This window comes from Mesocricetus auratus, unplaced genomic scaffold, assembly GCF_017639785.1.
Source record: "Mesocricetus auratus isolate SY011 unplaced genomic scaffold, BCM_Maur_2.0 Super-Scaffold_100033, whole genome shotgun sequence".
Lineage (NCBI taxonomy): Eukaryota > Metazoa > Chordata > Mammalia > Rodentia > Cricetidae > Mesocricetus > Mesocricetus auratus.
Window position 1 is genome coordinate 10,874,584 of NW_024429213.1, and position 131,621 is coordinate 11,006,204.

The following is a 131,621-nucleotide window of genomic DNA, read 5'->3' on the forward strand; positions in this document are numbered from 1 at the left end:
ACAAAAGGAGATCAAGGGAATACAAATTGGAAAGGAAGAGGTCAAACTTTCACTGTTTGCAGATGATATGATAGTTTACATAAGTGACCAAAAAAACTCCACCAGGGAACTCCTGCAACTGATAAATACTTTCAACAAAGTGGCAGGATACAAGATCAACTGAAGAAAATCAGTAGCCTTACTATATACAGACGATAAAAGGGCTAAGAAAGAAATCAGAGAAACATTGCCCTTTATAATAGCCACAAACAACATAAAATACCTTGGGGTAATGAATGCTAACCGAACAAGTGAAAGACCTGTATAGCAAGAACTTTGAGTCCTTACAGAAAGAAATTAAAGAAGACACCAGAAGGTGGAAAGATCTCCCATGCTCTTGGATAGGTAGGATCAACATAGTAAAAATAGCAATCTTAATGAAAGCAATATACAGATTTAATGCAATCCCCATTAAAATCCCAGCACAATTCTTCACAGACCTTGAAAGAAAAATAATCAACTTTATATGGAAAAACAAAAAACACAGGATAGCCAACACAACCCTGTTCAACAAAGCAACATCTGGAGGCATCACCATCCCTGACTTCAAGCTGTATTAGAGAGCTATAGTCCTGAAAATAGCTTGGTATTGGCACAAACATAGACAGGTAGACCAATGGAATTAATCCACAAACCTATGAACACCTGATTTTCGACAAAGAAGCTAAAAACGTACAATGGAAAAAAGAAAGCATCTTCAACAAATGGTGCTGGAATAACTGTATGTTGGTATGTAGAAGGTTGAGGATAGATCCATATCTATCACCATGCACAAAACTTAAGTATAAATGGATCAAAGACCTCAACATAAATCCAGCCACACTGAACCTGTTAGAAGAGAAAGTGGGAAGTACCCTTGAACGAGTTGGTACAGGAGACCACTTCCTGAACATAACACCAGTAGTACAGATGGTAAGATCAACAATTAATAAATGGGACCTCCTGAAACTGAGAAGCTTCTGTAAGGCAAAGGACACAGTCAGCAAGACAAAAAGGCACCCCATAGATTGGGAAAAGGTATTCACTAACTCCACATCTGACAGAGGGCTGATCTCCAAAATTTACAAAGAACTCAAGAAGCAAGTCTCCAAAACACCAAAGGATCCAATTAAAAAGTGGGGTACTGAACTAAATAGAGAATTCTCAATAGAGGAGACTAAAATGGCTGAGAGACGCTTGATAAAGTGCTCAACATCATTAGCCATTAGGTAAATGGAAATCAAAGCAACTCTGAGATATCATCTTACTCCTGTCAGAATGGCTAAAATCAAAAACACCAATGACAGTTTATGATGGAGAAGATGTGGAGAAATGTGAACACTCCTACACTGCTGGTGGGAGTGCCAGCTCGTACAGCCACTATGGAAATCAGTATGGAGATTCCTCAGGAAAATGGGACTCAGTCTACCACAAGACCCAGCAACTCCACTCTTAGGCATATATCAAAAGATGGCGATTCACACAAGGATGTCTGTTCCACTATGTTCATAGCAGCATTATATGTAATAGCCAGATCCTGGAAGCAACCTAGATGCTCCACAACCGAAGAGTGGATAGAGAAAGTGTGGTACATTTACACAATGGAGTGCTACTCAGCAGAAAAAAAAACAATGGAATCTTGAAATTTGCAGGCAAATGGATGGAACTAGAAGAAACCATCCTGAGTGTGAGGTAACCCAGACACAAAAAGACAAACATGGTATGTACTCACTCATATATGGATTTTAGATATGGATCAGGGGAGTGTCAGCCTACAATCCCAGTGCCATTGAGTCTGGGAAACAGGGAGGATACAAAGAGAGATGCATACCTCAGAGAAGTGGAATGAGGCAAGATCTCCTGAGCAGATTGGGAACATCGCAAGAGGGGAGAGGGAACCAGGAAAAAGAGAGGGGGAGAAGAGGAGGGGAGAAGAAGGCATGGGGGAGCAGGAAGGTTGAGTCAAGGTAAGAATAGAGGAGAGCAGGATGAGAGATACCATAATACGTCGAGTCATTTTAGGCTTGAGGAGAGAGATGACACTAGTGAGATCTCCAGAGATGTACAAGGATAAGATCAACTGGCAAACTAAGCAATAGTGGAGAGACTACATTAATAGCTACACACACACACACACACACACACACACACACACACACACCCCTCTGAAATGCAAAGGACTGAGACGAAAGAAGCAACGAGGAAGATGAGAGTGGTACTCATTTAGGGATATTTAAATTATAAAGCCACTAATAGAATTAATTCTACACAATTGTAGAAATAAAATGTCAGGCATCAAGACCATGCCTGTGACAGTTGATTGGGATCAAAATATTCCAGTCTTGGTGTCACTTCGGAGGAAGATGGGGGTTCTGATTAACTTTAAATTTCAAATATGTGTGTTAAGAAATTAATGTTAATCACTAAAGTGTAAATTACCTTATACTATAAATATATGATGCATATTTTTTTCAAAAAAGAAATAGGATGACACAATTCAAGAGAAGACAAAAAGAAACACAATTTTGGAAAAATGTAACATGGTAGAAATAAAGTCAAGTGTGTTTGTAACAATAATACATAACTAGACTTAGCTGTCAATTAAGGCTGCCTCACAGTGACCTAAAGATGTAATCATATGCCACCTGAGAAGCATATCTGAACTACACAGAAACACACTAAACAGAGGGATAGGAGATAATTCTTTTGGTAAATATCAGTAAAAAGAAAGTTCCTAGAACAACTGTAATTTCAAATAAAGTGAACATTAAAGAGAAATCATTATTAGTGATAAAAGGAAGCATGTTCACCTTGCACGTCCCTAGCAGTATAGCTTAAAAATAAGCAAAATATGGCAAAATCCACAATCTTTTTGTTTTGTTGTTTTTGTTTTGAGACAAATTTTCTCTGTGTAATCCTGGCTGTCCTGGAACTCACTCTGTGTAGTCCTGGCCTCACATCAGAGATCTACCTGCCTCTGCTTCCCAAGTGCTGGGATTAAAGGCGTGTGCCGTCACAGTCTGATGAAAATCCACAGTTTTAGTGGGTAGTTTTAAATATACGTTCAGGGAAATGTATTAAACAAATGAACCCTTCATAAGAACATGGACTTAATATTTTAAGATTTATAAAATTTATTAATTGAATGCAGTTGCAGCTTGTCCTCCCCTCACACCCAACAACCAGAGAGTACATGTACTGTTAGGCACATATGAAACAAACAGTGCACCCACTAGGATGCAAAGCAGACCTCAACAAATAGGAGTTATTTTTTCCTATGTGCAAAGTGAAAAACCAATTCCATCATAATAAGCACACAACAAATGAATGACAAAGTTTCATGAAACATCAATCAGTACTGTGGCATAACATATTGCTCTTGCTAAGAAGAAAGGCCTTTTGCTATTTTGGATTAGCTGTATGACTATTTATCCTCTCTTGAGAATTATAATCAAGAACTGACTGTTCTTGGATAGGAAGTCCCCAGTGAGAAGAGCATTGTGGGACAATATTTTTGTACACTGTGAAGATGTGTTTCTGCCAAGGCACCTTCTGATTGATTTAATAAACAGCTGAATGGTCAATAGCTAGGCGGGAGAGGACAGGTGGGATTTCTGGGCAGAGATAGGAACTCTGGGACGAAGAAAGGCAGGACTCACCAGCCAGACACAGAGGAAGTGAGACATACAGTACTGAGAAGAGGTAACAGGCTTGTGGCGGTACATTGATTAATATAAATGGGTTAATTTAACTTTTAAGAGCTAGTTGAGAGCAAGCCTAAGTTAAGGCCAAGATTTCATACTTGAAAATTTGCCAATGATAATTGTCATTACTTGGGAGCTGGCAGTCCAAAGATTTGCCACACATTTATCAAAGAGAGGACCGGTATCTAGAATATATGAAGAACTACTATAATTCAATAAAGACAGCTGAGTTGTAGACAATCAAAAATACTTGAACACATGCCAAGGGAATATCAAAATGGCTAATGGGAAGAAAATAAGTATTCAGTATTGTTAGTCACAAGGAGAAGAGAAATTAAAATAAGATTCCACTATATATCCACTGGATAGCTAAAATAAAACATTGAGAATAGGAAATGCTAGGGAGGAGATGGAACTAGAGAGCTTTTTGTACTGTTGGTTGGATTATTAAATCTATTTTAGAAAAATCATTATATCTATTTTAGAAAAAATGTTAAGCACTATCTCCTAACTTAGGAACATATATTATTTTGAAGTAATTCTACACATGTGTTTATGGTCATAGAGAAGGATGTGCCATGGTGTCTATTCTAGTTCTATTCATGCTATCTAAAACCTGAAAATAATGCCAATGCACAGCAATAATAAAACAGACACATTGTGCCATATTTATGGAGTGCAATCCTATATGGCAATGATGATGAATGTACATGGAATGGTCCATATATATATATATATATATATAATTATATTTGTATGAAGTTTAAGTACAGACAAAACCAACCTTTGGTAATAGTGTACAGAGCAGTGGCTGCTCCTAGGTGGGGATATGGACTGTGGTTGCTAACAAACAACAAGAAAACTTCAGGAGTGTTGAGAATATTTTGTATACTGGCTTTCACTATGTATAAGTTCAAGATGTATACTTAGCAGCTTGTCTATCATTTTATTTCTAATGATTCAAGGAAGATACTACATCTGTGTCTTTTAAATGTTTAAAAGGAGAATGTGTATTGTTCCTAAAAGTTGAAATGTGAATGCTTTAAATTTTGAAGTAAAACCAATCTCAGTCCAAATGTTTCATATTAAAAGTATGTAATGCAGAGATCTGAATTTAATCTACATAGGTTTCTTACCAAAACACACTAAAAAAAACCCTATAGCTTTCAAGATGGTGAACCATGGGATCAAATGTAGTTAAAATGTTACAGAAAGGCCTCATTTTAATATACAATGCAAATTTAAAAATAAAATAGTAAAAAAGTTTTGAGAGGCGTATGTTTCTAAGACACTGACCTTCCAAAGGGGACATCTGAAGGGGCAATGTCCTTTGTATATCTTGTAGGGTTTATGTTGGACAGAGTTGGGACTCACAAATGTATTTAGCTGGGAAGCCACCGTTATCCTAATTCCAGGCTGTTGTACAAGGAATAAGGAGGTTTTCCAGATCCACTACCTTGCCAACTAATCATTTTTTAAAATTTATTTGTTTTTATATTTTATGTGTATTGATCTTTTGCCTGCATGTATGTCTGTGTGAGCTAGAGGCAGTTGTAAGATGCTATGTGCGAGCTGGGAATTGAACCAGGGACCTCTGGAAGAGCAGTCAGTGTTCTTAACCTCTGAGCCATCTCTCCAGCCCCCCAACTAATCAATTTAGGTTTTTACTGACACTTCTCTTTTTGATGACTCATCAAAAAACAATGATTGGTACTGGTTTTTGTGGCATACGCCAGTAGGATCTGCTGAAAAAACAATGATTGCAATTCATGTGTCATACTATACCTATGTTAAAATGGCATTCATATCAAATGTGAGCATTTCATACTTTAATACAGATTAGGGCACTGAGGCATTGAATTGTTCCTTAGGTCATGCATACTCAATCCGATCTAGAGGAGAACGTAAAGACGGAGGAGCATGCATTTATAGAAACGATGAAAGAATTAACAGATAATCATTGCATTTTAGAAAAGAATTGAGACTTTCAAAACTCTGCTGAAGTCTTTGTATTTCTTTCATGAACTGCAGAGACATGAAGTACTATGAAGGCTCTAACTCTGTGGCTAACAGTCTATCTTACTCTTGATAACCATTTTAAGTTTCTGAGATATCCATGATAAAAAAACAACAACCCTCTAGTGTTTAGGTTAGGTGGGAATACTCAAAGATAGCTGTGTCCATATATAAAATGCAAAGAGCAGGACAGAATTGGAATATGTGTGCAAAGATTTTAATTACAATCAAAAGAAGAGAGCCATAACACAGCCATTTGTAATTGCTCTATTTATTAATACATATATCACAAATGTTCACAATATCAATGCATTCTTGTTGGCATGCTAGACAGAGGCATTATTTTTAAGATCTTTAAAAAATATTTTGACTTTCTTTTCCCCTCTACAGTCACTTTAAATTGATCTGATGAGGTCCTCCAAGTCTATAATGTCAGTGCAAGGAAAAAAATACAGAAAGAAAAAGTAAAATAATAGAAATTAGTTGTGGCAAATCAGAAGTAGTATATGCGCCTTCAGGGAGAGTAACAACATAACCTTGTAACAGGATTATACAGGTTTCATCTGAGAGGAAATCCTACACTAAGCTGTCTCTCCACACCCACATGTGGAACAATTATGAGCAAGGAGGCCACCTAATGCTTAACAACAGTTTCTACCATGTATGCCACATGCTGTGTTCGCCTCATAAATAACTCCCACTATGTCTCTCCACATGTCTTGACAGTAAAGAAGATAGGAAAGAACCCCAGTAAAGGGCAAACCAAACCAAATCAGATTAAGCCAAAAGAAAAGATAACTACCATCTGCTTATTTACGGAAACGTGTGTGGCATTCATGGACCACAGCGAGGGGCTGACTGAAGCCTCCCCTACTACATGCAGGGCCACAAGGGGCCAGTGATGATGTGATAACCAGTCACCTACAGTTGGACCAAGTACATATGAGAGAGCTGGCACTCACAGGGCTTTCGGGTGGGATTCACTATGACTAGCTGCAGGGGGCATGGCTACACTGTGTGGCATAACAGGGCTTCACAAGATGGACACTACACATGATGTGCGCTGAAAGGCAGAGCATAGACTGGATAGGAGTGTCAGTTGCACACGGGGGTGGGCTTGGGGGAGCGGGTGGTGGGAGCAGGGCGGGATGTTATGTACTGTGCTCTAACGTTCTTTGGAAGTCTTTCAGAGATAGCGGCAGTTCCTTTTAGAAAACAGGCCTCTTATTCCATAGTTCTTGAAAGACTGCGAGAAAGAGAAGGAGAAAATGTGGGAGTTATTCACATGTAAGGTGAAGAGTAAACATTCCCAAGGTTTCACAATGGCGTCTACCCCACCTCCTTCCCAGCATACAGATGTGAGAATTCCATTCATGGATAACACCTTGTAGTTCAGCAGCTGAGCACTCTTCCTCTCACTTGAAGGGAAGTATGGGCACCAAATGGAAAAATACTCCCCACTGCCACTTACCTTCTCTTTACACCATCTCATACTGATTGGCCGTGATGAACCGGGACAGACAGCAAGCCAGTAGCATGCCAATCAACTGTTGCCAAGGAAAACAAATAAAGAAGAATCTCAAGTCACAGAGATATACTCTTCTTCAGCTATAGATGCATTTAGTTTTGATACATAGCAACCGTTTATATCTATCTGTCAGCATAATGAGCTGTCATGATACACATGGGTCTCTAGATATAACTTTTAGTAAATAGAGGTTTTCTTATATGGAAAGAGCAAAGGTCAGGAGTGAAGAACATATCGGATTTGAGGTAGTCTAAGTACTGGTGTGAGCCAGTGGGAAGTTCTTAAACTGGCTACAAAGTTCAGAAGTAGCTCACTCTGGCCATTTCAGAACAACTTGGGATAGCAACTAGTATTAAAATATGATCATGCTTTGAGATTAATACAAAAAATAACATGGAATTGGTGTGATATTAACAGAAAGGCTAAATTTTAATTCAAAGGCATAAGCTTTGAATTATTTGGAAGGTTAAATATATTTGGCAGATTTCTCAACACGGTGTGATAATCTAGTTATACTTGACTGACAGAATAGTGTTTTGTTTTTTCCTTGAGACAAGAATAGAGACTGGATTCATTTTCCAGTGAGATAACAAAGCCATCACTTTAAGAGGTGAGTCGGGAGAGGGGAAACTGAAAAATAGAGCTTTAAATGTTTTTTGTTTCTCAATCATGTAGCTATTACTGGCCTAAACAGGCCCACATACATTCAGTGTCCACTTCCTAGTTTTCAGAGTCCACACAAAAACTACTCATAGTTGCCTTACCACTTCCATAGAGAACCCTGGTCTCTCCCTTCTTTGTGCCTTGGATTAGCTTGTGGCACAGGTGAATCTGATGAAAAATGATTCTGGCAGTATCAAGATACCCTTAGTCACATCTTTAGTAACCAATAGTCATAACCCAGGTGGATCAGAATTCCTTGGAGAGGTATTCAATGGTACACTTGAGTCCAGAGGCCATTTTTCTTTAGCTAATAGTGCCTTGTCTTTAAGAAACTGGCCATGTCTTGTTGTCTTATAGGTAGCAGTGACCTCTAAAGATACAAGTACATCATTCCATGTTTATATGTATTATATAATATATATATATTATCCTGCATTTACTGTGGAGTTGCCAAAGGTATAAGGGCTGAATGAGAACCTAAATTCCTCCAGGAGTGCAAAAAGTTTGAAACTTACAGCATGTCTCTTTCTAAAAGACTGATAGTTTCCAAGATCAGGAAATTTCAGAGTACATTTCACAGAGCAAAAAATTATATTATAATAAAAACTAAATAAATACTGAAAGTGTATAACACATTCAGATATAATAAAATAAAGAATCATCTTTACTACAACTCTTTTTAATATTTTAATTTCAGCTTTCCAGATTTCTTAAGAAAATAGGTTTAATAGGTCAACTATCTTTCCCAAACTATACAGGTAGTCTTCATAAAGATTAATGTTGCAACAGCTCCGTATCTGAGACTAGCCCCACCTCTTTATACCCTGTATACAGAAAAGGTTACAGGCATTTTAAGGGACTCCTAAAGAATTACTGGCATAGAATAAATCATCCCATCAGATTGTAGGCCCCAACAAAGGCCCTGGAAGGAGGGGAGAGGTCAGGAATGAATTGGTAGGAATGGGTTCTGTATTTTTTTTGATACATTCCTTTTGCCTTTGAATTAAGGGATTTATTCTCTTTCTTAATAAAAGAAGGGAAATACAGAAGAAGAGAGAGAAGAAGGAGAGATGGAAAGATAGAGAATAAAGAGTATACATACATCATCTCTCCTTCCCCCTCTCACCTACTCTCTCTTTATCCCCTCCTCTATTTCTGTCCAAGCTCCCTTCCTAAAGATGGAAGCTATCAAAACTATAGGGAAAGACAGGTATGGTGACTCACATCTATAACCTCAACATTAGGGAGACCAGGCCCATGTAGGAAGAATGCTTTGAATTGAGTTTAAGCTAGGTTACACAGTGAGTTCCAGGAGAGTCTGGGATAAACTGTGAGACTGTTTCCTCCCAAATAGGAGGAAAGAAACATCTCATCAAAGCATACCCCACTTCTTACTGTAAACTTATAGGGAATACAGAATGTGTCTATCAAGCCCAGTCAATTGTACTTTTCTTGAGAGGACAAAGGTAACAGGAGCTCTGGGGAGTGCTAGCTCAAACTCGGCCATCCGAACAAGAGCTCTAAGCCAAGTTAGCTAACAAGGGACATGGTGCTTACAAGTCAATCAACTGGACTCAGCAGTTTTCCATGCAGCATTACACCACCTTTATTATCTGACACAATAGGTATGCAAGAGGCCAGTTTCTCATACCAGGGTGTAGAAAAAGGGCAAGGGGAAGATGTAAAGTAGACAAAGCAAAGTGAAAGGTGGGAGGGACAGAGGGGTGGGAAGAGAGAAAAGCAGGGAGTAGGTGCTGCTGATCTTTCCCCCACACTTTGGCCTCTGTTTACTAGAGGAGAGTCAAAGCATAACACGTTAATTTATATCAACCAGCATTTGTAAGATTTGACTCTACAGTGTCTGAATGAAGTTTGTGAACTTTGGCCTCTGGGATATTGACTAGGCTCCATGGGGTGATTCTTCCTGAACAGACATCTTGTAAGTGGTTAGTTACCATTGCCCCAGGGAGTTCCTGTATCTATTGGTATCTGGAAACCATGCCTTATCTAACAGAAATTTGGAGTTGATGGAGACATATGTAAATAACTGCTATTCCTAGTATCTTTAGACAGGAAGACCAGCCATGAACGTCCATCTGGGAATTGCCAGCCATGACCAATATTGTAGAATATTATTTTAAGGTGTGCTACATTTGTTTATGCTCCGGAACACATGTTTAACGATGTAAAGATGCTTTGCTTTGTTTATACTGCATTTGTATAACTTTGTGAAGCTGTGATTCTTTGCCTGTCTAAAACACCTTATGGTCTAATGAAGAGCTGAATGGCCAATAGAGAGGCAGGAGAAAGGATAGGTGTGGCTGTCAGGCAGAGAGAAGAAATAGGAGGAGACATCTGAGAGAAACAAAGAAAGAAAGATAAAACAAGGAGACGAGGTCATCAGGGGCTAGCCACTCAGCAATCCAGCCAGAGTAAAGGTGAAATGCCGGGTATTTATAATTAAGAATAAGCCTCATGTGAGATTTATTTGGGAGCTGAGTGGCAAGGCCCCCAAGAGTTGGAAGAGTAAAAAGAATGAAAATACCAACTAACTACAACCATTTCCCTCCCAGGCAGAAGCTGAGCACAGTAGGTGTCAAATCTCTCCTCTGCATGGCCATGCAAGTGAATGGTAGGGAATGCACAATGTTAGTGGTCTTTGTGATTTCTCTTCTTATCTCAACATCTGTGTGGCTCTCGCTAAACCTGCTATAATGTTTCTCTTTTCCTGCTCCTCAGAGTCAAAGCTCCTCTGTCAGTGTTCTAGTGTGTCACAGAGCATCTTCAACCATCCCCAAGCCATATATCTCTTTAACCAGCCATCATCAGGTTAGGTAGCTATTTGTCAAAGAATAAATTCCTTTACAGGGATGCTTGAGAGAAGCGTGAACAACACTTGATACATCTTACCGATGAATACAAGATCTTCCTACCGTTTCACTTACATGCCCATGACTGCATAGGTATAGTCTTAGATAAGAAGCTTCAGCAACAAGATCCCAGGCTCACTGGGGTATTCTTTTCTTTATGTGGAGTATTGGCATTGTGTCACTTTATTTCTCTAGGGAAGTCAGGAAGAAAGACTTCAGGGTGTGTGTGTGTGTGTGTGTATGTGTGTGTGTGTGTGTGTGTGTGTGTGTGTGTGTACACCACACTTCTATATTTCTGGTAGTAAAAACCTGTGGTGAGGAAACTATATGCTCAATGCTGTCAAGTGTATCCTCACATTTGCATGAGTCACAAGGTTTGAGATCCTTGAAATTGTCCCTAGGCCATTACACAATGTTACTAACTGTTATTACTGAAATGTTACAGCAATTGGGAGAAAGTTCAGGGCATTAACTGCCTTTGAAATGTCTCTGGAGACTGAGTTAATTGCACTGTTTGTGAACCCACTCCGCTTTGTCTGTGTGTTGGCATGTTGGGGCTTTAATTCACTCCAGGAGTGTGAAACCATTGAAGTATGTTTCAGGAGGATTTTGAAATTGCAACACAAGAGACACTTGCAGTGACTTACTTCACATGCTCTTGGGAGATGACATGTCATGCAGGTTTTGATAACTACTTAGGAAGAAAAGCAGCTCACTTTCTTTAATGCTAAGCTCTGCTTGGCAGAGACATACTAACAAGTTAAGGATCTATTCCCTGGTCTAAGCAAGAGCCACATAAGTAATAATTTACTAAATTATAAAGTTAAAATTTAGCTACTTTTCTTTGAACTTCATATTTCAATAAAAACATCCCAGGAACAACCTGGAATAAAGCAAAACTGCATTTATATTGCTAAGCAGAACAACAGATGCAGAGGGAGAAAATTAGACTTTGAGATAGCCTCTATAGACATGGAACTTTGCAGCCATTACTGAGATATCAAGTGGGATTTCTGTGAAAAATGATCTGTTAGTGTGAAAAAAATCTGAGTTAAACATAGTTCTTATTAAGCTGCTAAGTATACATGTTAGTCCTTGTACCTACAGCAGTATTATAACAAGGACATATCATTTGTTCAAGAGCTCAGAACCCAGGAAAACAAGACCTCACTGGCTAGGGCAAGGCTAAATTTCAGATTTAACTTAAATGTATTTTATCCTTTAGTATCTTTAGCTTACTTAATTGGCATAATTTTATCTCTCACTAGTATGTAAAATGTGAATAGAGATAAAGAGATGGACAGTTTGATACACAAATAATTAAGTTTCCTCTTAAGAAGCAGAAGAGTCAAATCCAAAGATTAAAATAATGTTCACAATATAAATATTGCTAAATATGAGCTTCCTTCAAGGGGAGCAATGCCATGTGTAATTAACAGAAACCAAGAAAGAACAAAAAAGAAAAGGTCAACCAGGGAAAGAGCCGCCCTCAAATCTAGACCAGCCAGCTGATGTTTGGAGTTGTTTATGGTCCAATAAAGCCAGTACCTTGTTCTGGTACCCTCCATTTGACCTGTGAAGAAGCAAGTTGTTGTACTGGATGTAGTCATTAGTTGAACTGTAACCAATATTCCCTTGACAGCAAAACTTCATTTAAGTTGAAAAAGAAAAATCAATAAACAGATGACCTGAGGCCTAATGAGCAAGGACCTCTGACCCCATATATGGGCCTTCCCCAGAGCACAAGAAGACAGTAGGAGACTCTGGAGGCCAGGGAGACAAACAAGCCTGGGAGGCTGGGATAGGCATCATCATCTGAGTACCTGAGAGAATGCAATTCCAAACGCCACTCCAGCGATGATCCCCATGTTAGTCTCCATGAAACTGGTCACCAGGTCATAACAGCCCTACAAAGAAAATATGGGAAGTCAACCAACCAGTTAGTCAGTCAGCCAGCCAACCAACCAACCAAAGAATTCAAACATACAAAATTATAGAGGATAGTAAAACAAACCCACACAGGATAGTTCCCCTAATAGTATAATTTATAGATATAAAGAGACCTCCCCAACACACAATCCTTGGCAAATTCCAGACATAATTTCACCTATGAACATGTCATTAGTAGTATTAAACTTATCAAGAAATACAAAAGTTCTATGAAGTAAACTCTGTAGAGGCATAAAAGGAAACATGCAAAGATCCAAGGTTATTCCAAAAATTTGAAATTAGGCTGGTCTTTGCGGTGCACGCCTTTAATCCCATCATTTGGGAGGCAAAGACAGGTGGTTGGTTTATGCAGCACGTTCTAGGCTAGCCAGGGCTAGATAATGAGATTTTTGTCTCAAAAGAAAAACAAACACTACCATTAGCATTTTGTATATAAATGATGAACTCTTGGATAAAGAGAAATCATTTGGTCTGAGAAAAGTGTTCAAATAACTGCAAATTTTACAGTTTTGAGTTCTTCCTAGGGAATCCCTTAAGGTTTTTTTCCTAATATATTCTAGAATCTGCTTTGTCAGCATTTACTATGTAACCTTGAGCAAGTCACTTTACCTTTCAGACTGTCACTAACCTTATCCACAAGACCAAGTAAATTTTCTTTTCATCTACAACCTTCAAATACCATGGTTAAATAGAGAAATTGACAGCATTTTAATGTTAAAATTAAAATGCTGTTGAGGTAGATTATATTTTATCAACCTAGTCAAGGTAAGAAAAACCTACTTCTTTTGCATCCTCCATAATACAAAGAAGGCAAAAGCTGACTATTACTACTAAATTCCCTACTTTTAGATCAAACAGTAGGACTAGAAGTGTGCCTGTACACACATATGCATGCATGTGTGTGTTTAAATGAACATATATATGGAACTAACCAAATCAACTTATTTCCTAGCTGACTTATTCAGCAAAGAATACAGGGTATTTTCCAGTAAAGGACTCTGACCTGAATATACAAGTTGTGTGAAAAATGCAGACATTTAATGAAGAGAATCAAAGTGGTTCTTGTTTTTCTGGAGTTCATACTAAGTCATAATAACATCTGAATAACAACAACCCCTCCATTGTCCTTCATTTTTAAATTCCAATTTTGTTTAACAAAGCTCATAGCATGTGGAAATTCTACCAATGCTCCTGCTCTAAATGATCTATCATATTCACAGCATCTTTATACAGAGTTCATTAACATACAACTGTGCTATAACATTGTTTCAATGCAATTCACAAAACATACTCCTTACTATCTGATAGAAATATGAAGGGAAGTGCATGCTGGCTCATGGGGAGTTGTACAATTTGATTCTTTCTGGTAGAAGCTTGCTGATTTCACTTTTACTAGCAATATGATACATCACATTACATTCCAAAGGGTAGCAAGAGGGAGAAACATGTGGGTTAGGAAGGCTGCAATAGGCAGGAAGATAAGCAGCTATTCTAACGCTTTCCCAAATGGTGTTTCTTCAAGCTGGCCATCATCACAGCCTTTTTCCACATAGATGTCCAAGGTGGAGAGTAAGCTCCACATCATCAGCATTAGATTGACCCAAAATATGAAAACACAAGTCTGATCATCTCACACAAATAGAAGCAACACTGACCATTTTCTTAGTCTGTAAACTAGTTGGCAGAGATTTTTATGCTCCCTCCATCATGGCTTTTAATTCTGCACTTAAACCAAGCCTGTGTTTCTACAAGTACAAGTACAGTTTTGACTCTTTTTTTGGTGGGGGCGTGTGTTCATCTTAGTTTCTCCAGTGAGAGGGCTGTACCACTGGGTTTCACATACATTAGAGAAGTACTCTATCACAGAGTAACATCCCAGCTCTGTTTTTGGACTTTTCAAGAGTAACTTTATTTTTGATATGCTCATTGTCAGCCAGTAGGAGCAATCACAAACATGAGTAACTGCATGGCATGAGTTCAGCTATGGCAAAAATAGTTCTCCCTGCTACATCATGTGTAGTTCTTGAATAAGCATCATGGAACTCGTGAGAAATGCCAAACTGGAGGCCCTACCGCAGACCTGTGGAATCAGCATCTGCCACATGCCTGGGTTAGTTTTTTTTTTTTTTTGGTTTTTTGAGACAGGGTTTCTCTGTGGCTTTGGAAGCTGTCCTGGAACTCACTCTGTAGACCAGGCTGGCCTCGAACTCACAGAGATCCACCTGTCTCTGCCTCCTGAGTGCTGGAATTAAAGGCATGTACCACCACTGCCTGGCTTATTTACTTTTTTGGGGGGCGGGGGTATTCCTTTTTAATACTTTTTAGTAAATTTGAATTTATTTTAACAAGCTCTCCGGATATTTCATATGCTCACTAAATCTTGGAAAGGAACTACTCTTCTGAAAAGAAAACCCTAAAAACCCACAAAAAGTTACCTAGTTTTACTATAAGTAAGAAACCAAATTAATACATCCTATCAATAACAGAGTAAACCAAAATGAGAAGATGAGAATGATTTATTTTCTCTGTGATTCGTCATTCAGCCCTAGAGCCTGCTTTCCAAGTAGCACAGTTCTGTAGACGCAAGAATTTCTCTGATACTACAACCATGGGTCATGTTTGCATTCAACCTTAAGTCCTGCACTAAAGTGTGAGCTTATCTATCCACCACCATCTCTCTCAATTTCCTAATATGAAAGTCTGGCTGTCTAGCATGAGATAAATCTAGAGATATGCTAAGTCTCCTAGGAAACACTGAGAAACAGGATGGTTAATTTCCTCACCCTCTCAATGTATCTAAATCAACAGTTGCCAATTGAAAAGCATCTGCCAATGGCAGACTTTATCTATGTGGAGAAGGCAAGTTCCAGAAAGGTTCCAGAAAGCAGAGCCAGTCCTTCTTCCTCTTGTTCTTACAAATTGGCATGCCATTCCTATGGTAGGGGCTCAGCCAGTGCAATTAGCTAACTGAACCTGCAGACATTTCATGTCTTGCTAGCAAAAGAAAATAAACCCTGTGCCCTGAGCCAAATAAGCAATATCCTGTGTAATGGTTCACACCTCCCCCTACCTGCTCCCCACCCAGAATCTGTATAATAGATGCTCCCCAGGTTAGCAAGTAAAAGTCAAAGTTCATCCTTCTGTATTATCAGAGGGTAGGACTCAAAATAGCAAATGATCTAGAGGGATGACCTGCCTATTCTAAACTTCAGGATTCCATAGATTGAGAATGTGACAGTAACTAAGCCCTTCTGGGGGGGAGGATGCTGATATTTATGAACACCTACTACTACAGTCTCCATTCCATTCCTCATCTTCCAGTTGATATGGGTAGCTGCAAGATGCCAAAAGGAGAAATAATTTGTACCAGAGTGTCATGTAGTCATTCCATGAGAAAGTCTAATGAAATTCAGCAGACACATTTCAGCTGCACTCACATTTCTCTCTAGGATTCATGTTAGAGAGAGTCCAAAGGCAGTGACAGAGTATTTACATGATTTTCTCAAGTCTTTGAGGTACTTGGGGAACAATAAACTAGGATTGTAGTAGGGATAGGGGGTGAGGTCAAAGTATAGGCTGTCACCAAAATGGCAAAAAATGCTACCTGTCTTTTCTTCTAAAAATAATTTTACAAATTACAGATACAGTATAGGGCCCAAGTATCCTTGTACTTTTTCAAGATGTATTTTATTTTTTAGTGTGTGTGTGTGTGTGTGTGTGTGTGTATGTATGGGGGGTATGTGTATGTGGGTATGTGCACATGCCTGTAGAGGCCAGAAAAGGGAGTCAGGTTCCCTGGAGCTGGGGTTATAGGCAGTTGTGGGTCAGCTAACCTTAGTACTTGGAACTGAATTCCTGTCCTGTACAAGAGCAACAAGCTCTCTTAACCTCAGAGCCATCTCTCCAGCTCCTAGCCTTCCTTTTAGAGGCTAACAGAGGTATTCCCTATAAGGGTCATTATGAGAAATTAAAAGTAATGCCAACATTGCTGAAGTTACATTTGCATCACAATTAATACCTAGAGTGTCCTCAGTCTGTGCTTGGCACTATGCTTTAGATACTTTATTTCATGCATTCCTCATATTAACTCCAAGGAGCAAAAACTATTATAATCTATAATTTACAGATGGGGAAAACAAACCCAAGAAAGGCTAAGTAACTTCACCAAGATCCCACAACCAGAAAGTGCCTATTCAGAATTTAAACTGAGTCTAGCCTCTGAATTCAGATTTCCATGTCCTTAATTTTCCCAAAGGAAAATGTTTATGTGAAAAAAATTGTTTTACAGAAATTTGATGGGTGCTGTTTTCACAAGCCACATGAAGCAAAGCACTCATTCCCATAGATCACTTCTTGTCATCTATAAATCAAAGTTTCTTATGCAGGCATGGATGCACACTCCATAAAATGGCAGCAAAATGATATGTATATCTGGCTACTCAGTGGAGATTGCCTATGTAAAAGTCAAACAAAGTCTTATGAGAGGCAAAGGCAGCCTCAAAGAATATTCCAATAGGAGTCAGTCGGTGTTCTTGAGGCTGGGATAGTCAATACCCAATCTTCTCGAATCATACCAATAGCAAAGTAAATTTCAGAATGATAAAATGAGCTCCCAGAACAGCAACAACCTTGCAGCATTCTTGTTACAGATCCCAATATAAAATGGGTAAAATACAGAAATGACCTCATAATATTCTAATCTTGAGAGAATAGAATGGCTATCATTTATCATATGAATTATTCAGTAGGTGGCCCAGATAACACAGAACTGTGAAGATATTAGAGACTAGAATGTTTTCTTGGTAAGAGAACAAAATTTGCCCCATAGATAATTAACTATAGGCAAATCCAACAGTACATTCTGCTCCCTTGTTTCTCAAATCATAGCTTATAAAGGGCAGTTCTTTAAATGTTTAAGAATGCTGATAGCATTCCTACACAGTTGTACCATGTCTTCCCTATATTCTTTGGAAAGTGTAATCCAGGATTCAGTTCTCTTCTCCCTGACTACTGGAAGTTCATGTCTCCCCTTTGCGCTGTGAATGAACTTGCACATCTCTTTCCACCATCCTTTTTTTCTCTGCTTCTTTGGGAATTGGGATGTTGACAGTGAGTTGAATTGGAGCTGTTCATTTCTTTTCCTACAACAGTGAAGTCCCTAAAATAAAGGCTGTCCTCCTAGGAGAAGCAGACACTGTCTGTCAACTCTACTCCCTTCTTCCTGCCAAAGACTGGCACCCAGCTGTGAATAATTTCATGTTTCGATGGTATATTAAGTAGAAGAAAGGCACCCAGAAAGAAGAAAGCAAACCCTCTCTGTCTGACACGGGCATCAAGGTTAACAGAAACCATTTGGTAACCCTTCATAGCTGTGCTTGGTAGCTGCTTGCTGTGGGAGAGCCACGTGAGACCAATTGGAGGCACAGCTTCCTCTTTCAGAAGCGAGCAGCCTCAAGTGCTTGCCCTAGACAAGCAAGCACCACAAAGGAAGAGGCTCAACTCCCCCCGAGACTACCCTTTCTAACCTATTTGTCTTAATGTCACAAAAGAACTGTCCTTGTGAACTGCCTGTCTCACTAGGACCAGGGGGAAGACATACCTTCTGGTTCACTTTGGTGGCGGCCACAGTCAGATTGTGCAGATCCAGGGGGTTACAATCAGTTTCATTCATGCAGCAACTGGGGGGGATGCCATGTTCCAGGAAGTAGGGGCTGCTGCTCCAGTTGGTGTAGTTCTGCACGCCACAGCAGCTCAGCTGATAACAGGAAAATAAAATGAATTTGAGAGTGCTTGAGCAAACACGGTGGCCTCCTTGCTTCCTGCCCTGAAACATTTTTTTATGAAAAAGAGCAGCCAGGCTTCCAATATAGCACACCTACCTTAGGTATGGAAAAAATGGGCTCAAGCTCTACTACCAATCCATCGTTTTCTTGGTGCCCATCTGAGCTCAGAAAAGGAAGCTGAATCTGCATTATATTGGCTTTCTTACCATCCACAGTGAAGTACTAGGCTTTGGCCCTTGCTAAATGTCACAGACATGTAAGAGTGCTATTAAACATACAGATGCATACATTAATTCCACCCAGAATACTGGTAAACAGGTAATGTTTTCTCAAAGTTCTCCACTGGATGTACAATAACCAGTTAACAAATAGCTTAGAGAGGGTGGTGTGTCTATGGGACAGAAAGGTTCTATTTGTAAACTATAGCCTACTACATGCCTGTTTCTGTAAAGGTGTTTGGAGAACCCGTCATGCCTGTTTGTTTATGTACTGCCTATTGCCCATGGCTCCCTTGTGCTGTGGTGGCAGAGTTGGTTGTGACACAGAGCATAAGGCCCTCCCCCATTGTCTAAAGTATTTTCTATTTCTCCCTTCTTAGAAAAGGTTTTTGATCTATTGTGTAGAGACTTGGAAAGCAAATGAGACCAAAATGTTATTGATTGGTAAATCTGAGTGTACACTTCTTTGTAGTTTTGATGTTCCTGAAGTCTGAAATGTCATCAAAATAAAATTTAAAATCGTATTGTTTTAAAACATTAAAAAAACATTTTGAAGTTTAAATATAATTACATTGTTTCCCCCTTTGTAGACCATACCCAACAGATCCTTAGTTCCTGTTTGGTCCACTCTCCAGGTTTACTACAGGGCTCCAATAAGTGGCTTCCTTCAGAGAGCCAGCCTTCAGGAATGAACTGTTAGCTAGACTGACACGTAGCCACCACCTAGTTCCTTTCCAATGGTTCATCCTTTAAGGACAAATGGAGTAATCTTGGCATGTTTAGCACTTTCACCAATATAAGACACAGTGTGCCTTTTTGATGCTAACTTTCTAGAAAACCAAATCCTGGACAAATGTTTGGAACCAATTCTTCAGAACAGAACTGGACCAAGAGTTAGAGAACGATTATGAACAGTGTATGCAACTGGTCTAACCTACCAACCTACCATGCCTAGAGATCTAAGGCGAGAGCGTTACATACAAGCTCCATTCTCAGCTCTTTCCCTGAAACTTACGCTGCGCTGAACATGGTCCACTGCCCGGCTCCTCTCATCATTGCCATTATAGTTCTGCATGGCATCCGTGTAAGTCCTCAGGAAGGTGTCCTTGATCTATGGAAGACAAAGGAGAATGCAGTTTCAGTCCACTGTGCGGAAACTGACTCAGATTCCTACTAGTTTCTGCCCCAGCGCCATTTCCCTGAAATTGTCTCAGGAAGTGCTGACTAGGGGAGGAAAGCCCTGTTTTCTGAGACAAAGGAGCCCAGAAAATTCACCAAAGATTTAACTAGCCAAGGAATTTAAAGAAAGAGTTGGTTTGAAGCACCAATTTAGAGGGAACTAGGGATCTAGCACACTGAAATCGCTAGGTGGCTTCTGAAAGGGCCATAAGGGTGACTAGCCAAACCTCAGGCATGGTTTTTCTAGTTATTTTTCTTTGAATCGATTCATACCAAACTTCCTTCCTATAGCCTTCTTTGACTTCATGCAGACAGAACTGTAACAGACAGACCACCAGCAGGATGGGAAGACTGAGGTTTTAGCCCCAAACTGACCTCTATTCTATCTTACTGGAGGGGGACAGAATCCATCATTCACTTAAATGGTAATTACCAAGGCTAAAAGAAAAGAGACGAAAAGACGAGTTCTTTTCTTGTTAGTAGAAAGTTAATGAAACCCTTTCTCATTTTCAGTGAACACATTTGCCTTTGGGATCATTTTTAAGTTCTATTACTTTGAAAATCTGAAGAAGGTGAGGTGTTAGGTGTACTACTAGGTCACATGGCTTATGGTAAAACTAATCCAATTGATGAGATGCCTCTGAATTAGGAAAACAGCAATTGGTAATAATTATCTGGTGGCAAGCTTAAAGCTAAATATATTAACTACCCCAATTAGGCCTATTCCTTGCTAATTTCTGGAAGCACTGTCCAAGGGATAGCTGTAAGAGATAGACACTAGTTATGGGACAGTTAGCTACAAGTCAAAGTGGCTACCAGACCCAACTCTATAACCTCATTTTCTTCCTGTGTTGTCTCTCAGGGTTGGGGGTTGTATACAGAATAGGCTGTATGTGACACCCTGAGGACATATGCTCAAGAAACAACACTGCACCTGCCCAGTAGGCAATCCAGGATTGTTTTACAGCAGCAGTCCAAGTAAATGGTACCAATATGACCTATTGTCACCCCATGAGTTTCGACACTTAGCCAAAGTCAACCTTTATTTGTGATCAAGATGAAACTGCAATCCCTAGAGACTATGACGAAAAGGGAGAAGAGGACTTCCGGGTTTTTACACATGCACTTAGGCCATTTGTCAGGGCTTTTGAGGTCACAACCTCATCCCATTTCTCTTCATCTGATAGTAAGAATGGGCAATCTGCCTCTAGATGCAGCATCACAGATTCTGGAACTTAGCTTTGGCATTTGGGATACTACCTCCAGTCAAGGGCAAAATCAGGACAATAGGGGAAGGAATAGAACATAGAAAAGGCAGGCTCCCAGGAAATATAACTCAGCATGCAAAAACAGGGCCTAGGAAAACATGCTGCTAGACATCAAGACTCAGTCACACTACAGCTCAGCGCATTTAACCCATGTGGTGTTGTCTTCCATTACCACGCACCTGTCCAACTACCGTGTTCCTGGTCTTTATGTGGTACAATAATGGATTTATAAGCAAGACAATTATCTCAGCTTGCCTCTAGTGTCAGAAATCTTAGAGTCACACATGTGATTTGTGGAAACAGCTACTTTCAAAGGAATATTAAATTCATAGTGGAAGTCCCTGCTTTAAAACAGAGAGGACAATCATTTTATGAAAGAGCAACAGAGAAAACTCAAGTGAGGATCCAGATGAAGGGCGTAAAAGCTTGGGGGAAATTTCTGGCTAGCCTGTATGCACCCTTTACACATTCCATTCATTTTCAAAACTCCTCTTCACAAAGCCTCTTAAACTGAGTTGTCCATCATGAGTAGACTTACCTCATGACGAAAAACAAATCCGGAAATGCCAGCTACAAGTTCAGCCAGGAACACCAGGGACAGGAACATGGCATACTAAAAATGAAGCAAGCAAGCACAAAGTCACAAGGCAGGATTAAGAAGAAGGCTAAGAAGGGCTGGAAAATGGTTCATCAGTTAAGAGCACACACTTCTCTTTAGAGGACCCAAGTTTAGTTCATAGCATCAATATCAGGTCACTCACAACTGCCTCTAGTTCCAGCCCTGAAGGCATCCAGTGCCTCTTGGCTCTGTGGGCATTGCACTGGCATGTGTATACACAAACACAGACACAGACCCTGTCCCTCATACAGAGACAGAGACAGAGACAGAGACAGAGACATAGATAGATGGCCAGAGACAGACAGGCAGACAGACACATAGATAAATAAACTTTAAAAAGAGAGCTTTTTTCAGGGTGAGCATCTTTATGCTAGGGGCAATTAGACAATTCCTTATTACCCCTAGAGAAAGTTCAGGAATGTAAATAGCTTTCTTAGAATTTCACACATGAGTATCAACATAGAAAACTGTCTTTTTAATATGCACAAACATTTTGGGGCATGGATACTGAGGAGAACTCAACTGTCACTGACCTTGTGCCCATCAGCTTAGACTAATCAGGAGAAACCTGAAAGGGTCATCCACAACAAAGTGTTACCTACTTTCAATATGAAAATATTTAAGCTAGAACAAAATATCTGTTCTGCTGGTCACAATTTGGGAGACTTTTCAACCAACTTCTTCCTAATGGCACGTGCAAAGTCAATCAGTGCATATAACTTTGATTCCCTTTTACACTCTTTTTGCAGTTCTGGGCATGGACCTTAGGACCCTCAGTACGATACTGCCGAGCTGCCACCCCACGCCTGCCTGTTCTATTTTGTAACTACTCCAATTACTGGAATAACTTCTTTGTCCCCGGCCATAGGTTTACCTACTTCCAATTTTCATTTGCCAGTATTGGTTCTGCTTTCATCAAGCAGTATATGCACATTAACCATTTGTATATATGAACATGGCCAGGACGCAGAGCTGTGCTTCTGCCACTTTGCATTTGGGTAAAGTTCTCCATTTTCTTGGCCACATCTCATACAAAGTGACTGCAAGCCCACTTTATTTGGAAGTGCACCCTCTTATCTGTTGTCAAAGACCAGAATGTGTATAGCAGGACACGCCTCTTCACTATTGTAGTTATCCTTGAACATTGTACCCTCAGCAGGTTCTTTTCAGGATGCTTACCTCTGGAGTGAATGGTATAGCCTCTAAGAAAGCAAACACAAGACACTGCTAATAATAATTCCAGTGTTTCTCATCTGTTCTCCCTGCACTTCCTAATTTGAAACACACATACTCTATGTCTATGTCTGTTTCTTCCTCTCTCTTTGCAGGCAAACTTCTGAGTTCAATGATGTTGCATTATGAAGGCTTTCCCCCTTTTTCTGACTTTGAAAAACAGACAAATGGAAGAGGAATTAATTCCTTAGCAACAAGTCATATGTCTTATGACCTGCTTCCTCTCTTATCAAAATGAAATATATCAGTTCTAAATGTTTGTAATGACCCTAAATGATGATCTGGATGAACTACACAATGCCACATAACTTACCTGTAATATGTACATATACAAACATGCATAGGATCATAATAACTCTTCTTAGTGACACAAACTTAATTAAAGAAGCACTTGGTTAAAATATTTATTTTTGTAAATATTAACAAAATTCGTAACAAACAGCACAACCACCAAAACGTTAAGCTTGAGGTCATGATGCCCTAGGTACATAATGTTTCTCTAAACCTCATAGAAACTTCAATCAGAAGTGCCATTACTCTGTGGAGAGACACATACAGACCCTACCATCTACCCAAAAGTTCTATGGGAAGATAACTATAAGAGGCAGCTGGGAGAAAAGACATCTATCTCTGTGTTCAGACAGTCCTTTTGGGCCTCCATATTGGACCAATTGTTATTATTTGTGATTTTTCAGTTACTAAGGCTAAGGCTAAGGAGAACCATAAGAGTCTAATGACTGCTAACAGCACAGTAAGAGCCTCTCAGCAGTCTGTCTTTACCAGGGGATACATTACTGCTCTGTCTACATGATTGTACAGGCCTCGGCAGTGGTCTTGGAAGCCAATTCTTGCCATTGTATCAGCACTTAGTGAGTTTCTAGCTTAGTTCAACTCTCACAGCAATGGGAGAGAGAGTGCAAGTATACACAGGCATTCTTGCTGGACAAGACTCAAGGACTTAGGGAGACCTGATCCAATGGGACCTTGGACACGGAAGGCTGCTTGTGCTCGGGAAGATCTCTTGCTCACCAATGCTGCGCATCAAATGCCTGAGGAAATTTCCAAGCCAGAGTTCAAGACTAGCACAGGGCATCATGCCAAGAAGACATTAATTGTCACTGGAATCGATGTCCAGTACTTTACCAATCTACCTCAGGAAGTTGGGACTATGTATACTGTGCCAGGCTGTGTCTGGGGATAAAGGGTGGATTAGTTAAGAGTCTGGTGTAAAATTAAAAATCAATGAGTATTGAAGTCTTCTTTTGTGTGTGGCTTCAAGAAGGGTTACTTAACCATCATGTGGATTTATTGCCTTACAAAAATAACTGAGAAAGCCCATTATTCTGAGATATACTTACCAGTTTCAGCATCCATGGGCTACCACGGCATGTAGCAAAGCATCCAAAGAGGCCAAAAACCACGATAGTGGTGCCGGTTCCGATGAGCACATAGGGAGCATTTGTGGAGTTCTCAGCAATAAGGGAGATATAGGTGCCCAAAGTAAGCTTGCCCCAGACTCCAACAGCCAACAGGATCACACCGGTGATCTGCAAACAGAGGAGAAGACAGCATGAAGCTATTAGCAAAAGAGGTGAGAATGGGCATTGTCTTTGTTACTCTTCTATTGCTGTGAAAGAGAGACCATGACCAAGGCAACTTACAGAAGAGTCTACCGGGGCCTTACAGATCCCGAGGGAGTACATGACTATCACAGTGGGGAGCATAGGAGCGGCCAGTGAGGGACAGTGCTGCAACAGTAGCCGAGAGCTTACATCCTGATCCATAAGCACAGGCAAAGAGGGAGAACTCAGAATGACATGGGATTTTGAAACCTCAAAGCCTGGCCCCAATGACATACTTCCTCCAACAAACAAGGCCATACATACCTCCTAATCCTAATCCAATTCTATCAAAAAACGGAGTACAAATATACACACATATAACATCCAAATTCATGGGCCATTCTCATTCAAACCACTATAGACATTGAGCAATGTGACCACAGTTCAAGAATCAAGCTTCCATGAAGCAAGATGTACTTGCTGACAGATTCCTTGAAGAGCAAAAAAATGTCAGATACCATTAGCCAAAACTGTCACAGAGTAAAGGCACATTGACTGGTAGGCAATTAGACCTGCCCCCTACATATCCGGAATGTAGTTTTTATATTAATTGGAAATCGAGTCAATAAAGGACAATTTTTAAAAGCTGCTTAAAGAAGACACTTCTGAGAGACACTCTTCCAGTGTGTGCCCATCTGACACTGAGCTAGGCATGCTCCCGGAAAGAATGCTGGCTCCTTTCTTCCATGGCATGTGAGGGCAGAGCAGGTCTTAAGGCCACCCTGAACATTTTAAGAACAAGGATATTCTTGCCCATTAGCATCGAATTTCTATAAAGAAAATAGTCTACATAGTTTTGAATCCCGACTGATGTGCCACCCCACAATATGTTACTCATTACAAAGCAACAGAAGACTCTGAATATCTATCTCTTGGTATTGTTTATAGTGCTATTTGTCAAATGTCACCAAGCATTCTGACTGAATGCTTTACAACATGCCTAAACTCCAGGCCTGTGTATTTATCAGACCCTTACTTAAAGTAGTAGGCTCAGGGCTGTGTGCTAGGCCCTACTTTCCAGTCCCTGCATGTTCCAGGCTTCAGCAATTGTGACTAGTGAAGCCATGAGTTGTTTTGTGTCCCCTCAGTTGCTATATTGTTCAACTCACTGCTGGCTTCGTGACACATTCAAAAGTGACAGTTTTCAAATACTACCACTTTTGCAACCGAGGCTAAGTATGTCCCCAGTTCTGTCCCATCCTCCAGCTAAATGTTCCTCATTTCAGACCTTAGATTCCTGCCAGTCTACCCAAAAGAAGAGGCAAGAGGAGAAACTTGAGAGAACCAGCAACACACACACACACACACACACACACACACACACACACACACACGATACATGACTTTTTGAAAGAAGAAAAGTCATAAAGTAGTGTTAACACTATATGTTGTATAATTAGGCTTCGTCTGAATTTTGATAAAATACATATGAGATTTGTTATGGTACTAACTCCCTTGTCTTGCCCCAATAGCCTACTTTATATGTCAGTGTGCATGACAGAATTACGTGTTGTGTGAGAAAAGAGTAACGATATGGTGCAGGCTTGGGGAGAAAGTATTGGACACTAATTTTGAGGGGGGACAGTGGGGGCTGAATGCCAATGGGAATGGCTTCTGTGAATTAAAACCAAGAATGCGGCTGTTGACAAGAGTTTCACGTCCTCTGCTGACACCTGGTGGTCATTTTAAGAAAGCGCCTTCACTGAACGAATAGAAACCTAAAAATGATCTGTACTGCACCAGAAACTCCTAAGTTACCTGGCATAAAAACAGACTCTGCTGGGGAAATAAGATGCCTGCCACCAATCTTCCATTCCCCAATTAAGGTACAAAGAATTCCACAGTAACTGAATTCTAAGATGTTCAACAGCAAGGGAAAGGCCTGAGTATGGTACATATGACAGCTGACATGTGTGTTGGATGACTGCAGTGGGCTGCAGTGGTAGTCACAGACAACACAGAGAGAGAGAGAGGTGGGGGAGGGAAGGAGGGAGGGAGGGAGGGAGGGAGGGAGGGAGGGAGGGAGGGAGGGAGGGAGGGAGGGAGAGACAAAGAATGTGAGAGAGGCTAAGGGGAAAGTATCAGTATAGTCTGGGCGCAGCTCAAATTTATGAGGAACAGAAAATCACTGGCTTCTACAAATACATATTCTGAAACAAGGCTGAATAAAACAATACTAGTAGCAGTAAAAAAGGTATACCAGTCCTGGGGGTTTAGCTCAGTCATACATTCCAGCATAAATGAAAATCTAAGTTCAATATGTAGTACAGGAGAGAAAAAAACCTGAACGTTAGGTCAGACTTAAAAAAATAGCATATGTTACTTTAAAATTATAATTAAAGAGAGTCATGGAGAGGTTTGGCCATATGTCACAGTGTTCCCAAAGGCTCCTGGAAGAGATTCGCAAGGCTTCATTTTCATCATAAGCTGGATATTTGGGAAGAAGGCAGCAGACACAAACCATTCTCCTTGTTCCTATCAGGTCATTCCAGGTAATACTGGGCAGGCTCCCTGCCAATTCTGCACCATCTTTCTCAGGAGTCCTGTGACATGTGACACCTTCCCATTCTGTCAGTGCATAGAGTGCAGATCTGACCGACGTGCTATAGCTGTACACATGCTACACCAGGTTTGGCCATGAAACAGTAAAGTCCCCATGTCTTCACTCTAACTCCATAACACCTAGCTTGGGAACTCCACCTTCTGAATGAACATGCCCAATCACTCTAATGATGACATGAGTTCCTATTTAACATATCAACAGGTAAAAACCATTTAAAAGGGTAACAGGGAATTAAGTTATAGGGGTATAAGCCACATCTTAGAATCCCGTCTAATATGTTGTGTGAGATAGAAGGCACTGTTATCTAAGCACTAGTAAAAAGAAACACCAAAGGGACAGTCGGCAGAAATCTCAGCTGGATCACATTTTCTGTGAAAGCTATGGCTGGACCATCCCAGAACATCACACATGAATTTGTTCTCATTGAATACACATGGAGGTATTGTCCACTAGCCTTCTTCCACTCCCATGGCTCTGTAACTCAGAAAAATACAAGATGTAGAAACTCTATGGCAATTATCAATAGTTAAATACAGTTCCCTCACGTGTCATACTTTAAGAGGAAAAGTAGGCAGGAAAGTATTCCTGTACTCAGGTGAATGTGTTTGCATGTTTTCCACAGCATTGGGGACCCTATGGACATGACCCTGGAGAGTATTGAAAGGAGCTGAACTAGTAGAGAAACGAGAAGCCTCCATTATCTTAGGATTCTTTTCTTTAAAATTTGAGAAGTATCCCCGTTATATTTACAACTTTGCCTTTTTTTTACTAGTTGTATATTTGTATAACTATTATACTAAAGTGGACTAAGAATTAGAATGTATAGGGGTTTCTAGTGGGCTTGGGAATCCACTTGAGGCTAGGCAACAAAAAGGGACTCAATGTATTTAAAAGGGGGGTGCATGCTAGTGTATGACTAGGTGAGGAGACAAGGGCTTGCAGTACTGTAGGAAGCTGTGAGCTTGCGTAGATCACCAAGGCTTTCCAGGTCTCAGTTCCCTCTCCAGGAAGACCAGGAGGTAGACAGATCTGGTTTTCCAGTGACAGGGCTCTAATATTCCGATTTGAGAAACCTGAGTCTCAAACTTAAGGTGCTTACTAACTGCAACAAATTTATATGTATGATTTGGGGAAAATAAACAAAAGAAAGTTTACATGGCTCTTTCTCCTTGTGCTCTACAAACCATTAGCCACAGGATAAGCCAGTCAGTTCATTTCAAGATGTAAAGCTCTGTTTCGGCACCTTTCTGTGAGCCATCAAGCTCTCAGATCAGAGAAGGGAGGAAAATGAATACCCATTGAATTACATATATACTGCTATGTAATGCTTCTTGACATAACCACAGCTTTTCTTTTTACATGAAGATAGCTGTTATCTCAATAGCAATAAGACACTACTACAAACTACTTCCCAAGTAAGTTAATTTGGTCAATTCAATTCTTCAGTTTTATCGTGTGCATGCACAGGCATGCATGTGTACATGGAAGTGTGTACGCAACTCCCACATCCATGTGCTTGCATGCATGTTCATATAACAGCACAAATATGGAAGGCACCATATATTGCATGGCTGACACATTATCATTACAAAGGAACAGGGAAACTAAGACCAGAGAGAAAAGACAGCACCTTAATTGCTCATTTGTTCAAACTGAATTAGAGGACCAGTCAGAGCTCCAGAGCTCGTGTGGTCCAGCCTCTGTTTTCTGTGGGGCTTGACAGGACCAAAGGCCATATATGGTACCATGCTCAGAAGACAGTTGCAAGTATGGGGCTTGAGCTCATGAGTAAGTAATGATTGCAGGGCTGTGGGAATCATGTTGTCTGGAAATAGAAGAAGAGAGTGATAAGAAGGCCAAGTGGTAGAACATTAGAAAACAATGCAGGAAGATGGAAAATGGTGAGAGGATACAGAAACAAATGCCATGCCTATAAAGGTGGCTCTCAGTATGAGAAGAAGCCATGGAAGAGAGGGATCCCTCCCATTTCAAAGGCATATGGGAAACAAAATACCAGCATATATAGTATGTATCTATTGCTCAATGTTGCTCTCACTGGTAGTAGGTTTTAATTTGTGTATGTTTACCTTTCCTAGAATATCCTTGACACTTGTTATCATCGTATATAGTTTTTGCATAAGGCTTAAAACCTTCTTCTTTAGACTAAAAGGGATATTGTAGTAGTGTCTTGCCTGTAAACCTGTAACAGTGGCCACATCCCTTTGGGCATGGCTTCAGACAGATGGAAGCGGAAAGAGGAAAGCTTAAGGTGTGGTCTCTCTCATGAGGGCTCTTTCACTTGGGTCAGCGGATCAGATCCAAAGAGTAGAGAAACACTGTTGTGGTTCTTTATTATTATCTGTGTAAGTTGTTCCCCCAATAAACACCCATTCATCATTTATCTTGGGTCTAGTGAAATCATTAACCCTCGCCTTCAAGCATAGTTCTTTGACTCCAGTGATGTTCAGTAGCAGCTGTGGTACTCTTTCCTTACACATTCTGAAAAGACTGTGTCTTCCTTACATTGCTTTTATTGCTGTGAAGAGGCACTGTGTCCAAGGCAACTTATTGAAGAAAGTTTATTGGGAGCTTGCAGTTCTGGATGGTTAGAGTCCATGACCATCATGGCAGGGACCATGGCAGCAGGTAGGCAGGCATGGCACTGGAGCAGTAGGAGGCAGAGAGAGAAACACACACACACACACACACACACACACACACACAGAGAGAGGGGGGGAGAGGGAGGGAGGGAGGAAGAGGGGAAGTACTGACTGGGAAAGGAATGGGCTTCTGAAACCTCAAAGCCCATCCCCAGTGACACACCTCTGCCAATGGGGTCACACCTTCCTAATCCTTCCCAAACGGTTCTACCAAATGGGGACCAATTGTTTACACATATGAGCCTATGGGGTCATTTTCATTCAAACCACCACAGCCCACCAAGACTATATTTTTTGAAAAATCACTTCATCCTATACCAATTCAATAGACTTCAGATTTCCAGAACAATAGAATAATTTGTCACAATTTCTAACTACTATTTTGATTTTATCAATGACCATATAGCCAAGTTTTATAGAGCAGATTTCTTAACAGGTTATAGACCCTTTTGAAGATATGAAAGAGCTTTGAAAGACACTACAAAGAGTTGGAAATTCAGCTCTGGCTGTGCATCCGGCATAGACTTTTCATGTGCTTAGCGAAACAGGTGATCATTTCACAGGAAATGGCTCCGGGCATGTTGTAAGACTAGCAAACCGTGCTTCTTTTTCCAATTATCTTTTTAAGTTGTAATCATCAGCTTTCATCAGTCAGGATGCACATATGTGCCTTAGCTTGTCATCTATAAAGTCTCAAAACTGGATCCAGTGACATCTGCAGAGTCCCTTATAGTGCTAGAGGGTTTCGCTTGTTTGTTCTGCTTTTGTTTTTGTTTTTCCTCTTCTTTGAAGTGCCCAAAGGTCCTCAACGGGGCCAAGATTGCACTCCAGTCAAGGAAGCATGTAGGCTCATTACAGATCTTCACCTCTCCTTCAGCTCCTCCAAATCCAATCCCCTAGTTTCATCGCCATCTCTGTAGCAGAACACCTGCTACATCTCCCACTCCCCCATCCCACTTCCCATGGATCACACAGATCTTCCCCTTGAAACTCCCTTCCCTGCCATCCAATGTTCTATTCCAGTCCCCAACTCCAGCAGGCATTCCCTGGGAACCGCTGTCCAGTCTAGTTATGGAAGCAGGTAGGCTAGCTACAGATCTTCACTTTTTCCTTCAGTTCTCCAAATCCTATCCCTTGCCTTATCTCCAGCTCTGTACCAGACCACTTGCTGAGGCCTCCCTGACTCCACCTCCAGTGGCTCACCAAGACTTCTCCTCTAAACGTTCTTCCCCCAGTTCACTGCTTTATCTTAGTGCTGAACTCCAGCAGGCATTCCCTGGGAACCCTCAGGCCACCTCAGCCAGGGAAGCAGGTAGACTAACTGCAGATCTTCACCTTTAAGGCCTCTCCTCCAAATCCAATCCCCAGGTTTCATCCCCAGCTCTTCAGCCGAGCACCTGCTGTGGTCTACCCTTCCTCACTGTTCTCTATCTCCAGTAGATCATGTAGACCTTGTCCTCTAATCCTCAAAGCACATGTGAACTCACAGAGACCGAGGGAGCATGCACAAGACCTGCATGGGTCTGCACCAGATGGGGTGGCAGACCTGAAAGAAGTAGACATGTGCCCCCATCCCTAACCCTGAAGTAATGTCCTAGTGATACCCACTTTCAAATGAAAATTTAGTTTCCCCCAAGGGAGTCTCACTGGAAGAAGAAACCACTCTTAAGGGTAGGCAGCATGCCCAGTAGTAGATGACCAACAGAAAACAAACTCAGCAGCATCTTTGGAGACTCTTTGTCTCATTATGTCCATTGGGGACTTTTTTGTTTTTAATTTTATCTTATTATCTTCCTTTTATTTGTATTTTCTTCTCTCTTTTACCATATAGGTAATTTGTGTACCTATTATGACTTCCAATTAAGTGATTTTTGTGGGATTCCTGACTGTGCAAACGAGTGGGTTTCTGATTCTTGCCTTCTCTTGAATCTTTTTTTCTTCTGTCTTTTGTTTTGTCCTATGCCAATGTGTTAAGTTTTATTTTATTTTATGTTATTTTTATTATTATCCCTTGGAAGCCTCATTGTTTGCTGAAGAGAGACAGAAAGGGGGTGGATCTAAATGGGAATTGGGAAGAATAAAGGGAGGGAAAATTGTAATCAGGGTATATTATGTGAGAAAAAAATATATTTCCTGTAAAAGGAGGAAGGAAGGAAGGAAGGAAGGAAGGAAGGAAGGAAGGAAGGAAGGAAGGAGGGAAGACAGACCAGCTAAGATTAACTGGTTTTTGGATTGCTAACTGCATTTGCCAAGGACCTGGACTGAGCCAGCTCTGTATTTAACCTGTAGGTGTGAACTGGAAATACTAGGGAGGAATGTCAAGGGTAGCTCATTGTGAGTTGTATGCTATGATTATTTTTTATTAATAAGCACTGGTGAGTACTTGTAAAAGTTGAAAAGAGGTCTTAGGCTTTTGACCTGCTCTAAGATAGAGTGCATTGCTCTTCTTCAACTGTCCAGAAACATCCAGGAGTAGAAAAATGAGCATAAGAATATCCAGAATGAGCTCACACCTTTGGCTTCATGATGACCCAGATACATAAATAGAAATCATACAGGTGAGCTAGGAATTGGAGCTAACAAAGCCACTTACAAGGAGATTTATGTACTTAGAATCCAGGACCAGCTGCAGTGGTTAAAGTGGCAGAAGCTTAATGTTGGGGGAATTCCCTCTATGGTACCCCCCCATGAAACTCCTAAGTTGATCACTTGTTTTTAAAATCTGTTGGTGCAGCTTAACACACAAAGAGGCCACATGAGTGCCAGCAGTACTAAAAGGCTTAGTGACATTGGCAGGGAGCCAACCACCACTGAAGGAAGACTTGTGGGAGAAACCGCTTCCTTGGCTTCCATTCCTCATGGGACTGGCCCTGTGAGAAGATGATGGCTCAAATCCCACATTAGTAAGAAAGAGACTTCTTAAAAAGTTCACATCAAATACGTCTATAACCAAGAGCTACAATGGTATTAATGTGTGTTGAAAATGTCTGTAACCACATGCTTATCCCATTATTTATTACTGTGGACACATCAAGGCTTTAAGGGTCATGTGAAGGAGAATAAAGTCTTTTGCCTCTCTATAGCACTCAGTGTCGCAGCCACATCCTGTGTCTGATTTTCCAAGACAACATGTCATTCATTCTGTCCTAATATCTGTTCAGCAAAACCACTGCTTGTTTGATTATGAGTCCAAATTTTCAATTTAAAATCAGTCAATGTGCCTACAGTGCAATGCCACTCCAGGGCCCACAAAGAGAATTTGACAAATATAGGATAAATCTTAGAAATGCTCCCTTCGTGTGCTGCTTCCTCAGGAGGCATCAGATGGGAACAAACCTGAATGAACTCATCCTAACAGTTATCTATAAATATGAACCTAATCAATAACCTGTGACAGAGTGTACCATGCATGTCATGATTATGTCATTAAACACATTGCTGTTTCAGGGTTTTATTATTTCCAAAAGGGAAACTATGTTTTGCATACTCTTTTGGCAGGATTATCATCTCTAAGTCACAAAAATAAGATATAGTATATGCACGTATGGACATAGGAAGAAGAACTTGAACAGTAGACATTCAGTTCCCATACTCTCTGTGACTGCATATTGGAAGTGTCATGGGGGGTATGTGGCATGGGGGCTTCATATCTCCTTTCAAGTGAAACTGGGGCTGAGGAGACATACTTTTAAGAGAGGATCAATCATTAAAAGAAGAAATAACAAACAAAGAAAGTATGTGCGCAGGAGTCCAAGCAAGATTCCAATAAACAACAACAACAACAACAAAACAGTGAGGCAGAACTTTCCCTTAATTCACCCCTGGGATAATTTGAAGGAGACAAAAAACAAAACAAAACAAAAATCAAAACCCTGGTGATTTAATTAAGTTTCCCACAAGTCCATATTGCATACATATGTGATAACACCACCAAATAAGATATAGTGTCCTGCGCTGGATGACAACATGTCAGTGTCAGAGAATCACTTACATCATAGTGATCCCACAATATTCTGTTGCTGTGATATGTGGACTTCCAAAGTTTGCATATATATGCTCTGATAGTACACAGTATGAAACTGCCCAGCAATGCAGTTTCTCAGGATACTTCCCAGTTAAATGATGTGTGACTATACAGGGAAAGTTCACACATTTAATACCAACAAACTATCATGGAAACAGTGGATTCTAAGGTAATATGTTCTTGGCAAACAAACAAACAAACAAAATGAAAAAATAAAATAACAAATAGATTGTTTCAGAAAAAAGTGATGGAGCACTCCGTCTCTACGACTAGTCTCTGGTAGTAGACTCCATTGCCCTCTGATTCTACCACTGTCCCCGTACTCTATTCTCAGCAAAGCAGCAAGGGTGATTCCAATGAACCCTACACTCAGCAATACCACTTCCCTGTTAAAGACTCTTCCAGGGTGTCTCATCTCCTATATAAAGAGCCGATGTTCTTATCTGACTGGGAAGGTGCTTCTTGATCCGAGGTCTTCCCTGGTTATTCTGTGTGACCTCTTGTGGCTCTCCCCTGGCTTTCCCTGATCCAGCCTCACAGATCTAATCTTAGCTGCCCTACAAGTTCCCGACTTTGCTGTCTCCACATTTGCTGTTCCTTCTGGAAGACTTTTGAGATCTCTGTTTCTTCATGTTTTAGCTGTATCCGGTCTTCCCTAACAGCAAAGGTTAAAACTAAAGCTTTCCCTCCAGTAGAGCTCCTGTTTTGTTTTGTAACACTGGACTTACCTTGAACAGTATTTGCTTTATCTCCAAAAATGAATCGAAGTTTCACAAGGGCAAGATTTGACTTATTTGTTGGTTTATTTCCCTGGCCCAAGACAGATATCTGTTTATGGTAGGTGCTTAGTATGCGTTTGTTAAATTCTGGAATACAAGATGATAGGTAGGATTCTAAGGCCATGAATTATGTTTTCACTAGCACCACATCGAGGAGGCCAAATATGAGGCCTGACTCTTAGATGACCCATGTAGCTATTTTAACATAACAACAACAACAACAACAAAATGTCAAACCTGTTCTTTTGCTTCCAATCCAGAACAAGGCTTCTTAAATGTCTGTTTTGGACCACAAGAGGAACTAAATGAGAAAGCATGGGGATGGGTAATTCCCACTAATGGAAAAGTAATTTGAAGCTCTAATATCTTTCATCCTCCACAGTGGCTGCAATTAACGGGCAGGAGCCTAGAGAATGGACAATTCTTGTTCTAGTGAGATTTCTCTTTTCTTAAAAAATGCACCACCAGGACCCAGTGCTGGGCATTATGCTAAGGGCTTCAGGGTTTCATCTGACCCAGTCTGCTGGATGAGTCAAAAAAATTTGCCAGCCTGCTGGATAAACCAAAGAATTTTGTACTAGGTTATTTATCACTAATAGGAAAACAGGAACACAAAAACTCCTGACACTCAATCCTTAATGTACACTTTAGCTTGTCTCTAGGACTTTCTCCCGTCCCTCTACTATATTAAGAACTCACAAGACAGTGTAGTCCATCTTGTACAGATTTATCATGAAACAACCTTGAGTACTTGACTGACACTACTAAAAATTAAGATCTGAATGCATGGGCACTAATCTGTCAGTATGTACATCTCCAGAAATGAAAATACATTACAGTTCGATTCTTTAAGGACTAGGTCAAGGAATAAATATACTCTTGTATATGTGGCAATAAACTATAGATGTTGGACATTACAAGGAGAAGGTGCAAACCTATGGAATGATCAATCTGAAGATTCCAGCCCACTTTGACATTTAAACAAAAACCAAACTGCCATGAGTAGTGTTTTCTGTCAAACATACTCTGGGGGGGGGCGTGGTAAACTAAAGTATTTTTGGTTTGAGCCCTGAGAAGAAAAAGAAAGAACCATAGCTGAAATAGTAGAAAGAAAACCCTAAATCTGAGGAACCACCTGATTTTTATGGAAGTTCTCATCCAAAGTAATGGGTTGAGTCACATTAAATCTACTCTCCCTATGCCCTAGAGTGGAATCTGAATTGTTTCCCAACTAAGCACACACAGTCTAGAAACACAGTTCATGGAGTATGTGTGTGATAAATGGCATTTATTGAGCAAACTGTGTTCCTGCTATGCTTCATCACATGTATTCTCAATCTCTGTCTTACAGATGCAAAACCCGAGGCATCAGGGTCAACAACTTACTCAAAGTCATGGAGCAAATAAATGGTACACCCCAGAGTCAAGTTCATTGTCCAACTGGAGGCAGTTTTCCAAGCCATTATGACACTCTGCCTTCTGCAGCCAGGTAAGGAAACCCAGGCAGGCTGGAGGGCTGAGTTCCTCTTCATTCAATACTGCCCAGTCATCTACTCTCTGACAGCTAAATAAGAGTCATAAAGAAAAGCCCTGTTTTTTCACACTTTTTAGGTATTCCTGAGAGTGAATTATGAGGAAAGCAGCCCTCTGAACCATTTCTCATAGAGGATTTTCCTAGGCAGTTTATAACTGTGAATACTGTGAAAGCAAAGCAGAGTAGGGAGATATACCTCTACAGACTGACTCTATGAGCACTTATCTGATCCCTTCTCCTTTCCTTGGGCATTCTCCCCTATTGGGCATGCTCTAATGGATGAGCAGGGTTGTGTTCCAGAATATTATTTATCCATGACTTGTTTGGAACTGCAACTGCTTTTCTTTGGGGAATAGTGCTATAAATGGTGGCTGTGTTCCTATGCCAGTATTCAAAAGTCTATATTTAAGCCAGTATTAGGGAAAGCTATAGTAAAACAGATTTTGGCTCAATATAAAGCCTTTAAATAATAGACATTGCCCCAAATGGTGTGATTGGCCTTGAGGAGTGTTATAACAAAAGACAAACAGCTTTTTTCCTGTCTCCACGGAGCCTACAGAGCTAAAATGTCCAGGCTGAAATGCACTGATTCTCAGAAGTTCATGTCATCCTTTCTGTATTCCAGGAAGCCTTATTATTTCCCCCCAATTATCTCCTCCCTCAATTTTCATACACAAATGAACAGGAACTGTGGCAATGTAAGAACCACTGAAACCATTTGCTCAGGCCCCGAGCTTCATTTCCTTTGAAATCCCAAAGGAAATGATAGGCCACATAATTCTGTCACACAAAGAGCAGTAGAAATACCTGCTCATTGTAATGAGGTTGCAACTAAAATGAGCTGTGTTCTGCATTTGGAGGAGCATTTGCCCTGTTATCTCCAAACCTCTATTTTCTCTAGGCAAATACACTCTTTCCCATTTCTCAGCTATAGGCAGAAATCATGTGTGACTTTAAGAATCAACCGAGCGGGTTAAGGGTAAGTTTTCAAAAGCTGTAGAGGTAACTTGCATAATTTTAACATATATATATATATATTTTTAAATCACCATATACACTGGGATTAGAGAGCTCCTATGAATAATGGCCTATTTCATTAGCGAGTCATTTCTTTAAAATGATTATAGAGTTCTTTATATGGGAACGAAGCAAACACAGCTGTAGTTTTTACTGATCAATAACACAACTGTCAAGTTGTCTCCTACAGAATGCATTCTGTTTCTCCTTTCAAATACAAATAAACTTTTTCCACCAAGAATTTTTTCCTGACAATAAACGCAAAGACAATAAACTCCTCTGAGCCTCTGAATAGGCTTAGGGTTTTCTATGTATCTCTCATATATGGTATTTCACCTTGCATTCTGAAACTCTACGAATATATGAATATATTGTTTACATTCTCAGTTACCTTGTCCTCAAGAAGAACACAGGAATTTCTCTGGAACTATAGTCTTAAATATAAATACACACACATACGTACATACATACACACACACACACATATATATACATATATATATGTACATAATCTTGTAATAGTGTCTGCCTTTGATATTGAAACACTATTAGCAAGTGGGCTTTCATTGCAAGTATCTTTTACCCAGGAAAATAAATTTCCACATTGTCTCCTAGGTTGTTAAGAGAACACAGGATCGAATACAAGTGGGTCATATGACCTGAGAGGTGGTGTCTGTGTGTGTAAGGGGGTGCTAAAGAGACATAATAGTCAAGGGTGGCATGGGTGTTAAGGCTATTACTACTAGCTTCATGTTTTGTTTAAAAATACAATTTCTATGGTCATCTAGGGCAAATCAGCAGTTCAGAAATATACAACTTAATGATCAGGTTCCCAACCTGGAGGCCACTGATGAAAGCATCCTCTCCCCAACAAGATGCTATGTCTATCTTTTCTGGTGGTGGTAGCTGGAGAGACTGCCTCGCTGACCACTCTGTATAAAGAAGCATCTAATTATATTGCGCACAATTTAACAAGCAAGTGCATGCTTCCATTAGCACAAAAACACCAGTAGGTCTTGCCAGACATTCATATTCAAAACCAAGAGCCCTCCAAAGTTGTGGCACACATGGTAACCATACCACAGGACTATACTGGCTCACTGGTATGGTGGACCAGGAGGCCCTGAGATCAATGGCTGACAAGGGTCCTAGGAACAGAACCCAGATCCTCTACTAGAATAGCAAGTGCTTTTTATGCTTGAGACATGTCTTCAGCCGCTATACTATATTCCTGTCTCTCCTGTTAGCCAAGACCTTGTTCTCATGTACTGGACAGTAATTTCAAATCCAGGGAGGAGACACGCTGAGGGATCTCAACTCAGGTGACCTCTTTGGTGCCACGGGAAGAGCCTAGTCCCAAGGCATGATCATATCTGTAAGTGCTAGGGAAACAGTGATCAAAACAACTCACAGATGCCTTCTACATGAGATTTTCCTCCTGGAACAGAGCACAGGGACTATGAAGCAGTATAGGTAGGTGTTCAGCTTGACATGAAACAGTCTGTAGTCTATGTAGAACAAGAAAATTCCAATGTCAGATCAATCTGGCAGAAGTCTTAGATCAGAAGAGACTCTAGGGAAACCCCAATAAGGTAGCTAGGACCAGTCTGCAGGAGTGGGAGCCCTGGCTTGTTAACCAGACTGAGTGAAGGAAGATGCAGCATAGGCAACTCAGAAAAACCTACCTTCACTATGCCTTGTCCAAAGCGTGGCTTCATGACATATGATCACAAATAAATCAAGACATTAAAATAAATGATCTGTTGTCAAACTCACCATATTCTATGTACCATTTAAAAACCATCTGTCTTAAGTGATCCAATGGCAATGGTAGGATTCTAAGGACATCCTCTAACTCACAGTAACACTTTCACATCTGGTTAGATACCACCCATTTCTAACTTGCAAGTTCAGCCCATAGCTGCTGCCACTACTGGAGCACATGAGAACAAGGTCTTGTCTAATAGGAGAGACAACTATAGTGTAGGAGCTAAAGACATGTCTTAGGAGTAAAAAGCACTTACTATTCTAGTAGAGGATCTGGGTTCTGTTCCTAGGATCCTTATCATGTGACTCACAATAACCTCTAACTCCAGTTCCAAGGAATCTGACACCCTTGTCTGGTCTGTGTTGGTAACTAGCACTTAACATGGTTCATAGACCTACATGTCAGCAAAATAACCACACACACACACACACACACACACACACACACACACACACACACATGAAAGGAATATAGTATATAGAAAGATGCCACATTATGTACAATTTGCTATAGCATTCATTTGGGAAGTCAAAAGGCCTATCTACCAAGCAGATACAGTTGTTACTCAGGGACTTGGTTCTTAAAACTTCAGTGTAAACCAAAAGTTTCTTAAGTTCCAGTTTCTTATATAAGAGTAGTGTTGCCTTACAATCCCTACACCTTGTCCTGAATATGTTGAAACATCTATAGATTATTTGTACTAGTTAATGTAAAGCAAATCCTGTGTAAATAACTATTGTACTATATTTTTCATGATATTACGATGAAGCAGAGAGTCTGCATGTATTCAAGTGGTTGTAAGGAAGGACCTCATGATACAAGCAGAAAAAGTGAGTGCAGAAACGTTAACACATGGCCACTGACAACAGGAGAAAGAAAATGACTCTTGACAATATAAACTATCCTGTAGCATTTGCAAGGTGCTCTACAATTTGTACAGTATTTTCACTCACAGAATTCCACTTCTTACAACAAGCATCCACGAATCCCACATAATTAGTATGCCTTGTTGCAAGATGAGTAAGCAAGCTCAGAGAAAATGAAATGTTATCCCAAGTCCCACAGTCTCTAAGGGACCAAGAATAAAGCATTAATACTCTGACTCTTAGTCCAAGTCCTGTGGACTACACTTAGCTGGGAATATTTATAAATTCAGTTTGCTTACTTGCTTTAACTCACCGCATTTTGCATATCTGATTTCCACATATCTGCTTCTAAGTTGTTAGGTCCCTGGAGCAATAAGTTTATTAACATCATCATTACCTAAATATACATGGATAAAGTCTACAAACTACTGCATTCCATTGGGTCTAACATTGAGTACCACAGGCTATCTAGTAATCAAATTACAATATTAAAAGCTGATAATCAATGGGTTAAAACAAATCCTGTTAAATTAATACCACAACTATGTCACTCTGTGGACTATAGTTTCAACCTGTTTCATCTTCATGAATGTCGATCTGGTCCTCTTGACCGTCTAAATCATTTTATACTTCCAGGGACATGGTGCCTTCCATATAGTATACCCTCAATAAACTTTTGTTTTGTAATATTTTTGGTACCTTCTAGTATGAGTGTCAAGAAGACAGTTCTCTGGCATGAAACTTGATACCACAGAACAAAAGGATTTCAGCAAAACTCAGGGCAATGTTATTACAGTGGTTTCTGTGTTACCTGTATAGGCTCTTCCCCTTTAATCCAAGTAGGGGAAGCATTTAGAGAGCTTCCCTAACACAGTGCAGTTAGCAAAACCAACTTTTAGAAATGTACTGAGCACCATAGAATGAGACAGTTTTTAAATGGATACATTTGCTCCCGAGTGTCGTAACAAGCACATCTCTAGGCAGGGTGGAGCCCTCTCAACTGTGATGCCGGCTTTCTGCAGTGCAGTCCTGTTTTCACAGCAGCACAGGGGCCTTTCAGGTTGAGTTACCTCAAAGAGGCTTGTGAGTACCGTTCCTCATAAGTAGAATACTATGGAATTCGAGCACTGAGCTCAGTGAGGAACTGGGAATGGAGAAAACAAGCTGCTCTCCTGTGGCCATCAATATCTGGCATCCTGAAGACATAGAAATCCCCAGAAGTCAAAGGTGATAAAGCTACTTCAGCTCTTGTTCTCGCTCTTAAAAGCTGAATTTTAAAAGATGAACCACACCTCCAAATCCCATCACCTTAATGCAAAATTTGAAATTCAGAATCAATTCACCCCATGCAAATGCATACATTTATAGCATCTAAATCTTACAGTATGCCCTTGAACCTAGAAACAACTAGAGATTCTAAGTTCCAAAGTTCTCCTTTTGATAAACTCATCATAGGTCCAGTCCCCCTTGAAGATCATTTAGAACTTCAAAAGGTTTCCCAAGAAGTGAGACAAGGAATGTCTGCCTCTCCCCTTTGCTTTCAGACATCTCCTGTTCTCACTGCCATTCATCCCTCTTCATCTTTCTCTTTGATTACAGTGGCACCCAGGAAAGCCCAAACTAACCGCCATTCATTGTAAGACGACAGAGCTCCACGTATAATGTATGGGAGGCAAGCTTCCACACGATATTTAAACGAAGGCATTGCTACATCCCACTTGCCACACAAGCATGCAGCTTTTACTTCTGTGGGCAAACATGTAAGACCAAAGGGACTGCAGCAGAAGTTCAGTGCCATTGCCTTTCCCCCAGTGCTTCACTGTTTTTACAGGCTTTGTTAGAAAGCATACCAGTGGTTACTAATGAAAAACAGAACCTGAAGTCTGTTTGGCCAACAGAAGTCAGGAATTTTCCAGGTCAGTAACTCATTACCAGGGATTGGCAAGAAGTATACCAACTTAAGTATAAGTTAGGCAGACACCAAAACCAACCTAGAAAAAAACCCCATAGCTCTATTAGTTCAATTTCACATGTGCAAATTAGCTGGACTTTATATTTCCCAGGATTGCTGATCAAGACAGAACTGCTGACCAACTCAGCAGGCACCCAGGCTTGGGAAGTAGGAAATTTTAAATGGAAACTGTGGCTTTCCTGTTGTCATATTACTATTATCCTGTTGACATTATTGAGCATTTCTTAGTATTTCCATAGCTATGCCTATTACTGAGAATCTGTACTACCTCAAATCCCTTTATATTTTTATCGCTTCTTGAGAACAATGTTTATTCAGTTAGGTATCCAGAGAGTTATGAATCCAGAGGTCCACTTTAGATTTCAGAGAAAATAAGCCTTTTCCTGTTTTGCAGCTAGAGAATACTGAGGGCCCCATTTTCTGCACAGTTATTTCTGGCTTATTACCTCAGAGAAAGCTTGCTACCACTTATTTTTAATTAGTGATAGTTAGCTGTCTTAAAAATGAGCTTGTAGAAAGGTAATGGAGTTTGTCAGCATCTTTTTCTGCAGGCTAACCTTAGGATCTATCTGGTAGTGTCAGTGGGAGTACCAAATGAATTGATGCTTCTCAACTATTCAAAATAATACTTTGTGCACTGGAAGCTTCTGACTAATGTCAGTCAAAGTTTTTGTCAACACCAACATCAAGATGAATTCTTACAATTTCACAGATGAGAAGATTGAGGTCCAAAGCAAAGTACTTACTCAAGAACACGCAGTAAGTTAGAGACATTGCCAAAATTAGAACCCAAGTCCTTCATGAATCTGTATGGATGCTCTCAAAATGTTGCCTTTGAGTTTCTGGATGCCTTGTATTATAAGGATTCTGAGTTACCTGGACAGAGTTATGAGGACTATTTGTAGTAATATTTTAAATATATTTATAATAACATAAATAAAATATTTATAATGCAATAACATAATATTTATAATTATAAGTTACAATATTGTGAAACTAATGTTATATTCACTTAATTAAGGAAATGCAAAAAATAGAAATCAAAAGGATATATGAAATAGTTGAAAAACAAACTAGAGTATGTTGCTTTAAGATTTATTTTCACAGTAGTGTGCCTTCTCCTATTCTTAGTCACTATTTGGTGGTCACACAAGTTTGAGATAAGACTTAATATCAGGAAATACCATAAGAACAACAGTGCTGTTATTTCTTAAACATGAGGTCAGAAGCACCAGTTCCTGTCAGCAAAATGTCCCTCCAAACAGACAGCTGGAAATAATTTTAGACCATAGCTCACTCTACGGAATTAAACCCTCTCTCTGAAGCATAGTTTACAGAGGTCGGCAGACTCTGGAAAGTGTGTGGCTTGAGGGGTTGGAGTTGGGCTCTGCTACATTTTCACACCCTCTGAAACCAACTGTCCCATTCCTAGAGCAAAACTTACCACATCAGAGCCAGAGAAGCACAGGTACCTATTGATAGGCTCCCAGGAAGTCCAGAGTTACCTAATGGTCTTTTACAGCAAAGATAGCATCCTTAGAGTGAGCATGTCAGTCAGTGGTAGAACAGTTGTACAAAATACACATGGCCCCGAGTTCTTCATTCCCACTGGCTCTCATTCATTACCACCATAGGAAAATGGGTACAAATTCCCAATTTGCTTTAAATATCTTAATTATGCCTTTGCCCACTTATAAACAATCCATTTCATAAGCAGCAATTTTGCTTCCCTTAGCAGAACAGAGGAAGTTCTAGTTTGTTATAGGCCAAATTTCATGGTGTAGTATTAAATATTTTCTTTGAGTCTCAGCAACCAAAGACTGCAGAAACACATAACCCTTCTTGACCTTTTTTGTTGTGTGGAAAAACTATTTTATAATTATTTGATAATATGTTTGTTTATATAGTATCCTTAATCTGAAATAATATTCTACTAATCTTTGAAAGTCTAACTGTGGTCACACTTTCCCCACGATTTAAATGTCCTGCACTCAAATCTGATATCACAACAATATTCAAACAGCTATAGATTCCTCTTCAGCCCATCATGTCATTCTGGGCCTCTCTGTTGGCCTAGACATTAAAATGTGGCAGGTAGAAATAACCTCTCACCAGTCTCCATCACAGTATTGAGCACAGTGAGAAGTCAATTATTTTATGAATACCCACAGGAAGATGGGATGGTGCTTGCCTTGCCATGAGTTTCCTAGTTAATTATAGTCACCATGAATGCTACACTTAGTCTTGACACGCCCTTGCCATAGCTGTCTTACATAATGGCACTTGCAAACTCAACATGTGTACCGAGAGTTACACATAAATTGCAGATTGGTTCTCAAAATACATCTACACCCAACACACCCATAAGCAGAACATCAGAAGCTGCTAATGGCTTCCAGGAAAACACAAGTATCTAGGATAAAAGTGGTCTTTTGTTTGTATATTATGTTTTCCAATTTTGTGTTTTACACTGTGTGTGTTTTCTTCGTTTTTTAAAATTCTTGTTTGTTTGCCTGTGTTGGGGGGGGCAAGAAATGGCATAGATTTGAGTGGTTTGGAAGATGGGGAGGAGTTGAGAAAGAAGAAACAGTGATCAGAATATACTGTTTGAATTTTTTTCAATGAAAAGAGAAAACGAACCCTTTTCCTATCTGAGAGAGGTGACTAGCTCACAGTTGGTAATGGAAATGAAGCTGACCAGTGGAGACAGTTCCCAATGTGGAGATGAGATGATGAGAACTTCCTCTTGTAGCGGAAGAGGTCACAGAGAAAGGCATTTTTTTTCTTTTTTGGCTCCTATCTATAGTTTCCTTTTTCATCTGACCTTGGCTACTTCCTTGCGGTGATCCTGGCTAAGATCGCTGATTCAACCTTCAATCTGTAAAATGAAGAGGCTACTGGCTTTGTGGAAGCCAACATGGGCGGGTATCGTGAACTTTACCCAAATTCAAAACTTTCTGTTCATAGGAGCTTGAAGAAGTCTGTGAAAGAAATTTAAAGAGAGGATTAAAAAGTGAAGTAAGAGGGAAAAATAAAAGCATGAAGGATGGAAGGGAAGGATGGTTTCTTCCTTTTCTGGTTATAGCGTTGGAAAACAATGACCAGAGCCCTACTTCTCCATGGAGCTGTTCAGACGACAGCTGCTTCTGAGGTGGGGGGAAGCTTTTGGATTCATTTCCTCAGTTAGCTCTGGTAGCACCACTTTGAAAGTAAAGATAAGAGAGAATTTGGGTTCAGCAAGTTAACTGGCAAGGGAACTGGCATTACTCATACTCATATCACACAATTTTCTTTGTTCCTCAACTACAAACAAACATCAGAAAGGACAAACTTTCACTTGCAGAAGTCTACAGCCTTTCTTCAGAATGGCAGAGGAAAGAAATACTTGTGGTATTGCACTCAGTCAACATCAGTCACTACAGACACATCTGAGGCCTCCCACTGTGAGGTTGTACCCTAGTCTCCAAGGTGAAGAATTTACAAATTCCCTCAGAGAAAGACCAGATATTGGGAGCTGCAAAGCCCATCTCCCTTAAATCCCTCACATGTGATCTTAGGCAAAACATTCCTCACTTAATGTGCCTATTAAAAATAATCTAAAGCTCATGAGCTCCTGAATCATGAACACCCATATAAAAGCTAGGCATGGCAGTGTGCACCCATAACCTTAGTTCTGGAAGATGGAGACAGGTAGATCCCACAGACACAATGACCAGACAATCTAGCAAAAGCCATGAGCTCCACATTCAGTGAGAGATCCTGTTTCAGAAAAAGAAGGTGGATAAGGGACTAAGGAAGACATTCTAACACTAGCCTCTGGCCTCCACATGTCTGCAGACAGGTAACCAGACCCCCACATGATTATACACACACACACACACACACACACACACACACACACACTAGCTACAATAGTCTCTAACCCATGCTGTTAGCCATTGCAGATGTTGTTTAGAGACAGCTGAAGCTATTTCTCCATGTACCTTAGGGAGCTCATATCTAGTAACCCATGAAAACAAAAGGCATCAAGCCCCTTTCCAGCAAGACCCTGGATTTAAACCCTTGTATTCCAGAGAGAAGCCAAAAATGACAAAAATATATTTACCAGGGTTTCACTGAGTATTCTCAGTAGCCAAGTATTGATATAAAACCAATTTCTCTTCACTCAAAAATCCCTGAAGTCAATGTATGTACTCATTGCATAATAAGATTCAGAGTGGCCATAATTTCATCTGTCTGTGATGGTTTAGCTGTGCTAGCCCAGATAATTACAGATAATTAAGGAAGATTCCACATAAGTGACACTCTAAAGGTCAAGATCTGGACCAGCTACAAAAACAAACTGCTAGGTGAAGGAGACAGTTTGAGACAAAGGAAGAGACAGGGCCCTTGAAGTCAGGGCTTTCAGATTTGACTGTGAATCACCTAAGAAATTAGGTTTAGCTGGGTATGTTGGCATGTGTCTGTGATCCAAGCATTCATGAAGCTAAGGCAGGAAGATCACTGGGTTTTCAGATGACCCTGGGATACTAGCCAACTCGGGACCAGCCTTGGCTACAGTGTGAAAACCTAGCTTGAAAAACAAACAAACAAAAAAAATTTAAAGCTGATTACTGAATCTCTTAACACACATACACATGTACGGAGGGCTTCTTAAACCCATACTTAGCTTCATTATAAACACGTATGCATTTTCTACCTTACGTATTTCAGTTTTCCATGGCTGGTGGTGGATTACTAAATCCATCTTAGTATTCCAGAGTCTGATAAACCTTCTCATAGTTAGCACCTGAGATTGGACCATAGGGGGCCTACCTTTAATTCCAGAGGCAAAGAAAGTAAGTCAATACTAGTTCACTTAAGAAAACCACGAAGAACCATGTGTAGTCACATATCTGATACCGAAACACTAGGGAGGCTGAAGGAGGTAGATCCCGAAATCCAAGTTAGTCAGAGCTCTAAGCTATCCTGGGCTACTTATGGAAGGAAGATTAAAGGTTGCAATATTTTCTCAAATTGGAAAGTTGGTGAGGAAGAAGGTAAGAGTTTAGGGTTGCTCCTTCTTTCCCCTCCACAGATTTGGCCACACAATGCCTTCCATGGTAGGAATGACAAATTCTTACACACCACACAATAGATTTGCCTAGGCATCAGGGCCTCTCTAGTGGCTCCACGTGTGTGATGAGAGCTAGACAACCCTGTTGGGTCTGGGGCAACTCATTACCTCTGGAGAGACCTACAGCATATTGTAACACTGACACATCCTTTGCCACAGAATAAGCAAAACAAACAAAAACAACAAAACAAAAACCACTGCAGTGTGAAAACATTTTTCATCACCAAAGCGACACACTTGTCTGTGGGAACCCCAAGTATATTTCAGGCACTTGGCCATAAAGAAGCTTCTATCAATGGGAGCCTACTGTGTTGCTGGCCACCTGGGTTGCATAGCACTGCTGTCCAGAGAAAATAAAGCTATTGCAACTAGGAGGAAACTGTTGGCGGCCACCCATGCAGGCAAACTGCTGTGTGAATGTGCACACAGAACGATTTCCTGTCAGCAGGGGCTTTCTGTCCTGTGAGAAAAGATGGCTGTGTTTCAAGAGGCAGCGGGAAGGAAAAACTAACTTTCAGCATCCTCACCAATAACTAAGTACCATGTGAAGGAAGAGAAGCTCTGTGGACCTGACCCCCCTCAGGGAATCTAGTATTGAGCTATAGCAACAACTAGCAGGACATTTCTAAGTCTTAGACCAAGAACTTCAGATTACACATCACTTAGAATAGGCCAGCCTTAAGCACATAAACCAGACACAAACTCTGGAAGGAGTCTTAAAGGAAACAAACATTGCCAGTGGTCACAAGATCAGGGTGATTTTTGAGTAATTGTATTCCTAAGAATACACAGGTCACATGAAATTGAAACAGCACTTTTGGAATTTTACAGGAAGGAGACTGGCCCATCAGAACACCCAAAGACCAGTTTTCAAGACACCAAAATGCAGCAGTAAGCTGAAATCCTAGACACAGACACAGGAACTTCCAGTGTGGCAGGGTAAGGGAACACCTTCCAGAAAGTAGGGATGAAACAATGAGCCCGGATTATTAAGAGGTTTTTCTTACAGTCATAGGATTTGTAGTATCTTGGCTAGCTGCCCTGTATTTTTTTCAACAGGAGTATAGTTTTGTTGGAGAATTTATGAGGGACAAATCCATGCCCACTCACTGACTCTGAGTTTGTGAGCCACTTAAATTTCAGAAAGAGGGAAAGAAAGAAAGAAAGTTCAATCAGTCCTAATTAGCGAACATAAATAAATTTATTGGTGCCGCCATTATGGAATTTCAAAAGTACTGTCTGAACATGAATAACTAAATCTTCAGCTTGAAATGAGGTGCATGCAACAAACTTTACAATGTGGTATTCATAAAAGGAGGCCTGGGATGCATCTCTGAAGTTCCAAATACAGTGTCCATGCTGAGTGACAGCCCACCTCAACCAAAGGAGCCCAAACAGCTGTGCTAACAGCTGCACAGACAGAAATGCAGAACAGTCTTGCTCCACAGTCTTCTGTTGTGGAAACTAGGACAAGTGACTTATTCTCTCCCTCAGTGTCCTCATCCACTGTATGGCAATTAGCATTACTACCATTACTGTGATCTTCAGAAAGATGTCTCAACAACTGAGGCTCTCAGTCAATGGTGAATGTCCAAGGTCCTTTGAGGCATATGGTAAACATTCAAAAGATAGTGTTATCATTATTAGTTTATGTTATTACATGGTGAACTTTATTTCCATCTTACTGAAAATAAAGTACCATTAGTAATCATTAACAGAGATGGGAAATAGTATGTATTTCTTAAGAAATGTCATCCAATGTCTACATAATCTTCTGCAGGGAATGAAACTGTTACTGAAGATCACTTTATGACACCACCTCCGTTCCCCTAAGTCTCACCAACATTTAACAGAAGAGACATTTCATAATCTTTTCTTCCTTTGAAGACTTCTTGGCCTCTTATAGAATGCCTTGCTTCCAAGCTAATGTGGAAAATGCAAACTCTATTATGTCATGTGTTTCCTTTAGAATTCATTTAACACTAATTTCTGAATGGATTGATTAGACTTTCTCATGCATACTCTTCAGAATTTCAGTTAAAGGGGTAATCTGTTTCTGCTAAGGGAAGTGATAAGTCACAGAAGTGCCCCTCCAATGCACAGCTGTTAAAGGCCATTGGCAAGATGAACAATCTGAAGCAGCAGCACTGAAGACCACTGCCTGGAAGTTCAGCATGGATTGAGAACCAGACCTTTGTCCTCTGCCTGGAGTGCCTCATCCTGCTTCCCTGTGGCTTTTACCCTAGATAAACGTCCTCACTTTATGCTTTGCAGAGAGCTCACTTCATGGTTCCCACTTGAACACGGTTTCTTGGCAGTCTCTGCTCTCAAGCAGAAGTTTAGGAGGATGAGTCACTTGAGGTTCAAGCACTCATTCTTGAGCCTCTGAGTCTCCTCCTGCTGCTCATATTTATGTGAGGTTGGGAAAGAGGTCCGGAGAGGAAGCACTGGACACTGTAGTGAGCTGTGTCAAAAGGAAGTTCCTTGCACCAAAGAAAAGATGGGCACAATCAAAGCACAAATCATACATGTATAGGAATATCACAGTGAAATCCATTAGCCAGCATAATCAATACGTTAGCTGTAATAAAATATTCGTTAAAATACTACAATAAGAAAACCAAATTAGCAGATTGAAACATGTTGAGGAGCATAGTATAAGTGGTCATAGAATAAGCATAAAGAAACATCAGGGGCTTGAGAGATGGCTCAGCAGTTAAAAATACTTGTTTTTCTTGCCTACACCTGGGCACATTTCACAGCACCCACATGGCTGCTAACAATCTGTAACTTCTGGATTCCCAGAAGATCCAATGCCCTTTTAAGCCTCTGCAGGCATCACATGCACATGGCGACAGGTATATATACAGGAAAAATACCCATACACAAAAAGAATAAATAAATCCCTTTAAAGATCAATATAATCTACATTATTAGAGTAGCACCTTTGCGGTCTACTATATCCAAGTTGAGAAAACTCTTGGAAATTTAACACACAAATACAATTTAAGAAATAATAAGTTTCATAAAAAGTTCTTGCTGATATAAAGTGTCAAAAGTTTCAATTGTGTCACAATTAAAGGTCAAATACTTTTGTGACTGTCTACCACTGAAAAAATGTTCATGATTTAATTAGCATGCTAGACTTCCATGAAGAAGTAGTTATCACTACCTCAGGCAACAATGCAAATATAATAGTTAATACAGCATTTTGAAGAAGTAACAAGTACTTTACTGAAAGAACTAGAGATGTCATCAAAAATTATACATAATACAACCTCAGTAAGAGTGTTGGTTTTGTGGTTCTTTTTCATTTCTACTTGTGCGTTTACCTTTTGTTAGTCAAGTTTTCTTAAGGTCAACTTCAGGTATTACAAAACTTTCTAGGACTTTATCAAAGTTGGGCTCAATAACTACATGGTGGTTGAATAGTAGGGCCCTAAAAACAAATGTAAATATTTTCCCTGACAAATACATGGCTTAGTTTCAACTTCTTTAAATACTCTCAAAGGGTTGTGATGTAAGTGCAAGTAGACACATCGTGCTTTGCTCTTCTATACAAAACCAAGACTGAAAAGACTGCCATTTCAAGACGTTTGAGAAAAGATCCCAGTAAATAAATCTGTGGCATTCTGCCTCAAAACTACTAAGCAGATGGTGTGCCCTCCATTTCTGGAGGTTGGATGCTAGGAAATGGTAAAAGAGACTTTCAGTTAATGAATGGACTAGGTTGTTGGGGGATATTCAGCCACACTGTGAACCCCAAGTTTGCATTTGTGCTAATTAAATAAATTGAGTCAAGAGACTGAGTTAGCAACTAGTCAGCAAAAAGTAATCACAGAGCATCAAGGGTCATCAGGACGAGTAACGGTAGCAGTGGGGAGGGATTTGGAGTTTCATGGTTTGTTTTGTTTGGTGGCGTGGAAGGATGTTCTCTTTTGGAGATATAAGCAAGGAGAGAACGTTAGCTAGTAGCTACTCAACCTCCCTGAGCTAGCAGGTTTTCACCTCAGACATAGAATTTCAATGTCTGATTTAACTAAAGATTTAGTTAAAGCTGCCTTTAGGGGCAATGGCAGAACCAGTGCCTGCAGGAAAAGGATTTCTGCCAGGCTGTGGCCTGAGTGCCCAGGCTGCTGCCAGAGAAACAGGCTGGTAACTGCTGAGTTGCAATTGCTGCCTGAAATAGTAGTAGGCTAAGGTGTAGTCACTGTGCTGAAGTAAAAACACCAGTTAGCCTGGGTGACATGCCCTCCTTAAGTTTTCTCTTAGAGATCTTCTTTCCTCTTTTTCAGTTATTGGTCTTGGTCATATTCTTGAGTTCTAGAACAACATACACAACATTTATTTTCTAATAGATGAAAGGAAACATTGAATATTTAAGCCTCACATGGTCCCCTTCCTGCCAACAGTCATTTTGTAGATACTCATGTGTGTAACACTTGGTAGAGTTACTTCCCTGGTGTTGTAATGGGATCAAACTATACTCAGTGAACAAGGTGACAATACATCTTGAACTGAAATAAACTTCAACTTTCCCCCAAATAAACTAAATTTCACAAGGCTAACCTCTTCAACTCCTACTTTCTGGCTGTCAGCAGGCAGGTAAAAGTGAACTCTTGAAGGCAGAATAGCTCAACAAACTCAGTGGTTGCAATTAATTCTGTTCTTGTTAACACAATCCCCTTCCCCGTCCCCTGATTAAAACCTCAGCACAACATCAATTAGAAATAAAATTTCCCTTTTTGTATTTTTTGAAAAAGTCAATTAGCATGAATTTTTAGAGCAGTGAAGTAGAGAAGATGAATTTTAGGCAAACTGAACAACATATGCACCGGCCAAGAATCCTATAGCCCAGTCCAGGAGCATTTTACTAATTAGTGAAATCATTGCTACAGGTACAATATCTGCATAACTGTCTAGGACAGCTTTAGAATTCAATCGTCTTGAAACTTCAATAGCATTAGCACAATTAGAGGGTGAGCAGTTTACACCAATTAAAGAAGGTCTAAATTTAGACCCAATCCCCTAGAGGATGTCCTCTAAGTATAATGTCTTCTTCATATTTTACTATGGGGCAGGGCATAAGAGCTATTAATAAAAAATAATTGCAAACAATACATTTGTAAAATAGCAGAGAAAACCTTTGGAAAATTTATACATAATAAAAATGGTTTTCATAGGATAATATCACACCAAGAAAGCAAAGCAGTTGAGAAGCAATTACTGTTTTTGTCAATCCACATTCCTCAAATTAGGGGAGCAACAGATAATAGCAATGATTTTATTCTAAACCTTAAGTTCTGCTGGAAATATAAAAATAAGAGAGTAAACTGTGCTTACTGAAATAGTCTTTATATAAATAGGGGCAAGGAGGAGTTCCCAAAGAAATGCAGTGACTCAAATTCACAAGCACCCCAACCCCAAAAGCTTTAAGGTATTTTATGAACTTAATATCCCAGAATGAATTGACAGCATCCCTGTTACAATAGCAGAATTGAAATCTGAATCATAGTTGACGTAAGATCCAAGTGAAGTATATACATGAAGTTTTAGTTATCTAAAAACAAAATTGAAATTGTATCTTTTTGGGGGGATTTTTCAAGACAGGGCTTCTCTGTGTAGCCTTGGCTGTTCAGAAACTTGCTCTGTAGACTACGCTGCCCTGCCTCAGTGCTGGGGTTAAAGCCATGCACTACCACCCCCAAGCTGAAATCGTGTCATTTTTAAATTGTGTAGAACTGCTGATCACCATGGTAAGGGCCATTAGTCAGATTCTAAAAGACAAGTATAAATGTTTCATTCATATATGCTATCTAGGTTTAAAATGTGTGTGTGTATGTGTGTGTGTGTGTGTGTATGTGTATGTGTGTGTGAGAGTGTGTGCGTGAGTGAGCGCTAAAAGTAAAAGGGGGACGATTTAGGAGGGAGAATAGGATATTGTAGTTCAAGAGAGGCAAATGGGGAGGTAATTTGATCAAAGTGCATGATACTTATGATCATGCTTGCTATGTTGAAGCCTATTCTTCCTATAGTGAATATAGTGTGCTATTGAAGATAATAAAGAAATAAAACAGAAATCTAAATGGCTGACAGGCAAACAAAAGATTCAAGTGGAAAATATGTACTTCAATTTTGATAGAATAAAAATTTTAGAGTAATTTATTTAAAAGAAGTTCATATTTTTAAAAACTATATATATATAGTTAATGAAAAATGTTAGCTAATTGATTTTTTTACTGTCTAATATAAGAGGAAAATCATCTATTCTTCCTCTTTCCCACAAAGAAGTATATAAGTGGGCAGCACAAGCAAGAAATCTAGGATTCATACCAGTCCTGTTCTTGGTGTTGTTTCTGCTCTCCCACTGGGCAGAGGTAAACATCATCTGTACTCACTTGTCATTACAAATGGGACATTGCTGTGCCACTTTGCTGCTCTGTCGCAGGAGTCTTCTCTAGGCATTTCAGATACAAAAGGTGATCATCTAGAAAGCCCTAGGTGGGAATGGTGGGGTATACCTGTAATCCCACTCAGCACTAGGGAAGGTAGGGAATTTAAAGGAAATCTGGGTTACAAGAGAGACCTTGTCTCCAAAATAAAAAAACAAAAACAAATAAACAACAACAAAAAAACATACTACCCCAAAACAATAAACAGACAAACAACAAACAGAAATTGATAAAGGTGGAAGAAAAATAGGAGAAAGTTGAAAAAGGGTATGCTAGCTTCCTAAATCATCTGAAGGCATACAGTAAATAAAACACAACTATAGCAGAATATACAAAAATTCCACATTGTGCATATTTGATTCACATTTATATGTTTGCAGTTTAAAAGTAACGTTATAACGAGGATGCTGCGATTTACAAAACTAGTCAACTCCAGACCAAGTAGGCACAACTTTGAATCTAGATGGAAATAAAGTCAGTCATACAATGGGATATTTAAATTCAAAATTTAAAATGTAAATTTGTCAGATTAGTCACTGTTAGGAAAAGCCTCGGTGATCCCTATACTGTAAGCCTATGGCTTATTGATTTTCAAAAAGCATTAATATAAAGATAACTAGAAAAAAGAGATATCATCTACTCTCAACAGTTAAATTTTGGCAATAAATCAAAACCACAAATCATAGTGAGCAGTGTGTGACTGTACTTTTTAGCCTACATGAAAGATACCATCATTTCCTAACATGATTTGCAATATTTTGAAACATATCTTAATGTAAGAAAAACTAAACTCGGCTGGTTTAACCCACAGAAACAGTTGACCTGAACAAGTGGGAGCTCTTGGACCCCATATTGATGGCTGTGTGGAAAGCATGGGACTGACCCAGACCCCCTGAATGTGGGTGTCAGTGAGGAGACCCAGGTAATCTATGGGGCCATGGGTAGTATTTATCCCTGGAGTACAAATAGACTTTGGGTGCCCATCCCACAATGAGGGATGCTCTCTCAATCTGGACTCTTGGAGGAGGGCCTAGGCCCTGCCCTGGATGACGTGACAGACTCTGGAGATCCACCATGGAGGAGCTTACCCTCCCTGGGGATTGGAGTTGAGATTGGGTGGGGGGCTGGGGGCCTGGTGGGAAGGGATGGGGAGGAGGGGAGGGAGAGAGTGCTGGGATTGACATGTGAAACAAACGTGTTTCTAACTTAGATAAAAAGGAAGAAGGAAAAGAAAGAAAAGTGAAGTCGAAAAAAGGAAAAAAACAGGAATTAAGCAGGACCAAGTTCCTCTCTCCTACATCAAGGCTGAGCAAGGCACCACACCATAGGGAATAGGTTCCAAAAACCCAGTTCATGTGCCAGGGACAGATCTTTGTCCCACTGCTAGGGGCCCCACAAACAGACCAAGTTATCCATTTATCACCTACAGGCTTCGTTGACTCCTCATAGGAGGCCTTACCTTTTCTGGGGAGTGCATGGGGGGAGGAGGTAGGAAGGAGGTTGGAGGAGAGGACATGGGAGGAGAGGAGGAAGGGGGAAACTGTGGTTGGTATGTAAAATAAATAAAATATTAAAAGAAAAAAGGAAAAGAAAAAAGAAAAACTAAACTCATAAATAAGCATTATCATTCATTGTCCACTTTCCCCCCACCAGCATTCTAGATATTGAAAATCTCCCTTTTCAAGAATAACCACAAGAGTCCTAAATCTTCCATAGTATAAGATTACTTTAGATGCCAAACATTCTAGTCATAAATATCCAACTGCCCATTCCATAGCTGATGCAAAGGAACTAGTGATATTGAGACGAGAAGTAACTAGTCTCCAGAGTTGACAGATGAGCCTCTGAAGGCCACTCTATCATGGAGAACAACAAATACTAAACTGAACATACCTCGAATGAAACAAGTCTGGATTAGAATACATATCACGAGACATCACAAATGTCTGGAAGTCCTATATGCTCCTGTTTACATGTGTGGTGGTTGCCATCCCTCAGGTTTCTGGAGGGCCTCAAGTCAAAGCAGCATTAAATTGAACCAGCTCTAATATATTTTGACATTTTTGCCCTCCTCTCATTTCCTTGAGAGTGACTGATGTAGTGAGACTTTAATCATGTCTATATATGATTGCTGTCCCTCATTACAGCCAGCCCTAAAACTTCAGCCTAGCTTTTCCATTAGGAGACACTTTCAGATCAATATCTTGTGTACTTTCTCATGTGGAATTTAGATTTAAAAAATGACATGAAAGCAGAGGGAGGAGAATAGGGACCAGCAGGAGGATGAAGAGCACAAGAGGGTAATGGGGAGTGCTAAGAGCAAAGGATAATACAGGTATATGATTGGGCCATAATCAAACCCATTTTTAATGTTAATAAAATGTTAGTTTTAAAAGCCTTTTTAGAGATGTCATTATGCTCAATTTTTTTTCCTCAAATGTTATTGAAAAAGCAACATGATGTGGAAGGGTGAAGGATGAGATAGTTGTGGATTCAGGATAAGTGCTTCAGGTGATCTGTCCTCATTCTAAACAAGATGCTGCTCCTAAGAACAAAAATATGAGAAAACTATACCAAAATATTCCACAGGAACTGTGGGAAAAGGCTCTCCACATTGTATCACAGATACTTTTATTTTTTCTTTTTAAAGACAGGATCTCACTCTGTGGCTCATGCTGTCTTGGAAGTCAAAAATTCTTCTGTCGCTGCCTCCTGAGAAACAGGATTACATATGTGTGCCAATGCTCCTGAATGCACACCTTCTTAATTTCATACCATAATGCTACCCATGGCATTATCATTCGTCACAGGGGCTACTGAGCATGCCAAATGTGGCTGGTGAAAAGTGAGATGCACTAGAAGGGTAAAATATACATTGGATTTCAGCAAAAGAGAAATTCAAAATACAAAACACCTAATTCCCTTTATCTGTTTTTTATTTTGAATATGGTTACTAGAATATCAAATATATATTACATTCCTAACGAATAAAACTTTTACAGATCTCTTTGAAAAGAAAACAGAAATATCAAAGAGATACATTTTAAAATTATACTATGCTTCTTAACTATATACATATCTGCTACTTAGCACAAGTTCAAATACTATTTAAGGCCTAAAAATTAATGGCCACTATAAGTGACTGTCAAAATGCAAAGCCCTGCATTACACTATCCTGATGTCAGAGTGTCTCAATTTTACTTATAAGTAAAGGAAGCCCTCTTAGTGTCTCTCAGTCTAATTCCTCATTATGATATGGAAACAACTAGGTAGGTGGTGTAAAAGTAAAGGACTGGCAGAGACAGGGTGGATCATATGATTTGTGAAGAAAACACCCTGGGCCTAAATCAGGCTGAGTGACAGAGAAGCCGAGGACTAAATCTTCCCCTGAACTGTAGACCTCTGAGACCATTGTGCTACTTTTTGGGGATACCACAGTGATAATACCACATGAATCCTGTTCTAGGCAACAAGGATCAAGAGCAGATATATTTTCTTAAACATGCAAGTAGTAAATAGGCTGGCTATACTTTGAGTTTCTGAATTGTTTGCCAGATTTCTATAGTATGTCTGTCTTCTAATATATCTGTAAATGGGTTTGATAGTAGTCAAAATATAAAGGCTCACAGTAGGAATTCACATTATCAACTTGAGGCCAATACTGAGTTGCATATTTATTTATAAAATAAATGGCAGCAATTTCACTTCATAGATACCAGTTTTTATATAAACCCATATGTCAGTTTCATAAAACAAATCTAAACACACACTAGCTATTGCACAGAGTTCTTCTTTAAGACGATATCATAAAACCTCAGAAAACAAATGTTTAGCAATCATGAAGGAGAATCAAGTTAATAACTTGATAAATATTAATATTTGAAGTAACCCAGTTTTCAAAATCCACCAACGAATGGCCAAGAAACCAGAGGCGTTAAGAACTACAAGAACAGCTGGCTGACAGCTGAATAGAAAACAAGTAGCTTTAACATCCAACTCTAGTACTGACCTGAGATGACTCACATAATAAGGCAATTGTACCAGTGAGCATGTGCAATTTTTACTATGCCAGCTAAGCAAAATGCATGGCATTCATTGGCAAGCCTTCACAAGTAAATACCATGCACCAAAGCACATAGTACAAAGGGAAGGTCTCTTTCCCTATTGAGCAAAAGAGAACAGAAGGTAACACCAAACCAGCACAATGGCCACCATAAGTGTATCCAAGGTGAAAAACCCACATTTGGCACAGTGCTTAATAGTCACAAGCATGTCCTTGTTCAGAGATGTCACCTGAACATCTGGTTCCATGACCAGTTACAAACACAGCCCTCATATACCATGGTGAGCAATGAGATGAGGCATAGGAAGAACACTTATTACGAATGTCACCAGAACCCTGTTCCAGGACAAGTCTCACGTGGCCTGCATCTGAAAATCCTGTCTAGACAGCAAGAAAGTTATCCTTGAGCCACAGAAGGTTAGAAAGCCAGCCTAGAACAAGCATTCTGGGAGTTAGATATATTTGTTACCATTATTCAAGTCCAGAGCAGGCTCTCAAGAAAACTGATGTAGAGGCCTATAACGATAACCGAGGCTATATAGGGAAAAACAATATATTTATTTATCAGGGAAAGAGAGAGTCGCACATACCAGGAGTTAGAAGCGTGGCTGGCTTCCAGGAGAAAAGAGGGAGGCCCCTTTTCCTTTCACTACCTTTTATCTCTACCTTGACCCCGCCCTGTTGGGCGGGTAGCTTTGTGGGGTTCACTCCTACAATTCCCCTTTTAGTCTAAATAGAAGATTTAAATTTGATACAAACTCAAACATATACAACAGAGGCCTATAGGCCAGCTGAGGCTATGTAGAAAGCACTGCCCTCTGGAGAAGATAGATGTTACTACAGGCTGAGAATCAGCATTATTCTGTAAAGACGGTATTATGGATAAGTGTGTCCTTCAAAAGTTCATGTAATTACAAGCCACTCTAATGATTTTGAAAAGCAGCGGATCTTCAAGAGGTGGGTCCCAGGGGGTGGAGATGGTTCAGTAGGTAAGAGCACTGGCTGCTCTTCCAGAGGACCTGGGTTCAATTCCCAGCACCCACATGGCAGCTCACAACCATTTGTTACTCCAGTTCCAGGGGATCTGACACCCTCACATAGGCATATATGCAGGCAAAAACACTGATGCAACACAAAATAAAAGCTAGAATAAAAAAGAGGTGGAGTCCAAAAGAAGGCAATTTGGTTCTAGGGCCATCACATTCAGATGGTATTAATAAAGTTCTTACAGGGCCAGGTTAGTCCACGAGAATGGATTGTTATGAAAGAGTAAACCTGGTCCCTCCCCCAATGTCATGCTTCTTCTCTCATTATATGAATTCTTCCCCAGGTGCCCTGCTCTCACTTACACATTCTCCTATGGTGTCATCAGTCATGCTGTCAGAGTCATAAGTGCCTCATCAGAGGGCAAGCAACTCAGGCCTTTTACCCTCTAAAACTATAATCCAATTAAACCTTTCCACTTCTTTCTTTTTGAAAAAGACCTTTATTTTGAAAAACAACTCAGCATCAAGTATTTTTGTTACAGTAAAACAGAACAGACTAATACAGGGTCATTAAGGTTAATATACCCTAAGGACAAAAATCTACTCAATTGGATGGCCTAAAAAATAAGGATTTTTTTTCAAGATATTTGTGGTTTGAGTCACTGCAGTATTAGTCAGGCTTTGATACCACTAGAGAAAAAATTGGGTAGTAATTTGGCCACAACATTCTTTAAAGTGACCCTACTTAAGTTGGCTAGACTTACATACCTGGGTGTCAGTCATTTGTCAGTTGGTCTATATGGGAAAAGAGGGAGAGGTGTGATCTACACCTGGTATTAAGTTCATAATATACAAAATTATTATCTCGGTATAACCCAACAATGTGAAAAAATGTCAAAATCTGTACTTACTATGGAAGAACAAAGGCAAAGGGGGTAAGGAGATCCAATGTCCGGCTAAGAGAGCACAGGTAGTCTGTCCCTGTCAATCAAGATGACCATAGAAACTGATGCTAGTGCAGCAAAATAACATGCCTGCTTCACGTACAAGTTGTTGCTCATCCATAGGTGGGAATTTTCCCAGTTATAGTCTTCAACTCCTCTCCTTACCCAACATGTGGAGGATGGGAAAAATGGCCTTGATTGTCTACCTTGCCTAACATTCCTACCCTTTGCTATACAATCATATCATTTACTCAGAGCCTAGCTACAATTTTAGAGAACAGGATGTTAGCAAATGTAACCCAAGCAGAGACTTGAAAGGGACTGAGCACTTGAACTCGTTCTTAACCTTGCCCTCCTCTTCACTCTGATAAGGCCATGTCCAGACAAGTTTACTGGTCCCAGGGGGGTGGATGAGATACACACAGAGTACATTCAAGTGCCTCCAGCCCAAGCCAGTAGAGATCATCTGACTGCTAGTTAACTCCCAGGCAAGTGATTAAGCCCAGTCAAAAAATCACCACAGCCACACAAGTGACTCCCATTTAACTCCAAAAATTGACACAATAAATACGCAATAAACACTTACCGTTGTATGCTCCTGAGGTTTTATGGTTTCTTGTTATGCAGCAGAATCTGGCAAGGAATACTGGTGCATACTGAGCACCGCCCTCCAGGGTCTTTTCTAGTATAAATCGGTTCCTTTGTTGAGGAATAAGCTCCTGTCTTCTGAAAGTGCCACTCACAGTTAGTTCTCCTCAGAGAGTACTGTGTCTTCTGTGCCCTTTCTCTTACTTGCCATTAGACACAGTTGGCTTCTTTATGGTGTCCTGGTGCAACTTCTAGACCGCTGTCCTTCCACTCCCTAACAGGTAGCCTTCTCCCCTAATGCTCAGACGGTCTGGCTATACCATCCATCACAATCTATGTTTTTCTATTAGTTTCAGCTGTCAGTTCTTTTATGACTTTATAAGTACTGAGAGCTGGTTAATCATTGCTCTCTCCATTCCATGCCCTATCATCCAGGTAACTTATTTTTTTGTACCTTACTCCAAAGTACCTGCAATGGCAATGATCTTTACCTCCACTCCATACCTGGCAGACAGCCTAGTGTCCACAACATGCGATTTGCTAGCACTTGGAAATAATTTACGTCTAGAATAGTCAATTACAAATCACTCTTCTTGCCCATTGCCCTCATTTTGTTCTGGCTCTCATTTCTTCATTGTCACTATATTTACTCATCAATCAACCATTTATTCATAACCTGCCACTCACAGGCATCATACAAAGCACTGGAGAAACAACATAGAGCAAGAACATCTTTGCAGTGACAAATTCACACTAATCCCATCTTAAATAGACTAGATCACTGATACTGACCACTAACTACCATCTCCTTTGTGTCTCTTTTCCAGTCCCACACTTATAAGGGTACTACTGTAGAGAATTTCTATCACTGGTTCCATATTAGCACCACCCGAGGAACCTTTAAAATTCAGGTGCCCGGGCAACATCCCAAGACAATAAAATCAGACTCTTTGGTTGTGAGCCCTAGGCATCAGCACTCCTTAAGCACCTCCTATGATGCAAATGTGCAGCCAATGTAGATAATCACAATCTTAGAGATAAGGACATTTAATCTGTTATGTTTGCCTTTTGATTCAAGTGAGCAACATGCAGAAACATCAAATATGGTATTTGGGACCAGACTAGGCGATCCTACCTTAATAATTTGTTTCTCAATCCTTTAGACTCTGGGGACTATTTATAGGTAATTCTTCTGGCTTAGTAAACATCAATAACTGGATTATATTTCTGTGTGCCCTATAAGATTACTAAGCACTATAAAGACTCTGCAAAAAGCAGAGAAGCCTCTCAAATGTTAATAGACTAACTTGATGACCTAATCATAAGTACAGTAATCTGCTCTTCCCCAGCACCTCTCCTCATGACTCAAAGGCCTCAGAGCCAATCTGGCAGCAGTTTTCAAATAGGTTGGCTTGATTAAACTCTATGATTCAGTGTTTTAATAATATAATTTTGTGGGCTGGAGGTTATAGCTTACCAGGTAGAAAGAAAAATGCTGAAAAGGGAATTATAGCTATATATCACTGGTTATCTGTATTGCTTGGAGTCAGCCTGGGATACCCCATTTTTATAAAGGATCATGCTGGATGGCTCTAGAAATACAAAATCATCCTTCAGATCATCACAGAGTTCTTTTACAAGAGAAGAAGAATCTACATAATTTGAATATATGACCTCTGGTCTGTTTCCTTGTCCTTAAAATCTGAGGAATAGGTAACAACTTGTATTGTGTTTCAGTTCTAATGCTTTTCTTGCCCTTGGCACTGAATGAGAGTGGGAGAAGAGGAGGGATGCAGAACACAATTTTGGAGAAAGAAGTGCATGTTTAAGAATGAGTACACTGTAGGTAGAGCTGGGATTGTTTTGTTTGAGGGGAAAAGACCAACTGAGTTCATGAATGCACTGAGCTTCTAATATCAAAGCAGGGAAAGCATTGGCTATAAGCCTCGATATCAAGAGAAAGTCAGGTTTTAAGATTGAGATAATATTTAAAACCATAAGGCTGGATGAGGTCATCAAGGAGCGGAGGCCTGGGCCCTGCCCTAATGGGAGAAATTAGGACAAAGAGGAATAGCTAGTAAAAGAGGTTGAGAAGAGCAACAAATGATGTAGGAAGAAAACTAAGTGAGCAGCATACTCTGGAAGGTTAAGAAGAGAAATCTCTAGAAGGTGACACATACAAACTTCAGGGATTAAAGCTGCATCTTTTTCTGGCTTATTTGGAGAAATGGAACCTTTGCTCTTACCATGCAATAACATTAGCATCAGCAGCCTGTCTCATCATTGCAATAAAATTCATGTCTAAAACCAAAGGACCTGCTGCTGGTAGAGCTCATGAGTAAGAGTAAACTAAACTGACAATGCCCACACTTTAGTGTAGACAAAGGGCTGCCTGTCTGTGCTTCCCTTGGATCTCCACAACTTCCCCCATGGTGGAGAAAAGTTGGCTTCAATTATGAAGACCAAAAACCCTTTATCACCTATAACTCAATAGAATTAAGACCAACCATAGACTGTTGGAAAGATTGACTGGCATTTGGATCTTCTTACCTTAGATCTTTGGTCCTGCCGCTCACACCATAAGATCTGTTATACAAATGATGAAAACTCAGCTTTTTAGCCTTGATAAGCAAAAAAAATCTCAAACACAGAAATGAGCACACAAATAAAGCCTGTTGTTCTGTTTTGCATGAGCTATAGAGTTTCACATGATTCCCAGACTGGCCTCATGCTTACGATCCCATTGCTTCAGTCTCCTGGCTGCTGCAATTACAAGTACATGCCACCATGGCTGGCCACAAAGAATATTTGCATACTCCCTTTCAGATCATATTGGTGGCATGGCCAGTATCAGGGAAAGAGGGAAAATAATTAAGTCTGAATTGAGCAAGTTAGAAGAACCAAAAGTAATGATGGATGTGAGGTCTAACACTGTTTTCTTTGCCTTTCATGGTCCTACTTTACTCTCAGTTGAGGGGGAATGGCTGAACTTGTAATCAATTTGCTCTATCAGGGCCCAATCATGATCAAGATAGCACATGCCATTCAGTTAGACTCCTTATCAAAGGCATGGAAACTTACTTAGAGCCAAGAAATTCAGTTCTTCTGAGCTTTTCAAGCCCAGACAAACCAAAGAATGTTATACTCTATAACTAATCATCAACAGTTTCACATTGTCGTAAAGAACTACATTATATGCCAATAATTTGCATGGTAGAGATCTGGAAATCTGTAAATTTCCTTGGATTAATAAATTTGTTTACCTTGGATACTAACTATTAGCTATAAGAGGGCAAATGGTGGGTTGTAAAGGATCTATATAACTTGAGTGTTTACACCAGGTCATATGTGTGAGTGAGCATGAGTATACACACACACACACACACACACACACACACACACACACACACACACACACAGAGAGAGAGAGAGAGAGAGAGAGAGAGAGAGACAGAGACAGAGACAGAGACAGAGACAGAGATGGTGGGGTGGGGAGGAGAGATCTGAGTAGCTATATCACATATCACTGGTTTAAATAGCTTAACTGCTTTTGTGATTTTTTAAAAAAATTTCATCTCCCAAAGTATGGTTTTGTTGTTGTTCTTTTTGGTCTTATATTTAGACAAAGACCCACACTGTAGCTCAGTAACTCACTTTGTGCCCAAACTGGCATCATACTCAATGGCAATTCTACAGCTTCAGACTCTCAATTGCAGATTCACAGGTGTCAGCTACCATGCCAAATTCCCAATATAAGATTTTAAAACATTTTGTTTATTATTATAACTACCTACAAAACAAAAGATAATTTTTGCAATGTTAGAAAGCCTCAATACTCTTAAAAATTCACTTGACTTGTAAATTAGATACAGATTTGTGGCTTAAATGCCACATTAATTGTAGCATTAGTAATAATGGTGAAGACATAGAGCTAAGTGTCTATCAATGGAAATATAGGTTTAAAAACTAATGCATGTAAACACACACACACACGGATTAGTATTATTCATACATAATCCAAAAAAATGTTCTTACTTATGGCAACATAGAAAAACCTAGAAGACATTAAAGTAAAATAAAGTAGGTACAGAAAGACAGATGCCTTACAGTTTTAGTCAGATATAGAATCAAAAAGTCATATTCATATCATTAGAGAATAAAATGGAGGTTTTTTTTAGAGGCTAAAAATAGATAGCATAAGGAGAGACATATTGGTTAATGGGAACAAAGTTCCATTAGATAAGAGGAATGAGTTCCAGTGCCCTACTGCACACAACAGTGGCTATTGCTAACAAAATGCATTGCCTATCTCAAAACAGCCAAGAGGACTTTTATCTATCCTTATCACAAACAACTAGTCCAGGTGATAGATATGCCAACTGACCTGGTTCGATGACTCCACAATTCACACATGTAGCAAAGCACTGCACTGTAAAACACACACACACACACACACACACACACACACACACACACACTGTCTGGCAATTAAAAACAAAACAAAATAAAATTTAAAAACAGAGAGCAAGATTCAACTTGATTTAATCATGCTGTGTGCAGGCAACTCATGGACATAAAACTAAGAATATCAATGTTATGGCAGTCACAGAGCCATTCAGATTCTCGGTCTAAATTAGGATTATGAGTAGAAAATGGCAACAAGTGCCACCTGAAAACAGGTTCTTGTCTTGCACATAGCTCTCAGCCTCTTTATGGGTTCTGTGGCCATAACTCTAAAAACCCTGCAGCAAAATGACTGTTTCAGAGACAGACAAGAAGACCTGTCCTGTAGTGCTCAGAGAGGGACTGAAAGACAAGCCCATGCCTTAACTAAGTAATAGTGATGAGCACCCTATGCTGGGGACAGACTTTGGCTTCTAAACAAGATGAGAGCACACAGCATGCGGAAAAAGGATATAGCACGTTTGCTATGCTCTTTTAGGAAACACCAAGTACTGAAAGCAGGCTAAACCCAGCAGGAGGACTGAATACCACATCCCAGCAGGCCAGATTCCAGCGTCCATTCCTGGTGCCCCAAGAGTGCAAACAGCTGCTCCAACTGCTGCTTTCTCTGCCTCTCACCAAGCAAGAGGCTTGAGATAATGTAGTGGCCAGCAGTGGCTAAGGGACACAGCTTTATTCTTTAGGATCTTGACCCTAACCGAAAATTGCATTTATGGCCTATTAAAGATCTCAAAATGAATAGTGAATTGATAATCCCAGGAAAATTGGCAAGTCCTAAGATCACATGTCAGGGAAAAGACATTCTTGGGATGGAGTCCTTAACAAGATACAGGAGTACGGTAGCAAAGTATGCTCGTCAGTTTCCCTTCCAGAAAGAAAAAAGCCCCCTTGCCCTCTCCAACTTTCAGTAAAACCTCAAGTGCTTTGCCCCACAGTCTTCACCACCCTGGCATATCTTCCATCTAAGTCTCTCCACAGAAACACTACACTACACTCACAGGCCTGCACCCTGTGATCTGTGTCAATTGCTTGTTGAACCTCTTGGACATAGCATGACGTCTTTCAGAACAGAATGGGCACCCTTTTGTTTGTAAGCTCATCAAGCAAGGAGATTCACATAAAGGTTCTTGGCCTAGTATGAAATGGCACCATTCTCAAGGTAGCTCCATGACAGTGGGTAGACTTGGGGAAGGCAAACTACTTTAGCAAAAGACGCATGGAGAAACTGAACTTTCCCTACCATTCTGCCAGTATTCCCACATATGAGGACTGTTTCTGCAGGAAATAACACCAGAGGGGCAAATTTTGCTCCCTCTACCCTAACTTAACCATAATTTACAAATACTCTATCATAAACAGTCACTCATCCACCTGTCTATTGCATTGGATTCTCATACTAAGCAATGTGTGTAAAGGAAAGCGTGGGTAGGGAGGAGCTTTCTGAATATCCACTGTTTAGAAATGCACGAGTCAGTTGCTGTTCTGTTCATGGAGGAATAATATTCCCCACAGCAGAACAGCTGCTGCATATGAAGTTCTGCAAGAACACAAATGTATACAGCGCTGCCAAGTGAAGGAGTTCTTGACCTATTTACTGAATTCTCTGATTTCTGGACTGTTTACAAATTCCTGCTTGCTCTTTCTCATCCTGTGCAACATGACAGTCCGGCTCAGAGATAGCCTGTTTCTGCCCATTTCCATTCCTTCTCCTTCTTACAACCTCACCAAGAACATTCAAGGTTTAGTTTCTCTTCAGTGCAAACATATTTTTCTTGGTCTATCTAAAATATTTTTTATGATCAATACAAGTTAGATCTCCTTACACCTCTTTGGTCCTTCTCTTTGACGTAAACAAATAGAAAGATAAAAGGATGAGATTTTATCCAACACCCAATTTTCCTCTGTCTCCTTTACCCCCTACAAAAAAAAGAAGAAAGAAAAGAGCAAACCATTTTCATCCATTTGGTCAAATGGAAGGGTGACCTTCACAATGAAGAGTTGAATCTCTCTAACTCAGAGGAGACATGTTCATGTAAGCAAGGGAGACATACACACTGCTGCTCCAAGTGTGGCTTGAATCTTGCTTTCTCAATGTGTTAAAATTGTAATGAACTAGTCTCTAGGCTGTATAAACCACTCACTTCAAAGAAAAAATGGACATTGTCTCAAAGGATACATCCATGTTTCCAAGTTCTAAGCCCTCCTTGCATTTTTATAAGTTACAGGCCACAAACAGATATAAAAAAACTGCCATTTTCCCTCTGCAAGGAAAAAAATCAGTTTTGCCTTCATTTGCAATTCAGTTCTTTTACTCAATATAAACTTGTGCATTCTGAATTCTTCCCTTTAAACTGTTTGTAGCACCAGCCAGATTTCCTCACATGAATAAAATGAAATGTTTAACTCAAGTTCAATTTTATCTGAATGAAAGTAATGACTTTGCTTTTTTATGAATATTATCATTGAACAGGGACAAGTCCAGGAAGCTCTATTTTTAAAAGGTGATTCTTCAGCAATACAAAGTGAGGAAGCCAGCACTGTTAGACCGGGTCAGCAAAAGACATCTCTCAGGCAGATGGCAATCAGCCAGGCTCTTCGTAAATAAAGTTTTCTTGGCACAAACCCACAAACATTGTCTGCGGCTGTTTTGCAGCTATAGCGAAGTAGTACTAGAGACCTTATGTCTTGCAAAATCTAAAAAGTTTACTACCAGGCACTTTTCCAAAGAAATTGGCTAACCCCTGCTCTTAGGAAATAGCTTTTAAAGGTCTCCATTGAACAAATCTTTCACAGCCACTGCAAGGTGGTTATAGTCAGGTCGAATTGCTTAGTAACAGTTATCAGCACAAGGTTTGACACAGCACTTGGAGGTGAGAGGATATTTGTATAGGTGTGCAGAAGTTGAACACAACAGCTCAGGTGTGGGGAATCCAGAGTGGCCTCAGTAGGTTATTGATATGTCTTCACCCACTTACCCATTATACACTTATGGAAGACTCATCACTACCTATAGTAGGCAAACAAAAGGACAAGAACACTGTCCTACTGATGAACACAAGTAAGCACACCATTCCTAACCACTTCCTGTGTAGGAGTAAAGACAGAGTAGACTATCTGACTGGAAAGACCAGCTCTCCCACTTACAGGCAGTACAACCTACGCTTTCGGTGCTTCAGCTTTCTCCTCTGTAAAGTGGGAATACTAACATAGTGCCTACCACAGAGATGGTATTGTAAGTTAATAATGTACAACATTCTTACAACACAGGTTAACATGCACAAAGTACTGGTGATCAGTGCCATGACTATGACTAGAGACCCCACCCCAATTATACTATAGTTGTTCGACTATATGCATCAGGGATGTTTTTTCTAAACTTCACATTAACCATTCAAACTGCCAGTTGTCCTCACTTTATAATATAGATTAAGCCTAGAGAGGTAAAAGAACTTTTCTTAGAATATAAGATAGAGTCAGACTCAAAAACTAAGTCTAACTCCTAAGTCCAATGTAAACTCTCATGAGAGATTTGAAGTAATCATACCCTCAAAAATTCCAGATTTGTAGGTATTAGTCTTCTAAATTTTTCTGGAATTCAAAATCTGCTTTTGAGATAGCAAATTTTTCTAGTTTGAAAGACTTTTTTTCCCTTTGAGTAAGAATGGTAGAGATCATTCCCACAACAAGTCTTGTTGTATTTTAACAAGGTCATGTTATAGCTATCAAACAAAACACTCAAGACATACGTTCTCCATCATTGTCTTCCCAAGGTAAAAGGTCTAGTTACATAGAGTAAGGCAGTTTACCACGTATCCTTATAATGTTTTTGTTAGAACTTGACCCAAATGTGTATCTTAGAACAGCTCAAACTGGTTCAACACTTGTTTAATCGTTTTAACTGAAAAGGGCTCTCTCTATAGGTACTAAAAATAATTTGGCTTAAGACTTGGTTTTGAAATGGAAGCCCAGCTCATGTTCAGGGTTCACAGGTAGCAGCAGGGTGATAATACTTTATATTTTCAACTATTTAGAGGTATTTTATATTGTATTTTTCTAAGCAAAAGGCTATCTATAGATATGGGAAAACATACAGACAGAATCTTATGTTAATAACTAAACAGCCATGTAGAAAAGGTTCTCTGCAGTTGAAAACTAAGAATTAAATCCTTGATACTCAGAAAATGTATTTGTCTATAATTCTAATACTCTAAAATACAAACATATTTAGCTTTTTGGTGCTGAAGTATTTTTCATACATAATTTGATTGGTTTGACAAAGGTCTGCGCAAAATACCTAATAGCAAGTAATTAAATCTGCAAAGACTCTGAAGATCACATTAATAGCTGTATTCATTTTTTGGATCAATGGCTTCCTACTGCTGCACAAAGAAAGCAAAGCCTCAGTAGGGAATTGAGATGCTGATGCCCATGACATTGAATGGATAATGAGTTACCTAGCCTATATATAGAAAATAGAGCCTTCATGACAGCACAATCTCACTTACAGGACATATATTCCACTGGGTGGGCCAGAACGTCATGTATATTTTGTTCTCTGCACAAACAGCACAACAGTGACCTGAATGACCTTCAGCTACATAGGAAGCTAGCAGGGAGAGAGTTTCTGCAGCTGGGGAAAGCAGACATCTGCCTCTTATGCTTTCTGGGGACCTTATTTGCTTCCAGAAAGGGGAAACAAGGTTGGTCAACTCAAAGCATACTGGAATGCTTTTCTTCAAATCCCAGGAAATGCATGCTGATCCTGAGAGGATTCACAGGTGTGTTTACAAACCAGCCCCTGGCAAAGGAAACAGATTACTCCAAAGCTTTCACAGGGTTTGGAACCACATCTTGAATTACATTCATTTCCTTTTCTCTTTTTTTCTTTCTTTTTTTGGGTCAGGGTCTCTCTATACAGCCCCGACTGTCCTGGAACTCGCTTTGTAGGCCAGGCTGGTCTCAAACTCAAGAGATTTGCTTGCCTCTACCTGCCATCATGCCCAGCTCTACATTGGTTAAAAAAAACTACCATTATTATCTTATACTATATGTATAAGTGTTTTGCCTGCACGTATGCCTGTGCACCGAGTGGGTACCAGGGACATACAGAGGTCAGAATAGGGTAACGGATCCTCTGGGATGGAAGTAACAGATGATTGTGGGCTGCCATGATGGTGACTGGGAATTGAACCTGCGTCCTCTGGAAGAACAGCCAGTGCTCTCTGACACATCTCCAGTCCATTGATTTACATTTAAACTCACCTCAGGAACAGCACTTTATTGGAAAATCCATTTTGAATTTTGCCTTTTGTAAAGTAAGAATGACATTCATTCAACAGGCCTCTCTCCACTAAAAAAGGGCTGAAAAATACCTGGCCCAAAGACATTCCATAAAGGCCCAGAAGCCTTGACTTTGAATCATCAAAACTGAACTAGATTCACCTAATACAAAAGGGAAAACAAAACCCCAGCTACCAAGATGGCAAGAACACATCTGTATAATTTCATTCCCTTGACATCACACTGAGATCACCAAAAGGGATTATCTGTCCTTTTTTCTAACAAGATAAACTCAGGAGGTGGAAGCAGGTGGTAATGCTTTAGAAGCTGAAAGGTAAACAATGAGCAACTCAGCAGGCGATGTGGAAAAAAAAAACTTCAAACCAAAGGGGAGGAAAACTGACAATGGGCCGCTGAGACTGGGGTGAAGAGGATGGCAGAAGTAGTATATGAGCTGGAAAGAAAGCCAATTACACCTACTGCCCCATTTTATTCCATGGAGGGACTGCCTATCCCCACCAAGGAAAGCATCCAGGCCTGGGAGGCAGAGGCAGGCCATGGGTATGCTACTGGGACAATGGCATGAAGCCATCAGCTGCATACCAAATTCTGAATGTTGAGACATTATCCAAGTCCTGTCGCCCCAGGATTCTCCCAGACTGGACACCAGACCTAACTTCATGGGCTTCTCTGGAGTGTGTAAAGGACCTAAGGTAAAAGAATGACCTAAAGATATGAACGGTCAAGTTTCCCAATAAGTGCCCAGCCCAGATCAAATTTTAAAAGTTCCACCCACCTATTTAGAGCTTCAGCAGCTGTCTGGTTTCCAAGCAACCAAGGATTATCAGATATCTGAGGAAAGCTTCTGCCAAGGAAGACAGATCAAAACAAGCACACAAAAGAACAATGAAAATTCAATAGGGACTACACAGCTAGAATAAAAACAAACAAATATATATCAATTTTAGTCTAAAAGAGATAACATATGTTACCCATATCATAATAAAAAAGAACAAAACTGAAAAAAAATACTAAATATTTTGGAAATGAAAGAATACGAGAAATCATAAACAACAGAAGTACTAATGACTACCCCTTATGAGAATGCTAGAGTAAATATAACAATATTAAAAATACGAGAAAAGGCTGAGTATGGTAGCACATACTTATTATAGTCCTAGCATATGGGAAGTAGAACCAAGAGAGCCAGGGTTTTAAGGCCAGCCTAGATTACTTCAGCTTCTGAAGATGAGTTTCAGAATGAAAAGAGAAAAGTAGAAAAAAAATAAAATAATTTGAGAAACTTTTCTAATCCTCCAGGAATTGTGGTATGAGAATGAAAGAACATACAGTAGACCACAGAAAACTCCAAAAAGTGAACGGAAAAAACCCATACCATTGCCCTTTACTGTGGTATTTAAGATCCTTGGTGTCAAAACATTTCATATGCTCACACAAAGAAAAAGAAGTCAGGTCATAGTAGCCCATCAGGAATCCAACCACTTTACATGCCCTTATAATTAACAACAATAAAAATAGAAAACAACAGAGAACAATGTGCAAGTTTTCATTAAAAATTTGATTCCAACTTCATTTTGGGATGCTAGGGATGAACACAGGGCTCACACAGGATAAGGACATGTTCTACCACTGAACCTCAGTCCCCAGGTTTCTGCTTCAGAATTCTCCCAACTTATCATGAAATACTAGAAGACAAGATATTTTTTAAAGTAAAGACTCAAAGTATATTTCCAATGTATGCTTTCTCAGAAAGTTAATGGAAGATACATTCCAATAAACGTTTAGAAAGACTAATGCACAATAAATCTTTAACACAGGGTGGAGGTTGAAGGGGAGCTATGCATAAAATAAAGAGTGGACATCCGCACCAAAAGTAGGGAAGCCAATTCAAACTGAAGCATTGTCACTCAAAAGATAAGCACTGAAGGGACTGTTATCACAAGTTATATGTTTGCTGTCTTTGAAGTGTAGAACAATGATCAAGTGAACTAAACCCATATTTTTCTGTTTGACTTTTTTGGGCTATAAGCTGATAAGTCTTCCTGCTCTTTTGTGCTGTTTGGAGAATTGGGGGCCCATTTTACTTCACTGTAGTGTTTTGCTTTAATCCAGTCCTGAGAGCTGGAAAGGGCTGTCTGTGAGCACATTCTTGTTGATATTATATTATACACAGTCCACTCTATATGGTCTTCAGATGTGAGGAAGCCCATCTTCCCCAGAGTTTCACACAGCAGTTTCCCTACACATAAACTCATGGAAGCTGAAGTCAATAGTCTCTAAGGGGCTAAGTTTACACTTTACCTTCCCTTTGAGGCTTTTTATTGCATGCAATGTCTTCCCTTCTTTACAAAGCTAGATTTATGTTGTATGCTGTTTTGAAAACCACACAACAAATTGTTTAGCAGAAGCAAGGACACAGAACAGACATCTTTAAACAACTATTCTTATTTCATTTATTAAACTGGATGCTTGGATGCACAAGCATGGACTTTATTATTCTTTATACTGCAGCTTTGTTAATGATTTTTATATTTCCAGCACATTTCACAATTTAAAAGAGAGTTGAGTCAGAGACTATGTCGCAGAGGGTATCACAATCTGTCATTTGTCTCTGCTCTCCCCACAAACAGCAATAGCAGTATATTTTTATCACCGCAAATTCAGAGAGAGCCAAACGATGTCTAGAAGACACTTTAGGCAGGAACAAACAGCAACAGGGCTCTCTGTAATTAGCTTTTGTGTACAGCCATAATGAGAAAGATGCCTTCATGCTCTCTAATCCAAAGGACTCCTGCAAGCTGGCTAGCTTCTAAGAACAGCAGCCTAGAGTATGTTCAAAGGGGACTGACTGCTCTTACCTTTTTCCTCAACACAACTTATTCTTGTTTGAGCAAAAGGGAATTCCAAAATAAATTCCCCAACCAACAAATTTACTTTCCCAGTGTGACTGAGATGAAGATGAGGGAAAAATGTTTTGCATTAACTACTGAGCTCTGCTTGATTAGTTTCTTTAAATGCTATATATTCTATGCTTCCACAGTGACCAAGAACCACAGTTCTTCAGAGGTATTTTGCTGCTTCATTTTACTAAGTTGTTCTAATGGAACACTTCTTCCCAAATTTTCATGTGCTGAATGTTTGGCCAGTCAAACAAAGAAATGAACATCTGCATAGCATGTACAGAGGACAGAAGATTCTCATGCCTCATATTGCTCCTCTATCTAGCTGAAACATGGCCTGCCTGTCCTACCACCATTGGTTTTCTCTTCTTTCTAGATCCATCTCCAAGTGCAGGTGTGGAAAATTCAAACCAACACGCTGCTGATTTCAATAAGAGCAGCATAATCCAGTCACCAAAATAATAAATAGAAATTGCTGGTAGATGTATGCTATCACAAATCAATCCACGTTCTGACTTTTCTACAAGGCTACAGAAACAGAATCTTCAGGAGTGGTTTTTCCCAACCTTCAACAACCACCTGCGATAGGAAAAGAATGGCCCTTTGAGAACGGGTTTTCTTCTCTTAGACAAAGGCCCAGTGATAATTTTCATCAGAAGTTTCTGACAAAGTAAAGGTCATCAGAAAATGTCTCTTCTCTGAGATTAGAGTTTCTCAATCTTGGCTGCCACTAGAATTATTCAGGGAGCTTTTAAAACTCCTACTGTCTGGATTTCACCTTCTGAGCATGAGTGCCCAGAAAGGAGGCCAGCTTATCATAGTTCAGCTTTCTTTCTTTCTTTCTTTCTTTCTTTCTTTCTTTCTTTCTTTCCTTCTTTCTTTCTTTCCTTCTTTCTTTCTTTCTCCCTTCCTTTCTTCCCCCTCTTTATCTCTCTGTTCCCTATCTCTTTTTTCTTGAGTTTTTCAAAGGCAAGCCTAATAACCATTCAGTCAAGGCTAAAAACAAGGATTTTTTTTGGACTAGGGTGACCATTTTCCTCTTACCAAAATGTCATTTGCAAGAAAACAGATGCTGGAATTGGATGGCGATCATCCTGTCAAGCAAAATAAGCCAGACTCAGAACACAAATATCACGTTTTCTCTCACATGGAAGCGAGATAATATGTCATGTATAGGACATGAAAGTCTAAAGGGGACTACATGGAACAGGGAGGGAAACTGGCAGATGTGAGAGGGAGCAGGGAGGGTAGGGGGTGAATATGGTCAAAATACATGATATGTCTGAATGGAAACTCACTACTTTATATAATGAACATATGTTAATAAAGTAAATGTACATATATAAATTAAAGATCATAACTTACTATTTGTTAAAAAAACTGTCATGGTTTCATCAAACTGTATAAATGCCAGGCAGTTCAGGCTGCCACACAATTTGGACTGTCAGCTTTGTCACACACTGGCTGGGTGAGTCTAAACAATTTGTCAAGGACCCTGCACATCTGCTTCCTCATAAGTGAAGTTGGCTAATATGAGTAGGCATTAACTTATATGAGTAGACATTAACTTAGTTGATGCTTCTCAAATTCTCAAAAAATTACTAAGATCTGCAATATGCCACAGAAATATTAAATGACTGACTACTAGTTACTCATTACTTTCTGCCAAAGGGAAACTATTCTTAAAAAAATATCCAGGGGTTAGAGATGGCTCAGTAGCTAAGAGCACTTTCTGTTATTGCAGAAGACCCAGGTTCAGTTCCCAGAATCTACACTGTGGCTCACAACCACATGCGACTCAAGTTCCAGCATCCAATTCTTATTCTAGACTCCATAGCCATTAGGCATGTACTTGGCTATATATGTGCAGGCAGATACTAATACACATCAAATTTAAAAACTGCAAAACACCACAGCAATTGAATTAATAACAAATCATAGAATCAAGTGTAATTTTCTTAGAGATACTATATGCATATATGGGGAATAAAAATCTCTCAAACTTCGTGAATAACTTCATATAAAAGAAGTTTAGCTCTGGAAAGGGAGCATTTTTGGGATCCAAGATGGGAATTTAGCATCACACAGAGACATTCTTGCTGCAGCCACCCTTCTCCTCCTCAGGCATCCATATCTTTTTTAATAATTTGCTGTGAAATGTGAGCACTGCATTTGTAAGAACTGGCAAGACCATAGGCTTAGAGTTATGAGCTTCCTTTTAAAGGGACTACAGCCTCACTTGGAAAATAAAAGAGCATTTTCCCCTCAAAGGCCTCTCTGTATCCTTGTAAGAAACAGAAGTCCCTGAATTTTCTTACTGTAATTGTTCTCTACCCCCCCCAAAACCCTTCAGGCAAACACAGTGCACAGAAATTCATTAATTCTAAATGACATCAAAGTTAGCGATCAAAACTGAAGGCAATCTTGAAATGAATGTGTGAGAAGATAGTTGGCTGTATAATCTTTTCAACTCCAGATAAATATAAAATAGTATTTAAGGAAAACTCTTCCCATAGTCGAAGCTCTAAACACAGCGGAACCCCGGTGGTAAACATTTGGTGTTTCTCACACTGTCTTCCACTAAGAATAGAACCCGTTCCTTATCCCAGCACTGCACAAATGCTGCAGGGGGATTGTATGACGACAGGAAGCTCCAATAATATTCCTCAGAAACATTTCAGACACATTCTGCTTCTTAACACTTTCATTCAAGAAACCAACCCCAATGCTCTCTACTGCTGTGAAATTCCTTCTTAAAAATAACAGTCACTCATTTATAGCACACAGGCTGCTTCAGACACTACTAAGAGATTGTGAGAGGACCTGCAATTCTAAAGGGCATTGGGCACCAAAAACAATTTAAAGCATGTATATCTCTAACTAAAGATTCAGCTTCTAGGGTGCTTTCCTGGGGAAATGAGTCTACTCCTAGAAAAAATGCACTTTCAGGGAGGGTCATTCCAACATGGCATAATGGTCAAAAAAAAAAGAAAGAAAGAAAAGAAAAATGGGACCGAGAATATCGTAGAGCATTGATTACCTACAGGAGAATGTATTTATGCAACACTATCCATGTATGTCAACATAATAATGCAAGAAATGCAAGCATACAATATTATTTTCAGGAAAGGGTGGTTATATGATTTGAGTAGCAGGGCTCCATTTTGTAAGCACTGAAGAAAATGGGTGTACAGCAAAATATTAACTATGACAAGATGCTAAATTAACTAAAACAGATACACAAAATAATATAGTTTGTAACAAAGGGGAGGGAAGGGAGCAACCCCACACTGGAGAATCCGAATTTCAGTTCAAAACCAGCTCCACCTGGTTCCCACCTATTTTTCCTCACTCACAGCCCTAATTAGATGAGAGAGCAGCCTTTCTGCACATAGTAACCAATGCCATGCTTTGGTCTCTGCAGGGTCAGAAAGACAATGAGTCTTCAGAGCCAGTTAAATGATCAGTGCTCATCTTCAGTATCAAGCATGTGTCTCAGATACCCAAACATAAAATCACAAACTAAAGGACCCTAGAGTTGAAACTAATTTGCTAAATTGTATAGATGAGCAGCTGCTTTAGCAGCTACAGGAGGATCAGTCACAGCATTGCTTGGGCATTTATTGAAAATGTCCATTTAATAGCCTCACTACAGGACCAAGTGTTGGGTCTACGCATCTCCGTGCATACAAGCTCTCCAGGAGCTTGGGTTCTGCATCTGTGAAAATTATTACTTCAGGACAAGAAACTCAAGTCAAGTGAGGGCATAACTTTTTATCTCACAGATGCTAAATAAAACATCAGTTATTCTAAGTGGGACAGCTAAATAAAGTTACAATTCTTTTCCCTCTTCCATGATTTGCAATGCCATGCCCATATGTCTCTGAGTCATCTTGCATTCCTAGCCTTTTCTGAATTTTTTACTTCACTGTATTTGGAGAATCTGGTGACCAATACCAGGCAGCTCAATGCAGTCTCTGGAGCATGAAGAATTGGTTAATTCAAGTTCCTTTTGTAAATCACTGGATTAATGAAATTCATCACACATGGATGTTCTTGGATGCTAGCTGCATGCAAATCACATCTAACAAGCTACAGTGCACATCTCTACATCAACTTTCAGAAAGTTAGGAATGGGGACTTGAAATAACCTAAGTTCTTTAACTTTGTAGAATATCTCCCCTGAATAAAAGCAGTTCAACCTTACCAATAGGATTCTATGTGAGACATTTATTTGAAGCCTGGACACATTCTTTATATCATGGAATAGATGATCTGCAATCACACTACACTTGCAATAAACTGTCATGTTAATTAAACTGAATTGGTTTTTTTAATGCGGTTTATTACGGAAAATGCTCAAGCTTCTACGGGGGTGGAGGAATATGCAAGGTATGGGGTTACAGCAGTAACTCTGATAAGACAGAGGTGTGAGGAAAGGTGCCCTCTGGTACATGCATAACCTCCAGGTTGTAGAGCACCGATACTATGGGACTTAAGATTCAGGATCCAAAACAAAGGAAGTACAGTCATCCTACCAGCTAGTAGCCCAGAAACTATGACCTAATGCATTTGAGAGCTCTGGCTCTTCTAGTTCCTGAGGCCAAATCAACTGCCTCATCTTGCATATTCCCAATCCTCCATATACCCCCACCCTAAGGCAAATACTTGCTACTGGTTCTACAGAGCCTATTTGAAAATTTTATATTAGCAGAGTAATAAACTGCATGAACTTTCATGACTGGTGTTTTACTCAGTATGTTTTCAAGGTTCATCCATGATGTAGCACATCTCAATATTCCATTCTTTTAAGCTGTCAAATAACATTTTACTTTAAATACAGTAACTGTTACTAATAATCAATTGGTGAATGTTTGCATTGCTTTCACTCTGGGACTATTATGAATAAACATTTCTATATAAATGATTGCATAAAAGTGTTTTTAAAAGTTCCTCTCCACCTCCTCTCCCCTCTGGATTCACTCCCTTTCTGTTTTTCATTAGAAAAGAATAGGCTTTGGGAGCTGGAGAGTTGACTCAGGGATTAAGACCATTTGTTGTTCTTGCAGAGAACCTGGGTTCTATTGCCAGTACCCACATGATGGCTAACAATCATCCGTAACAGTACTCACAGGGGGATCTAAGTCCTTATTCTAGCCTCCAATGGTACTGCATGTATGTGGTTCAGACATACATTTAGATAAAACAACCATACACATAAAATTTTAAAAATTAAAAGAAGAAAACGGGCTTCCACTAATCTTCTCCTTACTTCTCTTTATGATGTACTATGATCAGAACATGTAAGGCAAATACATCCTTTCTTCCCCTGACTCACAAAAAGTGCTTTAAAAGACTTTTATTTATAGGTATATTTTTGTCTGTGCACATGTTCATATATATGTGGGTGTCCACTGAGGCTATAAGAGGCCTTTGGATCACCTGAATTATGAGTGGTTGTTTTTACCGAACATGGATTGAATTCCAGTCCTCTGGAAGAGCAACACAGGCTCTTAATCACTGAGCCATCTCTCCAATCTCACAAATGTGATTTCAATTATTTTGGATCCATATCTAACAGTAGAACTGTTGGCACAGGGGAACTCTGTATCATTCATTTAAAGAAATGCCAGACTGTGTTCCAAAGCATTTGTACCATTGTAAGTTCCTGCCAGCAATTCAAAAGAGTTCCAATTTTTTCATATCCTTGCTAAGAAACACTTTGTTTATTATAGATATTAGAATCATGTGGTTTTGATTTGCATTTTTCCTAATGATTAATAATGTGATAATATTAAGTATTGTTCATGTGTTCATTGGATTTTGCAGACATGCTTCAGTGAAATATCTGTTCATATCTTATCAGTTGATATCCTTTGCCTTCTCATTGGCATTAATTTTTAAGAATATTGCTCATTTGTCTGCCATCAGTAATTTTCCCAGTTTGTGTTTTCCTTGTTTATTTGTATCACGGTGTTTGCTTTATAACATTTCCTTGTTAGTATGTCTATCTGTAAATTTATTCACTAACTTTGGTGCCTTGTCTTCAAAAGAATACACAGAACTGACTAGGCTACATACTTATGCCAATTTTACAAAATGCCCCTGCTAAACAGTCCTATGATTTATCTTGCAGAAATTACATTCATCGTATCAATTTAGAATGTTGGCATTCCTTAGTCTTCAGCTCTCATACCTTATCCCAGCAACTAGAGTGTGGTTTTCTCTACTGAAATTATTTGGCAACCTGATGTTCCACCTTAAAGATGATGACATTAACACTCCAATGGGTGACACCTCCTTATAGTCAACCTCTTGTCTAGTCTAACCTCCTAAAGTGGTACTGGACCTAAAGAGACTCACTTGCTTTGGACAGTGAAACATGGGAAAATGTTATGTAAATAGAGGCATGAAGAATGCTTTTACATTACTACTGGAGATCTTCTGCTATGGTGTGGAATAAACCTTAACTTGCCTTGGTGAGAGAGAAATGTAGAGAGACATCAACTGAAGAACCATAATAATGAGCCCAGATTGACACCATGTGAAGCAGAGATGATCCATTCCAATAGAATCTACTCTATATTACTAACTCACAGCATTCTGAACAAATAAATTATGGTTTAGATGCTAAATTTGGGGATCAATTTAGATACAACAATAACTAACAGTTCCCTTACTGATATTAAATACAGCACAATTCAATAAAGGATCATATAGCCAAGTATACCTTTCAACACACACACACAGATCTCATATCATATCCATATAGACATAGACATAAATGAAATATATAAACATAAAATTTTTATATGCTGAATATCTTAGTTATATTATCATTCACTGACATAAAAAAATCCTGGGCAAAGCAACTTAAGGAAGAAAGACAGAAGAATTTGGCATATAGTTCTAGGGGAACTCCATCATAGTCAGGAAGGCACAGTGACAGAAGCATGAGGCTCCTGGTCTCACTGAATCTGCAGTGAGAAAGCAGAGAGCGATGAATGCTAATGCCCGGCTAGCTTCCTAGAAGTGCAGAACCCAAGCCCAGGAAATTATGCCACCTACATTCAGGGTATGTATTCCCACTCCAATTAGCCTACTTAAGACATCTCTCATAAGCCTGCTCAAGGGTTAATCCAGAGGCTTGTCTTGTGGGAAACTCTGGATCTTGTCAAGTTGACAGTCAACACTAACCAATGAACTATAGGAAAATTATGTAGGATACATGTTTTTGTAGATGGAGATTTATTAAATGGCATATCATCTCTGGTAATTTTCATAATTACTAATTGTATTTATGTTGATTGTCATCATCATTCTTATTGACATAGGATGGGTATCATCCCAGTCTAACCTCAAAATCACTATTTAACCAAGGAAATCCTTGAACTTCTGATCCTCCTACCCTACCTTCTCATCTCAAGTGCTAAGGTTATAGGTATATGCCATAATGTCTGGTTTATGCAGTGTTTGGAATAAAAGTCAGAGGTTCACGCATGCTAGGCAAATACTCTATAATTATGTTATATCTCAGCCCCCAAACTTATATGTATTATTTCAATCATTTGAACCCACTTTCCCCAAAAAACAAACAAAAAATTCAGCTTTCTCCAAGTCCTGCATGTGATTTTGAGAGGTGCTGACATCATGCCCAGATGTAACCAGAAAGAACACAAAGTGACTTTACTATTTATCAGAACAAAAATAAAATAAAAGCAAATCACCGGTTTTAGTTAGAAACTACTACAACTAAGCAAGAAGAAAGAAGTTTGGAAAACAAAAAAGAGGCTATTTATAGTTCGTCAAATCATCAGATTCTCTTCGCTTGGCCAGACAGACGTGACAGAAACAGCATAATATCTCTGGAAGTGACAAACAGCTGGCAGAGCTTATGTGCTTCTTTCACTGACAGAAGAAGCAAAACAAAGGAGCAGAGAACTGTGGCCAGTAAGCCTGGGGAGGGGGAATACATACAACTGCACCATCCATTCCTGTGCTTTTCAGAAAAAAATAGAGGATGGGGGAAAAACAAGATCAAGGGAAACTTAAGACCCTTTGTATGTTTAGCTTTTCCAGCTGGGTAGATAGCTCACCCAAATAGCCATCCCCTCCTGCTGTTACTCAAAATACATGGGTTAGCTGTTCTAGGAAGAAAATGGCTGCACATCACCACAGAGACAGGAAGACCCCCATGATAGTCTTTAATGATCTGGGACTCCAAACAATACCCAGTTCCTCTCTCTGCTTCTCTGATTCTGTCAAGGGGTTAACTAAAGTGCCTGATTCATAATGAGAAAGCTGATTCCCAGGCAGAATTTTGTCTGTTCACAGCTGATGCAGGGAATCAGCAAAATCCAAAGTGCCTTAAAACCAGCTCATTGTGAAGGCAGACATTCTGGCATGGCAACTAGGAAAGCTGTCACCAAAATAAATGCACATTGTCTTGTAAGAGCTGATACTAAAAAGCAATTTCAAGGATTCAAGTGGAAAAGAGAACGTATGATTGACAAGAAATGGAAAAAATGGAGAACGAGTTCTGCTGGAAGAAATGGGAAAGGAGAATGACTTCCCAATAAAGGGTATTTCTCACAAGATTAGAAGGCAAGGGCTTCTTTCTGTGATGTGGATCGTAGAAGAAATAGAATGCCTATTCTCCGTATAAGCCTTGCACAGTTGCTTTTCTTTGAATAGTTCTCTTTGCTTCCTCCCTGCTGCCAAGAAAATGTAGGACAAGCTAATACAAGTACTGCAAAATGGGACTCCATTACAGTTGATTGCAATTCATCTCCATACCCCCAGCCCCTGATTGACTCAAAAGAGCCGGCTTTGTGTAGTATCCCTATTATTTTCTTATTTTCATAATGTCTACTGTCTTTGAACTCACCACTAATAGTACATTTTATATTGGTCAGTTTGCTTCATTCCTCACTCCACACACAATACACACACAATTCTTATGGATATGATTAATTCGATGTCTCAATAGGGGAAAAGGGTGGAGGCTTCCTAAGTAGTCTCTGAGAGGGAGATTTTGAAATGTGGTGTTCTAGTAATGAGAAAGGAATAAACCATATTTACTTAAATCTCTGATGCATGATCCACTCACAATGATCTTGTTTACTTGTGTTTATTATGTTAACATACACATATATACAAACTCAGTGTTCAACAGAAACTACATCATGGACAATACCTCACCTTCCTGTATATAATCCTCTCCAACTCATCATCCTACCTTCATCCTAAGATACCACTATCAGGAATCATGTGTATGTCTGCCATACATCTCAGTTATGTCATCCTGATGTTTTACTTTGCATTCATCAATAGTGATGCATATTGTAATGGTTGCAGGCCAGCCAGAGCTACACAGTGAGAACCTGTCTCAAAATAAACAAACACAAAGAGGAACATTAGCAGATTAAGACTTTACTGCATCAGTTTACTTTTTGTTCTTTACTCCTTAACAATGATTATACTCCACATCATTAGTTGGAAAATTGGTCACAGAAACCACGTTACCAGTGTTCTATCTGTCCTTCATAGATAATTTCTTCAACCTCAGCTTTTTTTCACACTGTCCAATAGCAAATGCTTATATGTTCTATACCATGGAGCAGACTCAAGCTGCTGATACAAGAAGTTCGTATTACTCAAGTTAGATTTACCCATAAATTCCGATTTACTAAGCAGCTCCTACCATGTCATGGTCAGACACTCCTACACAAGGCAAAGGGGACTGTTGAAACCAAGCTGAACAAAACCACTCCTGTCCTTCAAAGCTGACACTGATTAATGCAGGACTGCAATAAGAAACCTACAATAGTACAATAGGTAATTTACAGTTTTAGCCTGTAAGGCCACCTCCAGATACATGAAAAAGAAATGAGCTACCAAGTGGAGGGACAGATTGTACAAAATTACACAGTTGGGTGATGTATTAAGCAGTAAGACGCCTTCAAGCACAGCAGCAAGCTTGGGGTCAAACCTCAGATCATCTGGAACTTTATTTCAAAGTAATATTATCTCAGTGGGGCACCCAGATTTCACATAAAGGAGGGTAGGATAGTATGTATAAGAAATTGGGTGGCAGTGCACAGTGAGCCATAGTAAGGTTTTTGTTATCAGTGAGATGAACCTGAACTAAGGCAGCTGTAAGGATCATGGTACAGGAAAAGAGGGTACCGGGGCCTATGATGTTTATTCATCAAAGCTGATACAGAACTTTCTACACATAAATCCCTAATTTGAAAAAATGGGCTTCACATAGAAACTGATTGCTCTGGAGCAATAGCAATATAAATGTCTCAAATACTGTGCCCATAAGAATGTGATTTCATCTAAGGACAGTAAGACCCTCCCTGATATACTGTTTTATCACAAGAACATCTACAAATATTTAAATGTGCTTTTGGAAATTACAAAGTTTATTTATTTGTCATTGTGCTTAGAATAAAACCTTCCATTCCATCTCATTGTCAAGCACCGAAGAGAAAAAGATTGTGAGTTGAAATTATAGTCCAGTTGTTTTCTACCAAGTTCCCTGCCATTGTTTGTAGCAGTTAAGTTCTAAAAAAATGACTTCAATTACTCAAGTGTCTATTAAAACACTGTTCCTTGGGAAAAGATTGTATTAGGGTCCAGCAAGCCTTTGGTCATCACATTAAGTGACCAATACATGAGCCTTCCTGAATGTATATTTATATTTAAACATGCCTTATTTTAATATATGCTGTTTATATGGTTAGTTCCTTGGCATTACCTCACAGGCACTACTATTATCACTTGTGCCTGAAGGAAGCTTATGCAACACACATATTTTCCTTTAGACTTAGAAACAATAAACAGATCTTTACCATTATGCTTAGAGGCTACTATAAATAGCAAAAGCCAGAAAGAAAACTATGGGTAACGTGGTACTACACTGCCTGTGAAAAGGCTATGTGTTACACAATGAGAGGTAGAGCAATGAGGCAGGGTGCTGTCTTATTTGACCTTACCCAGATGTGTGTATTAGGCGATTCAATTTTTGTTTATTTAAATATGAACTGGCTGAAAATGCAGTGCAAATACTGATTTGGGGATACAAATAAATTCTATCAAGTAAGCATATTCTCAACTACACAACCTGTAAACAGTGAGGATTGATTCCATTTCAAGAAATAATGGCCTGCCTTTGTTTTTTTTTTGGTTTTTCGAGACAGGGTTTCTCTGTGGCTTTGGAGGCTGTCCTGGAACTAGCTCTTGTAGACCAGGCTGGCCTTGAACTCACAGAGATCTGCCTGCCTCTGCCTCCCGAGTGCTGGGATTAAAGGCGTGCGCCACCAACGCATCAAAATGCACTTCAATGGATGAGCAAAGCAGAGCAACAGCAATGTCAGTTCTTTTTTTAAAACTATTTTTTCTGGATTTTTATTAATTTCCTTTTTTATTTTTAAATTTAAATTAGAAACAAGGTTGCTTAACATGTCAACCCCAGGTCCCTCTCCCTTTCCCTCCCCCTCCTCCCACACCCTCCCACCAACCCCCAACACCCCCTCATTTCCCCAGGGAGGGTGAGGCCCTCCATGGGGGTGTCCATAGTCTGTCATTTCATCCAGGGCAGGGGCCTAGACCCTCCCCCCAAGAGTCCAGGGTGAGAGTGCACCTCACATTGTTGGATGGGAGCCCAAAGTCCATTTGTATACCCGGGATAAATATTGATCTACTACCCAAGGCTCAATAGATTACCTAAGCCTCCTCACTGACACCCACGTTTAGAGGGTCTTGATCAGTCTTATGTTTGAATCCCAGACTGATGGCAATGTCAGTTCTTTAGGTATACATTCTCCTTGAGTTCACAAGTTCATAGTGGATCTCTAGACCTCATATCCCTTTGCTCTTTTCCCGTGTGCCTGAAAAAAATGTAGCTTACAATTGATATTTAAATGAGAAAAATCAAAACTCTAGAATTAAAGGGAGAGAGAGAAAGAGAAAGAGAGAGAGAGAGAGAGAGACAGAGGCAGAGGCAGAGACAGAGACAGAGAGAGACAGAGAGAGAATATGTAGACTCCTAAGCAGGTTTTCCATCTTCAATGGTAGTTTTTCTCACACTGTGCCTTGCTCATTCCCCTAGGGGATGTTCTAAGTAGTGTAACTTCTGACTCTGAAGTGATGATGTCTAAGGATCCTGCCTATCTACTCAGCTCTGAGAAAACGCTGATGGGTCACATGCTTTGAGTAATAAGGGTGTAGATCACAAGCTCCCTCAAGAAATTCATCAGTGCCAGCATGGGCGTATGTCCCACTGATGATAACTGCTTGGGGGGATAATGCCTTCTGCTCATGACTACATAGTACCTAATTTAAAAGTAAGCTGTTAGAATATCAACAGATACACAAGTAAAATATTCTATAATAAACAATGATATCTATCTAAATCTATCAATGTTGTAAAGAAGAGAAAACAATGTATAGTAGGATCTCATTATTGCTTTCCAAATAGGACCTCCCATCTGGAGGGGTTTTTTCTTCTTCTTCCAACAGACTGTTACTAGTATTAAGAAAGCCGAGGAGCAACCATATGAATAGGACAGAATGCTTAGTCTGCATGCAGCTGACACTAACAGGCAAAAACATCCCTGGCCTGTTTTAACATGCAGATAAGGGTTGGGGTTATTAGGAAGCTGTTATCTGCAGATGAGGATATGGCGTCTCACAGGCTCCATGCACTTATCCTGTGCTGTACACAGTAAATCAAAGACAACTTTGAGAAATAAGTGAAGTAAAGTGCAGATCAGGCAGCCTGTCATTTTGCAAGGAAGTCTGGCACCAAAGAGCCTGGGAGAAGGGCAATTTGAAACAAACACCCCAGTGGAAATTTGATCCATAAGATAAAATTCAGAAGAATACAAAGATTTGCAGAGCTACAAAAACAAGCACAGAGCAGATGATAAAGAAGAATGGGTTCGTGGAAACTTCAAGTGATAGACATCTGAGGGAGGGAGGGAGGGAGGGAGGGAGGGAGGGAGGGAGGGAGGGAGGGAGGGAGGGAGGGAGGGAGGGAGGGAGGGAGGCAGGGAGGCAGGGAGGCAGGGAGGCAGGGAGGCAGGGAGGCAGGGAGGCTGAGGTTAACAAAGGCCTTTGGGACTCTTAGCACTCATCCTTTCACATCGCTGAGTTCAACTTGATAGTTCTCATTTAATAATTGAAAAAGTTCAATTAGAGATCAAACATAGGCTTAGCAACCATTTAAGCCAGTTTGATTTCCCACTCTACAGGAGAGCCCTCCACAACTGTCTTTTCTCCTTACAACAAGTTTCTTTCGGTGCATGTGGTCCCACAAAAGCAACAGTCTACATTTGACTAATCTCAATAATGTAACATTGCTGGTGTTACATTTTTTGCTGGTGTTACATTTTTTTATTTGACAAGATGCAAAAACAAAATGTTCACAATTGTAAGCAAATCTCAGGTCAAGCTACAACTGAGAATATTTCAGAAAGTAAGAGAATTATATGAAAAGTGATGATTAAAAGGAGGGGGAAATAATTTAAAAATCTAAAACTCAAAGGAAAATGTTAGATATTAGGCAAGAATCCTATTTATAGCCCCATACAAATTTGGCTTTGCTTTACTCAGAATTGTGGGAGGAACCTTCTATTTTCTTATACAAAAAAAAAAAAACTTCAAGGAATCTGAGGGGCATAAAGAGCTGTTTTTTTTTTCAGGAGTCTGACTGCCAAGACTTCACACAAGAAGCTGGACAGGTGGCTGAGTGGTTAAGAGCCCAGACTACTCTTTCAGAGGACCAGGGTTGGGTTCCCAGCATCCACAGAGTGACTCACAACCACCTGAAACTTCAGCTCCAAGGAATCTGACGCCCTCTTCTGACCCCTTCAGGTAACTTTACTGTACCACATGTGCACACACACACACACACACACACACACACACACACACACACACACACATGAATAAATTGTGTTTTAGAAAGCAGCTCCACAAAAGGGTAAAGACCAGGGTGGAGAAACCCACAGAAACTGCTGACCTGAACAAAGGGGAGCTCATGGACTCAGACTGATATCTGAGAAACCAGCATAAGACCTGAATGTGGGTGTCAGTTAGGAGTCCTGGGCAATCTATGGGGCCTCTGGCAGTGGATCAGTATTTATCCCTATTACACAAATGGACTTTGGGAGCCCATTCCACATAGAGGGATACTCTCTAAGCCTAGACACACAGGGAGGGTCTAGGCTCTACTCCACATGATATGACAGACTTTTAAGATCCCCCATGGAAAACCTCACCCTCCCTGGGGAGCAGCAAGGGGATAGGATAGGGGGGTTAGTAGGAGGCAGAGGAGGAGGGGAGAGGGAACTGGGATTGACATGTAAAACAAGCTTGTTTCTAATTTAAAACTTAAAAAAGGTAAAAAAAAAAGGTAGCTCTATTAAGGAAATATACTCAATAGGAAAATGGAGCTATGCAAGATTATTCACTGAAAATTCATTCGAAATTATAAAATATTGTAAACTACCAAAATTGGTCATAATATAGGTAATAATCATTATAGCACAGCCACATGATGGAACAATATGCTTGTGTAAAATTAATGAAAATCTATCTTTAGAAACAAGATGAAATAATTTTCAGGAGAAATTGTTGAATGAAAATAGTAAGTGTGCATTTGAAATGTCCTCACCATACCTGATATTGGCAATTTGTGAGAGAAAAGACACAAATTACCAATATGAGGTTTAAGAAAAGCATGTTGAAATCATAATCACAAAACACTAGTTAGTCAATACTTTATGCTCATAAATCTAATAACCTATTATAAATAAAATGAACTAATTCCTTGAAAGATAGAAATAACAATTCCACACTGACAAAAATGTAGATAACATAAATTGCTCTATTAAAGAGGTTGAATTTATAGTTAATAATTTTTTCACAAAGCAAACCCTAAGCCTAAATAGCTTTACTGGTGAAATCTACTTATCAGTTAAAGAAGACTGAATTCCAGTACATCCATAAAATAGTGTAAAGGAACATGCTTACTAACTCAGTTTATGAGGCCAGCACAAAGACAGAATATAGGAAACTTAACAACTCTCAAAGACATGGATGTACAAATCCTCCCACCCAAGTACTAAGCAAGCCTGACTTTGGGTACCTTGCAAGATTATACAACCCCAGTTGTATTCAGGGTGGTATGGCCATATCCTGGTTGTATACATTTTAATCCTGGTATAGGGAGTTGAATACCACAATATGTAGAAAATAAAACATTGTAATGAAGTGGGTTTTATTTTCAGGAGTGCAGTAGAAAAAAGGATGACAAAAATTTTGAGTAGACTAGAATCAAAAGAGACCACAATTCCCAGCCATGATGCCTTAAGAGTATGCCTAGTTAGGGCTTTATATGAAGGTTAATTAATACTCATTAATTTCTAAGTAATCTTTAACATTGCAGATACATATATGAACATATATATGTGCGTGTTTGTATGCATGCACTTATGCCCTTCTCCATCCAACGCAGTTTAAACAGCATCTACATTAAAACTATAAGAGATATGGAAAAATTAGTAATCTGCAATGAAACATTAGATAATTAACTTATATTTATTTACTTGTATTTCATGTGCATTTTGCTTGTATAGCATGTATGCCTGTGTGAGGGTGTCAGAGTTAGAGACAGTTGTTAGGTGCCATGTGGGTACTAGGAATTGAACTCAGGTCCCCTGGAAGAGCAGTCAGTACTTTTAACCACCAAGCCATCTCTCCTCCAGTCAGCTATCATAGTGCTTGTTGAGTCCCAGATCTCAATTAACTTCAATTTATATACACAGTCTGAAAAAGAATCAAACACTATCAACAGTGAGAGCAATATAACAGACAACCTATAATAACAAAGATTACCTAACTTCAACTTACAATTAAGAAGTCATACATAATTTATCACTTTTAAAATCTGTGAATTAGAAAGTTTCAAAGACTTTGGTCAATGGAAGGCAATCTTGTACTTGGGATATTCTTGTGCACTTAACTGAAAGATACTGGCAAGAATCCATTCAGAAAGCTCCTCCAATTAATGCTTTCAACATCTGGAAATGCTGTTATTTCCACCTCAAGGGAGCTAACTAAGGCAAATAATGAAACGTGAAGGGATCAATTGAAGGGCTACCACTCACAATCTTACCAAAAAATTAGAAACAACGCTCTCTCTCTCTCTCTCTCTCTCTCTCTCTCTCTCTCTTTCTCTCTCTCTCTTTGTATAAATTGTGAGTTTGAAAAAACAAAGAATAAATTCATAATAAATCTATTGCTACAAAGGCCTTTGAACATAACATTATTTAATCTTTCTATAGAGGTCTAACTAGGCATAATTCTGAATCATGGGTGCACAGGTACATACACACTATATATATATGAAATAGCAAGGACATTGCCAAGTGAACTTCAATTATAGATAGCTAGATGATAATCTAATGACACTTATTTGGTTTTTAAAAAAATCCTACAATATATTTTGATCACATTTTCCACTCCTCCAACCAAATTCCTCTATGACCCAAATTCATGTTCTTTCTCTCTATCCCTACCAAAAAATCCAACAAGAAAACAAACAAACAAACAAAATCCCCCAAAAGGCAAAAATCCACTAAGGCATAACAGAAGAAATCACACTTAAACATGAAGTTCAATTTGCATTGGACAACTATTGCTGAGCATGGGTCTTGTTCTGGAGTGTGGCTGATATTCCCAGTGTCAGTCCATTGAAGAAAACTGATTTTTCCACCTCTTACCAGCTATCTAATACATAGTTTCTTACTTAGGTATGGGAATTTCTGCCTACTTCATCTTATCAGTAAAACTATTGGAATCATTGTGTTTGAAGTTTACTTTTTAAGAAGGTCATTTCAAATTATCACTTCCTCTTGGAATTCAACTGTCTAGGAAAAGAGAACACTTGAGGTTCAGAGATCAAGAAGTGTATTCATTTAATTTTATGTTTAAGTGTTTTCCAGCATATACACATGTGCACCACAAGTGTGTTTGGTGCCCATGGAGGTCAGAAAATGGAATTGGATCCCCTGAAAGTAGAGTTACATACAAATGGCTGTGAAGCACCTTGTGGGTGCTGGCAAATGACCCTAGGTCCTTTGCAAGAGTAACAGATGCTCTTAACCACTGACCCATCTTTCCAGTCCCTCCCTCAAAAGTCTTTTCTTACCATTTGAAACAATGTGCCATGATAGTCATGATTTTGTCAAGTTAGGAGGCTATTTTCATCAGAAATGTTCTGAAATACTAAAGTTACCATGTAGAGCCACACAAATAATCCCAAGATTACATAATGGATATGGCAGGATTGTTCCAGTATGATTTCTTTCTCCAGCAGTTCTTGGTTGCTGGGTAAGTTCAAGAGGGGATAAAAACATCAAGCACAACATGGTCAATTTGTGCATATATTCTTTTTTTCTTTTTCACAGAGTATCATTTTAGTACTGTTGATAGTTGGTCTACAATAAGCCACCCAAATAAAACCAGAAACATTCACATGATTACTGCAAGCCACAGCTAACAGTGTTAACATGTAGTTAAATATCTGTAAGAGTTTAGTGCTCTGATGTGCACTTCACTTTTCGCCAACATATTAGAATTGGTGTTTTCTCATTACAACACAAATAGAAGAACATAAATCAAGAATAACTCCCAGCCATCTTTCTTCTAAATATTCTGTATTTTTAGAGATACATTAGCAAGCTAATCCCGGAATCATGAAAGAAAATTCCATATTGATTAGAAAAGGACTTTAAAGGGAATGAAAAAATACCTGCCAAGCAAGCCGACTCACTTATCATTTCTAGATTCCTAAAACCACCTCCCAAAAGGTATTTGTGGTACTTAGTGGTCAAGGAAAACGTCTCACTGTAAGAAAGTAATCAACTATGGAAATAAGAGCTCAGACAACTAGCTGCTACTACCTATCAAAGCCAAATTTGGTCTCCCAAACAGCCAACATTCTGGAAATTATCCTTTAGGAAGAAACAACCACTCTGGTTTTTGCATCAGATACCTAGTTCTATTTTATACTTGCAGGAAAAAAAACATTTGGCTCTAGAAAATACCATGGGACCCCAAAAACTTGCAGCCATAAAATTTGGCAGATTTTCTATTTTGTAATGTGAAATGCATCTTCTCTGCTAATCATTCAGATGTCTAAATGTGACCCTTTAGTAAAATAAAGCAGCATCAAGTTAATATTAAGAGAGACTGAAAATGCTGTACTGCCCTGTGGGCGTTTTCATTAATTACCACATATATGATACCAATTATTCACAAGCTATGAATCAGTACCTGGACTATAAGTATCCTTCTGATATAGAATGTAATGCCATTTAACTAAAACATACTTGAAACTCTACAACTAAAATGTAAAAGTACTAATACTGTGATTGTTGTTCAGAACTAGGAATTGACTTCAAGGTCTTAGGTGTGTTAGGCAAGGGAACCACCACTGTGCTTAAGTTTCACCTCTGTACACAAAATTTCATGATCATATTAGTGTTCCCCCAATGGATACATACAGATATGGCTATATACATGTGCATTGTGTTTGTGTCAAAATTCATTCACCAAATTATGTGATTGTGGGTATGTGTATATACACAAAATCTCCAAAACAAAGCTGATCAAGAAATATTAATTAGCATCTCACAGAACATGAATGTGAATCGATAATTAACTCACAAAACATGGAAATAACACCTGGAAAAAAACAAAAGCAAAGAGAGAAGTTTATTACATTTGAGTGGAGTTTCTCAGGCTCAATACTCCTAATATTTGGGGCTACATAATTCTTTTACATACAAGAGTGATGACCACTGTGTGACTATTTGTGCATTCATATCATTCCTAGTCTGTACTCACTACATGCTATTCATACTTTCCTCCACCAATTATGACAAACAAAACTATTTCCAGGCACTACCTAATGACTATGGGAGTAGGATGGGAACGTAACTAACACTCCTTCAGAAAACGCGTGCATTTGATAAGCACTGCAACGTATATATTGGTATATATTGTAAATGCTGCTAAAGACCAAGCTGAAAGGTAACAATTTCAGAAAAAGGCAAATAAATAAAGAATGATGATGGCTTAACAGTCATTTGGGACACCTTCAAATACGTGAAATTGATGTAGTCAATGCTTCTTCTCTAGCTAATGTGAATATACAAGTCTCGAAACACCTCAAGTACACTTTTCCAAGAGCTGTCATGAAGCTTGTGTGATAAATCTTATAATCATTAATCACTGTCATTGACTACCTCTCCTAAGTAGCTTCATAGATAGGTCATTTGTTCCAGCAGAGCCAGAGGAATTCAAAGAATTTATCCTTCCCCCTACAATGATGAGAGAATGCTAATACATATTATACTTTAATAAATACTTTTAAGACGGTGGCTTTTAAAATTTTTAAACTCAAACTTCAACATTCAGTCCAATTAAGAAAAACCCATAGTAGTTGTAACAACTAATTGTGCCACAAAAAACGCCTACTAAATAAGGCCACATGTGGGACAGACTCTGTGTAAATAGCTAACCTGATCTTTTTATTTCTTAGCATACGCCATACCAGCTTTAAAGAAATGCACTGTTACATAACTCCACATTTGGAAACTTATTTAAGGAAATAACCTTCCCCCAAAACAAGGCTAAAAATATTCAAAGCACTGCTACTTATCAAATATTCTACAGCTCCCAATTCTGCAGATAGAGACAAGGCAACACAAAATGGCAGCTGAGAAGAATCTGAACAACCCATGAAATCCCATACTAGGTCTCTGTACCACTGAGCTGATAGAAATGAGTAGAAGGCAGCACACTTGGCACCTTTAGGACATTAAGGAGAAATGCGCAGGCCAGCACTCCAGGTAATGGCACGCAGCTGCAAATGAAGTAAGCAGAGCCAGAGGATGACCTAATGAACAGTTTTCTAGCCATACAGACACTGCAGTATACACAAACCACATTGCATTTAAACAAACACTGTATGCAAATACAATGAGAATAGTAGAATCACCGGCCCCTTTTGTTTGTTTTGGGAACAGGCTCTCACTAAGGAGGGACTGGGCTTGAACTCATGATCCTTTCATCTCATCTCAGATCACAGTCTTGTGCCTCCATGCCCAGTTCAAACATTCCTTCTTAAAAATATAAAGTCTTATTGAAAAATCGTTCAAATCATAAGAGTTACGGAAAAATAAGATGTCTCTTAAGGAAAAATGAAATATTGACCCAAATTGGTATAAGAATTAGCATAGATAGGAAAAATATACTTCTTCATTATCAACCGGGAAGATGCACAAACAAAGCACTACATGTTATTACATATCTGCTAGACTGGAAAAATACTGAGCAGTTTAACAAGAACACTTGAAGAACTGCATTTATCACCAATATATATATATGTTTTCCAAATCAGGAGTTTTTTTCGCTTGCTTTTCTTTTCTTGATTCCTTCTTTGTTCTTCCTTCCTCTTTGATGTAATTTTGAACATTATGAAAACTAAATAGTCTTCCATTGTCTTCTGAGCTCACAGAAGGTCCAATTCTAGACAAAATCAAGAAGGTAAAAGGTCTTCATAGAATCTCCTTGGACACTGGATAGAGGAACAAGAAGGATATATCACAGGAACTTAGATGACTTCTGGAATCACTAATAATTTAACTGCATTATTACTTGATTTTTAATGGTTTTAAAAGTAGGCATACATAATTTACATTTCTCCCACAAAATAAAGACTTCATCTCAGACACACAACAAGAGACACAACCATTTAGTCACATCCACATGTACACCTGAATAGCACTAGCTGGGCAAAGCAGAATTCCATGTGTTCAGCATGATTCTAACTACATTACTAGGAAGGTATGAGAACAAAGACCACAAGAGAATTAGAAGTGCTTTGGTGGTCAAGATTATGATGTGTTTTTTTTCCTATAAGAGTGCTCAAGTTTATAATTTCAAAACAATTTGATTGGTGTCACATAACAGATTAACTCCAGAGCTGGTAGTATTAAAAAATCAATATACAGAAGAGATTCAATTGACAGGGTTTAGGATAATTAAAGCCTAACTGATGCTTAAAAGGCAATTTCAGATGGCAAACAGGCAAGGTGGATTTGGGAATTTAAGACTGTATACATAAGCCTCCATGAGGGTCAGATCTACAAATGAAAAACATTAGCCATAAACAATCATTGACTGACAACTCTATTTCATGAAAAAAATGTTTTTCTTGTCATTGCAAAGCAGGATACCAATTACCCAAAATTAGGTTCATGTGCTCTGTTTTGTTTTTCACGTTACAAGAATTAATCTTTAGGAGGGCAAATCTAGCCCAACTGTCAATAGGAGTCAAGTAATAGCTATTCAAACCGTAAATTGACTTCTAAATTACTTGCTTCAGTTCAGATAACTGGTGTAATCAGCTTAACAATGGATAGCAAATAACAAAAATCACACTGGATTGTGAAACGTCTAAATCTACACTGCGAGCCTCCTTATCCCTCTGGCTTCATCTTAAATGCTACTTCCTTAGAGAGACCTTTTATGATATCTCTATTAAGTACAGCACTATACCATCACTTCCTGCATTTATCACATTCAGCACTTATCACGGCTTGAAATTATCTTCTTTATTTTCTTGTTTATTGTCTATTTCTGTCCTTCACAAGGGATCATCTTGTTCATTTTGTTCAGCTGAATCCCAGCCCTTAGCATTTAGCAAGTGCTCAGAATTCCGAGCAAACCTCCTGCATAAAAGCAGAGAATGAATGAGGAGGGCTGGCAGGTAAGCAAACAAATGATTAGGATACATCAAGAGAAATATAATAGCTGGGCAAAGTTCAAAGGGTCAGACTGGTTCCTCAGTGGAAGGAGAGGTTACAAATGGCTTCCTAGGGACTAGGACAGCTGAATGAAATTTTGAAGAAGAGTAACCAGAGAACTGGAGGCTAAAAACAGGAAAGGGAGGACATGTAGGGATCCTATTGTTTTATTAGCACACAAAAATATTTGAACTTGGTTTTATAGGTAAAATAAAATAAAAACAGTAATTGTTTTTTTTTTCATCTTGGCTTAAAAAATCAGACTGCTTTGTTTAGAATAAAAATCACAACAGCATAGATAGCTGTGAAATGAGGGGGCTTGGGGTAGGGAATGCATGTTGCTGTAATGGTCCAAGAGCAAGAGAAAAATTTGTATCACTGATGTTATTGTTATACAATATATTATGTTCTTTGTACAATATAAATGAAAATGAGGAATAAAAAATTAAAGCTAGTGGCAATGAGATGGAGAGAAAGTATAGAAGCAAAGATTTTCTGAGGGCACTGCAAGATAAAATTCTGAAGGATTAGAAACCTTTCAGTCCATTTGCTTTGGACAGAAATAAAGACTAGGTACAGTCATTCCTATTAATTACAATCTCTAAAGTCATAAAGAGAGAGACTCAGTAGGACGTTTTTGTACTGTATCAATGAGAGGACAGCCAAACAAAAGGTTAGGGTTTTCAGGCAGCGGCTTTCACCTTTCTAATGCTTCAACCCTTTAATACAGTTCCTCATTTTGTGGTGACCCCTATCATAAAATTTTTGTTGCTACTTCATAACCATAGTTTTGCTATTGCTATGAATCATACTATTAATATGATATGAAGGATATCTGATATGCAACCCCCAAAGGGGTCATGACCCACAGAGAGGGCTGTTGGTTTAAGGCAACTGGATACAACAGACACAAGAGAGATTTGATGAAGCTAGAAAGGAGTTGGGGGAAATAAAGACAAACTCCATTTCTTTTTATTGCTGGAAATACGCACAGGGAACTACTTTACATACAAAAGCAATGCAACTCTATATATTCTGCTCAATTGAGGCTTAATCTGAATGTAGTGTTCTATCTCTGGTCCATGACCCCAGTTTACAAATAGTTTTTAGTACTTTAATTTACATGTATTTATTTTGTGTGGGGGGTGGAGACATGCCAAACTCGAGTGTGGAAGTCAGAGGACAACTTTTGAGAGTGAGCCCTCTTTTACCTTATGGGCCATGGGAATCAAACTCAGATCGTTTACTGGATAAGTCATTCAGCTGGCCCTACAAATAGACTTTTTTTAATTACAAATATTCCAAAATCCATATTAATCAAATCTTTACAATTATAGACACTTGATATAGAGGGAAGTCAGAGGATCCAAGTACAAAGGAAACACACACATGTGTGTGTGTGTATATATATATATATATATATATATATATATATATATGTACACATATATAGTATATCCATGGTTACATAGGAACATTTGACTCAAGCCAGGTCCATTAAAACTAGGTCCAAGTTGACATGCCCTAAGGTCTTTAGAACTTCCTTTTATCATCTATGAGGTAGGAATTGAAGAAGGACTATAGTATCCAGTTTTCTTTAGTGAACATATTGATATTACTAATATTTTAAAGAATAATTCCTACTATCAAACTTTGTGTTTATAAAGCATGATGAAGAATTATCATTGTTGCTACTGTGGAATTGCTCTTACAAACAGAAAATGGAAAGGTCTATTCACAAATGCCATTTTTTGAACCTGGACTTTAATAGCATTGGGAAATTTGTGTGAACTAAACTTTCTCCAATGTTCTGTAGTGCCTTAAATTATTCTCACAAGAGATAATACAGCTAATTCACTTTATACAGGCAAAACTTCCCATCAATATTCACAGAAGTTATGAATGGCCAGATATTTCCCCCCTAAAAGCAGTTTCGGGGGGGGGGGGGGGGGGAGGAAACAAGATCACACCAACCAACAAACCCTGAGTTGGCAACTGTGCAAATGAGCCTTATCTGTGTCCCTGTGTGGATTAGATAAGCATTCAGCTAGTGTCAGCTCCAAAGGAAAATGTCTGGTGGTTCCTGATGCTTTTAGCATTCTTCAGGGCAAAGACAGAGGAAAAGTTGCATATCTAGCAGTTTTTAATGCTTTGGCTTCTGGCTTGTTCAAAGTGGTCTGGGGCTTGCTGCCATAGTAATCAAGTTCTTATGTGTACTATATTTCATAGCAGCAGGATAAATATTATTCCTGTACTTTGGACCAACAATTTAAACTCTTTTAGGCATACATAATTTTATTTTAAATGACAAAGTGAGACTATCATCTATCCCCATAGATACATCATACCTACCTACATCAGCCATGAACTAAAAAGGAAAAAGAAGGTTTGTTGCAGATTCAAACTTTTCAGAGAGAACCAGTAGTTGTTGCTCAGTTGCTGGTATTACAGTCCCTTAGTCTGTATCCAATCTGTAAAGTATTATCATTCTTACTAGGGAAACTGAGGCTTAGAGCTATAAGGACAGAAAATATGTGAATATCTCTATGAAAACATAAATCAAAATAATTACAGGCACTAGAACTGTAAGAGCTTGGACCATCCTGGAAATCAAAGGATCCTCTCTTGTGCAGGAAGCCTTGGCCAGCTCATAGGAAGCAAGGCTGCAGACAAAATAATTGGTGACCAAGAGTAGCAAGGATTCTCTGAGTACCTTTCAACCATCTCCAAAGGCTTTCCCTGGAGAAATGTGTTCCTGGGCACAGGGCACTAGGCCCAGTTGGGGTGAAAATGCCTACACCAAAACCCCACTTCAGACATGACAGGAGGCTCCTCTCAAAATGAGGAGCAGTAATTAGCAACACATGTGAAGTGGTCCACCTTATCCTTGTCTCTACTCCTTTCTCAACAATCATACAGTAGTAGTATTGATTCATAGGAATAATATCACCTTGGTCTAATCCAGTGAACTGCATAGAGTCGATATTTTCTTGTTGCTGCCAGCACCAGTCACGATTCTCATGATTGTTCCTTATGGACAAAACAGCCCTTTTCTCTCTTCAAGTGATAATAGTCCACTTGGTGACAAAAATAATCTAATCAACAACAAGGTACTATCTCCTTCAAAATGGCTAAATAAAACACCTAGAAGCTATCTATCTTGGATTTACTATTTCTAACTGTGAAAAATTGGATCTAAATGCATAAAATTTGATTTGGTTAATGTTAATGTTCAATATGTTATTTTGGACATCGTCAAACTCACACAATAAGGAGATATACAGTATACATATATGTATCAAAAATAATACCAAAATATGACTTCTTATAAATAATGGAGAGGAGAATGAATAAACAATGGCATATCTACACAAAGAATGAACTAGGACTTTGAAGACATCTGTAAAGGGACAGATAGCAAATATTTTAGGTTTTCCAAGGCACACAGTGAAGGAGTTAAGACCATACCATACTGGTTACACTGATCATCTCAATCTGAGAAACTGTAGCTTCAGAACTGTCTGTCAGTCTCTTTGTACAGGTAGCAAACCATAAAGATTCCTTTGCAGGGGATGTATTGCCATATTAGGATAAGAAATAACCCATAATTGCTAGCAATTGGGAATTGATGCCACAATGGACTCATACAAATAAATTTAGTGTAATGACCCTTATCTTCCACGAGGTTCACACCCCCCACATGTCTCCTGGTGACATCAGTAGAATTCACTGTCTCTTGTCTAGATCTCTTTGTTCCATCGTTTATTCACATATTTATTGGTATTTCTTTTGAAAGTCTAAAAGCTTCCTGCTTTGATCAATTTCAACTTGACTGAGTTTTTAATCTCAGCCAAAGATAACATTATTGAAGTGGAATGGGCTAAGGTGTTCTTCAGCCGCCCCTACAACAGTATTCTGTGATAACTGTTATGGCATGAAAACATCCATAGACAATGCATAAAGCTTATTTCCAAAAAGAGGTGGCTGTAGATTTGATCCATGAGGCATAGTTTAAAAATCCCTTTGGTTGAGCCATGTCTATCAACATGGAAACCCACCAGAAAATGTTAAACAAAAATGCCAAGTTTCAAAACAATATGCTTAGAAGGATTCATTCATGTGGAGTTTAAAAGATATAAAAATAATAGTTTACAGTGATGATGAGTATATAATATAATTAAATATGTAAAAATGGACTCAACCAATGAACTGTACTTAGTACATAGGGACATGATAGGGCACCAATTGTAAATTTTTTCATATTTAAGAACTAATTGCTTAATTAGGTGTGATACAGCTGGTTAGTAGACATGTAATTATCATATTATTTCTAACACAAAAAGTTAATGCCCAATAGGAACAGACATTTGCCTTTATTTTGAAGAGGTAAGACTTGAAAGTCAAGTGAAATTTTGTTTTGATCTGCATTAACTTAACCAAATCACAAAATAGAGTGGGTTGATGACCTGCTCTATGATAAACAAGATAATATACATTTAAAAGTAATTCCATCATTGAGAAATAAAATCATATACTACACAATATATAGAGTGTCTTTTTAAAGCATTTCCTGCTTTGTTCATTATAAAAATAACAGATTCTATATGAAATGAGAGTTAAAGCCTTAGAAAATACACCAAAAAGGAACTCAAAAATTCTTCTGCCTCTGAAGCATAACTGCTAACATTTTGTGTGGAGACTTCTTCAGTAATTGTTTCATGCACTTAATTTTCTTTACTACATCAGCAAATTGTATCCCGCGCCCAGGGTCACTTCTCACATCTCACACTCTGATTAGCATTCCTGAGAATATTGAGATTCTCCATTGATCATTTAAACTTCAAGGAGGTTCCCTCTACTACCTGCCACCCCCAAGTGCAAGGAGCCACTGAGGCACCACTCAAAGTTGCCCTTTTGAAATCATTGATAGACCTATCAGAGTGGGTAATCACAGTGTATTCTAGGCCTTTATGTTTTGAAAAATAAACTACACAAAGCAGTTACTTGTTTGTCCTTCAAACATCTTTGAAGAATACAAACTCAACGGGCTGCAAAGCCCATTTCCCAAAAAGAGCAGCTGCTATTAAGGAGCTTAATAAGTAACTTGCTCAAATAATTTGCTACATGAAGGAGGACCTTTATCCCTTAGACAGGACTTACTGGAAACACAGGCTTCCTTTAGCACTGGTGGCGCAATGCTTTGCTACACCTATTATCAACAAGCAACGTAGCATTAACTGGCTTAGAATTCTGGGCGTACCGCACGTTTGAAAAGGATACCTTTACTATCTCATGCCTCTTAAATGACCTTATGGGCTTTCCTCAACCTTGTCTGACAACCCCACATGGCTCTTATAATGCTCTTGTAATTCCACCCTGTCTTTCTAATCACTTCAAACATCTACCTCATCACCTTTCCTGGTCAGACAAGAAATTTAAGAGAAGAGGAGCTGAGGAGCCTAGAAGTCACTCCCAAGTTGGGCAGGCCTCCCCAGAAAAGTGAAAAGCCACTTCCAGGCTGGAAGGGAAATGCCTGGGCTATTCAGAAACCTACACGGGTTACTGATTGGGACTTTACAGGATCCATTCCAGCCCTCCAGCATGCCTGTGTCTGCTATTACCTTGCCCTGGGTTTCTGTCTCCTGCCTAACATCAACAAAGCAGCCTCTATTCTTCTATTGAACATCTGTTCTGCTTGCCTGATCAAACGTTTCACTGACCAGCCAACGAACACATAGTCAACCAACTGTGACCATGGAAGGTGGGAGGTACATACAGTACAGAGATGGCCAAAGCAAAGAACTTCACCAGTAATCAGCCAGAAAACACAGCAAACTTCTGAGACTCCACCATTTCTTCAAAGTTACTGCTCTTGCAAACTAAACATACACAGTGCAACACAGCCTATAAATCCCTAAAACAGCTCCTTAGGGTCTGCATTATCATGAGGGTATCAATGTCAGCCAGGTTCTTTAAGCACAGAACACTGGCATTCTTTCTTGCTGTCCCTTCCATATTCTAAAGAAGCTATTTTCTGTCCTCCATTACTCATTCTTGTCACCCTATATTACACCTCAGATCCTAGCTAGGCAATCTGGTTTCACTTCCTCTAGACCTGTAAAGTGTAGCTCTCATCTACTTGTTCAAAACTATGGACAAGTCTCCTCTGTGCCAGCCAAACAGTCCTAGTGAGCTCACTGATCGACCACATACCTTTCTCTTTAGTGCAACTAAACTCATTCTGGTTCCACCAAACAGGAGTACCACTTCTGTTTCAGTGCTATCCAAAAGAGATAGAGTGGCAAGCCATATTTTTTAAGACGGGGCCACACATTGTAGCCCATGTTGGTCTGGAACTCTCTGTGTAGCCTAGGCTGGACTGTATTCATAGCAACCCTGCTTTGACCTCATGAATGCAGGGACTATAGCTATAAACCACCACACCCAGCTCACATTTATAACTTTAAATATTTGAATGGCACTCAAGTAAAAATGAAACACATGACATTAAACTTACTAATACGTTTTTCTTAAGCCAATATATCTAAACTATCAACATTTCAATATGTAATTAATACAAAATGAGATATTTTACATTTTGAAGTAAATCTTCAAAATCTTCTGTAAAGTTTATGATTACAGAAAGTTTTACTTTGGAATATTCATATCTGAAGCAATTTAGTGGTTACTTGGTTGGACATGGAATAAATAGCATTTTCAAGGTAGAAAATGTGAGGCTTGTTTCATACCTACTCCCACAGGCCCATAGTAGGATTTCCATTGTAATCATTGAAGGTAAGGATGTGACCTCCCTTATATCTGCATCCTATATAGCAGGAGTCAATCAATTTCAGTCCACCAGTCAAATGTGGCTGGTCATCGGCTTTGGTAAATACAATTTGGTTGGGATAGAACCTTACTCACTTATCTAGACTATCATCTATGCAGCACAAACTTCACTTAACTGCTGGTGCTAATTAGATGCATGGCCCATGAAACCAAAAATATTTACTGTTTGACCCTGTACAGAAAATCTGTGCCAACTAAAGCAGTGATTCCTCAAGTATACTTAGTGCTGGTCAGAATACTGAGTCCTTGCTCTGTATTGAGAAAAGACTTCTATTAGAAAGGTAAATAAGAGCTTTTGGGTAGATGTCTAAATGAAGTAAGCAGAATGTTAGCTGTTTGACATGAGTTCTTTACCTCACTACAATCTAGTTGACTTTATTACAACTTTTGATACATATTTTAAAGTATTGATAACCAAATACATCAACATTTTATGTGCATCTGAGTGTAATTTAGTAAGCTGTCTCTCGCATGCCTATATTATACCTATGACTTGTTTGTTTTTCAACTTAGGGGTCCTCTGTGTAGTCCTGGCTGTCCTGGAACTCCTTCTGTAGACCATGCTGGGCTTGAATTTAGAGATTTACCTGCCTCTGCCTCCCAAAGTGCTGGCATTAAAGGTGCACCAAGAAGCCTGACTATACCTATTACTTCTATATATAAAAATTTTATATTAAATTTATAAAATAGAATTTGGGTTCATTTTATATTTGAACACTTAACTGAAAATTTTCGTGTAATTTAAGCAAAATCTTCAATTATTTTCCCAATCTAGTAGCACCAGCAGCATTTAAAACTGGCTTTCTCCTACTTGAAACAAGATAGTGATTCATTTACTAAGTAACATACATAATTATTTCTGGACTCCTCAGTGTCCAATTAATTTATTTACCTTTATCTAAACCAACATTATACTGAATTGATTAGTGAGTTTCTAATTGTGTCATGTATTATTTCATAATAATATTAGTAATGTCAAAATATAGATGCTGGAAACAAAATACATTTATTCTTCCATAGATTTTGTGGGGTCTCCAGTCTAAGTGATATTGTCTGCCTTTGGTTTCAAAAAGCTTCCATTAAAGGTAGGACTGTAGTCTCTAGGGAAGCTCAAATGGTTGAAAGAATCTGTTTCCAAGATCATCCAAATGTCAGCAGTTGCTTAAATAGTGCCAAACTGGAGGCTTCCTTTTCTTGCTGGTTGTCAAGACAGATGTGACCCTCTCCTTAAGGCAGCTCTCAACAAGGTAGCTTAGGTTTTCAAAAACAGAAAGAGACAGAACCTCTCAGCAAGACTGACTGTAAAAATCCTATAGAATGACATTGTACAGCACATTTATCATATTCTATGAGAAGCTAGTCATAGATCCTCCTGACATTGAAACAGAAGGGGTGGTACACAGGCATGAACGCCAGGAGTTGAGGATTATATAGGTCTGTTTTTTGTCTTCCCCCAAACAGTATTAACATGTGAGGGACACACTTCCCAATTTCCTATAAATTTCTCAGTTATTTGTTTCTGACATTAACAATATAATGTAATCAAGCACTACCTCTGTCTCCCCAAATTCTACCAGGATTCTATTTGAAAATTTATATCAAACAAATATTTAGAAAATTGGTAATTTTATTATAGTACATCTCCTAACTCAAGAATAGGTGTCTTTCTATCTGCTTAGGTCTTATTTTCAATGAAATTTCTGTTCCATTCCATAATATCAGAGACTTCTTTACATTTCTTATTAACTTTCTTCTGCAACAGTCATGATTCTTGATGGTACTGCAAGTGAACTATTCTCTTCTAAGGCTTTCATGATGAACTGATGAAAGGCAGCTAGTATTTTATCCTTACCTTATATCTAGCCAGCATATCAAATTCTTAACTTTTCACTATACTTTCTGGATGCTTTGGTATATATCAACTACAGTCATAACAAGATATTTTTATCTTTTTTCTATCTTAATGTTTTGTATTTCTTCATTTGAAAGACAAATCAAATCATAAATAATAATGGTACATGGTGACTTGCTTCTATAATCCCAGTACTGTGGAGATACAAATTTGAAGTCAGTCCAACGAGGTTTCAAGTCAGTGAAGCCATGGCTCCCAAATCCAAAGTAAATAAATAAATACATGTAATCAAGATTATTCCTGATGGACTAAAATTATGTTAGCATTTTACTGTTCATACATTTGTGTGAATGGAAATCATTTCTGATAAAAATAATAGTTGGTACTCCTTCCTCAAGAATACAGAGCTAGAACTTTGGGTTTTGAATCATCCCACAAACACCATTAGGAAGTTTATTGTTTCCAGTAATTGGACAAGGACTTCCTTTGGGTTGAAAGTGAACCCAACATTTGCTAAAACTGAGACTGAATGAGAATCTATATTCCCCATGTCTGCTTGGGTTCAAGTTCCAGCTTATTCACCAGAGTCAAGTGTTGGTGATCATATGATAATCATGAACTTGTAAAGGAAAGTGTAACATCTACAGCTGGATTTGGTGGCACATGCTTTTAATCCTAGAACTCAGAGGCAGAGAAAAGGGGATCTCTGTGAGTTTGAGGCCAGCCTGGTCTACATAGTAAGTTCCAGGGCATTAGAGTTACACAGTGAGACTCTGTCTCAAAAAAAAGAAAGTAAAAGAAAAAAGCAAAGCAAAACAAAACAAAATCTGATATCTATTTCTTTTAGCAAGAAAGAAAGAAAAATAAAAAAGCAAAGCAAAACAAAAAATCTGATATCTATTTCTTTTAGCAACAATATAACTTAGCATATTTAGTGTTACCCAAAGTTCTACACATGAAAATCATATTTCAAAAATGTGATGCAATCTCATAACACTAAGAACTGGTACCTTAAGACAACTGAAAAGTCTCTATAGTCCTACTGGGGGACAAAGATTGATCACTTAATAGATATGGTGAGCAATAGTAATCACCAACCTCAACTTTTAAAACTATTTTGATGGATGACAATTCATTTCAGTCCAATTATGACAGCCAATTTGCTTTAGAGACCACATTCAGAATTATAAGAAACTACATCATTCAGTTCATTACCAACTGATCATCAGTGGACAAACAAGTTTGACATTATCAAGAACAGTCTTGGATAGTGACATAGCACAGTGGTCATGGGCCCTTGCCAACCAGTAATGTAAACCTGCATCCCTCTATGCACAACATGTGCATACAAGCATACTAATGATACTGATGATGAGGGTGAACACTCTCATCAAATTATGATGTTTATAAGGACAAGAGCAACAACTCATATTCCCATAATGAAAACCATTCCAATACCATGATTCCATCAAAAATACACTTTAGTTATAAACTATGATTAACTAATACAGCTTTGTCTTCCTTTGGTAAATAATAAATTCATCTTTTTGCATTATATATTGGATGGTGGATGGCCATGTATGCACAAGCATACATGTCTATGTTTATGCATGAATGTGGAGCCTGAAGAGTTACACCAGGTGTTTTCCTCAGTTCTATGCCCATTTTTTCAAATAGAGTCTCTTACTAAATCTGAAGCTTACCAATTCAGCTAAAGTAGTTGGCCAGTGTGCTTCAGGGATCCTCTCTCGACTCTACTTCCCCAGCAACAGGATTACAAGTGCATACCAAAATTACCCAGGTGTTAACACGAGGATTGGGGGATGAACTCAGGTTTTCCTCTCACACTTCCACAGCAATCACTTCACCCATCCACTGAGCCATCTCCACAGTACAGGCCTCATTTTTTGACAAAAGCAAAGTTGCCTTCCTAACTTTGAAAGGCAACTTTGAACAGCAATCAACTTGTCCTAAGGAACGGAAAGAACTCCAATCTGGAAGAATTCATCTGTAAACATTTACCAGATAGCACTTCTGTGGATACAAAACCCAAAACTGTGTCCATTATGTCCACCTATGAAAATTCCGTCAATAACTTATTACATATAATTAATAGCTATATCCCAAGCAGGCATCAGATCCACTTTGAGGGTTTTTCTTTTTAATGCACAAACCCAGGCCCCTCTCCATATCAATTAAAATACAAGTTTTAATTTAGGTTCTGAAATCATGAGTGGGAATTTATGCTTTAATAAGAACTTTGGTGGGCCAGCAAAATTGTTCAGCAGGTAAACTGAATTAGATCCCAAGAACCTACATGATGGAAGAGAAGTCACCTGTGAATGTTGTCCTGTTACTTGCATTTACAAATTGTGATGTACCCCTACCCCCAATAAATAAATAAATGCCAAAAAGAAGATCCTGGATGATTAGATAAGCATTGATTTATTTAACAAGGATAAGCACAGTCTCTTAAAGATGACACAGCTATTTTAGTTTTGGGAGGAGACACTGTAGATTTTGCCTCAGTCAAAGAAGATTCGATCAGTAAGTCCTTTCTGGATACTTCCTAGCTACCTCCAAATCCAGGAGACTTAAGATGAAATGGTCTTCTGTTAGCTATTATGTGTTCTCATGTCAGGGGTTTACAATCCAATCCTAATTGCACAGTTGAAACTCTAGGTACTTATTTCAAAACTATTCGTGCTGGAACCCCATCCAGACCAAGTGAATCATAGTATCTTAGAATGTAGTTTAGACATTTACTTTAGGGAAAATTAAGGCACTTAAAGTTGACAAAATGGGTTAAGAATTACTGATTTAAGTTGTTCAATTAGTATCTATTCCAAACCCAACCAATCATCTCTTAATATGGATACCTTCAAACTTCTCCTAAAACAGATAATGATGGGAAATGCTCACCTTCAAAAATCATTACAGAAAATATTTCAAGGAAGAATAGGATCCTTGATTTTATCACTAGATTTTTAAAAATTCTTACATATTCAACTGATCAACAAACAAAATGGAAAACAAAAAAATGGAAACCCCTCTTCTATTTCCCTCCTCTTCATACTATTCTTGATGGATATTATAAAGGCACTATATAAAGGAGAATAATATGTTCTGCCAAGAATGAAAATCATTTTGTCTCAGCAAGGGAATAACAGTCAACAAAAGGAATTTACATATCAATCCAATGACATGCTTTCTACCATGAGATGATAACTCATATCAGAAGCTGCTGTGACTCAAGCAAAGAAGAAGAACTTAAGGATATGTTTCTAAAGTGTATTTCCAGTTGGTTTGGCAGTACATTAGTCATCAATCTCAAGGGTTTAATGTGTTTAAACAAAGAAATAGTCACAAATGACTTCCTATTCGCAGCACCTTCTGAGATATTTAAGACAGGATATAATGCTGAAGAGCCAATGAGTCATCATAACACATAGCACAGTGACTTCAAATCAATGGCTCTTGTTGAGATTAAAATGAAATGAATTTCATTTGATTCTGATAAAAATTCAGCTAGTTTCTTAGCAACTACTAAGTAGAAAGAGCTTATTGTTCCCTAAATGGTATGGACGACAGTATGCATGTCCTAACTTCACATTGTATATGGGAAATAAGTTAATTAAAAAAGGAAGATTTCAGATTATCATATGCATGTCCCATAACCACAATAGCATAAAATGATGATTTAACAACAAGTCTCCCACCACACAGATATCATATTTTAAATTCTTATGCAACCACATTAAGTTAGTCTAGTAGAGTCTCAATGATGTCATAAAACACCACATTGAGTCGTTTCCTAGTGAGAAGAAATGAGAAGTGAAGATAAGGTATCAGAAAACTTCAGAGCTTTGTCCCTATTTGTTCTGTCCCTGATAACCAGATGACCTTTTCAAGAGTGTGCTTTAGCAAGCCTATTCCAACACAGAATATTTCCCTTGTCATTCAAAAGCATTTTTCCAAAAATTTTTAATAGGATAAAGTGCTTGCCTAGCATGCCTAAGACTCTAGGTTCAGTCTAGGTTCAGTCTCTCTCTCTCTCTCTCTCTCTCTCTCTCTCTCTCTCTCTCTCTCTCTCTCTCTCTCTCTCTCTCTCTGGGTGTGTGTGTGTGTGCGCGCGTGCACGCGCGCGTTACGCGTTTATACCAATAACGTGATAACCTAACTATTATTATTTTAGATTTTCTATACAATCACTCAGAATCAACTACTTATTTAATTAATAGCATATAAAACAGAGATATAGAAAGGACTCCAAGTTAAAAATGATGGATTGAGCACATCTTGGCTAAACCCCAAAATTTCACTGACATGACACTAAAAGGATCTTTTTAAAACCCACAGTAATAAACAGAGTGGAAGAGACAACCATATTGATATCCTGAGAGGTAACAAAAATATGGCAGTAGCTTTGGAAAAGCCTAAAATATTGACACCCAAGCACCTCCAGAAGACATAGACAGCTGAAGTTAGGGAAGAGAGGAGGCTGAAATAAGAAGAATCTAGTAAAACACTTTTTAAAGAGCAATTAGGAAACCTCCAACTTCCTGTCTCTGGTTTTTCTCTCATTCTTCCATAGGTTCAGAGATGTATTCCTCAGAGAGTGAAACAGAGTCTCTGAACCAGGAAGAGAAGCAGAGTGGGCATTTATGTACTGCATATGGTATCTCTCATATCTCTCCTTCTTGTTCAGAGAGAAATGAAAGTATTCTCCTGTAGGCCATCTAATCAGACCAATAGAAAAATCAAAGGCATAAAATTACCGATCTTGGTTCTAAAACTTACCTAGCCCAACAAAGGCACACGACTTATAAACAAGAAACACAGGAATAGATCATGTTAACAGCTTCCAAATGTGTTTAAAATGACCCTTCTTAAACATATATGAATCAGAAGAAATCTGTGATTATAACATGGTCTAAAACAAAATAGTTTGGAAGAAACAATGAAGAACTAAAGAATTTTTTAAAAAATTAAAAAATTCCTAATATTTTCAGAGAAAAATTTCAGAGCACTGTAAATATACAAGAAAAAACTTCCAGAGAGGAAAACAGGATACAAGAAGAATTGTAATAATATATTTTTCATCATTAATAAAAGAAGACATTGGTAGAACTTAGTAAAAATTTGAGGGTAAATGCTTTCTAAACTACAATTATATATTCAGTCAAGTTATCATGCTAAATATAAGCATCAAATAAGAGCTCTAAATTTGTAAAGGCTTCTCTATATGACTTCCCACACACCCTTTTCCTTTGCTCTATAAAAATAAAGAGAAAAAAATCAAGAAAGAGAACACACATCTAGGAACTTTGAGGATTCAACAAAGCAGAAGCCTAGAGAACATTTGTCTGAGTTGAAACTCAAAATGATACAAGAGAAATGTCTCCAACACTAAGCCATACAAAAGATGCATGCAGTGCTTATAGACTGAGCAAAGAAATATAATTCTTGAAAAGAACATGAAAATGAATTTTAGTAAGTATACTAAATACAAATGAAAAAGTAAGGTGGTTGGTAACTACAGGGAAAACATATATACTACATGGCTCTACTATGGAGAGATTTTTCTAGTCACCTCATAACATTCCACTGCTTAAACAAAATGATATGTGAAAACTGATAATATTTTAGGTAAATGAGAATATGAGAGAAAAAGAAGGGTTCAAAGGAACTTAATTTCCATCTTCTGTAGTGTAACTATTAGAAAATATCTAAAAATGAATAATTTGGAAATGAGTGTATTACTGATAAATCCAACTAAGATGGCAAATGCAGCATGCAGTGAACAGATAACATCTTATAGAATAAATGATATCTAGTAAAGACAGACATTCAGTGAATGTTTGTTGACCTGAACTGACATGTAAAAAATTTTGGCAGGAGTGTGTGACCAATCTCAATCACTCTGTAAATGTTATGTCCTTCTCTAAGATTTTTCCCTCTTTATTAAACCTAATCACTGAACTTTCTAGATAAAAAGAGAGAAAAATTATGTTTTAATTACCCCCAAATGATTAATGAAGTTTTACAAAGGAAAAGAGACATCTCTGGTATTTCACCATGAAAAGATTTAACAATGCCATTAGTAAACTAATTGAATTCTTAGACAATAAAATAATCAAATCCAATATTCACTAGAATGAAGCAAAGCATATTTATCTTCAAAACACTGTTCAGATGTAGCCAACTTAAGTCTTACCTTAGAACTCAGATGAGTACTCAAAGTTGATAGAAATTTATAAATCAAAACAGTTTTCTGGTAACATATTTAGAAGGTTTTCTTGTTTGCTTCTAAAATATATTTCTCATGAAAATTAGAACCTTCATTTTATAAAGAGCAAGACACATATTTTTATCCAAATTTAAGTTAAATTACAGTTCACTAATCTATCTGATAAAAGAGATCACAATATATATAACTATTTAACAGTCTTTATTGCAAGCAAGTCTTTTTTAAGTCCCCCAGTCATCTACCAACATGTGAATAGGAAGAACACATCAAATCCTCCACAGATAGACCGAAACTAATACCCTTTTCAAAACTCTACCCAGCTGTAGTGTGTTAAAAAAAATAAGGCAGGAGTGGTTGCTAAATTTCAGCTGTCATTCATTATTTTTTTTTGTTTTTTTTACGAGACAGGGTTTCTCTGTATTGTTTTGGAGACTGTCGGTCCAGCCTGGCCTCAAACTCACAGAGATCCACCTGCCTCTGCCTCCCGAGTGCTGGGATTAAAGGCGTGTGCCACCACCGCCCAGCAATTCATTATTAAGAATGTAAATATTTCCCAAGTAAACTACCAGGTAACACTGTTTCTAGTCTTTAAAGCACTGGAGAAATTACTCCTAGGTGTTTTCCCCCTCTAAAACCAAATCTGAAAATAAAAATATACAAATCAAGGAAAATAAGAATGTGTTATTAGCACACAAGTGATGTCATTGAACTAGAAGGAAAACCATCCTACCCATTAGAACACAATCTGTAAAGAGTCACTTACCTTTAATCTTGCAACAAACAATTATGGCACACCATAGAGAATATTTTTCTTCTGACACGTAATTGTGTTGCACATGCTGTGGTGTGGTAAATACAGTGAATTCACATTAGGCTCTCCTTTTCTTCACAGCACGGTTCCAACAGAGTAAAAGTTACCAGCACCATTAACCTTTTGAGCCAGATATTGGACAGGGCTCAACCCCTACAAGGAGTCATCATGTAGTTGCTTGTCAACACCTGTGGTCTCTATCCACCAAATGCCTGTGGAACTCACACCAGATGTAACAAAAAATGTATCTAGACGTGGCTAAATATGGAAAGATTGTCCCCTCTTGAGAATCAGAGCTTTTGCAAAATATGGCTGCCAGGGAGAATGATTGCAAACAAAAGCATCCAGATAAAGCCCAGAAGTGGTGGCCCAAGCCTTTAATCCCAGCAGAGGCAGGTGGATCTCTGTGAGTTTGAGGACAGACTGGTCTACTGGTCTACAAAGTGAGTTCCAGGACAGTCAAGTCAGGGATACACAGAGAAACCTGTCTTGAAAAGCAAAACAAAAGGGAAAAAATACAGATAAAAACAATGATCTCTTTTTCTTAACAGTAGTCTTCTGGTTTGGTATAGGCCAAAATACTTCTTGATGCTACTAACCTATGGCCATTTTAAGATGAAACACCTTAGCCAGGCGTTGGTGGTGCACGCCTTTAATCCCAGCACTCGGGAGGCAGAGGCAGGCGGATCTCTGTGCATTCAAGGCGAGCCTAGTCTACAGAGAGAGTTCCAGGACAGCCACCAAAACAATACAGAGAAACTCTGTCTCAAAAAACCAAAAAAAAAAAAGATGAAATACCTTCTATTCCTAAACCTAAACTGAAGTGAATGAAGTGCAATTAAGACAATTTACGAAGAACAAAATGGAAATAATTCTGACTAATCATCTCTCCACATTCCCCTTAAAAACAAAACAAAACAAAAAACTGGAGTACTTACCATGTGCCAGACATAGTACTTGGTATTCAAGAAATAGTCATATATCCATTATATTTATTGAATTGAGAACTCTTATAAATAGTTTTTAACAGGTTATTCTTGTGATCTTTGTCAAGGGTTCTTACATATGTCATCAAAAGCATGCACAATACAACAAACAAAAAGTCAATCCATTTGCACTTCATTAACACACACACACATATATATGTATACATAGTTCAAAAAGACCTAAGAGGAAGGGAACCTACAGAATGGAAAATATTTTTGCAAAAGTTTCATAGTGATACGAGATTATACCTAGAATATGTAAGTGATTAATAATATAATAATAAAAGATAAATAGTCTAAATAAAATGGTGAATGAACATGAATATGTATCTCTTTAAGAGATGACTAACAACCATTAAGCATTTTAAAGTAGTCAGCATTAGCATTCATTAAGGAAATTCAAAGCAGAGAAACAGTAAGATACATAAATGCACATGTACTAGAATGGCTACAATTAAATATCCAGATTGTAATAAATGCTGGCAAGCATATGGAGAACCTGGGAGCCTAAGTGTTGAAGGGAATATAAAATGGAACACTTGCTCTGAAAGGCAGGATGGCCATTCTTCAAAAAAAAATAAACCATAGAGTTATATGACCTGGTAATTTCATACAGGTATATGGCCAAGAAAAATGAGAATGTACACAAACACACACACACATACACACACACACACACACACACACACACAGAGAGAGAGAGAGAGAGAGAGAGAGAGAGAGAGCACATAAACCATCATAACCTCATCATCCATAACAGTCAAATGGCCCATCAATGGATAAATAAAATATAGCATATTCACAAAATGAAATTCCATTTTAACATAAAACTGAATGAAGTACTGTACACATAACAACATGAATGAATCATGAAGATCTCATGCTAATTGAAACCAATCAGTCACAAAAGGGCAAATATGTGACCTCGCGTATATGAAATGTTCAGAATAGTAAAATCTACAGGAATTGAAAGTAGATTTGTGGTTGCCTAGGGCAAGCACCAGGAGAGGGATAAGTGGGAGAGAAAATGGGAGCTACTGGACATGACAGGGTTTCTTTTCATCATTTTCAATGATGAAAAAATCGAAAATGAACTGAAGTTATGGATGTATCTGTGAATACACTAAAACTGACAATACACTAAACTGAAAACCATTTATGTTAATATATTTATATAGCATACTTTAAATGGGTGACATATATCATATGACTCATATCTGAATAGAGCTGCTTTGTTCAAAATAGCATTCAAGGTACAGTTTTAAAAAGCCGTCAGCAATTGGATGATGGCTTATTAAGAAAAACATCTTTAGAATGTCCTATCATCTTGTGACAGCTCATTCTTTTTATTGTAAAGTATGAAATGATAATTAAATTCTATTTAAATTACTGAAGATACTCTGGGTAAATACTTAAGAATATGAAAAATTTTAAAGTAAAAAAAAAATAAATTTAAGTGTCAGCATGGGGAAATTTCAGAGGCGTACAACACAGTGAACATTTTAGGAGGCATTAAGCAATTGGGTTCATGTGGGGGGAGGCTGTGAAACAAAAAGAGTTAAATAATCCAAATGAAATTCGGAAGCTTGGAACAACACCTTTACCAGGCTTCAGAGATGCTCAGGAAACAACCTTCCTTCCTTCCCATGCACCATAAACCTTCTTTTTTCAGGATTCTAATATAGACATTCACAGATTTTCTCCAGTAACAAATAGGAAGTGTGCATAACAAAAACAGATTGAAGGCGATATATAAAGAGCTAAACCAGTGCCCAGCAATGGCTACTCCGAAGTTGGACAGTCACCAAGCATTACTGCTTTTTCCAGGGATACATAACAAGATCCTTGAATGTATAGCTAGCCCATAGTTCCACTACTGAGATGATTCAACCTGTGTCATTTCCAGTCCAAAAAAAGTCAGCTTCTATGTTTCTCTCATGTGGTGGGCTGTCTCGATCATGCCACTCTGTCTCATTGCAGAGCCCCTGGTATGCATCGTCGCCACACTCCAAAATTTTCCAGACCTTAAGTATTAACAACGTCAGTGGCAACGAAAAGCCTATACACATTAGGGATTTTGTAAAATGCATAATAAATCTCATCTCCTGTCTTGGCTATTGCAAACAATCCAGTTTACCATCAGTCGTATGTAGGTACCTCATTCAATACCGTGCTCCACTTTTGAAGCAAAAACGGGGTTAACATTGGGGTGGGAAGAAAAAAAAAACAAAGGTAAGATTTTTTTAATAGAGCTTCAGCTTTCAAAACGACTGCGTTGTCAGCTGGAATGACCCAGATTATGGGAGGAGGCAGGTATTCATTCCTTTGCAGGATAACTGTGGCTTGAGCTGGGAAGAGGGAACTGGGGGTGGTGGGCATCTACGTGGTGAGAGAAAGAACTGGGAATGGTCTTTAGGTACCACCCACCTCTGCAAATGAATCACTGCAGTGTCAAGCCTGCACTGATTCCATGAATTGTCAAACAGGATGAGGTAAGGCATAAGCCCGGAGCCCCCTCCTCCCCTTTTTTCCCTCCTCCTGCGCACAGAAGGGCGCATCCCTCAGCGAGGGCCGGCCGGGCCTGAAGGACTGACGTCACCTTTCTGCATTGGGCTCAAGGACTAGTAGCAGTACCAATTAGGTGGGGAACAGAGTTGGGGCACTACCGCAGCCACCAGGTGGTAGGGGTCCTCCTCTTTAAGCACTGCAGATTAGATTCACACAGTAAACACAATGACCGGATAGAAACAGTAAACGGTGGAAAGGAACCAGAGAAGGGGTCCTAAGACTCAGGAGCTTAGAAAGCTCAAAGATACCCCTGGCTTATGTAAGACCCTCTCCGAGCGCCTCCACGCGGTGGCAGAGCCTGTCCCGCATTAGTGCGCTTGGAAGACTGATTGCCCTTGTCCAGGCATGCAGAGGGCTCTCAGCGACTCTCACCCCGCAGCCCCACAGGGTCGGGACTAAGTCGGAATCTGGCACCAAACCCTGCTGTCCTGTGCCCGCTCCCAGCCCTCCACAGGTTAGACCCAACAGGCCCCCAAAACTGGCTGGTAAGGTAGGGAGAGGAGTCCAGAAGAGAAAACAGACAAATCCACAACTTTCCCCAGGGGCTGACCCTGTCCTGAGAGCTCAAGAAATTAATGTATTATAAAAATATTTTTGGAAGGGTTAAAAATCTGTAACCACCGCCACCACGTAGCTCCTTACATAGCTTTCATCAGACAAAATCGAGGGTCGGAGCAGCCCAGACCTGCACCCTACCATCCCGCAGCCCCGACTCAGCAGCCGGCGCCTGTCTCCTTATCCACCCGCTAAAACTGGGTTTGGGGTTTGGGTTTTCCATCCACCTTTCTTTCTAATAGCATCACCACACGGTCTGATGGACCGTGTCCCGGCCCGAAGCCAGGCGTGGGCACTCACCCAGAAGACGAAGGAGTAGATGATGAGGAGGGTTTTGAGACAGGTTATCACAGGTTTGGTCTCCATTCTCCTCGATGCCATACTACAGAGCTCCGGCGGCGGCAGTGGCGGCGGGCGGCGGGCGGGCACGAGGGAGGGGGAGGAGGCGGGGCCAAGGGAGGCGGGGCGGGGGGGCGCGTGCAGCCTGAGCTTCCCGTGCACGCGCAGGCTAAGCGACGCGCGTGCATTAGCGCGCGCCCTGCGAGGCTTGGTCAGAAGGAACAGACCTGCTGGCGATTCCAGGCTAAGAATGCAGCCCAAGGTTGCACTCCTGCGTGGACACAGACCCCCAGCTGAGGTGGAGCCTGTACTGGTTCCTGGACCGAGGCCGGGTTGGAGGTCAGGGCAAAACTCAGGCCACCTGAGCATTAAGATTTCGGCTTTGTACGAAGCAGGGCCTGCACCTGGCTACACAGAGATTGTATAGTGTGTTCCTGCGTTTGGACACTCAGGAGTCATGTCCTTGGAGATAAGCGCACCTGGTCTGTGCCAGGAACAGACTGTGACAGCCAGAGAGACAGCTGGAAAGATAGTAAGGAACTGGGGAGCCCAGAGACCCCCAAATGCTGCTATTTCAGTGGTATCTATAGGTTCCTTTTGAACTCGATAGTTTTTTATTTCTTCAAATTTGGAAATAACAAAACTACAAAATCACAAGATATAGCAGTATTCATATATATATATATATATATAATATATATAAAACAACAAAAGTCATTTAAACTACCAGAGAATCACTTGCCTCACCTAGTGAACACAATCTCCCTCCTGTGAAGCCACACTGCAGCAAGGAAGCAAGCCTTGAAAAGCAACTTGGTATTTCCTCCAAAAGTTGAATGTAGAGTCACCATAAGAATTCTACTCCTAGATATCTAACCAAGAGAAATGAAGGCACAAGTCCACGTGAAAACTTGGGTGTGGCTGTGTATGACACAAATTCATACTAGTAACAAGTGGAATCAACTGACAAACGGGTGATGTACTTATTCATACACTGGAAAGCTATTCATCTGTAAAAAGAAATGAGGTACTGCTGGTACATGCATCAAAGAGGATGAGCTTTCAAAGTATGCATAGTGAAAGAAGCAAGACACAGAAAGACCACATACTGAGTGGTCCACATCTAAAATAAACCCATAGAGAAAAAAATAAAGGAATGGTTGTTAGGGGACAGGAATAAGGAAAGAGTAACTATTGATGGGTTGGATGGTTGCTTTGATTTTTTGAGTGACAAAAGTGTAGTGAAATTGCATAATGGTGGTGGCTGCGTAGTTTAGTGAGAATAATAAAAATTAATGAACAGCATAATTTTTCAAGAATGACTTTTATGGCATGTGGTTTATTTCAGAATATAAAATAATATTGCTATACCTAGATTTTTTTTCCTGTGGCTAGTTCAAAGAAGAACACATAGTATAGATTCTGTCGGAGATTTAATCTTATTCCCTAGAGAAAGTACAGTAGGAAGCAGCAGCATCACAGGCTAGCTCCATGTGGACATGGCTAAGAATACATTCTGTGAAAGAATAAAATAATAGTCAATAGAGCTTGGCAAAGCCTTTCAAGAACAGCTGTGGCTACTATAATTATTACCTGCAATAAATTAGACATGGTTGCAGGTCAGTAAAGTCGCTGTACAAACAAGAAACAAATATGAGATAGAAGACATGGTGAAGAAAATGCTCAATCGTAAGAAAGAGTGCAGGTGAAAGAAAGGGAGACCTTGCAGCAACTCTCAATGATTGCTGCTCATTTGTACCACCTGCAGAGCTGAAAAGAAGCAGTGAATGCCCGGCCCATTCCTAGCAAAGCTTCAGCTGGTTCTAATACTAAGCAAGCTTTGAGGGCCATTGTTCTTGTTGTGATGAAATTAAAGTCCTCTCGACAAAAGAGATTTCTTCTACACCTTGAGCAGTTGCAGACGGATTGCTACAACTCTCTGGAGGAACGGGGAAAGGCTTCTAATGACTTTAGGCTCATAGCTGAAAAATATCTTGGCCATGTGTAAGTGATTTTGTAAAGTGAAAAATCCTAACACCCCCCTCAAGTATAATTTGATGAGTTTATACAGACTAGAGGATATTTATGGATGAAAAAAATCTGCTTCAACTAACTCCTCACCACTTCAATTTGGAGCTTTATTTTGGAATGTCTAATTAAGTCTAATTTCTTGAAAGCTTAGATTGTTCTACACCAAAGAAACTATTTAAATGTGTATATATAAATGCATACATATAAATGCATATATATGCCTTAAGTAACATAACTAATAAGTAAGTAAATTAAAATCTTTTGTAGACAGCCTTGCTAACAAATCGTGATCTGTGGTTTGGGGTTAAAAACATCATTCTAGTTTTACAAAGACTGAGGAATTTTCTTGCATTCACAAGTTTCATTGCTAAATCCAGAAAAGTCTCGCCCAAAAGAGGACAAGTTGGTCTTGATGAAACAGATGGGAACCACTGCAAAGTGACAAAAGCCAAAAAGCCTCAGGGCCATTAACTTATCATGTATTCTCTTCTTTTTCCTCCTTCTTTGCCAACAGCTTTGTTCAGTCAAAGACCAGAAGGCCAGAATGTTTATAGACTGGGAGCCCCTTAAGACTGAACCAAGCTAAAATTAGTATGGTCTGAGATAGCAACACAAATAAAAAACAAAGATAAGAAGGAACTGTCACTGAAGACAAATGTAACTAAGCTCTCTGGCTTCATTTGTTCTTAGTTGATCTAAATAGCACTGATTTCAGAGGTTGAATACATGTTTTTATTACAAATGCTTCCTCTGCCTTGTTGGAGATAATGCGTCTGGCATGTGAATTATAATGGTTGGCTCGGTCAATTCACAAACACTTCAATACTGTCTTTGCTGCTAAAAATCTGATTCCTTAAAAAAGCCTACATATATCCCACGGGGTGGGATGATAAATTTGGTAACTCCATCTTCATATCATTCTCGCACCTTTGCTGCCTTAACCTGTGCGTCAGACTCTGTTCAGGTCTGCATGTGGTCATGTTGACTAATTGAGAAGCTTTTTGTCCAAGGCTATAATAAGAAGTTAACTCAGCCTATTGACTCTTGGGTCAGCTACACTTTTTCTGCTCTGCCCTTATGATTTTTCAGCAGCTCGAGCATGGAGAATCTTTCAGTTCTGTTATAAAGCAAGAACATTTATGTGACATGATGATACTACTGGTAGCTCAGTTCTTACTGAGTGAGCCCCCTGACCCTTAGCCCACAAATCTAGGATGTCAATGCCCAAGAAGGGAAATATCTCTTGAAACTATGCCCATGACTAATGGACAATTACCAAATTCTAGCCCACCCCGCAGCAAATATATAAAAGTTTCTGCTCTTGTTTGTCCAACAAGCAATATGGCTCTCCTCTTGATCATTGTGGTCCCCCTCCAGTTCCAGGTGATGCTGGACCAGTGTCCTAATAAAGCTTTGCCTGTCTGATTTACAAACTATGGTTCAGTGTCTGATCCTGCCATCTGGTGTCAACCCTGTCCCCAACTAGTAGCATTGGCTCCCATTAGGAGAGTCTGTTGAAAATGTGAAACCTCAAGGCCACATTGCAATTCCATGTTAAAATTTCCCAGGATTTAGCTACAGAGAAGTGCCTGCCAGGGGGTCACTGATGAATTGCATACTTCAATATGTGTGTGTGTGTGTGTGTGTGTGTGTGTGTGTATAACTCTAGTACCCCAGAATGTGAATTCATTTCAAATAACTTAGTGGCAATATAATTATGAAATCAATATGGGGTCACATTAAACTATTGGGGGCCCTTAATCAGCAATGACTGGGTCCGTTAAAACGATAAGTAGGTAAGTCCATGTGAAGACTGAGTCACACAGGAAACAGGCCATCTGGCAACAGAAGCAGACATCAGAGTAATATAACTTGTAGACAAAGAGCATTAACAATCAATGATCAGCCTCAGAAACTATGAGGAGGACAGTACAAATTCATCTCAGAGCAGCAGCAAGAGCAGGTCTTCTGACCCTTCGATCTCATGCTTCTAGCCTTCAAGCTGGGTAGTTTATGACTGGTTGTAACTCTAGCTTCTGGGTGCCCACATTCACATTCACATTCACATACTTACACATGCATACACATAATTAAACATAAAATAATCTTCTAGAAAGATACACAGTCTGTCATGCTTTCTGGTGGCAGCCACCCTTATGTATACATCAAAAAGAATTGAAAACAGGCATTTAAGCACACAGTTGCATATGGATGTTCACATTAGCACCATTCACATTAGCCCAAGTGCTTCATCAGATCATGGATGGATAAACAAAATATAGCATATGTATGCACTGAAATGTTAATCACTGGTAAGAGGAATAGATAGCCTACTATATTCAAGAATGTGGATGAACCTTGAAAACTTTATGCTAAGGGAAAGAAACCAGACACAAAGGCCACAGATTCCATTATCCCATACATGTGAGCTATCCTAAATTGTACTTTAAAATAGATAAAGTGTAACGTTTAAGTTGTATTTACTTAACCATATACAGAAATGATATTTAACTACAGCGAGTCCAAAGGTTCCGCCACCTGCTGAAAGGGTGTGTTTCAGGAAGTAAAAGACATTTCTGGAGGCAAAGAGGAGTGGAGGAGTTTCTCCAGGCCTTCTAAAGTGATAAGAAGCATTTTCTCCATTTATCTGAAACTGAGGAAAGCTTTTACTTTTTATTATCTCAAAACTGGGCACTTCCTTAAAGGTGAAGAGAACTACCACCAAAGCCCCTATCTGGTCGCTGCTCCTATCATCATCTTTGCAAACTGTTGACTGTAACATTTCAAAAGAATCTTCAAACACAATCCTTAGCCTGCCTCTTGCCTTCTACAAGCCTCAGGAGACTTTCTATTACTACACTTGGGATTAAATCTCAAGTCTTTACCTCAGCTTGGATAACATACCTGTGGTGGTTCCAACTTTATCTGCTACTGCTCTCTTTGGCCCTGTGTTTCAGCTACTTTCGTATAAACCAGTGCTATGGTCTCTCCCTGCAACCCAGGGGCCTTTCCCACTACCTAAGCATGCTTACACACACACACACACACACACACACACACACACACACACACACACACACCTGAATGGTTGTCCCTTCTTGTCATTTTAATCTCAATACAGATGTCACCTCCTCAAAGAGGCCATTCTGGATGAAAAGAGTCACCCAGTCAAAACAATCACCTAGTCATTGTCTGTTCTCTAACATTTTTTTGTTTACATACTTGATTTTGGTTTCGGGTCTGAATTTGCTTGTGCTTGAACCTTTTTTGTTGTTGGTTCCCCCTGCATCACCACAACCACCACATCATTCACTAAAATGTAGACTCTAAACAGAGGACACTATTGTGTCCTCGCCACACAGATACAGTAGGAATGCAAAGAAAATTGCTGAACAAATCAATGGTGCACAGTTGTGACTAAGGGTGTATATGAAATGGGCCTTGAAGTAGAAATGAGATGACGGTGGTCTTTGAGGATTATGGAAGCAGCTCATTACAGTCTAGAAACAGTATGAAAAAAGGCAGCTTGAACAAAAGCAAAAAGCTCACTCAGAAAAGTAACAAGGTAGCTAGAGGACCCAGGGATGACAAAAAAATTTGGCTTTGCTGTGGTGGCAGTGGATCTCACTAGGGCCCTAAGTTAGTGTCAGAGGAGAAGTGAAGTATCCTCCCTTAGTGACATGACTTAATCTGACATGGTTTAGGGAAGTAATTTGGGAAGCAGTATGAAGGATGAGAAATCAGCTAAAGAAAAGAGGGAAATCAGGAGAGGAATTGGGAGGTAATTATAACAGCCTGACTGAAAGCAGATCAGGGCTGGGTCTAAGGAAATGGCAACATTTCCCAACCTGGGAAGAACAGGTTGGAACATTTTCCGACTTCTGCCTGCATTAGACTGTTGTGGAATATTAGTTTAAGATGTGTTACATTCCTTTATGCTGTTGAATATTTGTTTAATGATGCAAAGGTGTGTGTTGCATTCTTTTATGTTGCATTTGTTTAACTGTGTTAGCTTACCTGTCTAAAATCCCTGATTGGTCTAAAAAGAGTTGAACAGTCAATAGCTATGTAAGAGAGAAGCCAGCCTGGTCTTCAAAGTGAGTTCCAGGACAGGTTCCATAGCTATGCAGAAAAACCCTGCCTCAAAAATAAAAAAAACAAAAAAGGGAAAGAAAGATATATAGAATAAAGAAAGGTAAAAATCTCAGAGGCAAGACATAGCTAAAAAGAAACAGGATGATTTAAGTTAGAAAAGCTGGCTAGAAACAAGTTAAGCTAAGACTTGAAATCCATAAGTAAGAATAAGTCTCTGTGTATTTTTTTTTGGTAGCTGGGTGGTGGGGCCACTAAGAGAAAGTCACTGGGAACTCAGGGATTTATGAAGCATAGGCTTCCTTTCCCAGAGTTTCTGATTGATTTTGGTTTGGGGATGGGAACTGGTGATTATTTTAGAAAGCTCCCCAGTTGCTTTCGGTAGGATCAAAATCCTTGAGTCTGGCAAGAAACTATCATATCATCCAATAGATGTCTCTGAGATGTGAGAAAATCTGGATGATGGTAGAAAATATGATTGACCTCTAGTGTAAGCAAACTTGGAGGTCAGATTTTAAAACACACAACCATAACATATTATAGATGCCAACAATGAATTAGCAGATAGTCATTCAGAAATACACAAATGAACTTTTTTAGTCTTAAAAGGAAATTGTCAATACACTATTGAGAAACAACAGTAAAGTGCATTCAATATCATCTTAACTATCTTTATAAAGACTTATTGGAAGGCTGCTGGAAGAAAATATATATATGAGCTGAGCATGGTGATGAATGCCTACTAATCTCAGCACTTAAAAGGTTGAGGCAGGAGGGTTGCCCCAAATTTGAGACCAGCCGGGACTACACAGTGAGTATGGGGCAATCTTGGGCTATGTAGCAAAATCTTGTCTCTAAAACAAAGTATTTATATATTTTTCAGAGTCGTGGTTATAGGTACTTTATACATTTTAAAATGTTTTTTTTCCAGTTTCCCAAATGTTATATTTGTAATGAGAAAGTAATATTGTATAAAAGAAGCTTTTGCCCAAAAGTTTACAGTATTATAGTTTCAGGACTTAAAGGGAGAAATCTTTGAACTGTTTTGCAAAGTTGCTTATGTGAACTTTGAACATATTTTCTGTCTTGGTTTACTTTCTATTGCTGTGATAAGATGTTGGCCAAAACCAACGTAAGGAGAAGAGAGTTTATTTTACCTTATAGGTAACAGTCCTTTACTGAAGGAAGCCAAGGCAGGCACTTGAGACAGGAACCTGAAGGCAGGGACTGAAGCAGAGGGCATGGAGGAACACTGCTCACAGTCTTGTCCTCAGACCCATGTCCACTATTTTTCTTTATATATTCCCCAACACCATTTGCCCTGGAGTAACACAGACCACAGTGGGTTGGGTCCTTCTATATCCATTATTAATCAAGAAAATGTCCCACAGACTACAGGCCAATCTGATGGAAGCATTTTCTAAACTGAGACCTGCTTCTAAGCTGACCTTAGGTTGTGTCGAGTTCACACACTCAAAAAAACTACCAATATATGTTCATTTATCTCCATTTCTATATTACTGTATCTGTATGTCTCCAGGGTCCCCACCTGATTTCCCAAATGATGTTTACCCTGAAATTCAGAAATGTCTTCAGAACACACTGAGTCTGCTTGCACAAAGGTCCCAGGAAAGCATTCTACCAAAGAGTAGAGGAGAGGAAGTTTAGGAATCTTTGTTGAAGGGGATGTGGCAAACATTTCAGAAGTTAGGGTTGTTCAGACATTAGACACACAGAGACATGAAATGCAGGCCCGCACCTTTCCTCCACAGGATTCCCATGAGCTGTGAGGAAAAAGGAAAAATTTTAAAGCTTACATTAAAAAAAAGTCATGAAGATACTGGAAGCACAAAAGAGTTGTAGCTACTATAGCCTGCTTAACAACAAAATAGCAGGACAAAAGGCACTGTTCTCGTTGTATCAGAAAGACAGCTGCATGGCTCAGAACATTGGGTGGGAATGTAAGAGACTCAAATTCCTCAAAACTGAACAAGCCTAACACAAGAATATGGTCAACAGCACTAACAGAATGCTAATCTTGGGTCTCATTATGAGGTACTCACTGATAGCCAGGGAGACAGAGTTGTAAGTAGAAGTGTCACCTCCCTGTTCACCAGGGACTTCCTGAACACTTTGGAAGGAATTTGAGAGAGAAGTTCTTCAGTTTTGTTTTCGATTTTGTGTGTGTCTTTTATGGTTTAAAATTTTATTTATTTTTGTATATAAGTGCTTTGCCCAAATATGTGCATGTGCACCATGTACGTGACTAGTGACCTTAGACATCAGGAGATGGTGTTGGACCACCTAGAACTGGAATTACAGATGGCTGTGAGCTATCGTTTGTATGCTGAGAATCAAACCTTGGTCCTCTAGACAAACAACAACTACTCAGCCATCTCTCCAGCCCTAGTTGTTGATATACAAAATGCATTTATAAGGATCCTAATTGCAGAATTTATTATTGGAATACTGGAACTAAAACCAGCCCATGAAGCCAAGTGTTTGATCCATGCCCACAATCCCAGGACTCAGGAAGCCGAGGCAGGGGGATTTTTGAGTTTGAACCAGCTAGGGCTGCATAAGCAGACACTCTCTTTAAAAAATGAATACAGGTGACAGTGGTGTGGCTTGGGCAGTATAAGACACCACTGGCAGTGGGACCAAATTCTAAGTCTAACGCATAAACTGACTTTGTGGAATCCATTCTCTATGGAGAGATACCTTGTGTGTGTGTGGGTGCCTATAAGCCAAACAAGCAAGAGCCCTATGCTCAGGGAGCTTACCCTTCACTTAGGAAGAAAAACAGTGGAGTAAATTTTAATGTATTCATACTATAGAACATATAATGAAAGGCCTAATTATTAGCAGTATTTAACTGTATTAAATTGGATGACTTATTAAGATGAAATATACCATAAATCATTTTTACAGGTGTTAGAGTAGAATAATAGAATCATACTCCAGTGATTATAATAATGAAATTTATTAGTGTGCATAAGTCAATGTTCTTAGGAGGACAGTCAGCTTGTGAAAAATACTCATTTGATTTTTTTCAAGTTATATTCAATTTGTAATAAAATTATTTTCCTTCTTGAAAAATTATTATAGACATCTTCTATTTCAAGCATGGCTTATAGGACCAAGGAAGTATGGATAGAGATTTTGGAACCCCAAATGGGCAGAATGCCAGTGCTTCAGGGGAGCACAAATTCACTGGTGGAGGAACAGAGCAGACAGTCCTAGGGCTGCCCTGCTTTTCCCATTTTCCGTTTCTTGCTAAGCTCTAGAAGGACTTGACTATGCTTAAATGCATTTCTTGGAACTGAGTTGTCATTGTTCATTGTGATTGGAAACTCTCATTGATGTATTTACTGTCTGTATTTATAGTGTATCTCTAAAGAAACCAACTAAATATCTAGCAATAGAGGTTCAGTTTAAAAATGGTATCATTTCATAGTCAAATCTCACTTGGCTCTCTATTAGTTTTGATACACTTTGTGGTATTACAGAGATAAAGAAACTTACAAAGTACGTTTTTATGGCTCCCTTCCCAACTGGCTTCCTGTCAGGTTTGCCAATGAGAACCACTGGAAGACAGAATATTGTATTAGTGGGGAAAAAAGAAGCCTTTTCTCCGGTCTCTGGGGTCTTTCCAGCAGAAGCAACAGCAAGACTACAGGGAACTCTTTATTCTCAACAGCATCTGTGGCAATTTTAACAACAGTGAAGTCTTTAGATCCCTGGGCTCCCACTCAGTGCTAGCAGTGCCTCTAAAAGGAGTAGCCACAGCACCATTTGTAGAGCTGTATTAAATACAGCCTAGTAGGCCCCAGCATAGTAGTGGTGGAGCTTTCTGCTCTCTCGGCAATACACACTGTGGTCAATTGTTTGCAAAGCTAGAAAATTATTTCTCTCTGTGTCATTTGAAAACATTTTCAAGTTGGCACACAAAATAATGGATTTCGTTCTTCACTTTCATATGTATATGTCATCTTACTTTTTCCTCATTCACTCTCCTTCCCCATTGCCCCCCTGTATTCCCTTTGACCTCTGGCTATGTGTTCCCTCCCTCCTCCCAAATTACACCCTCCATCTGCTTTCATGATGTGTTTTCACAGTGATGATAAAGCCATTTTCGTAAAAGTGAAATCTATTTTTTCTCTTGTTGAATCTGGGCTGGCTTTGTTCCCTCCTTTGAATCACTGAAAGCTATGAAAGTGACATTGTGGGAGTGCCAAGCTAAGGTCTTCAGAAAACTCATGTTTCTGCTCACTGTCTCATAACCCTATGAGAATGAGTTAACTGTGTGCATCAGTGTCTAGTCAGCCCACTTGTGCCAGCTGACACTTCAGATATGTAAGGGAAACCAGCCAAGATCAGCAAAACCAAAGTAACATCAACCACAGATGAAGCAGAGAGCTCAAGGGAGACAGAGAACTGTCCATTAGAGCTCAGCTGACAGTGCTGACCACAGAACTGTCTCTTAAATAAATATATTTGTTTTAAGTAGGTCTGTCACACTTCAATAACTTTAGAACTCATATAGCTAACAACTAACTGATATAAACCCTTGTCTAATTTTCTGCGACTTTATATCTTTGTGTAAAATCACTAACATCAAGTCCTTTCCTGCATCTCATTTATAAAGTGTTTTCTGCTTGCCTGACTGGAAACTCATTCACACATATTATGCTCACAGAATGGAATTCTATACAACCATTAAGGGCATGGCATAATAGACTTTTTAAAATCTAAAATCACCCAAGTCATGTTTATAAATGAAAAATGAGATAGTAAAGGCATCTATAGCACAACCCCAGTGTGTGTGCATGTATTTGGAGATAAAACTAGTTACGAATAAACACTGTTTCGTGATTCAATACTTTACCATTTTATGATTTTTGTCTTTTCTTATCAATCTGTTTTTTTACATTTACTAAATGGTTTTTGGGCATGTGATTCTTTTATAATCAGAAAAGATAAGTTTTTAGTGGTTATCTTCAGAACACCTGCACTGATACTTGGTTTGGGAGAACCGTAAAACCCTCTAACTCTCTTTTAAGCAGCATTTTTAAAACCAGTTTCTTTTTAAAAAAGTAAATGGCCCAAGAAGATGGTTTTATCCATGCTAATAATATTCCAGGCTAGGTTGCAGCCACTCCTATTACCCTATAATTCATAGCACTACTATCTGAATTGGAACCTCTAGCATTCCTTTCCTTGTCAGCGATCTTTCAAGTCCCCTTGTATCCTAGCCAGACAACAACCAGATAAACATCATCTTGGTGTATATCTAATTCTAGTTAATTCACTCTAAAGGCATATGGATCTTGTAATCCTGGAAATCTTTTATTAAAACCATGTTTTGCTTGCACACCTACTACAATACTTATAACAAATATTGTATTACTTTGACATGAAATATATAACAGATTGTGGTAGTTTGAATGTAATTGGCCCCCATAAGCTCATAGGGAGTGGCACTATTGGGAGAAGTGACCTTTTTTGAAGTAGGTGTGACCTTGGAGGCAGTGTGTCACTGGGGATGGACTTTGAGGTCTCTTTGGCTCAAGCTTTGCTTAGTGTCACAGTCCATTTCCTGTTGTCTGCAAGATGTAGGACTCTCAGCTATTTCTCCAGCACCATGTCCGCTTGCACGCTGCCGTGCTACTTGTCATCATGATGATGGACTGAACCTCTGAAACTGCAAGCCACCCAATGAAATGTTTTTCTTATAAGAGTTGCCGAGGTCATGGTGTCTCTTCATAGCAATAGAAACCCTAACAAGACACTGATGAAGACTTAGCTCAGAAAATTTAACCAAAAATGAAAGTTTCAGGTGTTCAAGATCTGCACAGAGGTCATGCCATTATTTATCACATTTATCATGCTGCTTGAACTTTCTTTTAAAATCAAATCATGAGCTAGTCTTAACTAACTTCAATGTAATATTTTCTACATATCACTGACTAACCTATTTTAATTAAGTTTGTTTTTTTACTATCTTTGATTGTGCTGTAATTAGCAAACCAATACAAACAAATAAATATTATGGATGGATGAGATGACTCTGTGGTTCAGGGTACTTACTGTTAAGCCTGGTGACCTGATGACCATGTGACCAACATGGTAGAAGGAGAGACCAAACTCCTATGAATTGTCCATTGGCCTCTACACTTGTGCTCTGACACGTGTGTACTGCCCCCAATGAATGAACAAAAGTAACAAAAAAGGGATGTATTAAAATTTCTTCTATCTAGTTAAAGTGAAATGAAATTTAAATGTTGAAATAATTGGATACTATATAACAGAAGCCAGAGCTCCATATTACTGGAATGTGTGAATGATTGCATTTAAGGTGAAGTCTGAGCCAGCATGTCTGAAGCACAGCAGAACACTGTGCTACACATTACTGTGTTAAATACCAATTTTTTTGAAACAGAGTTTCTCTGTGTAGCTATAGAGTCTGTCCTGTAACTAGCTCTTGTAGACCAGGATGGTCTATAAACTCACAGAGATCTGCCTGCCTCTGCCTCCTGAGTGATTGGATTAAAGGCGTGTGCCACCACTGCCCGACTTTAAATACCAATTTTAATCAATGCTGATGTGTATAACCTTGGACCTAAAATTATTTTTTGATAGAATGATTCCCATCTGGGAGCAAATAACTTCTAATAATTGCCATATATCATCACAGTTGATAACATTGATTTATCAACTGTTGACATTAGAATTTGTTTTTTAAAGTTTTTTTTTTATTTGACATCAGAATTCTAACTCAAGCAATCTGATAGACCGCTTCAGTCTTGATGATAGTTTCAGACTACCAGATTACCTGGATTTTCACCAAGCCCTGGTACTTACCAGTTTTTTTATCTGTAATGTGGGCTATGACATTATTATATTTATATTAAGTATTGGGTGTGAAGTTTTTGGAACAATTCTGGAATGGTAGATGATGAATGAAGTTAATTATCATTATAACCACAATATGCTAACCTTATTATCTTTACACTAAATATTGGACATGAAGTGTTTGGAAGAATTCTGGCATGGTAAGATGATGAATAGAGTTAATTATCATTGTAACCACAATATGCTATTCCATAATTCCTGAAATTTAGACCAAAATGGAAAATTACTTAAATTTTTAATACAAGCCATGATCAAAACCATGGAATTTAAAAACTCAGAGACAGAAAGACAGATGGAGAGAGAGAATAGAGAGAGAGAGAGACAGAGAGAGAGAGGGGGGAGGGAGAGACAGAGACAGAGACAGAGACAGAACATAAATTTGGGAGTTGGGTCAGAAGGATCTCAGAGGAGTTGAAGGAGGGGAAGCAGGATATTAAAACAATGAATAAATAAAAACTCTGATCTTTATATTTTCATTTTACGACTGAGTAAACTGGGGTACAGTAATTGATTATTCTGTGATTACTAAACCATTCATTATTAAATGGTGCCTTGGTTTCATTTTGATATCCTATGTTTAAACCTTGATTTGCAAAATACCTGTCATTAGCTTAACTCCAATTCTACCTCTTGGTGGTTTTGTGACTTAAGTCAGTTCAGTTATTCTGGGTCTTAATTCCATCATGGGTAATATGGAACAAAACTTCTGAGTAGAAGGGCTATACAAAATTAAAAGCAAATTCTCACTCTACCATGCACTGGCGTTTTTTAAAGTGCTAAGGCTAGAAAAAAATGAAAAATTATGAATGTGTGAGGATTTCCCTTTTTTATAATTCAGAAACTGGTAATGTTTTTGATAGTGACAACAAATAAGATGATGGTTAGCTGAAAGATCAATAAATATCATTGAGTAAAAAAGTTAATAGATTTTACTGGGCAGTGGTCGCGTATGTCTTTAATCCCAGCACTTGGGAGGCAGAGGTAGGCAGATCTCTGTGAGTTCAAGACCAGCCTTGTCTACAAGAACTAGTTCCAGGACAGCTTCCAAAGCCACAGAGAAACCCTGTCTTGAAAAAGCAAAAAAAAAAAGTTAATTTATTTTATAGTATGTGTTGAAATCAGCTTATTTAACCATTGGAACTTAATAACCACTCTGAACTGATCAAATATTTCAGAATTTTAAGAGTAATGTTTGAAAAGATATGTTATTTTAGTAGAACTTTTACTATAAACCAACTAAAGAAAACGTGTCTCAAAGTGTACTTATTTAAGAACCATATTTTTAAAGCAAAAGCTATTTACACATAGTTGAAAATGAAATTGTTAGGTGAATGGGGTGGGGGTGCTTGGAGGGGAAGAAATCTTGATTCTGTGTGAGTGAAAATGAATTAGTAGTTTTGATTTTCTTTTCTATGATAATTTTTTATTTAAATTAGAAACAAGTTTGCCTCCCATGTCAAGCCCAGCTCCCTCTCCCTCCCTCCTCCCCTACCCTCCACCAGGCCCCCTAGCCCCCCACCCAATCCCAACTCCACTCCCAAGGGAGGGTGAGGCCCTTCATGGGAGATCTCCAAAGTCTGTCCTATCATCCTGGACAGGGCCTAGCTGAGAGAGCATCCCTCCATGTGAAATGGTCTCCCAAAGTCCATTTGGATGCCTTCATTGGATTTTAGTTAGGTAGTTTTGTTTTAGAAAGCCTGAGTACATTGAAAACTATGCCCCCCATAAAGAAACAAATGAAGATACGTTTTCAGTGAAAATTAAATGTTAATATTCATCAAAAATACCTATGGAGTTTGAGTCCAGAAATTTAGTGAATGGTACACATGCACAAACACATACAAATGTAAAAAGAAGTATGCAAATTTGTTTGTTGTAACTTTTTTGTAAAGGTTTGGAAGCCACTTGATGTCCATCAACTGCATATGACTGGAAATTACAATACAACTTAAAATGTTATGCAGGGTTAAACTGGGCATGGTGGTGCTCACCTTTAATCCCAGCACAAGGGAGGCAAAGACAGGTGGACCCATGAGTTCAAGGCCAGTCATAGAGTGGGTTCCAAGACTGCTGGATCTGCATAGGGATACCCTGTCACAACCCACTCTCCCCCAAAATGCTATAGATCTTTAAAATAATGAAGAAATAATAAAAACAGGGACTCAGAAAAGCTATGATAGAGTGATCTGGGCTCTCTCATAGATATGTTGAAGCACTCTAGTAGCTCAGTATGTTTATCATATACAATTGAACAGGGAGATAGAATTATTGCATACAGCTAAACATGGAGATGGAGTTTACACACAATAAACAAGGAGGCAGAGTTAATGTATATAGCTGAGCAGAGAGGCAGGTTTAGCTAATTTCAGTAGAAGCGATCTTTGTCAGAGAGCAGAACAGTGTTTAGGCCATGCACAGAAATTTATGCTAGACAAGTTCTGCACACACTATCATCATTTGTACTCAGACCAGAGGAAGTCATTGCCTTGTTCTGAGCCTTGCTCTAGGAAGGCTTTGCCACTCCCAACGTGCTGAGGCATTGGTCCTTGACATGGTTGTATCCATGTGTCTGACATGCCCCACACAGGCTCTGGTTTTGAATATTTGGTCCCTAGTTGGTGGCACTACTTTGGAACTTTTGGAGCCTTTAGGAAGTGGGGCTTGGTTGTAGGGAATATGCCCTTTGAAGATTTTACCAACTTCTGGTTACAGTTTACTTTCTCTGTTTCCTGCCTTCCTATGTGAAAAACCATTGCTACACTCTGGATACCAAGGACAGATCTGCTCCTGCTGCCGCCATGCCTCCCTTGCCATAAGGGACTGTAGCCCACTAAACATATCAGCCTAAATAAATTTGTCTCCTTTTATATTGCTGTTGTCATGTGTTTTGTCACAGAAATGAGAAAAACGACTGAACTGGGCATAAAGGTGAAAAGGTACCGAATAGAATTACTGAGTGGAAAAAAAACTATGACATTGGGCAGGGAAAGTTCCAGTAGAACCCTTTTGAACAGACAAAAGACTAAAGAATTAGGAATGTTAAATCACAGGGAGATGGTGTCATACCTTGGCACATGCATCATACCTTCTGGATGTAGGCAATACCTGAGAAACACATAGAAATCTGCCCATTAGATTACAAGTAAACCTTATTAACCAGGGATATTCCAAGTAAACAAGGAAGAAATGATTTCCAGCTATTTGGACAGCATCCTGCTCTAATTATGAGTTAGGCACTATTTTAGCTGATACTCTTATTTTTTGTGTTTTGAACATGAAATCCCCCCACACCCCGTGTTTCAATCCCTGGTTTCTAGCTGGTGCCACTGTTAATAAGTTTGTAGGAATCTTGAGGAAGTGGCCCCTTGCTGGAGGAAGTGGATCACTGGGGGCAGACCTTGAGGTATCATAGCCTGGCCCCACTTCCTGTTTACTCTCTGCTTCCTGACTATGGATGCAGTATGACCAGCAGCCTCTAGCTACTGACATCATGTTTTTCCTGCTGTGGTGGACAATGCCCTGTCAAACTGTAAACCAAAGTAGACTCATCCTCCCTTAAGTTACTTCTTGCTGGTATTTTGTCACAGCATTAAGAGAGGTAAGGGAGAGAGGGGAGGGCAGAAGGAGATGGGAGAAAGAGAGGGCGAAAATAGGAGGGGAGAGAGGACATGGGAGAGCAGGAAGACTGAGGCAGGGTAAGAATAGAGAGCAGGATGAGAGATATCATAATAGAGGGAGCCATTATAAGTTGTAGGAGAGATCTGGCACTAGTGAGATATTCACAGATCTACAAGAAGGATGCCAGTTGGCATTAA

The 131,621-nt window shown here is 39.1% G+C and overlaps 1 protein-coding gene across 1 annotated transcript; it reads right to left on the reverse strand.

The window, feature by feature from the left end:
* Positions 1-5,993: 5,993 nt before the first annotated feature.
* Positions 5,994-114,866, reverse strand: Tspan7 (tetraspanin 7). The gene is made up of 8 exons (XM_005080570.4): positions 114,730-114,866; positions 24,408-24,596; positions 21,736-21,810; positions 19,766-19,861; positions 18,349-18,504; positions 12,623-12,706; positions 7,210-7,285; positions 5,994-6,984 (listed from the first exon to the last, which is right to left on the reverse strand). The coding sequence occupies exons 1-7, from the start codon at positions 114,808-114,810 to the stop codon at positions 7,217-7,219; spliced, it is 750 nt and encodes a 249-aa protein (XP_005080627.1). The 5' UTR covers positions 114,811-114,866; the 3' UTR covers positions 5,994-6,984; positions 7,210-7,216.
* Positions 114,867-131,621: the final 16,755 nt, after the last annotated feature.

Bases quoted from the DNA above. Each gene is read 5' to 3' on its own strand.
- Tspan7 (XM_005080570.4), bottom strand. From the start codon at position 114,810: ATGGCATCGAGGAGAATGGAGACCAAACCTGTGATAACCTGTCTCAAA. The intron at 24,597-114,729 runs GTGAGTGCCCAC...CTCTGTTTGCAG, and splicing joins TCTACTCCTTCGTCTTCTGG to ATCACCGGTGTGATCCTGTT. The intron at 21,811-24,407 runs GTAAGTATATCT...CTTCATTTTTAG, and splicing joins GCCCATGGATGCTGAAACTG to TATGCCATGTTCCTGTCCCT.